This window comes from Zingiber officinale, chromosome 11B, assembly GCF_018446385.1.
Source record: "Zingiber officinale cultivar Zhangliang chromosome 11B, Zo_v1.1, whole genome shotgun sequence".
NCBI lineage: Eukaryota > Viridiplantae > Streptophyta > Magnoliopsida > Zingiberales > Zingiberaceae > Zingiber > Zingiber officinale.
Genome location: NC_056007.1, coordinates 79,723,926 through 79,849,184, shown reverse-complemented (window position 1 = coordinate 79,849,184; position 125,259 = coordinate 79,723,926). Strand labels below are relative to the sequence as shown.

The 125,259-nt window shown below is 38.1% G+C and overlaps 14 protein-coding genes, 1 long non-coding RNA gene and 2 pseudogenes across 21 annotated transcripts; 12 read left to right on the top strand and 5 right to left on the bottom strand.

Moving 5' to 3' along the window:
* Positions 1-3,433: 3,433 nt before the first annotated feature.
* Positions 3,434-9,921, top strand: LOC122034486. The gene is made up of 9 exons (XM_042593760.1): positions 3,434-3,932; positions 4,015-4,092; positions 5,377-6,120; positions 6,237-6,339; positions 7,515-7,615; positions 7,729-7,903; positions 9,196-9,366; positions 9,444-9,544; positions 9,629-9,921. The coding sequence occupies exons 1-9, from the start codon at positions 3,606-3,608 to the stop codon at positions 9,704-9,706; spliced, it is 1,878 nt and encodes a 625-aa protein (XP_042449694.1). The 5' UTR covers positions 3,434-3,605; the 3' UTR covers positions 9,707-9,921.
* A 132-nt stretch (positions 9,922-10,053) lies between these two features.
* Positions 10,054-11,795, bottom strand: LOC122034488 (AP2/ERF and B3 domain-containing protein Os01g0141000-like). Its single transcript, XM_042593761.1, has one exon. It carries the CDS (start codon positions 11,555-11,557, stop codon positions 10,547-10,549), a length of 1,011 nt encoding a protein of 336 aa, XP_042449695.1. The 5' UTR covers positions 11,558-11,795; the 3' UTR covers positions 10,054-10,546.
* A 2,713-nt stretch (positions 11,796-14,508) lies between these two features.
* On the bottom strand, positions 14,509-15,147 carry LOC122034081 (PRA1 family protein F2-like). Its single transcript, XM_042593209.1, has one exon. It carries the CDS (start codon positions 15,145-15,147, stop codon positions 14,509-14,511), a length of 639 nt encoding a protein of 212 aa, XP_042449143.1.
* A 379-nt stretch (positions 15,148-15,526) lies between these two features.
* Positions 15,527-24,613, top strand: LOC122034241 (CRM-domain containing factor CFM3, chloroplastic/mitochondrial-like). Its single transcript, XM_042593399.1, has 10 exons — positions 15,527-16,372; positions 17,494-17,980; positions 18,068-18,198; positions 19,653-20,003; positions 22,727-22,883; positions 23,183-23,475; positions 23,600-23,659; positions 23,744-23,836; positions 23,978-24,076; positions 24,145-24,613. Exons 1-10 carry the CDS (start codon positions 15,596-15,598, stop codon positions 24,220-24,222), a joined length of 2,526 nt encoding a protein of 841 aa, XP_042449333.1. The 5' UTR covers positions 15,527-15,595; the 3' UTR covers positions 24,223-24,613.
* Positions 24,614-24,763: 150 nt separating this feature from the next.
* On the top strand, positions 24,764-26,762 carry LOC122034242 (transcription factor BHLH148-like). Its single transcript, XM_042593400.1, has 3 exons — positions 24,764-25,408; positions 25,497-25,775; positions 26,430-26,762. Exons 1-3 carry the CDS (start codon positions 24,779-24,781, stop codon positions 26,538-26,540), a joined length of 1,020 nt encoding a protein of 339 aa, XP_042449334.1. The 5' UTR covers positions 24,764-24,778; the 3' UTR covers positions 26,541-26,762.
* Positions 26,763-31,283: 4,521 nt separating this feature from the next.
* Positions 31,284-32,121, top strand: LOC122034243 (ethylene-responsive transcription factor 3-like). Its single transcript, XM_042593401.1, has one exon. The coding sequence runs from the start codon at positions 31,394-31,396 to the stop codon at positions 31,910-31,912; it is 519 nt and encodes a 172-aa protein (XP_042449335.1). The 5' UTR covers positions 31,284-31,393; the 3' UTR covers positions 31,913-32,121.
* Positions 32,122-38,560: 6,439 nt separating this feature from the next.
* LOC122034080 lies at positions 38,561-40,963 on the top strand (annotated as a pseudogene).
* Positions 40,964-41,149: 186 nt separating this feature from the next.
* Positions 41,150-42,100, bottom strand: LOC122033353. Its single transcript, XR_006126508.1, has 3 exons — positions 41,962-42,100; positions 41,814-41,878; positions 41,150-41,465 (listed from the first exon to the last, which is right to left on the bottom strand). It is a non-coding gene; the product is annotated as an uncharacterized LOC122033353 (long non-coding RNA).
* A 5,404-nt stretch (positions 42,101-47,504) lies between these two features.
* On the top strand, positions 47,505-53,875 carry LOC122033352 (annotated as a pseudogene).
* An 18,462-nt stretch (positions 53,876-72,337) lies between these two features.
* On the top strand, positions 72,338-78,265 carry LOC122034738 (serine/threonine-protein kinase/endoribonuclease IRE1-like). Its single transcript, XM_042594077.1, has 7 exons — positions 72,338-72,893; positions 73,416-73,617; positions 73,984-75,338; positions 76,152-76,327; positions 76,418-76,670; positions 76,824-77,127; positions 77,902-78,265. The coding sequence occupies exons 1-7, from the start codon at positions 72,577-72,579 to the stop codon at positions 78,046-78,048; spliced, it is 2,754 nt and encodes a 917-aa protein (XP_042450011.1). The 5' UTR covers positions 72,338-72,576; the 3' UTR covers positions 78,049-78,265.
* A 550-nt stretch (positions 78,266-78,815) lies between these two features.
* On the top strand, positions 78,816-80,793 carry LOC122035134 (pentatricopeptide repeat-containing protein At1g09900-like). Of its 4 annotated transcripts, none has more exons than XM_042594523.1 (2): positions 78,816-80,248; positions 80,340-80,793. In XM_042594523.1, the coding sequence occupies exons 1-2, from the start codon at positions 79,040-79,042 to the stop codon at positions 80,418-80,420; spliced, it is 1,290 nt and encodes a 429-aa protein (XP_042450457.1). In that variant the 5' UTR covers positions 78,816-79,039; the 3' UTR covers positions 80,421-80,793. The 4 variants fall into 4 exon arrangements, with proteins under 4 accessions (XP_042450457.1, XP_042450456.1, XP_042450458.1 ...); XM_042594522.1 differs by having other exon boundaries at positions 80,337-80,793; XM_042594524.1 differs by having other exon boundaries at positions 80,440-80,614.
* Positions 80,794-81,160: 367 nt separating this feature from the next.
* Positions 81,161-84,104, bottom strand: LOC122033690 (putative pentatricopeptide repeat-containing protein At3g13770, mitochondrial). Of its 2 annotated transcripts, none has more exons than XM_042592810.1 (2): positions 82,624-84,104; positions 81,161-81,274 (listed from the first exon to the last, which is right to left on the bottom strand). In XM_042592810.1, exon 1 carries the CDS (start codon positions 84,053-84,055, stop codon positions 82,721-82,723), a length of 1,335 nt encoding a protein of 444 aa, XP_042448744.1. In that variant the 5' UTR covers positions 84,056-84,104; the 3' UTR covers positions 81,161-81,274; positions 82,624-82,720. The 2 variants fall into 2 exon arrangements, with proteins under 2 accessions (XP_042448744.1, XP_042448743.1); XM_042592809.1 differs by lacking the exon at positions 81,161-81,274 and adding an exon at positions 81,631-81,987 and having other exon boundaries at positions 82,624-84,102.
* Positions 84,105-84,194: 90 nt separating this feature from the next.
* LOC122033691 (ATP-dependent Clp protease proteolytic subunit 3, chloroplastic-like) lies at positions 84,195-91,604 on the top strand. The gene is made up of 5 exons (XM_042592811.1): positions 84,195-84,571; positions 85,330-85,444; positions 87,760-87,935; positions 90,957-91,052; positions 91,128-91,604. The coding sequence occupies exons 1-5, from the start codon at positions 84,263-84,265 to the stop codon at positions 91,416-91,418; spliced, it is 987 nt and encodes a 328-aa protein (XP_042448745.1). The 5' UTR covers positions 84,195-84,262; the 3' UTR covers positions 91,419-91,604.
* A 607-nt stretch (positions 91,605-92,211) lies between these two features.
* LOC122034956 lies at positions 92,212-94,086 on the top strand. Of its 2 annotated transcripts, none has more exons than XM_042594313.1 (8): positions 92,212-92,371; positions 92,474-92,721; positions 92,997-93,068; positions 93,135-93,193; positions 93,278-93,425; positions 93,505-93,585; positions 93,672-93,758; positions 93,849-94,086. In XM_042594313.1, the coding sequence occupies exons 2-8, from the start codon at positions 92,476-92,478 to the stop codon at positions 93,870-93,872; spliced, it is 717 nt and encodes a 238-aa protein (XP_042450247.1). In that variant the 5' UTR covers positions 92,212-92,371; positions 92,474-92,475; the 3' UTR covers positions 93,873-94,086. The 2 variants fall into 2 exon arrangements, with proteins under 2 accessions (XP_042450247.1, XP_042450246.1); XM_042594312.1 differs by having other exon boundaries at positions 92,231-92,371; positions 93,126-93,193; positions 93,849-94,063.
* Positions 94,087-95,264: 1,178 nt separating this feature from the next.
* On the bottom strand, positions 95,265-98,443 carry LOC122034307 (eukaryotic translation initiation factor 5-like). The gene is made up of 2 exons (XM_042593503.1): positions 98,355-98,443; positions 95,265-97,220 (listed from the first exon to the last, which is right to left on the bottom strand). The coding sequence occupies exon 2, from the start codon at positions 96,896-96,898 to the stop codon at positions 95,519-95,521; it is 1,380 nt and encodes a 459-aa protein (XP_042449437.1). The 5' UTR covers positions 96,899-97,220; positions 98,355-98,443; the 3' UTR covers positions 95,265-95,518.
* A 19,193-nt stretch (positions 98,444-117,636) lies between these two features.
* LOC122035086 (DNA-directed RNA polymerase V subunit 7-like) lies at positions 117,637-120,826 on the top strand. Its single transcript, XM_042594471.1, has 2 exons — positions 117,637-117,898; positions 119,928-120,826. Exon 2 carries the CDS (start codon positions 119,937-119,939, stop codon positions 120,465-120,467), a length of 531 nt encoding a protein of 176 aa, XP_042450405.1. The 5' UTR covers positions 117,637-117,898; positions 119,928-119,936; the 3' UTR covers positions 120,468-120,826.
* Positions 120,827-122,289: 1,463 nt separating this feature from the next.
* On the top strand, positions 122,290-124,527 carry LOC122034835. 2 transcript variants are annotated; one of them, XM_042594190.1, is made up of 2 exons: positions 122,290-123,541; positions 124,215-124,527. In XM_042594190.1, the coding sequence occupies exon 1, from the start codon at positions 122,305-122,307 to the stop codon at positions 123,496-123,498; it is 1,194 nt and encodes a 397-aa protein (XP_042450124.1). In that variant the 5' UTR covers positions 122,290-122,304; the 3' UTR covers positions 123,499-123,541; positions 124,215-124,527. The 2 variants fall into 2 exon arrangements, with proteins under 2 accessions (XP_042450124.1, XP_042450125.1); XM_042594191.1 differs by lacking the exon at positions 124,215-124,527 and adding an exon at positions 123,792-124,159.
* The last annotated feature ends 732 nt before the right edge of the window (positions 124,528-125,259 follow it).

Below are 125,259 nucleotides of genomic sequence, written 5' to 3'. Positions count from 1 at the left end.
GTATGGGACAGCGGGTACGTCATCTTAGTAACCCCTGTTGCTGACAACAAGCATGTTCGAGGACCAGACCATACTCAGTATCGTACGACAAAGGGTTCTGTTGTCCCATCAAGGAGACGCTCAGACTGTAGCAGTATGGCGTCAGACATGCTCTTCTGACAAGCCCATGCTGCTGTATGGTATAGGACACGTGTACACCTCGGTTTATGTGCACCAAGCTCCCATAGCTCTATATAAGAGCCCTTAGACTTCACCGGAGGTATGAAATCTCTAATCCTAGGAGCCACTTTCTTATTCTTCGTCCACCTGACTTGAGCGTCGGAGGGTCGTCGCCGGGAACTCCTTCCCAGCCCGACTTCTTTGCAGGTTCACCGGAGGTCCATACGGCCGGTCGGAGGTCTACGTCAGCCCTTCGGAGAGCGTCACGTGCCCAGCGTCCGTTGATTCAGCGTTCGGACAGGATCAATTTGGCGCCGTCTGTGGGAGCGCTCCTGCATCCGATCAGAAGCAATGGACGAGACTGGACGACCGCACTCGGTGATGCTCTCCACAGAGAAGCTTGACGCTTTAATCGAGGCAAGAGCAGCTAAGCTCGGGGAGCAACAGAAACAGAAGGTGCGAGCCGAGCAGATGGCACAGCAGGCGACGTCTGCTTCGAGTAGCCGAGCGGCCCATGAGGACCGCCCGGAGCAGCTTTCAAAAGGGGGTAAAACAAGGATCCGACCGGCATTCAAGTGGGAGCAGCGCCTGCCCCGATATCGGTCCGACGAGGGGGTCTTCATCCAATGACGCCCAGAAAAACAAGATGCCCCGAACGGAGTCATCCCCCCATGGCTAGAACGCACCTCGTTTGGAACGTGAAGACGGACGACCAGGAAATTTCCGTCATCCTAATGGCCTTGAGGAGTTTTCAACGAGTATATCGTCTTCTCCTCACTCTACGGGTATTCGGGAGTCGAGAAATTGGGTCAGATCCCCTGCTAGTCGGCAGGTCAGTTTTTCGGTTATCTCTTTCGGTCATAAAATTTATTATAGTTTCTCGAGTGAGAACTCCCGCGCCGTTCGGCCGGGCGTATAACATCCGAGCTCATTCTCGAGGGTGAAGACCCCGTGTTGTTCGGCAGGGAGTATAGTAACCGAGCCAAAGGCTTGATGATGAAGACCCCGTGCCGTTCGGCCGGGAGTATATTAACCGAGCCAAAGGCTCGATGGGAAGGCCCCGGACCGTTCGGCCGGAGGTATATTGTACGAGCCGCACGCTCGATGTAGAAGGCCCCGGACCGTTCGGCCGGAGGTATATTGTTCGAGCTGCACGCTCGATGCCGAAGGCCCCGTACCGTTCGGACGGAGGTATATTATCCGAGCCAAAGGCTCAATGCCGAAGACCTTGTGCAGTTCCAAATTAGGCTAAGAAGACCGTCGAGCTTCGACGTTAAAAATCGAGAGACGAGCCGGCGTCTATAAACCCTCCAAGCGGAAGACCGTCGAGCTCCGACGTTAAAAATCGAGAGACGAGCCGGCGTCTATAAACCCTCCGAGCAGAAGACCGTCGAGCTCCGACGTTAAAAATCGAGAGACGAGCCGGCGTCTATAAACCCTCCGAGCGGAAGACCGTCGAGCTCCGACGTTAAAAATCGAGAGACGAGCCGGCGTCTATAAACCCTCCGAGCGGAAGACCGTCGAGATCCGACGTTAAACATCGAGAGACGAGCCAGCGTCTATAAACCCTCCGAGCGGAAGACCGTCGAGCTCCGACGTTAAAAATCGAGAGACGAGTCGGCGTCTATAAATCTTCCGAGCGGAAGACCGTCGAACTCCGACGTTAAAAATCGAGAGACGAGCCGGCGTCTATAAACCCTCCGAGCGGAAGACCGTCGAGCTCCGATGTTAAAAATCGAGAGACGAGCCGGCGTCTATAAACCCTCCGAGAGGAAGACCGTCGAGCTCCGACGTTAAACATCGAGAGACGAGCCGGCGTCTATAAATCTTCCGAGCGGAAGACCGTCGAGCTCCGACGTTAAAAATCGAGAGACGAGTCGGCGTCTATAAACCCTCCGAGCGGAAGACCGTCGAGCTCCGACGTTAAAAATCGAGAGTCGCGCCGGCACTACGGGCGTCCACTCAGTCGGACTATGCGCCTCCTTCGACTAAACTTGAAGGGGAGGCATGTGATCCGGTGGTAAGAACGGGGGACCCTCATGGGCGGAGGGTCAAAGACACGTGGAGGTCAACCCCAAGTTCGCGCCGAACGGAAGCATGCCGGGTCGAACGGAAGCATGCCGGGCCGAACGGAAGGAGGCCGGGCCGGACGTAAGCATGCCGGGCTGAACGGCAGGGTGTCAGGCTATGAGAGCCGAGCAGGCGACGACCCTGAACCTTCCCGGACGGACGACCACCTACGCCAGACCAAAGGCGAATATTCTGGCCGAGCGGCTTGATGGTCGATCCGGGAAGAGGACGTCAAAAAGTATGGGACAACGGGTACGTCGTCTTAGTAACCCCTGTTGCTGACAACAAGCATGTTCGAGGACCAGACCATACTCAGTATCGTATGACAAATGGTTCTGCTGTCCCATCAAGGAGACGCTCAGACTGTAGCAGTATGGCGTCAGACATGCTCTTCTGACAAGCCCATGCTGCGGTATGGTATAGGACACGTGTATACCTCGGTTTATGTGCACCAAGCTCCCATAGCTCTATATAAGAGCCCTTAGACTTCACCAGAGGTATGAAATCTCTGATCCAGGGAGCCACTTTCTTATTCTTCTTCCACCTGACTTGAGCGTCGGAGGGTCATCGCCGGGAACCCCTTCTCGGCCCGACTTCTTTGCAGGTTCGCCGGAGGTCCATATGGCCGGTCGGAGGTCTACGTCAGCTCTTCGGAAAACATCACGTGCCCAGCATTCATTGATTCAGTGTTCAGACAGGATCAGATACATTTACCTTTTGTTTCAGTTATAAAATTTATACCACAAGTACTTACCTTTCATAATAAAAAAAAAAACAAGTATATAAATAATTTTTTTTCCATTCCATTTTCTTCCTATGCTCCTAAATTTATTTTATCTGTATACTTTTTTAAGGTAAACACAGAGCATTATATAAGTGATAGGATGATCGGCGGTGAACGAAAGTCCTGTGTAGTATTGAACAGAGTCAATTATATGCGTATTATTTGCACGGTTTTCACGATTTCTATAAACCAGTATAAATATATTATTTTATTCATGAGATATTCATGAGCATTAACTATTAAATTCATTAATGTTAAATATATATTTATTTAAGATATAAAATAGGCTCCCATAAAATTGATATTCAATTTTATTTATAAAAATAAGGTCATGGAAAGTAATCCTATTCTTCTTTCCTTAATTCTTTGTTCTAATTATTTCTTCACGCTCCGTCATCTTTTTCATACCCGTTCTCTCACATGAAACGCGGCCTACTTTAGCTCCAATAACACGGCGAGTCTGATTCTGTAAATTGTGGAAAGCAGAACTAGTTTTTTTTTTTTTTTTGCTTTTCCAAACGACCTCAACCGGTAGAACAACAAGCAAGGCATCGAGATTTCTGTTACTTTATTTTTCTCCAGCCGATTCGCGATGAATCTTCTCCACTGCCACGCCGAAGTCCGCACCGCCCTCGCTGCCGCGGCCGCCGTATTCTGCTCCAGCCACGGCGCTACCCCATTCGCTGGCCGAGGGAGGAGTGAGTGGCGGCCCGCGGTCTCCTTTCGCCCGATAGTCTCCCCCCGCGTTGCCCCTTCTCTGAGGTCGTTCTCCGTTTCGAACGACGCCCTCGCTGCTGTTCCCGCGGCCGTGAAGGAGGGCGAGAAACCGGCGATTTGCACCGCGGACGAGCTCCACTATGTCCCGGTCCCTGGCACCGAGTGGAAGCTCGCTCTCTGGCGTTATAGACCGCCTCCTGAGGTACTGGCTCTCGCAATCCCGCTGTATCTTTGATTTGTTTCGTGCGCCGTTGTTTGAACTGTGCGCTGGTGGGGATCTATAGGTACCGAAGAGGAATCATCCCTTGATGCTGTTGTCTGGGGTTGGCACTAACGCGATCGGATTTGATCTTTCTCCAGGGGTTAGTACCATTTAGGATTTTTTTTTTCCTTCTTCTTCTTTCTTTTCGTCCTCTTCTTGTCATCGTCATTTGTTAGTCAATTGTCTTCATTACGTAGTTATTTGATCACAAGGAAAACCTGCAAGCAAGATAACGGAACTATATAATTTCCCCATTTCGGTGGTGTCACGATAACAACCAAGGTTGTCTAGGTGCGTGGAATATAGGCTTGACACCCCGTGCTTCTGATGTGTTACAGAACCAAAGCAAATCCATAGGTAAAATCATGGAGTTCCAACTGCTTTTTGAAAAATGTTAAAGGTGGAAAACTCCACATTGCATTGCTTTGAAAATGATGGTGGAAAATTGAAAAAGACATATGGTGAATCCTTTGATCGAAGGCTCCAGCAACTCAATTACCACTCCATTCCCATTGCCAATTGCCACGCCAATCAGGAGCTTCCCTTGTCTAATCCAACAATCTTCTCTGTGGTACATCACAGAAAAATGCCAAAGAAAAGAAGGAAATTCAGGGGGAATATGATTCATTCCGAATCTCTCATCTATTGCCTTCATCAAAATGTTTCATTTTAGACCTAATATCAACTGGAGCATACCTCCCTCGCTTGGTTGTGTCCTAGAAAATCACCCAATTTGTGCTACTCCCAGTATGTAGATAATGTTAATCTTCAATGGTCTCACAATTCTTGTGATAACTTCTCAGTGAATCACTGTATTCAATTCTCTTATATGAGGTAGGAAATACCCTTGTGATAAAAGTCCTTGTCTTTGGGTGGATATGATGAATATAGTACACACCATGAATTTTTAGAATGATATGGCATTCTCAATGTTAATAACTGCACCATTTGCCAGTTAGAGGAGGAATCATGCATGCATCTTGTTTCGTTTTTCTGCCTGGTACATTTCTCCAAAGGCATTCTTTGTTCAAACTCAGTTAACATGGCAATTGAGCAAAGATCCTTTTGATTAGCCCCTTGATCCTCTCTCAATTCACAAGGCTAGAGTCAGAATATGGCATTGAAATTTAAACCAGAGGGATCAAAACACTATACTCTTCTCAGGATGGTGGTGGAAAATTAATAGCTCAGCTGATTCAAAAAGCTCCCTTTCCCACCAACATCATCCATATGCATCTCTGTTTCCCCAGTGGCCATTTCTCCACATCTCTTTCTATGCTTGAGAATTTTGTGGCACAAGTTTAAGAACATCAGATTTCTTCCCATATCCTTGTTAGTTTCTCTATTTTATTATTTTTGCTGATACCTGTTAATGTATATTCAGGCTTCATTTGCTCGTCACATGTCTAACCAAGGTTTTGATACATGGATAGTTGAAGTGAGAGGCGCCGGATTGAGCAAACGTGCAGATGAGTGGAAGGCGGTTGATGATCCTTTAATTAAGCCTGTTATATCAGTTGCTAATTCTGTTGATGCAGCTAATCAAAAGGGTGTTATGTCAGCTGGAGTAGAATTGGTTGGGAATTCTGGTTCTATGCCAGATCCTAAAAGTACAAATGTTATGCCAGTTGGAGAAAAGATGGTTGGGAACTCCAGTTCTTTGCCAGATCCTAAAAGTACAAATGTAAATGGGAAAATGGTCGATAGTTTTACTTGGAATGAATCAAAATTGGTAACTGAGCTAAGTGATACTTTTATGCGCTTGGCTGAAAGACTGTCCGGTTATCTAAATGAAGGTCAATTAAGGGATATCTCAGATAAGTTCTTTGATCAAATTTCAAAACTTCTGGAAGACACCCGACTATCTGAGCGCTTCAATGAGATCACAGAAAACATATCCACTTTGCTAGAAACAAGACAGAATTCTGCTTTTGCTGAGCAAATAAAGGATCTGAGTCAACGCTTAATAAATGTGATTGAAGAAGGTCATCGATCAGTTTCTCCTCAGCTGTTTGACTTGCAAGAGCGCCTTTCAACAACCATACAAGACTTTGAGAATCAGCTTGATTTAATTGTGACTTATAACTGGGACTTTGATAACTACTTGGAGGAAGACATACCTGCTGCGGTGAGGTGACAGGTCCTTTTTTAGTAAAAAAAATCAATTTGGCAATATTTAGCCGCACACATATAAGAATTCATTCTTTAAACTTGGGAACTTATGAGGTTTATTTTCTTTTTTAGATGGAATACATAAATCTTGAGACTCAGAGTAAGGATGGAAAGTTGCTAGCGATTGGGCACTCTATGGGGGGAATCTTATTATATGCTATGCTATCCAAATATGGTAAAGTTTGATTTTTATTATAATGGCAGATTATTCTAAGATGGTAGTAATGATGGGGCCTCTTTAGTTCAGATAGTTATTTGTCTTGTGATTCACTTCATCTTTCTGTCTTTGCTTATGAATATGCTAACTATAGCTATGGGTTGCACACATATAGTTGTATGCAATAATTTGTAATGCATACACAACTGGATACAGTTCAGATTTAAAACAGTTGTTGGTTCATGTTGTCCGCCCTCATTTCTTCCTTTTCTATTCTTGCCTCTGTAGTGTGTGACTCTTTTTGGTTCATGTTTCCCCCTGCATATCTTCCTTATTGTTGCCTCTCAAGTGTGTTACTGCCTTCAAGTTAGGCTTCGTATGCTAAATCTTATTGCTCTATTGATTATTTAAGAAGCACTTCTCTTCTACCGACTACATTGACGTCCTTAGATGTCCTGATCCATGATTTATCTGTGGAAATGAAAATGTTTAACACACTAGATACTTTCACTGGTTCGTATTTTAACACTAGATGCTTTCACAAATGGTATTATGAACTGCCATGACAAGATATTTTGATCCATGGCTTTTATGGACCACTTGAGGTTAGCTATTGACAGTGATACCATGCTAATGTTGCTAGCTTGCATTGATAACCAAGTAGCATCAGATCCATCATGAATGTTGAAGCTAGGAGGCTCCATGCGCATTGGTCTCACATAAGCACAGTGGTCTTTTATATAAATATAAGTTGGTTCCTTTTATAACAGCTACTGTTATGAAGCTTGAGCTTTAGGGATAAGTGGTTAACCATTCGAATTCAACATCATATCAGAGCAAGAGGACCAAGGCTCGAATCCTATTTATGTCAGACAAAAAATAGGCACGTATTTCTGAGTCATGGTAGGCATGAGGGGGCATATTAAAGGTAGGAGGGATATGCAGTTTTACACAATGTTCTATTGTGGGATAATTCCATAGTAGTCTTTTCCAAATATCCTAATCTGATTGCTTGTTGTTGTAATGAAACACCATTTTTTTTTCTGTTTTGAGAAAATGATGTATGAGTTCATGCTTAATGAAATGATCTTAAATTTAGTACTGAGTGCAAGTCATTGAGATAAACCCAGGATAAGTAACTTCTTGCCTCCTCAGTGCTATAGAACTGACTTTTCTTTCTTCTCATTGCTTAGCCTATGAAAATAGAAAACCTAAATTGGCTGGAGTAGTTACTTTGGCATCTTCTGTCGACTACACAACCTCTAAATCATCACTGAAATTGTTACTACCACTTGTAAGTTGCATGTTTATTTTTGTGTGCATTAAATTTGACACTTTCATTTTTTTAAATTTTTTTTTTTTTTACAATTTAATAGAGGAACCTAATTTTGTTTATTTATTACACAGGCTGATCCTGCGCAGGCTCTTAATGTTCCTGTTGTCCCTTTAGGAGCTTTACTAGCAGCTGCCTATCCTTTATCATCTAGACCTCCATATGTTCTGTCATGGCTTAATGATCAAATATCAGCACAGGATATGATGCACCCTGAGTTGTTTACAAAGCTTATCTTGAATAATTTTTGTAAGTACAAATTTACTGAACCGTAGCCTTAATATAGCAGTTAGCATGCTCATACTGCAGATACATTACATGCTGATATACCAGCCGCCAATTTTCTGACTGGTTTTTTGCTTTGATTCAAATCAACTTCTACTTTTCTTTTGTGGCAAGCCTATTTACCTTCATATTTATTTTTAATCCCTCTAGATTAGTGAACACTATATTTGGGGATAGTACATGCAAATAAGTGGCTTTGGCTTCTTTTTTTTTCTTTGGCTTGGTGGATGAATGATTTAGTTTGTACAACTCTAAATCTAGCTTGGTCAACTTTATATAGTTTTGTGGAATTCTCTTTGAAAGATGTGGATGATGTGATTAATATGCACAGAAAAGGCAAGTCTGAAAGGGTATGATTGTTTGTAGCTTATGGTTTACTTTGATGTTTAGATATTTGTAGCTTGTGATCTTAAAACAGCTGGTTCTTCAGAGTAAATGCTACAATGCAGTTTGTCAGTTTTTTTTTTCAGAAACCATTCCTTTTTTTTTCTCTATTTACGGTTTTTTTTCCTAAAACATTTTGTTTGTGTTCCCATAAAATAAGGATGGAGTAAAAATTACTTTTATTTTACAAAAGGATAAAACTCTCTTAATTACTTTATATCCGTTTCAAATGTCACCATCTTACATTCTGAATCATGGTACTTCTTTCCTGAACATAAAAATGCAATGGTTTTATATTTATTTATCATGGTTTATTAGTCATATTTGGTTAGATAAGGAAGTTCTTTCAGTTAAGTGTTCCTTAACCCCTAATAGTAATTTAGGCCTTGCCATTTATTGTTTTCTGTATTTGCTGACTGCTTCCAGATGTCCCCTAATTTGTATGTTCATTTTCTACCATCACACATAATCCACCAGCTATAGCCGATGGCTGAACATGGGTTTAAAGCAAGGACAATCAACTGGATAAAGTGTTTTCTCTTTCTTAGCTTGCTACCTATGAGTCTAATGTTAAGTTCAAGTGTTCAACCAAGTGCAATCATCGTTGAAACTTAATGAAGGCTCACTTCTATCCCTAAATAAATTTCTATGTGTCCAGCATCTATTGAACCGTCTCTCTATCTATCCAGTCTTTATTTTCCACACTGTAGTCATTTTTAACAATTGTGTTGTTTTGCTATTTGGATGATATTGAACTTCTTTATCTGCAGGGCGGAACACGCTCTGTAAATAATATCTCAACATAAATTGTTCTCTTTCTTTTTTGGGTCTTTACCTAGTTCATGTTTTTTGAGCTCTCTATGTCTTGGCAGGTACTGTGCCTGCCAAAGTGATCCTCCAGCTAACTACTGCTTTCCGCGATGGAGGTCTTTGCAACAGAACTGGCACTTTCTTTTACAAGGATCATCTGCACAAGTGTGCGGTGCCTATCCTTGCTCTGGCTGGAGACCGAGACATGATATGCCCTCCTGAAGCTGTGTATGGTAAGAGTTGTATTGAAACTTGTAAAAGGAAATCTATTGATCAACAGTCTCTTAAATTCTACATGCTTGATGGTCAGAAACTGTTAAAGTCCTTCCAAAGAAAATGGGCAGCTATAAGGCCTTCGGGAAACCTAATGGCCCACATTATGCTCACTACGATCTAGTTGGCGGCCGACTGGTAAATAGCTAACTCCTTCAATTGGTTGTTTTCTTGGTGAAGAAACTGGTAAAAGTCGTTAGCTGTGTTTGGTCTCTTATGCAGGCTGTTGATGAAGTCTATCCTTGCATTATACAGTTTCTTTCTCTCCATGATTCTTTATCGCCATCCACTTCAACTTAACATCTAGGGGACTATTTACCTGAAAAGTTACGTGAAGAAACCATACCACAAACTTGAAAGGTTAGGGTTGCATCATACACCTTTGGTTCTAATACATAATTAGTCCTAAGGTTTGACTCTTGATTCAGATACCAACAGAAAAAGTAAATGTTTTACTAAATTTTAGAAATTCGTACAGTTTTTTTAATTATAAATGATCTCCTTTTCCCCTTAAATTCCATCTTTAAAAAAAAAAATCTGTATGGTATTCCAGTTTCTCTTGGTTGAATTATCTAATCCTCATAAAGTATGTGCCTATTTGTGCAAATGGTGGATTTGGAAATTCTTTATTAATATCAAATTTTATTTCATAATGACGTCTATAATTTGGTACAAAACGTTTTGATGCTATTCCAGTACCAATGGCATACAATAGTTAAGTATTTTCAATATATAATCGTGGTTAAACAAAATTAAATGGAAAGATAATTGTGACCTATATGAGTTGATTAAATCTAGCAACCCTTTAATAATTCGATAGGTCTATAAAATATTTTCAATTTTTAACAACTGCATCGCATATTTTAACTTTTGAAACAATTCATCACAAACAATTATAACTAATTTTTAGTTAATTTTTGAAAGTATTATTTCATATGACATCATATTGCATTTTGAAATATCCTATATTAGTATTTTATTAAATATGAATATTATTGCATTCAAGCTTATTAAATCAATATTGCCAAGCTGTCTTGGATGACATAAGAATCATCGCACGAACTGATGAACTTACAAATCCAAACACAAAAATAACAGATTTTGGTATCTATCTATCTATATATATATAATGATCGAAAGCTATTTTAATCGATCTGCTCCTGCATCGTCACATGAACTTTCACTTCTATCATCGCACGATATCTTCCTCTTAATCCCAACGGCGGCGGCGGTGGCGGCGGCGCCAATTGCACCACCAACGATGTCAACACCAAACAGCCTGATGGAGCGAGTAGCAGCCGCCGGTGCCACGCGCCCCCCGCGCGGGAAGATGAAGAGCCGCTTCTCTTCGCCGGAGGTGGAGCCGTGGAAAGTCACCACGTCGCCGGCCCGGAGCCCCTTTTCCTTCACAAACCAATTCCATCCCCTGGTCAGCACGTAAGTCTTGATGCTCTTCCAGTACGAGTAGCGGAAGCGCCACACCTTGCCGCGCTCGTCCTCGAAGCTCAACACCACGCCCCTGTCGTCCTCCCGCAGCGGCAAGTGCTTCTCCGCGTGGTGCTTCGGGATGACGAGCCGGTTCAGCTTCCCGACGTCGCTCGGCATCAGGGCCTTCTCGAACAGGGGCTTCCTCTGTTCCGCCCCCGCCGCGGCCGCCGCTCCTCTGTTCCTGACCAGCTTCAACTCGTCGCGGTACGTTTGCTTCCGCAGCATGTCGACGATTTCCTCCTTGGACCGGGAGCAGAGGAAGGCGAGCTCCTCCGCCTCCAGGGGCTCGAAGTTGGTGACGGCGCCGCAGCCGCGGAACCGCCGCACGGCCACGTCGTACGCGCGCGCGGCCTCGGCCTTCACGTCGAACGCGCCCAGCCACACGCGCCTCTCCCTGTCGTAGAACTGCGCGCCCCAGCGGCCATAGGGAAGCGGCACCACGCCCATGTACTCCGGCTGCGCCGGCGCCGCAGCCAACGTCCCGCCGGACTCGGAGCTCACCTCGGGCTCGATCACCTCGCACTGCCTGTTCTCGACGCAGCTCGTCTCCATCCGGAACGATCGAGGAGTCGGAATGCCGGCGATGTGGATTTCTGATGCTATATAGAAAATGATGCACATCTTTTCATAAAACAGCGGGCTGAGAGATCTAATGGAACGCATAGATTTTCTGCAGGCGGCTCCACAAAATGTCCTATGAAGGATATTTTTCTAGCCGTCCAATTGGAGCAAACGTCATCCTGCAGCTGATGATGAAGCGATCCAATGGATGAAACCGATCCCCCCATAGAATTTTCTGCGCGGATACTCATAGAATTTTGCATTCTGTTATGGTTGGGTTCAACTCACTTGATGAGCCATGGTCAGTAGTAAATGAGACCTTCCTTTTATGCGGGCAAGGAATTACAGTAATCATCTCTTTACTAAAATAGGCCTTCTTTTTAAATAATAATCATGGTGAATTACTATACATGTTCTTCAATACAAATAATCTTCCCCTCAGATTTTTTTTTTAAAAAAAAAACTCATTTTCACCCCTAGTCACTCAACGGTATAATTTGGAGATGTATTATAAGGAATATTTGGAATGAGCATAATCAATTTTTTTCACTATAATTTAATAATCAATAATTTTTCCCTTGAGTTCATGCACGAGCTCGTATAATTTTGCGCCATCCTCGTTTTGCTCTTTATAGTTTTATATCTCGAGCCTTTTTTTTAATGTTTTATTGTAAATAATTATTGTATTGTATAATTTAAAGCATTCAAATGAGATAATTTTAATATATTGGAGCAAAAGTTAAGTCGTCTTCTTATTGACTTTTCAAGGACTATCCTACATTCTCTGAAATGAGGAAAATTATAGAGAATATTTGTCCTAATATAGTGGCCATTTGTATGAGAAAAATTAGACACTAAGATATTTTGTAATACTGAAAATTGAACTATAGAAAATTTGAAGAAAAATAGATAGAAAAAGGTCAAAATGGGTAGAAAAAGATCGGTAGAGAAATGAGAGAGAATGGGGATAAATGCGCCTTCCTTTTGTTTTTAATTGTTTATTTGTTTATTTAAAGGTTTAAAGAAGGTTTGCAAACACACAAAATTAATTATATAAATTAGTAATCATTAAATAATAACGCATATTTCATTTCGATGTTAAGTATAACAATTGCAATTTTTAAATATATATTTTGTAAAAAAGGGAAACAAAATTTATCTTAACTTCCTTCCAATTATATGCTCTTCTCTATTTCGGATAAAACGAGAGTCAAAATATAAAGATTGAATGTGATTCATTTATTTATTTTTTACTTTTGCTTTTTATATAAAGATTAAACACACCGAGTTTAGAAGATTGGGAGGTCGGATTTATAAATTAAGGAAAATTCCGGTCGAGAAAATTTTTTCTCTGATTACATCACGAAATGAATTTTTAGATTCTTTCCCTTTCCCTTTTTTTACTTGTATTCAATAACTTACTGCTATTTGTGAAAATAATTTCATCAATCCAAAATATGATGGAATGCCACTGTACTAATGCCGGTCGTGCACATCTGACTCGCTCATTAAAGGGTGCCTTACGACCCTCCTTTTAAACTATTAGATCATTGGGGTAAACATTATTATTTTTTATAATAATAATAATAATAATAATTATTATTATTATTATTATTATTATTAATTTAGTTATCCAATCCTTTAAAATTTTCTTACTGTACATAACAATTTCTAGAGCTATAAATATAACAAATAATCATCTTAATTTTACTACTTATTATTTAATTAAAAATTTAGACCATTTAAAAAATAATTTAAATTAGGTTAATATTTTTTTGATATTAAAAATAATTTTAAAATTTATTAATAATTTTTTAGATATTTTTTATATAAAAAATATGTGCCATTATATATATATATATTCACATCAATTTTTTTATTACTATATTTAAAATTTAAAATAAATAACTTATTTTATTAAATTTAGATAATCATTTTTCACTTCACATCTATTTTTTATTATTATTAATAACCCATCAAATATCCTAAAATTTTCACCATCCTTAATTTTTTATTATTATTTTTTTCTATTTTTTATTATTATATTTATGGAATGAGTGAAAAAAGAGAGATTGAAAAGATTGAGTGGAAGAAGAGAAATTAAAAATAAATATTATTTTATTTGTAAGGTAGAGATTTCATTTATAAATTTAAAGAATCACTATTCATCAAATCTAAATTTAATGAATGGATAAGGTAATTAATGTAAAGAATTTTTAGTTATCCTATCTAAAATTTAAAATAATTTTTTTAGATAGATTAGAGCATCAACGTCCATTTCTCTATTACTATATCTAAAATTAGGGTAAATGATACACTTTATTAAATTTAAATAATCACATCAAATACTTTAATTTTTTTATCCATTACATCAAATACTTTAAAATTTCTATCATCCTTAATTTTTTTATTATTATTTTTATTTTATTTTTTATTATTATATTTATGAAATGAGTGGAAAGAAAAAGATGGAAAAAATTGAGTGGAAAAAAAGATGTTAAAAAAAACATTATTTTATTTTTAGGATATAGATTTCATTTTCTAAATTTAGAGAATCTTTATTTACGAAATCTAAATTTAAGAAATAAATAAGATAACTAATTTTTTAATAGAGTAGCTGATGTGGATGTTCTTTCCGTGAATTTTGTATCTTAGTTATAAAAAAAAATTAATAATAAAAAAAATCACTGGGTTATTTTAGCATGGCCAAATGGTTTCTTTCTGAAAAAAAAACAGAAAAATCAAACAAAACAAAAAGACTAAATACTTCGTAGTATTTAAAGAAGATACTATCTTTGATGATATTTATACAATATTTTAAAATTTATAATAACAAATCTGGTTTTTCTTGCACCATTAAGTTACAGTCGGTGGATCGCATAAAATAAACTGCAAAATTGAAAAGACAAAAAATTCCAAAAAAAAAAATTTGATAAGCAAAATGACCGCAAACCAACTCGAGTCTCCCCCTTCAAGATCAACAAAAGCAAAGCCGGCGTACCTTCAACCATCACATCGAAGTCCTTTTTTCGTAAACGGCGGCGGCGAAGAGCTCACACCATTCGGACCACATAGGTCGGCCCCATCGGCGCACCCATTCCGGCGACCATTCCCCCGCTCGCGGCCTGCCTCTCGTCGAGGAACAAATCGTCGGTTACCCTGAAGACCGCGTGGATGGCAACGAGCACCGTCCCCGCGGCGATCGACCTGAACACGCTCGATCCCAGATCTGTGGAGACGAGCGCGAAGAAGGTGGCCAGGGAGAGCAGGCCGAGGACGGTCCTGTCCTCGAATCGACGGCCGAAGAGGACGAGCGGTTCGTCGCGGCCGAGGTAGAGGTAGATCCAGGCGGCGGCGAGGGCGATGGAGGCGGCCAGGGAGGAAGGCTGCCAGATGATGCCGAGGGCGAGGGCGACGAGGAGGGAGATGGCGTAGTTGGAGCGGAAGTATCCGATGTTTCGGCGGATGCGGTAGAACGTCTCGCCGGAGGAGCCGGGGCGGACGAGGGCGGAGGGGTCGAGGAACTGCCCCCAGGGGCGCTGGGAGGCGACCAGGCTGCCGCCCTGCTCGCGAAGGCGGGAGAAGAGCGCGGCGGTGCGAGCGGCGGAGAGAACCCCCGGCGATGACTGAGGCGAAGGGGGAGGGGCGGAGGCGGGAATGGTGCCGTAGCCGGCGGCCGAGGCGGAGCGCATGGCGAAACGGGGAGATGGACGAGGGAAACGCAAATGCGGAGGAGCGTAAGCGGTAAGCGGATCGCCGCTCCGGTTCACGACTCCGCTCCGGTAGGCAAATGGTGGGGTAGAGGAGCTTTTATAACTAAAAGCGTCCTTAAAAAGGGGCCCCGAGAAGAGACGGGTGATCGTCCTGAAAGCGAGATCGTCGGGTTAGTCGACGGTGATAGGTGGGTATGAATTTAGGTGCGTTTAAAATGAAGGGGACAAACGCAGTTCGACGGCGAGAAAAAAGGTGGACCTTTGTTGGGTTAATTGCTAAAAATGCCACAGCCCGAATATCAAAATTACACAATTAAAAATCAACAAAAATATTAAATAATTTGTTTACAAACCCCAAATTGAAACCCCTCGCAACCCGAATCCAAACCCCAAATCGAAGAAGGATTCTCCTCCTCAATCCTTCTCTATGGCCACTCTTCAGCTGCACCCCTGCGCCCTCCTCGACTCGCTCCACGCCTCCGTCTCCCGCCTTCGATCTCCCCGCTTCCTCGTCGTCCGCCGCTTCTCTGCCGTCTCCCCTTCACTGCGCTCCCTTCGCGAGCGAAGCGATCGACCTAAGGCTCATCGTTTCCCCGAAAACGACCTCCAAAGGCCTCCCTGGATCAACGGATGGAGAGGGCCCTCCTTCCGACCGTTCCCGAAGTGGCCTCCATCCGCTGTCGACTATCGGCATGGTCTTTCCAGCGACGACGAAGAGTTCGGCACTAGTAGGAGCACCGGAAGCAGCACCATGTCTAGGATTGTGGAGAAATTGAAGAAATTCGGGTATATTGATGATTCCGAGGAGGTAAAGGAGACTCCTTTACCGGAGAAAGGATCGGTGGAGGACATTTTTTACGCTGAAGACGGGATTCTGCCTGATTCGAGGGGTGGGTTATCATTTGATTTGAATGAGGAAATAAGGTTTCCGTGGGAGAAGCCATCTGAAGCGGACAATGTGGCTCCAGCGAGGAAGAAGAGGACCAAAACTTCGTTGGCTGAACTGACTCTACCAGAAGGAGAGCTGCGGAGGTTACGGCACATGGCGATTAGGACAAAATCAAGGACGAAGATTAAAGGGGCTGGGGTCACGAAGGAGATTGTGGATTTGATTCATGAGAAGTGGAAGACGGAGGAGGTAGTGAGGCTTAAGTGCGAGGGTCCTCCCGCACTTAATATGAAGCGAATGCATGAGATCTTGGAGGTAAGTCAACTTTTGATTTTTTTTTTTTCCCCCTCTTCGAAATACTGATTTTTCATACTTGTCGATCGAAACATTGTTTAGTCTTCTTTTTCTCTCCCAGACATATCATCTGACAACAGTTTTCATTTGATTAGTTGTTTGAGTTTCTATAATAAACCTGAAACCTTTCTTCCCTGTTATCCTGGGACCGAAACCCTGGACTCACAATTGAATGATCCTGGGTATACTTGGCATCCTACTCATTTGGCCGTGTTCCAGTTAATTTAGATGTACTTAGGACCACTGCCCTAGTGATGTTACAGTTAACAAGAGCATGATAAAAACGTACTCAATGTGTTCATTAACACACAGTAGTGCAGAATTCTCCAGTATGAGTGGTCAAAACAAGTTCTCAAATAACTGACCTACTGTTCAACCTGTAATAAAATTTGGGGCAGCTATGCCTGTTTCTTCCCATGATCTAGGAACTTGTTTTCACTAAGCATAAGTATTAGAGTCATGTTACACTTGAGCATGCTCAGCACTGAGATTATTGATAGATCTGTAAGTGTTTGATCAAGCAATCCCTTTTAATCATGAACTTAATCTAGTTGCTTATGCGTGTTTGTGTGCTATTGCCTATTATCTAATCATTTTTTATTTTTGCTGTTTCTGACATCTGCAATATCAATGCAGTCAATGCGTGCAATATTCAATTAGTGGCTTGTCACATGAATGTTTCAATATTTTAGTTGCATTTTTAAACTATGTTTTTGTAATTAATATTAGTGCATGTGGATTGTTCTTTCAAAAGGAATCAAATTGAAGGGATGCTCAATTTTCTTGCATTCACGAGCTGATTGTGGGTTCCATTAAAATTCTTGAAACCAACATAACTGTACCCCCTTGAATTTCCTAATTTCATATTTTCAGCATATAAAAGTAATCTTCCTAACTTTTTTTCTCCTTGCTTATTGCTCTGGTTTATGCGTGCTCGTACTATTTATATGAACCAACAGTTATAATTTTGACATGCCACCTTACCTTGCTTTTATTTTTAAATTCATTTTCCATTTACTCCAACTTTTGTGGATGGTTATGAAGCTATATGCTGATGATAACAATTGATTTATAAAAAATAGAGGAAAACAGGAGGGTTGGTGATATGGAGGTCAGGAACCTCTATTTCTTTATATAGGGGTGTGACCTATGAGATCCCTCAACCTGTGAAGATACGGTATCAAAGTCCTGAAAGAGCTGGTTTAAATTCCTTCAAACGAGATACATATAGTCTTGCTCAGGCATCTGAGTTTAGTAGAGGCAATCATATGGAAGATTTTCATGAAGGTGTATCGGCTGAAGTGGATAAGAGAAAAGATCTTCAACTTCCTCCAGAATCTCACTATGACAAAGAGATTGACAAACTATTGGATGATCTAGGTCCTCGTTACACAGATTGGCCTGGAAATGGACCACCCCCTGTAGATGCTGATTTGCTTCCAGGTGTAGTTCCTGGCTACGAACCTCCTTTCAGGATTCTCCCTTATGGAGTGAAACGTACTCTTGGACTAAAGGAAGGTACAGCATTACGCAGACTTTCAAGGGTATTGCCTCCTCATTTTGCTCTTGGTAAGCATGACTTTGTTTCTATGTCTTGAATAAATAAGTCTGGAAGTCATTGCCTTTGCGTAAAATTTTTGTTTCAAAACGTCTCAGGGAGAAGCAGGCGACATCAGGGGTTAGCATCAGCCATAGTGAAGCTTTGGGAGAAAAGTTCCATAGCAAAGATTTCTTTGAAGCGTGGAGTGCAGCTCACCAGCAGTGAAAGGATGGCGGAAGAGATCAAGGTTATTTGAGTCTCCTCATCAACAATTAGCATGCAAAATTGTTTATAGATTAATTACTTTTTAGATGGAGGTTCTCATAATGAATTACCAGGCTAACCATTTATAAAATCTAAATTGCATAATCTTCATTTCGTTGACTGTATATGAACCATGACCTGTAAAAGCTGTGAACAATGTAAATTTGGGATAACAGAAGAGTATGCACCTTCCCACCTGAGTTTAATCACATGAAACTAGGGAATCATATTAGATGACTAAACCAGCTAATCTGGCTCATCAAGTAAACTATGATATTTGCTGATTTAAGATCCACAGCCATAGTCAATTGATCTATTTTCTCAAATCCTAACTATTACTCCTTGTTAATTGCAAAAGAGTCCTTTTAGATTTTTTCACACTTCTTAAGAAAAACAATTAATATGCTTACATTTGGGGGGAAAAAAATTAAAACTAATATCTAAATTGCCCTCATCCAAACCCAATTATTGTGTACTGGGAATAAGAAAGAATTTAAAAGTGACAAAGAAACAAAGAAGAATGCATTAGAAACAGAGTATGTAGTGAAGGTAGAATTGAAAGATAAAAAGTTTCATTGTCTTGGTATATGAGAATGACAAATAATATGAAACAAATTTTCCTCTCTAAGAGGATTCTCTGTGGGAAACATAGGGAGCAATTGTGTAGAAATTTAACAAACAAAATATTTTCTAAAGATAGAAGCTTCCAGGATAATTCTTTTCTTTCTTGGCAAAACGTTATGCTTGGTGTAAACAACTTAACATTGTCTGGTGAAAGCATCATGCTGTTCCACTTACAATTGGATATAGAAGCTATGTTGAGGATATTTTGTTTGCAATATCACTTGCAACTAACAGATGCTGGAGAAAAAATCTCAGTGATGTGTTTAAGTTTCTGTACGCTTAAAAGCAATTATTTTTGCTTTTGTGTGGTGGATTTATGAAAAGATACTAATGTTTGATTCTCACTGTGAATGTCATAGGTTGGTTGATAGGTATATTTTTATGTTACCTGAGGGATTAAAATCAAGTTGTTTGAATCATACTAAGGGAGTGCTTGGTTGGAGGGAATGGAAATGAGGAATGGGAAAGGGATTGAAAGTTAGTGTTTGGAATGTTAATATTTGGAATGGGAATGGTGGGGCCCACGGATTCAAACCCTCAAATATGGGATTTGGCCATTACCAAGTAAAATGGGGGGAATGGGAATGGTGGGGTCCACGGATTCAAAACTCCTCATTCCCATTCTTACTTCAATGAATCCCATTCCTAATCCCATTCCCTTCCACAAACCAAGCACCCCCTAAATGGACCTCTAAAGTGTCAAGTTTTTGTGAATTATCTGTTTTCTGTTTTCTTTTTCTTCTGCCAATAGTCTGAAATGTGATTCATCCAAAAACCTTAGTATTTGCTAATGCTTCCTGTGCTTGGTTTCAGAAGCTAACTGGGGGTGCAATCCTTTCTAGAAACAAGGATTACATTGTCATTTATAGAGGAAAGGATTTCTTGTCCCCAGAAATTACGGAGGCATTGCTTGAGCGAGAAAGATTAGCCAAGACCCTACAAGATGAAGAAGAACAAGCACGACTAAGAGCATCATCCTCGGTTGCGTTAAATGACATGTCAGTTATAGAACCTGGGATCGCTGGTACACTTGGTGAAACACTAGAAGCTCATGCTAGATGGGGAAATGATATTGATGATGATCATGCGAACAAAATGGTGAGAGCTGCAGAGATGAATAGACATGCCAACATTGTGAGGAAGCTAGAGAGGAATCTTCTCGTTGTAAGTATCCTGACATAGGAAACCATCCTAACAATCAAAAGTATCCATTGAATAATTATCACATGTCTTGGTTGACATTTTATCTTACTGATTTATGCATCATTTCAAGTCCAAACTACTTGGGCCGGCTTGCATTGTTATCTAAATTTGAAAATCCTTCTTTAAAATAAGCAAGCGTCCTTTTTAGTTATTAAATTCAAGGCCATCCTTCCTTGTTTCCCTCTGTTAATTAACTCAAATGTTGTGTGCAGAATTTGTATGTTTTTCTGTTACTCTTCTTTTTCTTGGAGCCAAGTCTTAGGATTGCTAACAGGTAATAAAATTGTTAGGGTTATTGGTATGATGGGTTTAGTTCCACATTAGGAGTTTAATTTTAGGGTTCTGTTGTCTTATATTTGTTCATCTGATTAGTTTCTTTGAAAAACGATTCACTATTTCCCTTTTCCCAAACTTGACATGATATTAAAGCACCAATTTTAAGGTTAGGGTGCCTTTCTACTGCAAACCCCCTTAGGAGGAGGCCATCACTAGAATTGGCATCCTCCCCTCATCCTCTCCTATCTCTATGTTGTTTGATCTCTCCTTGCCCATAAGCCCTCATTACCATATCTCTATGTTGTTGCTTCCATGATTAAATCAAAGGCCAACAAGCTAGTACTCAAATAGGCCAAATCCATCTCCAAGTTGGTAAAGTTGGTCTTTACCATGAATGTGTGCGATCGTACTCTTTTGCAGGAGGTAATACAGGCAGTGGAAAGAGCATGTTGCTTTAACGAGGTTGATGTCCAAATAACTGTCTCCACCTTCAATTATTCATGTACTCATGCTACTTTTCCATTGTGAAACCTTTCAATTCTAGACTCCACCGTCACCACAAACATCCACACATACTCAGTCTACAATTTCTTTGCTGCACTATTTGCTACTCCAGCAACCCTTTTGGAAAAGGTAGATCCGCTACCTTAGCGGCCCCCCCTAGTACCGGCCCCACGGATATGGAGCTCCAGCAACCCTTTTGGGAATCTACCTTTGGTCGTTAGCAGCTTTCTCTAGTTCAAGCACTCATCTACTCTACCAGTGTAGCTTCTTCCACCTTGTGATAACTATGGCTTTGTCTTTAAACTGACATGACGAGAGGTAGAGGTGGAATTTATTGCATGAGACTTCAAACATGGTTTGAAATTGTACTGTACCTTGTTGCATAGTCGAAATTACTCATTTTTTTGGTAAATTACCAAAAAGATGATAATAATAGACACAGGTAAGCTCTTTTGTGCCACCTGTGCCCATCTTGTTAATCTTCTAACATTTGAGATTTCCTAGGCTAAGCTTCCTCTTTGCTGGATCAGATTTATTTTCCTTCATTCCCTGCTCCCTCATCTCGGCAAACTTGTTTCTTCAATTGAATTCTCTTCTCCCAGCACCTTCTCCTTTTCCATTTCGTGTGGTATGTTTCTCCTGTTATTCTTATTTCCTTTGGCATTTTCAAATCTTTTATTTCTTCCTCATAATGTTTCTTCTCCCTTGGTTTCTCACATCTACTCAACGACTCCTTGTCTTTCCCTTCTCAAGCTCCTTCATTTCAATCTTTCGATTATTCTCCAATCTAAATTCTTCGTTGAAGCAATCCTTGCTTCTTTTTCTTCTTCCCTCTCATTCATTCTAAAAAAGAACTTTGTTCAATTTGCTTGCTGCATTTTAGGCACCTGAAGAACCAGGGAAGACATGAATTATATGTTTTCTTCTCTTCCGGGGAGAACATAGTTTCCTTAGTGTACTATGTCCAGCAGAAGATGGAGCTATGCAACTTATCCTTTCTCTAGCACCCTTGGTACTTTCCTTTTTCTTTTTTCTTCAATGTATTGCATGCTTCTGTATGCACCATTTCATGAAGAAGCTCACTTGAGAGCTTAGTTCTTGGAGGTCTTCTTCATGTTAGTTGCACTTCATTCTTTCTCTCTTTATTGCATGTTCCATTGAATTTTTTTGGAGTTTGCTTAGTTGTGTTTTCATTTTCATAGTTATGATCTCAGTCGATTTCTTTATATTTTCTAGTTTTAGTTTATATAACAAGTTGTCATAATAGTTTCTATGCTTCAACTTGAGGTGGAGTGTTGAGTTATTGCTGTTGTGGATTTGGTCTCTAATTAGGAGTTTTGGTTTACGGTTTTGCAATGAATCTTATATAACCATGGAATAGCTTTCTTTGAAAGACAATGTAATATTTCCCTTTTCCCCTAAGCATAACAAGAATTACTCAAATTTCTAGGTTCTATTTAATGGATTCATAGTCACTAAGCATTTATCAGAAGTTGCAAAACGTAATTCGCCATTCCCTGTTTAGTCCTTTTATGTTCCTAAACTTCTAAGCTCTCATTAATATTGAATAAGAAGGAAATTTTCTCTAGTATCACAAGGTTTTTCTTTTCCTTTTTATTTTGACAATGGAGTAACTGGTCTTAGTTTCTATGAGGCTGTGGCTATACAATTAATCTAGATTTGCCTTAGATTGATTCCTTCCATCCAACAGTGTGCCTTAATCTGATTTATAATTATCAGGCAACCAGTAGCATTAAATTTACAGGAATTAAAGCCATTGATCATTTTTTTTTCGAGGCTGCAATTTTCTGTTGCTAAATTCAGTAGCATATTTCATGTGTGTCCTGCAAAAATGAGCAATCATATTTTATATTTTAGTACTCTAAACAATTTCTATGTCACAGGCTGAACAGAAGGTAGACAAGGCTGGTAGAGTTTTAGCAAAGGTGGAAGAATCATTGAAGCCGGCTGAACATGTTAAGGATCCTGAACCAATAACTGAGGAAGAAAGGTTCATGTTCCGGAAGCTAGGTTTGAGGATGAAAGCATTTTTGCTCCTTGGTAATTTTACATTGAATTCTCAATTTTATATTAGGCTCAATATTGTTTGAGCTGCATATTTTCTTGCAGTGCACTGGGATTTCACAGTTGGCCTTGACTTGTTTAAGGGCAATACTCATGAGTATTACATAACTGTTGTTTTTCGTGTATTGTTTGAGATGAATTCTTGCCGTTTTCATATCTTATGATTTAGACGTGCAGTTCCTTTCTGTCTGCCCTTGAACCGTCTATTTTAATTATTTTTGCTTCTTGTATGCATCTTCCTGAGTGTTAATGATGCTGGAAGTCCAAAACTGCAGGTAGGAGAGGAGTTTTTGATGGCACGATTGAGAACATGCACTTACACTGGAAGTATAGGGAATTGGTCAAGATTATTATCAAAGCAAAAACTTTTTCACAGGTTAAGAATGTTGCTTTGGCACTTGAAGCAGAAAGTGGGGGTGTCCTAGTGTCTGTGGACAAAGTCTCCAAGGGATTTGCCATTGTTGTGTATAGGGGGAGGGATTATCACCGGCCTCCTACATTGAGACCTAAGAACCTACTGACAAAAAGAAAGGCTTTAGCACGTTCCATAGAGCTCCAGAGGCGCGAGGTAATTAAAAAATTCTCATTGATGTAAATTTCTTCTTTGACTTTGGAACTCCTAAGCAAATAGTTTTTGTGTATTCTATTCTATTCTCTTTGGTCTTCTGATGGACACTGATCTTTGATTGTAGGCTCTAAACCGTCATATTTCGAATTTGCAAAAGAAAGTGGATCAACTTAGATCCGAACTGGTATCTTATTTCTGTTTTAAATAATTTAAGATCTCTAATTTTCTGGTTAAAAGCTGTGAGTCTCTTCAAATATATCTCTCTCAGGCACAAATGGACCTAGCTAAAGATCAAGGCGATGAGGACTTGTATGCCAAGCTAGACTCTGCATATTGTACTGAAGATGAAGAAGATACAGAGGTGAGTCTATTCTGAGAAAAACTCAAACTATTGCAATACTGCAACCTATGATTGTTTTTAATACAACTTGTATTTAGACATACTTTTGTTTTATCCATTGTTTGGGTGTCCGGAAATTTGTCTTCCTTTTTGGTCTTGTAGGATGATGATGTTGAAGCCTATTTGAACACTTTAAATAGTGATGTTGCCGTTGATGAATCGATGCACAATCACAATGTTCACGATGAAGAAGTACATGAGGTTTGAGAAAATATATTGCTGTCCCTTGATGTTACCTGGAGGTTACTAATATCCTTTGTATTTTGCAGGATGATGAGGGTTATCCTGATACCTTTGCCCGTGCTGCTGAAATTTACAACGTTGATGAAGAAAATGGAGAAGATTGAAGTCGCGATTGCGACCTTGAGAAAGATAGCCAGGTCGATAACAGCGACAAGGATGACCCGGGTGATTGTCTTGATCCCGCAGCTAGTCTGCTAACAGTTTGCAGAGGGGAAATACTTTGACGGCGACCATTTCTGTCATGGAATGAGGAAGGAATTTGTTGTTTTCAGCCTTGATAGCAAGTCAATGGACCCTCCAAGTGTTGAACAAAAGTTTCAAGATTCATGGAGCCTGTGTTAAAGAGGATTCTGAGCCTCAATAAACGTGTGTAAATTTCCAAAATTAGTACATTTTTCCCTCCTCCCCAATAAATTATTGCCAATGGATTCCTTCGTTTACTTAATCAAACGATCAGATTGTTCTAATATCTTAGTTTTTTGTCTGTTTTTTCCAGTCTTCAGTCTAGCAAGTCCTTAGCCTGGAATAAACAATATTAACGGCAACGACAGGGAAGCTACTAGAATACACCACGTGCGATTTGTTCTCCAATCGCCCACGCGGTTATTTGGACGGCTACGATCTGTTGACCGGTATGATCTGGCGGAATCGAGGGCCGAGATGGAGCTCCGAGGCGTCGGGTCCGCGACTCGCCCAATTCGTCAGGTGGGAAATTCCCCCTTTCTACGTCACGTGGGCTTTTTCAACGACGCGCGGCTCCCCCAATTTGACCACGTTTTTGGAATGCCGCCGCGCTTTTATACCCCCAAATCTCCGCGCCGTAAACGCACTGGCTTAATAAAGCTGACAAATTGGAGAGCAGCGGCCATGGAGATGGAGCCCTTCGTGCCCTTCCCCGACGAGTACTTCCACGGCGGCGACAGCAGCCTGTTCTGGCCCTTGTCGCCGGACCTGCTGCATTTCGATTTCCCCACCGCCGCCGCCTCCGCCTTGTCGGACCTCTTGCCGGAGTTTGTTCCCCCACCGCCGGAGGTTCATCGAAGTGCATTCCGGAGGTACGAAGGAGAGCAAATGTCGGAGTGCTCGATCTCGGGGGCAGGCACCGGCGGCGGGAACATGCACCGGCGGGTGGTGGAGATGCTGAAGAGGATCTCGAAGGCGGAGGAGCAGGCGCCGAGCCCGGTGGCGAATAGCCGCGGATTCCGGCACATGATGAGGGAGCGGCAACGGCGGGAGAAGCTCAGCGAGAGCTATGCGGGTTTGTACTCCATGATCGCCTCCAAATCAAAGGTCCCCCTTTTTTCAAGCGAATCCCCTGTTTTTTAAAACCTTTTAATTCGAACCAAATTTTTATTGGGTCTTCCATCTGAAATCTCAGAGCGATAAGAACTCGATCGTTCAATCGGCGACTCAGTATTTGCGAGAGCTGAAGGAGGTGAAGCAGGCGCTTCAGAAGCGCAACGAGGAGCTGACGGCGCGGGTTCTTGGGAGCGATGAAGTGGCGACTATCAAAATTAGGGTAGAGAATCCTTCTTCTCCCATAGAATCCATGATCGGGGCTCTTCGATGCTTGCAGAACTTGAATGTGACGGGCAAAGCCATTCACTCCGATCTCTCCTGCTCGGAGTTCTCAGCCACCGTGAGCATCGATACCAAGGTGAGCGATCGCCACAGAAATATTTTTCACTTTGATTCCGGAATTTGCTGCCTTTTTTCATTTCATCCCTAGTATTTAGCTTATTACACATCTCCACCGTAAAGATCACATTTTGTTTATGAATCTTATTCGTAAGCAAATTTCACTTTTGTCCTAATATTTGATAACATTTACGTTTGGAGAATTATCAAAAGTATCTTTCCTAAATGCTACTTAAAATTTTATTAAACTAAAATATTTGTTAAAAGTTTCATTCTAATATCAATGTATTCAATTTTTATGAAATTTCTAAATGACAATTTTTAAATTTGCATTTGTATTGCACTGCCATCCCTAATAAATTACACTTTATTTTGTTAATGTCATTATACAGTTGCATTTTCAAAATTTTCACTTTATTTTCTTAAATGCTATATCTTCTTTTAATTTTTTTTTTAATCATTTTATCATATAGAAAGGTAGTGCTGTCATCCTACTAACTTTGTTTGATAAATTAATAATGTTAGTGAGCAGGAGTGAAGTAACAAAACTTTTAAAATTATAAATGTATTTTTGACAATTTGAAAACTTGAGAAGTTTCTCTCTCTTTTTTTTTTTAAAATGTTAATATGATATTTTATGTGTGTAATAATTAGTGTTTTACTTTTGCAATAGATTGAGACGGCTGACGTGGAGAAGGCCGTGGGAGAAGCTCTGATGGGAGTAGAGAAGCAGCAGCTTCTTGGAATCAGCTCTTGGCCACAGAAATGTCACGTGGAAATATAATATCTTTTAACCACATTTTTCACATGTTTTCATGTTTGTTTTTTTGCATGCCTGGTCAGCGCCCCTACTAAGTGCCCGTTGTCTTATTTTGATCATTTTCATTAAAGAAATGCTGCAGGTTGACGGGGTCATGCACGTTTAACATGTTTGTATATAACAGTCAACCGTAAAGCAAATGGACGTTCTAGTTTATCCTTAAAAGATTGTCTCTTTTTTTTTCCAGTCTACCATAAATTATTTGATTTTTTTTTAAATTTCACCAGTAAAACTTATTTCACTGTTCCATAAATTAGTTAATATTTTAATTCATTAAGCAATCCTTTAACCAATCCGACTGATGAATAACCGAAGGAATTTTGTCGTCCTTTATGCCACGTGCCGTTGTTGCTCTCACAGTCTTTTAGTTTCTACATCATTTGTTGCACGTGCGAAAATGGGAATAAAAACCACGAGCCCATCGTATCATTAAAAAAATGTATAGAAGACTTGAAAAGAAAAGGAATAATTAGCACACATCACGCTTAATTAATCAAGTTTTAGCACGTGAAAGACGAGCAATTATACCGGATCTGTCAATCACACCATAATTAAGCTTATAAATTACATGGTTATTGATTCAGCATCAAGACGGAAGAGGATCCGAACCCGATAGTTTTAATGGTCGATATGGCATATGGGACGCCCGTTATTGATGTAAGAGATCCTAACCCGATAACGAAGGTAATTTCTTTGCTTCGTCTTGAATTGGATCCAATCCTCTGCCCTGGTTGGTGTGCTGCTCCGCGATGTCGCCGTCGGCGCTTCTGCTGGGGACGTTTTTTGTCCTCTAGGGTTTTATGCCGCTAGGTTGAAGCTTGGATCGGTCCAGACTCCAGCGGCTGGCCTCCTCCTGGAGTTTCCTTGCCTCGCTTGCTCGTCTACGCCTTCATGGGAGGGTAGCGCACGCGGGCGAACGTGGTTTTCAAGAACCGATTCGCCTCGAAAGATTTCCCTCACCTCCGTCAGACATCCGACGATGGTAGGCTTCTACTTCTCGGCTTTTCTTTGTGGTGTAGCTTTCCTAAAGGAATCAACCAGGGGTGTTCAGATAACAAACGTGTCGCGATGCCGGACTCCCACCATGGTTCAGTGACAGGCGCTCGTGCTCCTTGGTTCCAGCGCAGTAACACGGTACGCCTGACTAACAGTTATTCAATCATTGACTTTGTTCTGATCATGTCTTGCATATCATTTAGCATTGCGCAAGGGATTTCTACCATTGTTTGTTAATAAAAGTTTTAAGTTTTTTGTGGTAAAGACTAATATGGATTTCATTCCGGCTTCTGGAGTGCCATTATATTGAGAATTGAAGAAAAAAGATTGTTTTATTTTACTTTTAGAAATGTTGTGTCATCTCTATTTGGTTTAATTCTATAAAAACAATTTTCTTTCTTCTTATTTGGAAACTGCGGTGTTGATTCAGTTACAAGTAGGTGTTTACAAAATATATTCATCTCAATTACCTTGGAAATAAACGCTAAGGATGAAAGAGTGTCTATAGTGGGTTAACTTTTATTCGGTTTATAAATTCCTAGGAAAAACACAACAAAGACTTTTGACAACTTTTAAAATTGAAGACACTTGACATTCAAAGCTTTGAAAGACTCTAAACTCTAAGTTATCTACTGCATTAATATATATGTACACACACACACACACACAAATGGGATCGGCATTGACATGGATGACTGAGGTGTGGAAGCAATGAAATTTTGTAAAAGCAACTGCTCATATGCTAGTTTAGTTACTTTTCCTTCCATCAATAGAATTTCATGGACTTTTTATATTTTCTCCTTTGCTGCATTAATAATATGAAATATTTAGACTAGTCTTTCCTCTTGTCTTAAGCTTTTGGGCTAAATGGTTGGCTAGTGATATTAGCTTGATATCCAAGTAAAGGTCCTATGCTTTAATTTTTCATTGTTAATACTTCAAAACATCTATCTCAAGTTAGTCCATGCAGTGAGGAGCATTCTAGTCCTCCCTTGTGTGAGGGGAATGATAACATTATAAATGCTTCTAATAGTCTATTAAGTGGTTATTCAATCATTTTAAAACAGATTCTGTACCACTTCTCCCTAGTTTCTTATTAATTTCAAAAATTAGTGTAGTTTTGGTTTGTGTTTCGCTGAAAACAAATCCTCTTGCTATCACAAGTTGGTATTAACTGATTTTCAGCTTAGCAATCATATGTAATAGTGGAACATATGTATTTGTAATAAGTATTGCCTATTATATCATCTTGAACAATATAAGCAACATGTTTGCTTAGTATGTTTCTACTGATACTATTACAAAAGTATATGATAATCATGTACTGGTTTGGTTTCCTCGGCTATGATAACATTTCTTGTGTGAACCATCTGTATCTATGATTGTATCAATTCGGCTAGCATGTACCACATGATTGTCTGTTGCTATGGTTATAAGCAAAGCGGATCTGTGAATAAAATTGAATGAAAGAAATCCTACATCTGATATTGGACCATGAATACACCGCATAATCTAATTACTAATTCAGAAATATTGAACAACAAAATTATTTTATCTTTTAGCTATCATGCACAAGAAGATGGTTCGAGAATAGTAACTTGGATGTTTGCTGGAAATGACATACTGTTAATAGACTTGTTTCAATTCACCTTATTTTCTTGATGAACTACGAATAATCAATGATCTTCCTGGAAGCATGGATATCATCATAATTTTGAACCTTTTGAAAAATATCATTATATTTGTTGATTATTTTGATTTAGTCATAATTATATTGTACAGAAGGATAACTTCTGTTTGCTGATTTCTATCTCTAATAGATATAGCCAATAGAAGCACACCTCATGTTACCAAGTTATGATATTTGTGTGATGAAGAGCAGATTACTGTCTTTTCCTTATCCAGTTGAAGGTTTAAGAACTTGATTGCTGATTCACTATGCTTCGCAGGCTAATTGGATTGTGACGGACCTAGATGATAGCTCGTACAATAGTGAAGAGGAAGATATTGTTATGGTATGGAATGAGGACGACCATGAGGCTCTTCAAGATTTTGATCACTCAGCTACTGATGATCAACTTATTTAAAATTTGATCATCAAATGGGGATATTAAGAGTCTGTGAGTTCTCTAGTAATTACTAATATATATATAGCAGATTTCACCTCTATGCTGTTTAAGTATAGTTATTTATAATGAAACAGATATTTTAAAAAAAGGAGCAAGCCTATGCTGACAATCAAGATACTTATCATCTGCCCAATAACTAAAAGGTTCAAAAAGAATCTATCTCTACCTAATAATTATTAGTTGTGAATCTCATCTTTGTTTGCAAAACACAATCCTGTGGAGCTAGAGTTTTTTCAGTCTCCAAAGCAACTGCATTGTCAAATCTTTCATCTCATGTAGCTAGCTATACGCCTCTATGCTTTCCAACAAACTACTGATACTTGCACAGACCCTTCTGTTTAGTGTACTGGACCATTATTATTTTTTTCCCCTGGTATAGTGAAAGTCCAATTATTTTTCTAGAAGATGATTCTGAAAAACTTAATTTCAGTTATTTCCAAATATTTTAATACTTAGCTAACACAATTCTTATGATCTGATCGACTCTTTCTTTTTTCTAATAGAATTGAATGCTAAAGTGACCATTCTTTATCATTTTAGTTGTTTATTTATATCCTGACCTCTTTTAAATTATCTGTTTTTGTTACCTGCAGTGCCCAAATCTTTAGCTCCTGAATATTCAAGTATCAGCTTACAACAATTTTGTTAAAACACAAAAGAATGTCCTTGCAAACATTTTAACTCAAGTAAAACATCTTGAAAGCTGTTTTTTTTTTTTTGTGAAAATAACCACTTTTTACTATTGTCTTCCACTTTCAAGAGGGTAGCATAGAAAAATTATTTGGTAGTTGGAATACCTGTGCACTTTTGCTAAAATCTCTTTCGTTTTTTAACTCTGGAATGTCAATTATGGTCATTAGTCAACTTTGTTCCGGCGTTTACTTACTCTTGTAGATTATAAGCACTCTTATAGACATTGTTGATGCCATTAAGAAGGCTAATGTGCAACTTTCAAATTTACTCTTCATTTGTAACGTAAGATATATAATTTAAAATTATAAGAATTTGCAAAGAATTATATTCTTTAAATATTTAAATAAAAAATAAAATCATAATTGAAATTTATTAAATACATTTATTTATAATTTCTACTCAGTGGAGGTGATATCGTTTAAATTATAATTTCTATTTGTGAACCCTAATCGACGAACTTTGGAGATTTTATGAAACTAATAAAATGACAGGTAAATACGCCGCGTTCCGTTTAAATTTATGCAAGTCTCTTTCCCTTTCGTCCTCGTACGCCAAAAGCGCAGTCCGCCCACGTGCAACGCAGCTTGCGGGTCCGGCGCTCGGATCCGAGTCGTCCCAACGCATGCGAAGCCCGGCGTGGCTCTTCGTCAGATGGACTGGCGCGCGATCGACGTACTACTGGTGCTTTGACCTCCGCGATTCACGCAGATGACACTGAGCACACTGCTCCGCAGTGGAATCACCGCCGTACATTGAATGCGCCCGGCGCCCCACGCAAACGGTCACCGCACGCTGATTGATGGATGGTACAGTGCAGTGCTCGCTGTTTTTACTGCGCCAAGCAAAAGGTAAAAGGTCTTAACTTAAAAAAAAAAATAGAGGGGCGTCTTAGCGAATTCTTGTCGGGCGGAAACGAGACCGTTTTATAAGTACGCCCGTTTCGGCCTTCCTCGATCCGCATCGACCTCGTCATCCTTTTCTCGATCTCGACTACGGGCGATGGCGGCGGCGGCGGCGGCGGCGGCGGCGGGGGGCGGAGCGGCGAGGGAGAATCGCTTCCGCGGCGTGCGGAAGCGGCCGTGGGGGCGTTTCGCAGCCGAGATCCGGGACCCGTGGAAGAAGACGCGCAAGTGGCTGGGGACCTTCGACACGGCGGAGGAGGCGGCGCGGGCGTACGACGAGGCCGCCCGCAGCCTGCGCGGGCCCAAGGCGAAGACCAACTTCGGCCTCGACGGGGAGATCGGGGCGCCTCCGCAGATTAGGTCGTGGATGACGCCGCGGTGGCGATCGGGCGCCGCGTCGTCGCCGGCGGGGGGTGACGGGAGGGGCCTGCCGCTGGGGCCTCCGCATCAGCCTGCGGGCGGCGGATCGGGGCGACCCGAGTGGCGGTTGGAGGCCGTCGAGGCGGCAGCGTGGGCGGAGCCGGAGAAAAATAGCCCCGCCGCGGCGGCGGCGGAGGCGAGGCAGACGCCGCCTTTTGCGTTCGATCTTAATCTTCCGGCAGATCCTTGGTTCTAATACAGAGATCCGACGGCCGGATGCCACTGTCACAGCTTTTAGTTCCGTTACCTCTTACTTTCTTTTCTTCGAAAGCCGATCTCGGCTCTGTACCCAGCGGCCGATGAGAAGAAGAGCTAGTTGTAGTTGTTTAATGCACACCACGCGCGTGCAGAACCGGCAGTGGCCGGCAACACAGTTCCCCATCAAATGAAGCGGACTTAAATGCCGATTACTGCGCCTAATTTAATTGAGCTTCACGTGTGGGGGCGACGCCCCGCTCTCGATCGATCACTCACTCACTCACTTGCCATATTGTTAATTGATCATGATACTTTACGAGTCCTCAACCTCTATAATTTTTTTCAGAAAGAAAGAAAGAAAGAATTAAAAAGTCTTCAGACCGGACGCTGTCACATCGTGGCACGGGGGCGGCCGCCGCGAGGTTAGCTGGGGTCGCAGGTCATCATGCTGCGCCTGCTCCCACCATCGCAGATCGCTATCGGGGGCTGGTAAATGGGGGACCTAGCGAAGGCGGAAGGCAAACGCGAAGCCATAATCAACTAGGACGGAGGCCGTACTTGGGGACCTCTCTCTTTTATGTGAGTACTTGAGGTTTCGTCTCTAACTTTAGTGCCATTGAACTTTTGCCCTTAGGCAACTTGAGTTTTGATTTAGGGGGCTTACAACTCATACATTGAATCTCTCGTAGACATAGATGGATATAGGAGGATCATACATTTACAACTCTAGATTCATGTTGTCCAATGCCAAAGACTATAATTTCTTATTGTCTATACGTTAAAATTACTCTCTAATTAAATACATACAATAGTCAAAATAAAAAAAAATCTCATGTTTTCTACGTCATCCATGGAGTCCTAGCAAGTCGTGCAATATATTTAGGGACTTAATAGACTTTGATTATGAATATGACCCACCATGTGACCAAGCAATGCCGCAATGCCATCTTTAAGGTCTAATTACTTAACCCAAAAGACACTTGAAAGAAAATAAGTTTGGACCATAAGAAATCAGAAAATAAATAATCTACTTTCACAAGTCTTTTAGGTGTAAAACGAAGTGCACGACTTAGACAAAGTGCTCAACTAAGTAATGCCTGTCGAGGTCTTCTCGACTGATTGGTGCGTTTGCTCTGGCGCTACAATTTTGAGGGGAGGAATGATTTGGTGAGGTTTGGTAAGGCAGTCCAGATCGATTGGCAAATCATGACATTTTAGTAGAAGTGGCAGGGGATTACAGAACTAAAGTAGGTTCGTTCGATGATAAAATTTTCAAAATAGGTGGCCATCAATGTATGTTTCACTGAAGGATGGTGATACGGTAGAAGATACGGAGCATCCGAGTTGGATCAAAGCCAAGAAGATCAAATGACATGGAGGTCAGAGTCAGGGAAGAGTTAATGTTCAAGGCCAGCACGTTCAATTGTCACGGCCAAGAGTTTGTCCAACCGGAAAGATGAGTCAACCGAACGCCGAGACACTCAACATTGATGAATTACTCAAGATGAGTCAGCACTCTCCATAGTCAAGACTTTTTAGTCACTCGAAGATGACATGACTAACTAGCTCGATTGAGTAGTCAGCCGACCGAAATTACGGTCTGATCAAATAGACTAGACGTTCGATCCGATGGAGCTCTTTTGCTAAACAGATAAACCGAATGAGGGATAAGTCCTCGACAACACTTTGTAAATATGATTGGCCACCGTTCCAAGCGATGGTCAATCAAGTCATAGGACAGAGTTAGATAGGACAACCCCACTCATCTTTCAAATTGTTATTGTTGGATCGTGAGCATATGAGAGGGGGTGAATCACTTATTTTTGAAAATAGAGTTATTTTAAAATTTTAAAATAAAATCGCGGCGGAAAATTTAAACTAAAAAGAACACAAGGAAAACTCGATCGATTTTACTTGGTTCCGAGTTTTCGAAGACTCCTATTCCAAGACCCAAATCTCGTTGACCTATCGACGAGTAATCCACTAAATCTCTCTTTCAGAATCGTCGGAAGAGGTAATCAAATATAAAGATAGGGATAATGTAACAACCTACACTTCCCTTTTAAAACCAGTAATAAAGAAAACAACACTTAATTAAATTTTACCAACTTTTTGGTTGTGTGTATTTGTGTGTTGTTGTTAGTCTACCAAAGATTGTCGGATGACTCGGAGGAGCAACTCAGTGGCAGACGAACATTTCTGAAGATTTAGAAGATTTGTAGCACTTAGAACTTGAGTTGATTATTGATGAGTGAGAAGAGTTACTCTAACCCTCCTTTTATTAGCTGCTGAGAGCGCCTCCAATAGTCTCCTAAGTGCTTCTAATCGCAGCCTTCATCCTTTCTGCTTCGGAGTCGACAAACTCCGCTGTCTACGAATTCTTTCCCCTGGAAGGTACCTCCAATCATCTTCGAGGTGCCTCCAAGCGCTAAGCTTATCCCACTCTCTACGATCCACATATTCTGCGGGAGGGCACCTCCAACCCTCAATCCAAGGCGCCCTCAGTGTCTTTTGCTCTGAGACGCCTCCAATCGTCAAGAGGCGCCTCGAGCACTGTTTATCCAAGGTTTTTTTTGTATTTTTTCACCCTATAAATATGTTAGTCTAGAAACAAGTTATACCCTACAAAATTGGATTAGCATAAATATAAAATAAGAGTATTAATTAGTTTATATCTTACCAAGACAAAAAACTAGTCATGATATCAAGTTAGATGTGCTAAATAAACCTAAACTGGACTATCACTTAAAGTCCAAACTTAGACTCGTCCTCACCGGAACTCTCTCCTCCAATGACTTATCTTCACTTACCAACTTGCAATCTATTGACTAGCCTCTCAACCCATTAGGTCTTCTTGCCAATTGTCAGGTCTACAGACCCAATTAGACTTCAGCCAGCTGTTAGGCCTCGCGGTTCGAGCCGAACTTCCTGCCAAATATCAGGTTGGCCCTTTGACTTATTTGGACTTTGCACAAACTATCGGATCCTCAGACCTAGTTGTGTTTCAGTCCGGTGTTAGATCCCCTAGACCCGTCAATCCCTACATGCTCGGTAAATGCATTAGATCACAAAAATACATAACTTAACTCGCTTGTAATTCATCAAAATCTGAGTTAAATCGTTAATGCAGATTGTAACAACAATTATAGTTGAATGATGAGCGGAGTTGTCTTCATTACAATGGGGTCGGGATCAATTCCCAACGGACACATGTCCTCAGAAAAAAACTCCTCTCACCCCTAACTGTTTGGTGGTCGGCTATAAGTTGATCCCGTAATTTACCTTCCTTCACGTAACCTGGGGATGAGCTGTGAAGGACTCCTGGGATGAGCATAATCACCATTTGCTACAACTAAAGGACGAGCAGACCCACACAAAGGGTTGTTGTACTAGGGTAAAATACCCACCATGATTTTGGGATCGATGATACTGGGCTGCTTGGGGTGAGTGATATCACCTTTTACTTCACTAAAGGATGAGTGGAGGTTATGAGGTTAATTCTCAGCATGTGCAAAATGTATCGTGGGTCACTTAATCACATGCAAAGAGCTACTGTGTTCGAGGAAGCTAGCCTTGTGATTTACTTTAATTTTAGATCGTATATAGCCATCCTGGAAGGACCCTTGGAGTGAGAAAAAAATGTGTTGCACAAAAGGATGAAAGCAATCCTAAAAGACCACAGGGTGAGGATTATCACTTTTTGCTACAACTAAAGGATGAGTGATTGTCGGTGGAAATTTTCGTGGGACAACTTATCACTCCTAGAATTAGTTTGTGTAGGTTGGATATCTAGTGCCAACTTAAAAAAACTAAAGGATGAGTGGTTTTCCCCAAATTATAGCAAGTTGGCAAGAGGTAAGGTGGATACACTCGACGTTGAGAGTTTGATTCTCCAGTGTAATTTCAGACACCTGCGGTGCTTAAAAACTTGGTGTGCCAGGCCGTCAGGCTACGGGGACTCGTTTCCTGGATTCACTTGGTGAGTGGGATGTAGGGGTCAGACCTGTTGAAGATCGATGACCGGCTAGAAAGGGGATTGAATAGACGGTGCCCCCAATTCGCGATTCTCTCTTCCTACACATGTTAGTTGCACAACAAAAATACAAATAAACAAAGCTAAGCAATAAAGAAGAACATAAAATCGCTAACACGACGATTTACATGGTTCGAAGATAAATCTCCTACTTTATGACTGTCCGTAAGATGGACGATCCCAATCCGTCTATGGATGACTCCCCAGAAATCTTCGGCTAGCTCACATAACTCCTTGTGAGTGGAGAAACCTCATCACAACTCTCACAAGAATACTTGAGACGCTAGGGCACTTGTTGCTTACTAATTAGGGTTAATCAACACTAATTTCGTCAACCTTAATCTAGCTCCCAAGTCTTGGTTATATAGGTCACGGGTTGGAAAACCCCGCCTACTAGTTGACTACTCTCTGTGGAAATTCGATCGTTACAATCCAACGGCTCGATATCAGTCGATTGGTGGTTTTACTACTTGATTGCTCCACATTGGCAAAACGAACAGAGGCATTATGTTAGTTCCCAATTGACTGCCCAGTCGACTACACCTGTTGACTGCTACAACCACTAATCGATTGGTAAACCCTAAACCTAGCGTTTCCTGCCCCGAGTACAATCTCTCAGCATTCGAACCTTCACGACTCACTTGACTCTTCTTCACAACCTTGGCCTTTTCCCTTCAAGCCTTCTTCCTTTAGCTCTTGTCTCTCGGATACATTCAAGCCTGCGGCTTGTCCCAATGTCATCATTCATGTATGCCTCAAAATGTGCTTCCCTCAGCTCTTGTCCTTGCTGTCTTGTCCACGGTCCCTCGGATGCTCCATCCTTCATCGGACCCGAAGTCATCAAGCTAAGTCAAATGTGTATCCTATAAACCTGCATAACTCAAATACACATATCAAATACAAAGGTAAATCTAACTTAAACTCTTTGCCCAAACATTAAAACACATGGTCACACGAACCCTCAAAATTGCATTCAATAGGACCGTCTACTCCAAGATTAATCGGCTAATAAGATCTGGATACTTGATAGCATGATTTATAAAATCACAAAATGGATCGTAGGATCCTGAAGTAGGAAATTGATCCAGATTGATTGAGAATTGGGTTTCGAAGTGTAATCGAAATATAATTGTTGAAATTGTACAAGATTGGTGAACTCTGAAGGATTAAAAATAATTTAGATATCTCCACAATGGTATGATATTGTCCACTTTGGGCCTAAGCCTTCATGGTTTTGCTCTTGGGCTCTACCCAAAAGGCCTTATGCCAATGAAGATATCTTTTTTCTTATAAACCTATGATCTTTCCCATGTGTTTTCAATGTGGACTATGTTTGTAACCTTGCAACCCCAACAATCCCCCTCAAACAAAGGACCACAGGCTTCCCATGTCTGATCCTCGACCCACCAGGTCTTCCTACCCTTCGGTCCACCTGACCTACTAGGACTTCCTTGCCTAGCTGCAACTAGGACTTCCTGCCTAGTGTCTGATCCTCTTGATCCGAACACAGGAGCCCCCACTTTCTTTTTTCGAGGTCAATATTGTACCCACATAACTTAATCAAACCATAGCTCTTGTGCACAATTGACGGTTAAACCTTCTGACAGTCCGGACTTTGATACCAATTGAACGATCGAAAAGAATTTAGATATTTGATACCAAGTAAGAAAGCAAGCAAAGAAACAAAGTTACCTTTGGGTGAATAGTACCTGAAACATCGGTACTGTTCATAGAAGGAGCCTTCCATGGTTATGAAAGACGCCTTCCACTGGATGAAATTTGGCTGAAGTCAAGGATATACACCGATCACTTCGAGATTGATTTTGCCTCATTGGAGGCACCTTCCATGCTTATGCAAGGCGCCTTCCAAGCCTTTTATAAGGCAATTTCGAGGAGGTATTGGATCATCAAGAATATTCGAGCTACTACGCATACATTCGAGCTTCCGACTACTTCTAGTTATTGCTGCTACTCTATAGTGAAGCTACTGAGTCTGACGACCACTCCTAAGAGTTCCGATCTCGCCCGACAGACAGACATCAACACGAAGTGCTCTATTACAATTTCTAAAAGTGTTGGTAATATTTATTTTCTATATTTAATTTCTACAAAAGGACAAGTGCAGTGTGTTGCACTTAACCTAAGTCTCTTGTACTTGATTCTCTCTTCCGAGGTATTGGAAGAGGTTTTTAGTGGATTGACCAACGATAGATCCGTGGGACCTGAGCTTTGGAGTAGGAGTTGCCGAAGGCTCCGAACCAAGTAAAAAACGCTTGTGTTTTTCTAGGGTTTGAATTATTACTTTCCGCTGCATACTTTGCTTTTAACTTTTAAAAGAAAACAAGTTTTTCAAAATCACGTGATTCACCCCTCCCCTCTCATGTGCATTACGATCCAACAAATTCAACAAGATCTTACTTTATAAATGATTCTTGGATAAATCGGTGGTAGAACCATGGACAATTTCTTCATTGGTGGAACCATAAACAACGTTAGTAGAGGAGGCGACACCGACGGCTTGCGGATGGGGACATATGAACTTAAGCTTCACTAGTTTCTTGTGGCTGGGATTGTCTGTAAAGGTGGGCAAAGACTATTCTCTAATTACTCGTGATGGGAAGACATCGACTGGTGCCTAGCGGGGACGATGATAGGGATACACGACCATGGGTGAATAGTGAGTGTATGGGTGAGGGAGCAACAAAAGCGTCAGTTTAAAAAACAACATCAACATAATGAAAGCATCGACACATTGACGGTTAAAAACTTTAGAATTTTAATTAAAATATTAATTAATTAATTCAATTAATTCCTAATTTAAATAAAATAATTTAAATAGACTTTAATCCTAATTAAATTATATATATATATTAAAAATTATAAATAAATTATATTTATTTATTATATATTATTATCATTATTAATTTGATTTAATTTATTTTTAAGATAAATTTAATGAATTATCAAAGTGATTTAGTATTCATTCATCCATTTAATCCTTCAATCAAATATTAAATTAAATTTTAAAGATATTTTTAGGATCATTCGACAATCCTGATCCCAAATTGATGATATTTAGAATCGTGATCCTACCTACTATGTCTTTTATATATATATATATATATATATATATATATACAATACTGATATTATACGCGCCCTCTTTTGCGCTCCTGTGCGCGTCAAAGCCAGGTGGATATATTTTTTTTTCCACCTCTCATATTTTTTTAACCACGTCATTTTATTTTTTCCTTTCCTTTTCTAAAACCTAACTTTTCCTCGCCCTCGTCTCTGTGTTCCCCGCGACGTCGTTTCCTCGCCTCGCCTCTGTGTTCCCCGCGACGCCGTGCTCTGCGATCCTCTCTCGCGACGCACCTAACTTTTCCTCTCCTCGCTCGCCTCGCCTCGCCTCTGTGTTCCTCGGCGTTTCTCGCCGCGACGCCGTGCTCTACGTTTCGCGTTGCCGCGAGGCCGTCCCTCGTTGCTGCCGTCGTCGTTTGTCAAGAGCCTCGGCGTTCCTCGCTCGCCGATCCATTATTAGTTATGGTCTGGGTGGCTCTTCCATGGCTCTTTTTGGCATAGTGGGTGGTGGTATTTACACAAAAGTTGTCTATGTTGGTGCTGATCTCGTCGGTAAGGTCGAAAGGAACATCCCCGAAGATGACCCTAGAAATCCAGCTTTTCCTTGCTTCTCATGCTAACCCTTGTGTTCGATGCACAAAATGTTTCACATGCGTTTGCCCAACACATTGTACTGTAAGAGCAGTTTTGCTACTAAATGGCCATTCTAATCCTTTCGCCTTTGTACAACTTACAGGTGATAGCAGACAATGTTGGTGACATTTCGAGTATGGGATTTGACCTTTTTGGCTAATATGCCGAATCAACAGCTGTTGCACTAGTTGTTGCCTCTATTTCTTCATTCGGGGTCGACCTTGATTTCACTACAATGTGCTATCCTTTGCTCATTAGTTCTATTTCCTAGACCATAGTTTGCCTGATAACTACTCTCTTCGCAACTGACTTCTTTTCTCTTCGCAACTGACTTCTTTGAGACAAAGGTTGTAGAAGAGATTGAGCCTGCTTTGAAGAAGCAGCTCATCATCTCCACTGCACTCATGGCTATTGGCATTGCCATTGTTACTTGGGTGGCCCTCCCATCATCTTTCACTATTTTCAACTTTGGTGAGCAAAAACAGGTTAAGAACTGGTAAGCTTTTTATTCCATTTGTCAATCAGTTCTCAGATGCTTTTTATGTTTCTCAATATACTAATTATTGGAGATGAACAGGCAGTTGTTTTTCTGTGTGGCAATTGGGTTATGGACTGGCTTGGTGATTGGATTTGTCACTGAATACTACACAAGCAACGCCTATAGGTAAAAATAAATGTTCCCATTCCTCTATTCAAGTATCAACATTATTGAACATTCTACCAAAAAGACATCCTTCAAAATTGATACTTACCAAAACATGATCTGTAGGTTTTTTTTTTTTACCATATGGTGTTGCACGTCTATTTTTTAATCTCCAATCTACTCTTGCATGCACTTTTTGGTATACGCCAATACCAAGGGTGCTTTTGTAGGTTAAATGCTCGGCATTGTTTACAGTTCACACATAATGCCTTGTACTTATTCTCATTTACAGTCCGGTTCAAGATGTTGCTGATTCATGTCGAACTGGAGCTGCCACCAATGTTATCTTTCGGCTTGCTCTCGGATACAAATCTATCATCATTCCCATTTTCGCAATCGGCTTCAGTCTTGCTGCCATGTATGCTATGGCTGTTGCTGCATTAGGCATGTTGAGCACTATTGCTACTGGCCTAGCAATTGATGCTTATGGACCCATCAGTGAAAGTGCTGGAGGTAATGTCGAGATGGCTGGAATGAGTCACAGAATTCGGGAGAGGACTGAGAATAATATCTACCATTCCATTATCAGATTCTCAAGATTTGCTGAAGCAGAGCTTAAGCTTTTCCACTCACAACATCGATGACTGTCCACACTTGATCTTGGCATTCAAGACTTGGTTTCAATGAGCAAACAGGCTGGCTACCAAGGAATAAGAATGATGACATTGTAGGTTGAAAATGTAGTGGATGTTGATATTGAAATGCATCTTTGTTTAAAATTTATGTATATCTGTTGTATATGATGCTTTTCTCAAGTAACCAAAGAGATGTAAATACAGTATTCATGTATTGTAACTGTCTTATGCATATGGGAATAAATGAATTTACAATTTACAATCAAAATTCAAAGTAAGCGATAAAGATTAACACTAACAGATAAAAAAAATTGCCCATCATTGCAACATTTAATTAAAGCTTCCAAAAATGATATGAAATATATATAAAAAATTCATTGTCAAGATTATGCAGCCGACTCAAATGTCTCTCCAAGCATTAGATCTGGGATATCATCATTTTCTCCACCTTTAGATGCTGCAGCTTCAAGTGATCGTCTCTAGAATTGCTTTGCAAACTTCCTCAAGTTATCTAGATTATCAGGACCTGAGGGACAAAATGTTCACTCAAATTTTAATGAGAGCATTCATAAGCATAAATCAAGCTAACATAAGTGTAATAGCTAAAAAAAACACATGTTTTCAGTAATAAAATAATGCATTTATCCATTTGAAAAAAATATATACATTTCTAGTGGAACAATGCATTTACCATTTACAAAAAAAAAAATATGCATACAAAAATGCAGAAAACTACTGTTGTTTAAAGTTAATTGGAAGCCAATGTATATATATATAAATTTTGAATATTAGTATTTTAAAACTAATTTTGTTAAACGGTAGGAACCCTATGCTCTAATGAGAAGATAGCAAGCAAAGCATTGAAGAAGAATACCATCGTCAGTCTCATACTTGTTATTGAATCTACAAAAGTTTTATCCTAGTGCATATTGTTTGAACCTACAACAATAAAGACAATTATTACTTTCAATATCTCAATCAATCAACTACTATAATTTTATAAAAAAAAACTTTGATAGTACCCGCTATTGATGCCAATTCTTCTTCATATGTGTCGTCATCGCTGTTATGATGATTATCTATAGTTGATCTGACAATCAACACATCGTTATATTTACAAATTTAATAAAAATAATTGATTAGCAAATAAAATTACCATACAAATATAGAATTAATCTACACATACCCTTGTTGTAACCTTGGACAATTGCGTTTGTCATGTGACACACCTCGATGCCCACATCCACGACATAACCGGGACTTTGAAGTTGACTTCTCCTTTGATGATTTTAGTCTCTTCCCACATCCCTTTGTTCTTATTGAAGAAGGATCAATAATATTATGAGATCTATCCATGGATTTCCTCTTTTGACCCCCATTGTCGCATGTTTTACTAGTATTCATCTCTTGAATTTTGCTGTAGATATAATCAAATTGTTCATCCAAGAAGTTTGCCCCCTCATCAGTCAAAGATGCATCATCAATTAATACTGAAGCTTTAATAGATAACCTTGAGTGTCTTGACATCAAAACCCTTTGTGGATCATCAATGAAATTTTGCTTACCCAAAGCATGTATTGCTCCAACCTTTGCATCTCGTGTCCATCGTTTGAGTATATATTTATCTGGCAAATGAAACACTTGGTTGATACGAAAAAAGGCTAACATATGCCTGCATGGAATGCCATCGAACTCAAATTTCCTACAGCTACAGAATATGTTGTCCTTCTGTTTGTCATGCGTAAGCACCCTTGGTTTGGAGGAAGAATTACTTTGAAATTTTATCACATGATAAATCACTGAGTCAACTCCCGTAGATGCTTGTTGCACATAATAACCATGGATCTCACTTATTTCATTTTGAAACTCTACCCATTTCTTTTTTGTGTACAACTTAACCATTTGAGTTTCCATTGGCCAGTTTGTCTTAATCCTGGGAAGCTCATTCATATCAATATGGTCAGCAACTAACTCATTGTGTCTTTGGTGTCTCAGTGCCCTATTGAAACGGATTATAAAATCCATCAATGAATTCTTATTTGAAATATACCTCTTGAAAAATGCATGTGAGCCTTCAGATCTTTGACTACTTGACATTCCAGCACAAAATATATGACTAAAATATGCTGGCACCCACTTGTGTCGCAATTCATACATCGAAGACAACCAATCATTTTTCTCCAAGTTAGCACACTTGATAACTTCTTCCCATGAATTCTCAAATTCATCAGGTGTGGTAGAATTTCCAATGACATTCTTTATGCTTTGGTAGTATTCACGAAAAGTCAAAGGGTCTAATTTATCTGGAAATTTGTTCAGTATGTGCCACAAACAATATCGATGCACTGTCTGAGGGAAAACTTGGGCAATTGCTTTCGTTATAGCAGGATCCTGATCAGTGATGATCACATTTGGTACACCTTTAGGCATAGCTTCCATGAATTTGTTAAACAGCCAAACAAAAGACTCAGTTTTCTCATCACTTATAAAGCCACAACCAAAAATAATTGTCTGATGATGATGATTAACTCCTACAAATGGTGCAAAAATTAACCCATATTTGTTAGTGTTATATGTTGTATCAAATACAACTACATCACCAAATACATTGTATGCCGTCCTTGATACATGATCCGCCCAAAAACACCTACTAAATCTGTTATCTGAATCAGTCTCGTAATCAAAGAAAAAAGCTGAATTCTTCTCTTTCTCATATGCAAATAACTCGATTAGTGTTTCAGCATCGATACCCTTCTGTTCATCCCTTAACTGTTTCTCAAAGTTTCTAATATCTCTTTCTGTGCAACCTACCAGCTCAGGTCCTCCATACTCTATCTCTAATAATCGCATTTGTTGGCAAGTTGGCACATTGGCCTCTGAAAACTGTTGAGTCAATGCTTTCTTTGCTGTCGAAACATTACGATGTGAGCGTAGCAAATGCACCTTTGAAGGAGTCGAAAGTGGATGATTATGACCTTCCATAAAGTTAGTGACAACCCAATTAGGTCCAGTTTGTTTCTTGACAAGTGAAATCTTTGACTTACAACCAGTTCTAATTTCGCCACGTGCTCTTTCCCTCGTCCGTAGATCACCTTTTGTTTGTTTATTTCGTTGATCATTTGTATATCCTTCTTTAAAGCATACAAATGTTTTCCAGACAACTTCATTTGTCATCTTATTTTTCTTGCTATTATTTATCCTTGCACTAAATCCAGATTCTCGTGCATATTGATTATAGAACGAAAATGCCTCCTCTATTGATGAGAATTCCATCCCATATTTTGGCTTTCGATCATCTGCAACTTGGGGAATGTATAGCTGATTATGTTCTTCCATTGTTGAGGAATTTCAGATTTAGATGAAGTGAAGTTCTGCATATCACCATATAGTCACAAAAACATTCTAAATCAAATAGACATAAGAAGATAGATGTTGCTGGATTTTGAAGGTTTGATAAGTACCATATAACAAGTGTATTGTTTGGTAGAATAGTTAAAAATTAGTTAGTAATCTAACATCACAGTGTTCTCATGTGGTGGTCATCGGCAATGAAAAATATTTACATTCAGCATCAAAGAAACAAATAGAAGAGAGAAAAATTATAATTATGAAGATCTAGTGTCCAGCATAGAAACAAATCAAATAGGTTAACAATGGCAAAAGTTTTACAACTATAATGATAACCATGGACAATGGGAAGTAGAATGGATGCATTATATCTTTGCAAATAAGCAATAAATCAAGGATACTGTAATGAATACAATTCTTTGCTTTATATACTAGGGACACTAGTATTTATACTTGCTATATTAGAGAATGAATTCACTAAGATGAGAATTCCTTTGATCTAAATGTCATAGTAGCATAATGGTGTCCATAACGGTGAGTGATAAGAATACTGATTTGTATATTTAAAAAAATATCATAAGCCCCTTTATTTTCCACATGAAAGTAATTAGATTTAGTTGGCAGTATGTAAAAGCCACCCAAGAAGAAAACTCTGAAGCTAACCATTGGATTCTTTTTCAGAAGAAGCCAAACAGAAACAAAAATTAGACGGTAACCGGCAAAAACTAGATTGTACACTTCTATTTCCCAGACCAATAAATCCAGAGCATGTATTGTCAAAGGTAAACGGATGGAAATAGTAGTCATGAGTCCAATTAACAGCCAAATACAATTTAAGTACAAGAAAAGAGAAATAGAAAATAATTGGGTAGCAATATGTTCAAAATTGGACAAAAGGTAACCTATCAAAGTACCACAAGATGGAAAGAGTGACAATGAAATTGATAGTAGCTCAAAAAGCAACTAAATACAGAAAAAATGCATAATCATAGTTATCAATTATTGCTAGACCTATAATCGCATTGCTCAAGGCAGCAACAGAGAAGAGATTTAGAAACCTAATGCCGCAGGAGAATGATGGTTAACTGAGTACAAGCAACATCACAATGCAAAAGCCGATGCTAGCTGGTTGGATTGTTTCAACAGAGTGATTAGGGGATGATTCAGGAAGGAAATTTAAAATGCAAATAGCAAAAATAGGGAGGGTTCTCACAGAGAGGGACGGTGGTAGGGATGGCGTCGTGGCGACAGGTCGGCGTCGGCGGCTCTCGACAAACGACGACGGCGGCAACGATAGATGGCGGTAGGGACGGCGTTGCGAGCGAGGATCGTAGAGCACAGCCTCGCGGCAACGCGAAACGTAGAGCACGGCGTCGCGGCGAGAAACGCCGAGGAACACAGAGGCGAGGCGAGGCGAGCGAGGAGAGGAAAAGTTAGGTGCGTCGCGAGAGAGGATCGCAGAGCACGGCGTCGCGGGGAACACAGAGGCGAGGCGAGGAAACGACGTCGCGGGGAACACAGAGACGAGGGCGAGGAAAAGTTAGGTTTTAGAAAAGGAAAGGAAAAAATAAAATGACGTGGTTAAAAAAATATGAGAGGTGGAAAAAAAAATATATCCACCTGGCTTTGACGCGCACAGGAGCGCAAAAGAGGGCGCGTATAATATCAGTATTGTATATATATATATATATATATATATATATATATATATATATATATATAAAAGATGAGTGATTATCATTAAGTTTTGCCTTGGTTATGATGCAATAGTAAAATACTTCAATTCTTAATTGTGACATACTGTGGAATTAATTTCTTCTAGTGGAATGATAACCCTTAAGCGCTAGCACGAAGCGATAAATCATTTGTAATTTTGAATTTATCATACTAGAAAATTCAAGGATGAACTACATCCCATACTACGGTGCAATGATAAAGTATTTCCATAGTTAATTAGATATTCATGAGTCAATTCTTTGTTGCGACGCATTGTGAAATTAATTTTATCTAGTGGGAAGATAACCTTGGAATGCTAGTTGTGGAATGACGAGCTATTCATACTTCCATATTTACTCTGATGATTGGTAAAAAATTTTCATGGTGCCAAACTAGTCATCTTTATGATGAATCAGTTCGATGAGTTGAATATTTAGATTATCAAAAAAAAAAAAAAATTAATAGTGCCCTAGGGTTATCGTGCGATGGTAAAAGGTGAGACGAACATCTTAGATAATTAGAGTTCCAATCTCACCCAGGACATATTACATTTGGAGAGTTTGAAAAATTTGTGATGCTGAGCCGTCCATTATAACTCATATGTGTTTGCTAATTTATTTTGATGATTAATGAAAAAGTTTCGTAATATTGAACTAGTTACTTCTAGCATTAGTTGGACCGTAGCACTACTAGATATATGAATTATAAAAACTAAAAACTAAAAACTGAGAAGATAAATCATTCAACAAACTCCTAATACTTATAGTTCCAATATCAATTAAGGCATACTATATTTTCCTCATAATGAAAAATATTTCTAAATTACATTCAGGATGAAGAGAAAAATAATGGTATCATCATGTTAATGATCCCTTATCATTGGAGATGAGATCCTCTGGACCATCTTTCTTGATTTACTCCTGAGACACGAGGATGAGTGAATCATTTTTTTTTTTACCACATTGATTTACTCCTGAAATAGAAAAAATGAATTGATGGGAGGTAATCATCCTCATATATTAAATAGATGAGGTCATTACCTCCCACTAATACAAATGTTGGAATGTTGGATTAGAAGATGATAAAATTTCTTCCAAATTTTGACCTGACAGGATGCCCCATGACAAACAATCAAACAATATCAGCCGTCAAATTTGCTTAACGTTTCTCACGTCTATAATATGGTCGATGAATATTCAACACGATTGAAACGGATCAGTTGGTCAGGTCCGACTCAGATTCAATCAGTGACTTCAGGTTAACCATCTAGACGGAGCCCAATTGGACCCTACCTACCAGCTCAAGCCCATCATTTTAAAAAAAATTATTTTAAGTTTTTTAAAAATTATATAGAAATATTTTTTTTCGAATATTTGCATATAATCTGCAATATGGAGCAGTTAAAAATAGGACGAGTATATTTCGAACATAAAAATCTATGGCTCGAGCATTTGTGTAAACCTAGTGAGTACTTAGTCAAATGCGTATATTTCGAATACCAAAAATAATTTACGGGATCCGCGATTCATTTCTGTGATGGGATAAACACGGAACGTGTCGACGCTTCCCATTTTCCTTCCAATTGCGGCGGCGGCAGCAAGGAGGCGACGAAAGACGACGAGGAGGAGGAGGAGAGAGGGAGAGAGCAAGGAATCGCCTTCTTTTCGCTACTCGAATCCATCTCGTTGCCCTAAAGTTTTGCTTCCTCTGCGTTTATTTTGCTTTCCGAGTAGATCTGATCGCCCCTGCCAAATAACAACTCCTCTCTGCCTTCTCAATTCGATGCTTGATGAGGCTCTCGGTCAAGAGCCTCGTGTTCTTCTTCGCCGTGGTTGTCTTGGGGTTTCTCACCTCCGGCGTGCTGACGCCATCGGTGCTTGATTCGCCGGTGGAGGGCGAACCATGGCTGGCAGATGCAGCAGCAGCTGTTTCTTCTTCTCCCCCCTCTTCTTATCCGCATCGGTTTTCTCTTTCAGCTTCGCCTGCTGTCCAGGTCTCTGATGCAGAGAACGAGAGTGAACACCGCCCGTTGTCCAATGATCTAGTACCCTTCCCGACGGCTATAACAAGTACCGGAAAGAGAACGATCTTGAGTGTGGATGAAAAGTAAGTATGGGGATTTTGGGTTCATGTGAATAGGAGAACATTTCTGCATTTATGCGTGTTTTTGTATGTTTGATTGTTCTTTTGATTTCTTTAGATTAAGCAAAGATCTGATTTATTATTGTTCTAGTGTGTTCTGACTTTAGCATCCATTTTGAGGTAATGGAGACCAAGCTTCTTTAACACTGACGAAACTGTGGGTCTTAAGCGTTTGCGTTTAATCATATTAACTTGTCTAAGCATCTAAACTTGCCGCGCTTCAATAATTGGGCATTTGCTAATACATTTGCAAATATGATGCAGTAAACATGATAAATTCCTCCTCGCGTTGCCAAATGGTACTATCTATTTCATGAATAGATCCAAGAAACCTCAGTGGAAGCTTTTGACTGGTCAGCCGCTTTCATATTCGTGGCATTCTCCTTCAATTGTTGATCCTGAATATATTGTGTCATCTGATGGCGATGGGGAACTCTATGAATACAGCAAGAATTCTGGGAAAAGGGTACGCTCTTAGTGTCCTTTTGATATATATATTTTACAATCGCAATTTCAAGCTTCAAATCATTCCCATTAAGATTGGTAGCTCAGTGTAGAATACACTCTGTGAAGCCTAAAATTTAAACGTTCCTAGTTTTTATTTTGTCCTATGTGATTGGCAAATTCAACTGAATTATTTTATGCTTTCTTTCTTTTCATATAGAAGCATAGCTGGTCCATTGAGGAATGTGTCCAGCGAGCACCTATTGTTGAAGGATCAATCATCACTACTGGAACAAAGACATCAACTTTTTATGTGGTTGATGCAGAAAGTGGGGAGTTAATTTATAATGACATGGACCCTTTAAATTTGGCAACTGTTGGAGTGCGTTCTGCTAGAGAGCAGTCCATTGCATCCACATTAGAATCTGGCAATGCTACTTACATAACCATTATAAGAACAGATTATTTTCTCGACAGTTATGAGATAAACAATCATTTGTGGAGCGTTATGATTTCTCGTATAAGTGCTTATAATGTTGGGACTGGATTTCCACCCACTGTGGATGGTGGGACGGAACTACCCGCCATGACTGAAAGGAATATTCCTGTCTACATTCAGGTTGAAGCTGATCAATCACCTGAGCCAAAGCTTATGCTACCTGCCCCATCTAAACCAACTGCTGGAATGTTGTCTGGGAAGCATTATGTGCAATCGTCTGAATGTGAAGCAATTGATAATTGTTCATTGGGAATTCTTACTGCTTCCAAGTCAGTCCGTGTCCAGCTATCTGGAAAACCAGATGTTTTGTTTACCTCTTTGGATGTAACACAAGGCTTACCTGTGCCTGTTTCTCCAAAAGCATGCCCGTTGGGAAACTGCATTGCTGCTAGACCAAGTTTACCTGCTGAACATTTTAGACCGAGTTCTGGAAAAGATATTCCCAATGCATCACAGAAGTTGTTAGATGACCCAAAGGAATATTCAACAAGTGAATATTCTGATGCCCCTATGAATTTGTGGTTGTCATTGCAGTTTATTAACGGTCAAGGTTACATTTGGCTTTGGATTCTATTTTGCGCTGCTCTATTGATGTTTTCCGGTTTTTGGTTGAGAAAATGGTTGAATTATAATAAAGAATATGATGATTCAATACAAAAACAATCTGTGCTTTCCAAGAGAAAAAAACTCCTGAAAGCTGGAAATTTTAAAAGTTATACCAGCAGTGATATTGATGATCAAAATATTGTATCAAATGGAGAAAATACTGAAACTGTTGAACCCAGTCAAATTCAAGACAATAGGAGTTACTCATTCATAAACCTCACAAAGCCAGATGATAGTAGTGATGGGCGTTGGGTTGGCAGACTCTTTGTTACAAATACTGAAATTGGCCGAGGGAGCAATGGTACAGTTGTCTTTGAAGGACTTTATGATGGCCGACCAGTCGCAGTTGATCCTTCGTGTGCATGATGATGTGGCTCTTAAAGAGATTCAGAATCTTATTGCATCTGATCGGCATCCAAATATTGTTCGGTGGTACGGGGTGGAACAAGATCTGGATTTTGTCTATATCTCATTGGAGCGCTGTACTTGCAGCCTAAGTGATCTAATACAATTGTGCTCAGAGTCTTCTTCAGATTCTAAATATGCGGGAAATGGAACTTCAAATACTCTCATTGAGTGCAAACTTCAGTTAGGCTTGGTGAAAAATGTTGGAAAGGAATTTTCTTTGTGGAGTGCTAATGGGCTTCCTTCCTCTCAGCTCTTAAAACTTATGAGGTTGGAGTTTGTTGCTGTCCCCCATTTCCTTTCTTGTTCTTAAACATGCTTTCACTTTAACTGTGCATCCTGATTTATTGCAACAAAAATATATCTAGTATTTTTTTTTCCTTATTCGATCATAGATAGCTAGAGAACTTTGAAGAGTTGTGAATTAGCACTTACTAGGACATTCTGGACATGCACAAAAGTTCAAACATAACTTAACATGCAGCTGAGTTTTGCCTCATTTGATTGAATCAGGCACTTTAGTTGTTTATAGTGAAGAATCTTTTAGCAACTTTATATCTTCTATTATGAAAGAAATATTGAGCCTTGCTACAAATTTTATTACTTGGCCAGCTTAATATTGAACCTGGTTCAAGTCTATGTCACACCAACCTTCCAACACATTATTTGAATTTATCAGTCCAACGCTTTAGATCCTCATTGTCAAAGTACACTTGAACAACTTTGTCAAATGATTTTGATGTATTCTATACATTGTGGGAAGCCTTTTTCACATGCATAACTTTAGGATGGTTATTGTTATTTACATAGGTTCCCTCGGCTCTTTTTATTCAAATTTTGATAATATAGATTTCAAAATTTTTAAGCCATTTATTTATTTATTGTCAATTTGTAATCTGTCTGTGCTCCATTTTGTAATACAGAGATGTAATTTCTGGTCTTGCACATCTTCATGAACTTGGAATCATACATCGGGATCTAAAACCTCAAAATGTCTTAATAAGCAATGATAGATATTTTAATGCCAAACTGTCTGATATGGGCATTAGCAAACGCCTGCTTGAAGACATGACTTGTTTGAGTCGTAATGCCACTGGTGAGTGCAGAATGTAATTCAATATAGATTCTCTTTAATTTGTATAATGTTTCAAGTGGACTAAGAATAAGTTTGTATTGACGTAACCAGGGTCTGGTAGTTCAGGCTGGCAAGCTCCAGAGCAACTCCTTCATGGACGTCAGACACGAGCTGTGGATTTGTTCAGTTTGGGTTGTATTCTGTTCTTTTGCATCACCAAAGGCAAACATCCATTTGGCAATCACTTTGAAAGGGATTCAAACATTGTGAAGAATCACATGGACCTCTTTTTGGTCGATCATATACCAGAGGCTGAACATCTACTTTGTCAATTGTTACATCCTGAGCCGCAGATGAGGTAGGCTGAAATTCTTTGACTCTTTAATTTTCATTATAATCATTTTCTCCCATTTTCATTGCTTTCTTAATTGCATCTATTTAATATTAATTTGCACTGTGGTCATTTCTCTCCATTTTCATTGCTTTGTATAATAGCATCATTTGATATGAACAGGCCAAATGCAGTGGAAGTATTACATCATCCTCTTTTCTGGAGTTCTGAGACACGACTCTCATTCCTACGAGATTTGAGTGATAGAATTGAATTGGAGGACAGAGAGAATGAATCAGATCTTCTCAAAGCACTAAAAAATAGTGCAGCAGCTGCATTTGGTGGGAAATGGAAAGAAAAATTGGACGTTGCCTTAATAACAGATATGGGTCGTTATCGAAAATATCGATTTGATTGCATGCGAGATCTTCTTCGAGTAATAAGAAACAAGTTGAACCATTATAGGGAGCTACCCAAACCTCTCCAGGTTTGTTACTTCCAACTCCTTCCAACTTTGAAATCAATTTGTCACATGCCATGACTTGTTTCAGTTAAGTATTTATGTGATTCTTTTTGAAATTGCATTACTCTTTAACATAATTATCATGAAAACGTTGTTTGTCAGAGTACGAATTTTGAGAAAACTTGTCATGCCTTTCTCTTTTAATGGGTCATTCTAGGTTGAAGTCTTTTTGATTTGTCTCTTTTTGGTTAAAAAATAGTCAGTGATTGAACCAACAATATAATATTATATTTGTACAATTTGTTTAAGAATGACGTCTTTAATCCATTCACATCATAAAGATTTGAATATTTGCTCTTATCATATTAAAATTTTATATTTATTAACACAAAATAACAAAGACCATTTGCTTATCCTATATATATATATATATATATATATATAGAGAGAGAGAGAGAGAGAGAGAGAGAGAGAGAGATTTGTTATATTGGACAACACACGTGGGCGCCTCTCACGTGGGGAGGTGCCTCCGCGTGTGTCGCCCAACATAACAAATTTGTGTGTGTATATATATATATAATAAAAAACAACTTATATTGGCATTGTTTTAAAATATAGACTTAATTAGCAAAATCATGGTCCATACTATTCATATATATTTTTGTTAGCCTCAACTATGCTACACATAATAAAAAGAAGAAAACTATATAAACATAACGTGTGCTTATAATCAAAAGAAAATAAACTTCCATGAAAAATTAATGAAATATTTTGCATAAAAGAAATTAAAAATATCTAACAATTTTTTTTCGAGAAATGATATTCTTAAGGATAGACACATAAATGATGGGACCCACAAAAAGTGAAATGGTGGGTCCCATCATTTATGTGTCTATCCTTAAGAATTTTCCTTATGAATATCATAGCTCTTTTTTTTCCTTTTCAAATTGATAAGATCAATGAAAATTCTGACAAAGCAACAAATAAGTGTTTCTTTTGACTTGCCACGCAATGTCAATCTATTGGCGGCTCTCAGTTTCGGCAATACTTTTGATTTACAATATATTAGTTTGGATTATCTATTGATTTCCAGTAAATTCTTTTTCTTCAACCATTCTATATTGCTTAATGCATCCATTCATTGCAGATATATCTACATCTTTGTGCTTTTCCACCCAAGTAATGTCCATATTATTACCTTTCTGTTGTCAGGAAGATAATTCTATTTAGTTTCTCCTCTCTTGAACTTTAAGCCTTGATTGTTGGTATATGGTCATTGATTCAATGGCAAACCTAAGCATTATGCTTAACAGAACTTTGTTGATCTGCACAATTTTATTCTTCTTTTGGCAGGGTGGTTCTCAAAGCCTTGATTGATGTTTGTTGTCATTTTTACTCGCACAAATGTAGTTAGCATTGGCTGCGTGTTTCGTTAAACTTTAGAAAACAGTATTGAATGTGATACCTGTTTAAAATTATTATTCTGAATCATTTTTTTTATAGCTCAAATGAATCCTTTAAATAATTCACATTACTTCCAGGAAATTCTCGGACCTGTTCCTGAAGGATTTGATTCGTACTTTGCAAGTCGATTCCCCAAACTTCTCATAGAAGTCTACAAGGTGGCTTTGCAGTACTGCAAGGAAGAGGACTTCTTCAAAAAGATTTATAGAACTAGTATTTTATAGCTTTATACGGAGCTACCTTACCTATATCTTAGTCCTTTGAGAAACCTGATTATCACTGTACAATATTAATGTAAATGTTTAACATATGCTTTAAAACTAATGTAATTAGGCCCTTTATTGTACTTGCGTTCGAGAGAAAGACTAACCCTTGTAAATTATCAACGCAAGTATACTATTCATCATATTCCAGAGGCCAATGGTACTTAATTCTATACTTCATTTTTGTTTGGGTACTTCAACAATGAGTAGTAATTGATAGGTGATTTCTTTTATTTTTGTATTTTGGGTTGCACTTTGATGTTACGACAAAGCGAGTACAGAGTAAAAGATTTTCACGGAGAACCTTTGTCATTAAGAGTAAATATCGTGAAAGAGAACTAGCTATACAGCCATTAAAACTCTATTCTGGTACTTGAATCTATAATTTTCCTCATCACCAATCTACCATTCGCGAGTTTTTTTCTTCTTTCTAATCTTAAATTGCAATGAGTTTATTTAGAAATCAATTCAATCGGTTGAATTCATCAACAGCTGCCCTTTCGCAGAACCATCAACCTCGGCCTTCTCGTGATTCCGGTCAAATGAAGCAATCCTTCCTCATGCGATCGCTCCTCGTTTTCAGACTGATCGCGTCACTTGAGTCAAAATCATGACTTATACTCGAACTCGATCGAATTAAGAATGAAAACGCCGTAGGTTTCAAGTTGAAACAACCGCGTTTTGAACGAGTCTTTTAATTTGCCTGTTGAACGACCAATATGTTGTGCGTGGACTTCAAATTCAAAACCCATGCACAAGTTCGTTCAATATATATATATATATATATACACACACACTGGTAGATCAGTTAATTATACCATCATTAATTGATCAATTCTTCTCTCCATTTCTCCTTCTCTCCGTTGAGTTGAGCTAGACAAGTAGTGAATGGCCGGTGTAATGGTTTCAAAGAAGCAGCTGGTGTTGGTGCTGCTGGTAGCGAGCATATGTCTGATGGTGGCGGCGAGGCCGCTGGGGATGCATGGAGAGTACTACAACGTCGTCGATGGCGAGCTGCTGTTGCAGTCTCTCCCGCAAGGAAAGGTGACGCCATCAGGGAAATCAGGCTGCACTCACAGCCTTAACCGCGGCGGTCATTGTCGGCGGCGTTGAGGAAAAACTCAATTCAAGTTAACATTCCTTGAACTATATATAGCTAGTGATTAAGAAGTGGAGAAGACGATCCCCATGAAGATGGTGGATCTTAATTATGAGTTTGTTTTTTTTTTCCACATAATGGATTTGATTGTTCACTCATTATTATTATTTTATTTTTTTAAAATAAAAAAATTATGGTTGCTCTATATATGTATATGCATTGGAGTAGAAGATGATATAGTCCCTCCTAAATAGTTCACTATTACTTGTCCCATGAAAAGATACAAATAGAAGTCATACAAATACAAATAGATCCTAAATAGTTCACTATTACTTGTGAGTTGTGCCATGACAAGATACAAATAGAAGTCATACAAATAGACAGATTAAAGGAGAAAGCAAAAGATGATCTATATGTATTGTTAGTTAGTGATATGGATATTCAGGAAGTCAGAGAATTAAAAATCCTATTTAGAAAAAAAATATGATTGACTAAATATAGAAAAGATATATATACTTTTTACTATTTCCAATAATATTTATGTGTAAATTAAGTACCTATTTTACCACTTCTACCTACCTCTGTTGTGCAGGTTAAAATATTATAATTTTCATATGATTATAAAAAGACTATTATGCATACAAAATGATATTTCTATCCTACTGTCTATAAAAATTTGGTTTGAGAATTATTTCTCAATAAAAGATTTAAATGAAGTAGTTTATATTTTAGTATGAAGATAAGATAGATCTAATAGATTTCTTAGTCTAAGTCAAAATATATATATTGATAAAATACTTAATCGTTTTGTTATGCAAAATTCTAAAAGAGATTTCTTACCAATGTCAGATGGTGTGAGCCTTTTTGAAGGCTCAATGTCTCTCTACTAAGGAGGAGAGGGATAGGATGGAGAAGATTCCTTATGCATATGTTATTGGATCTATCATATATATATGTAATGTTATGTACTCGTCTTATGTCTTGTATGCATTAGCATGTCGAGTAGATACCAATCAGATCCGGGTGAGAGTCATTGGACCGTGGTCAAGAATATTCTTAAATACTTGAGAAAAAATAAAGATAATTTCTTGATATATGGAGGTGATGAGAGGCTCATTGTAAATGGTTACAATGATGCAAGTGTTGGTGCAGCGGGGCCGGCAAGAGGGGAGGGGTGAATTGCCTACAATAAAAAAATACCCTCTTCGATCTTTCAACTCTAAAATAGCAATAATAAAATAATAACAAATAAAATAAAAGAAACAAAAAATAAGAGACTTAGCAATTTGACTTGGTACAACCTACATGGTTGTTAATTCAAGGCGGTTGAACATCGCACTAAGAATCTTCTTCTCTGAAGGTGGAGAATCCTTTTACACACTTAGAGAGCTCAAGAGTTGTTAGAAAATTGAATACTGAGTTGAATGATTATTTCCTAACTCCAGGGGTCTTTTTATAGCTCATGGAAATCCTATCTCGAGTCTTGAGGGTGCCTCCAAAGGCGTTGAGGGTGCCTCCAATGGGATAAGAGGATAAAGTTTTATCCGCATGCCAACAGTCACAAAGATTGGGTTGAGGGCACCCTCAACGCCATGAGGTCGCCCTCAATGCTGCAGGGTATAAATAGCTCCAACTTCTCTTTTTCTCCTTTTCAGCTTCCGAAGTCTCGATTGCTTGGGTGATTGCGGTCAACCGAAATAGGGCTCACCCGAACCACCCAATTTTCGGCCTTCTCCTCGAGCAGGCTTCCACCCCGGCTTCTCGTCCCTCTAATGCCACGCACGTTCTTCTCGTCCACCGGTGTATTCTTCCGCAGCTCTCTCGTCCTTCGGATGCACCGTGCCCGTCAGCTTTCTTCCCGTGTCATCCTTCTCGCTAGCTGTATCTTCCGCTCGACTTCCTGCGCTCCTAAGCTCTTGCACACTTAGACACCGTGATCAAAATCAAACAGAATCTAACCTAATTTGGTTGATCACATCAAAACAACCATGGGGACCAACAATCTCCCTCTTTTTGATGTGCATCAACTCAAGTTTAAGTTAGGGAAAAAACAGAGAAGAAGTAATTTAAAGAAATTACTAAACTAATATTTTAAGCATAAAGATTGTAATAATAGAATTTGTAATTTTTTAAGTAAAAAAAATATTAACTTGTTCCTATCCAATTTTTTTTTTAAGTACCAATTTTTTTTTAAGTACCAATTTTTTAAAAATATTTACTCCCCTAAACTTGTTCCTAACTCTCCCCCTTTGATCACAACAAAAGCGGGGTAGGATTTTTTTAAAATAAATTTAAGTTAACAAAGAACTCTAACCTTTAGGCAATTTAAACAAAATATTTTTGAGAAATTTCCAAAAAATGTTTTAAAAAACTTGTTAAAGCATTATCTAATTTCTATTTTCATGATTTATCAGTAAGTTAATTAAACATCTTATTTCAATATTTTGGCTTCCAGGTAGTGGCGAGGCACTAGGCCTTCTTGGTTATTGGAGCAACAACCACTTTCTTAGACAAAGTCTCACAAAGAAAATTAACTATTTAATTTTTCTTGTTGAAGGCGCTAACTTACAAAAATTTAATTTAGAAAAGATTTTGAAACACAGTATAGGTTCCTTCCTACAGGATTAATCAAAAACTTAGGGGCTACATAATTTCTGGGAATTTTTCTAAGTTGCCCCTGATATTTTCTAATGTACCAGTTCAATTTTTCATACAACTTAAGTTTTGATTTTTGAAATTTATTTAAGCATGCATGATCATTTTTCAATTTTTTAATTTCAATTTTCAATTTTTCATTCTCTAATTTTAGATTATCGTACATTTTTAGAGGACATGTCTTTGCTAAGTGTAATTTTAACTCATCATTTTTCTTTTCTAATTTAACTAAATCTTCAGTAAGCACTTTAATGAGCTGAACGGACTGCTTAGGAGTTAGAGTACGTATCTTACTTACCTCAATTTCTGATGCTCCCCATTCATCGCAACATTCTTTTTCTGATGATCCTCCCCCTTCATCTATGCTCATCTCTGAGCCGGTTTCTACTTCAATTTGATGGTTAACCATCAGTGCTAATCCCGAGAAGACTTCGACTTCATATTCGGAGGATGATGATTCATCCCATGCAATCTTCAGACTCTGGCGTTTAGAGCACGCCGGTCTCTGAGACTTTTCCTTGTCCATTTTCTTTAATTTTGGGTAGTCATCCTTGATGTGCCCTTCCTCGTTGTAGTTATTGTTGGAGTGTATACTGAAAGCCTAAGCTTTGTAAACATTCATTATGAATAAAGAATCACATTTGGTCAAATTGTCTACATTTGTTTGTAGTTGTTCATATAATTTATATTGTAGATAACATAGTATGTGGTGTCACATGCAGAAGATGATGTTATCAGTACCTTATAAATTATAAACAGTAGCTCACGACTAAAATGGAAAGGAACAAACCATTAGAAGGTCGTAGTGTAATTAGGTATTAGTTTATCTTAACTATATAATTACACTAGTACACTCAGAGTGTATTGAGTAGGACCATTAGAGGTCGTTTCTTTTATACTGACTTTGTAAAGGAACAAAGACCTCAGTTATTATGGAAGTGTGTGCTCTTAATCCTAATATAATAACAAGCACATATGTTTGATATTTATTTATTTAATTTATCAATGGGTGAGATTTAGTTCGATGAATCAATAAATCCGATAAGTTGGGAAATGGTATCACTTATAGTGTGTGTTGTTGATTATAGAAGGAAACTGTGTCCTAGAGATACTAGGTTGATAATGTCCTCAAGAGGAACTCATAAAGATTGTCATGTTAAACCCTGCAGGTGGACTTAGTCCGACATGATAATAAGGTTGAGTGGTACTACTCTTGGATTTAGATATTAATTAAATGAGTTGTCAGTAACTCACTTAATTAGTGGACATTCGATATCTTAAACACAGGGAGACTAACACACTCATAATAAAAAGGAGCCCAAAAATATAATTTGGGATTGGCGCGGTAGTTCAATGATAGTTCTCTAGTGAAATGAATTATCATTGATAAAATTAAGTTGTGTGTTCGGGGCGAACACGGGATGCTTAATTTTATCGGGAGACCAAAACCAATTCCTCCTCTCGGTCCCTATCGTAGCCTCTTATTTATAGAGTTCTATACCCACCTATACCCACCTTCTATACCCACCCAATAGGGGTCGGCCAAGCTAGCTTGGGAACAAGCTAGGGCCGGCCTAGGTATAATATTGGGTGGCCGGCCCTAGCTTGAACCAAAGCTAGTAGGGCCGGCCAAAATAAATTAAAAAGAATTTCAATTTTAATTTTTATTATGTGGAAGAAATAATTTATTAAAGAGGATTTAAATTAAATTATCTCTCTTGTAAAATTTACAAAAGATTAAAGAAAGAGATTAGATCTCTTTCCTTATTTGTACATTGGTGAGATATTTTATTTTCTCTTTAAAAATTATTCACATGTTGTAAAATTAAAATTATGGAAATTTTTTTTTATTAATCATGAAGAGATTTTTTGAAGAGAAATTTTATTTTTAAAAATTTCCGAAAACAAATAAGGAAAGTTTTAATTGCTGATTGAAACTTGTCCAATTTGCTTCCCATTGATGTGGCCGGCCATCATTGATTAATTGGGGAAATATTATTTTATTTTTCTCAATTAAATCATGTCAAGGGAATTAAGGAAATTTTATTGTAATTAAATTTCCTAATTTGCCTAGGCCAAGGAATATAAAAGAAGGGGTGAGGGTGCCTTCACAAGACACAACATCTTTTATTTCTCTCCCTCTTTTGTTCCTTGGTGTGGCCGGCCATCCTCTCCCTCTCTTCCTCTTGTGGTGGCCGAACCCTTCTCTTCCATTGGAGCTCTTGTGGTAGCCGGATACTACTCGGAGAAGAAGAAGAAGAAGGAGAGAAAGCTAGCATCTCTTGGAGTTTGGTTAGTGTTTTGATTTTCTTCCTCGGTGAAGCTTCCTCTTTGTTGGCCGAACCTAGCTAGGAGGAGAAGAAGGTGATTGGTGGTTTCTCGTCTCGGAAGATCGTTGCCCACACAACGTCCGAGGTTAGAAGAGGTATACGGTAGAAGATCAAGAGGTTTTTCTACAAGGTATAACTAGTAATTTTTCTTTCCGCATCATGCTAGTTATTTATGGAAATAATACCAAATACAAGAAGCTTACGTTCTAGAATTTTGAATATGTTTTTCGAAGTTGTGTTCTTTTGTTTTTTTTCTTTTCCTTGTGATTTGATTGTTCTTTTTGGTTAACCTAAAGTTATTTTAGGAAATTAAATATTATCTTTCTATAAAAGGTTTTGTCTAGTCGGTGGTGGTTGCTCCCATATCCAAGAAGGTCATGTGCCTCGCCACGTCAGTACTGGGAACCAATTATGGAAAATAATATTTAATGGAATTAATAACTTAAGGAGACTTGGGTCGAACGTGTTAAGTTCCGCAGGAGATCCAAGTCAAAACCTAAAAGAACAAATAGATTAAGTTTTGGATCAAACGTGTTAAGTTCCGCAGGCGATCCAAAATTTAATTTAAAAGAACACATGGTAGCTAGGAAAAGGTTCAGACCTTTGTACAAAAATTTTGTACAGTGGAACCTATAGGTTTTCCGAGTAGCAACCAACAGTTGTAGCATCAGACCGTCCTTCTATTGCGTTGATGTTTTCTCGACTGCAATCTAAATTTATTAGTCTTAATAAATTTATTTAACTTTCTTACCAATAGCGTCGCTTCAGTTTCATCGATCGACGCTTCAGAGTCGGGATCGTCCATCTCGGCTTGAAGGGCAACATTGAGATTTAACTTCTCTATTAGTCTATTTGTTTAGGTTCTGCAATTTGAGACTCGTGAAGTTCAAATGTAGAAAATAAATTTTCTAGTGTACTTACCTCAAAGTCCTTAGAGATGTAGTATGCATCTACTAAGGACGCCCATTCTGGAGTTCTTGAGAAGGCATTGCGCGCATACCGAATCGAGTCTCGGTTTGTTACCGATTCTCCGAAGTTGTTCAGTTGAGTTATTAGCTCCTTGATTCTTACTTGGAGTTGCGCTACCTTCTCGCCATTGTTCATCCGAAGATTTGTAAGCTGAGTTCGGAGAATGTCGCGCCTTGCTAACTTCGCTTCTAAGGTGCCTTTGTGGAGCTCCAGGAATTTTTCTCAGAGGTCTTTGACGGAGTCGTAGCTTCCGATCCGACTTACCTCCTGGGGTGGCAAAACGTTGAGCAGATGGAACTCTGCCTTTCCGTTGGCCACAAAATCAGCTTGTTCCTTTTTCATCAGTTGTATTCTTCCTTGTCTTTAAGGGTTGCTAAACCATATTTCATAACTAAAAGAATATCAAATTCTATTTTGAAGAATACCTCCATTTGGCATTTCCATGTAGCGAAGTCTCCGTCGAATTTCGGGGGATGAATACTTGCACCGGCCATCATCTTGATCTTTGTTGCTTCAGACGACGGTTAGTCATTCTGAGGCTGTTTGGCTCTGATACCAATTGTTGGTGTAGTAGGACCGACAAGAGGGGAGGGGTGAATTGTCTGCAATAAGAAAATACCCTCCTCGATCTTTCAACTCTAAAATAGTAACAATAAAATAATAACAAATAAAATAAAAGAAATAGAAAATAAGAGACTCAACAATTTGACTTGGTTACAACCTAGATGGTTGTTAATCCAAGGTGGTTGAACAGCGCACTAAGAATCTCCTTCTCTGAAGGCGGAGAAGCCTTTTACACACTTAGAGAGCTCAAGAGTTGCTAGGAAATTGAATACTGAGTTGAATGATTATTTCCTATCTCCATGAGCCTTAATATAGCTCCTAGAAATCCTATCTTGAGTTTTGAGGGCGCTTCCAAAGGGGTTGAGGGTGCCTCCAAGGGGATAAGCGGATAAAGCTTTATCCGCATGTCAACGATCACAAAGACTGGGTTGAGGGCACTCTCAACACCATGGAGGGCGCCCTCAATGTGGAGGGTGCCCTCAACGGCATGAGGTCGCCCTCAATGCTGCAGGGTATAAATAACTCCAACTTATCTTTTTCTCCTTTTCAGCTTCCGAAGTCCTAATTCCTTAGGTGATTGCGACCAACCGAAATAGGGCTCATCCGAACTCAATTTCCGGTCTTCTCCTTGAGCAGGCTTCTGCCCCAGCTTCTCGTTCCTCGAACGACGCGTACGTTCTTCTCGTCCACCGGTGTACTCTTCCGCAGCTCTCTCGTCCTTCGGACGCACCGTGCCCGTCAGCTTCCTTCCCGTGTCGTCATTCTCGATAGCTGCATCTTCCGCTCGACTTCCTACGCTCCTAAGCTCCTGCACACTTAGACATAGGGATCAAAATCAAACAAGACATAACCTGACTTGATTGATCACATCAAAACAACCATGTGGACCAACAACAAGCTTCCAAGTCGACAAGAATGATTCGAGATCGTAGTCAGGATACGTGTTTTACTTAAATGGTGATGTTGTGAGTTGGAAGAATTCAAAGCAAGATACAATTACTGATTCTACTACAGAGGTTGAGTGTATTATTGCTTCTAATGCAGCAAAAGAGGATATTTGGATAAAAAGTTCATCAAAGAACTTGGTGTGGTTCCTAGCATTTCTAAACCAATAGACCTCTATTGCGATAATAATGAGATTATTACACAGGTGAAGGAATCTAGGTTTTATCAACAATCCATATACATACTTCAGCAGTCTCATCTCATTCAAGAGATTATCGATAGAGGAGATGTAACAATATGTAGAGTGTCGATTGATGACAACATTGCGAATCCACTGATTAAGGTCATAGCATAGAGGAAGCATGATGGTCACACTTGATGACTTGGTATTCGATACTTCAATGATTGACTTTAGTGCTAGTGGAAGATTGTTAGTGTCAACCCTGATAGTTAATCATAAGTTGATTGGCTTAGGACATATTATATGATATTTATAATAGACAATGTTTTGTTTGCTATATTTACTTGATGTTTGTGCAAGCTGAGTAAATATAGTGCTTAGAATAGTAGATTCTAGTTTATAACATATCATATATATATATATATATAACAATACTCTTAATTATTCCTAATCAAGTATTAATATACAAGGACAATATTAATACGTTGAGACTAATATTTAGATCAACTGATGACTTATTCCCACAAGTCATGTATATAAGATATCAAGTTAACACATGATTATATATTAGAGAATCTGTACTAAATTGACCCACATGAGAAATTTCATGAATCGTTATATAAGTATCAAAAATATTTTACAGTGACTATTAGTATAAATATTCCTTAAACTTGAAGATATTACGATTCTTACACAAGGAGTTGTATATTTTGGTATCGACAAATGTCACATATATCAAAATGAACTATAAAGCCGTTCACTGGGTATACAATGAACTATGATGAGGGATGTGAGTGATGTAGATGAAATTTTTCCTTTTCATATAATGGAAGACATATTAGTGGACTCCCTGATTAAGTAAGGCTACTAAAATGCATGACTATGCTCAAAAATGTCAATATGAAATATTAAACATATTTGATTGAGTCTATTTAGAGATCAAGAAACACTTACATTGATGAGAGGATGACATGGTCTATGCCTCATGAATCAATCTAGATATTAAGGACAAAAATACCGAGCTATGCAAAATAATGGTTACAAACAGGTTATGTCGGATCTCAACATTCTTGTTACTTGGGTAACAATGATATATTGTTAGATACCACTCATTGCTTGTGCATTTAAAATAGTTTTAGAAACACTGTCAATATTACGAGAACCTATTGGGTCACATACAAAGAGCATGTTAATTTGAATATTGATTTATTTTAGCTTGACTAAAATAATATGGGTCTAAGCCTTAAATCTGAAATTGATTTTAAATCTTAAGCTTATTGATTTAATGAGCGAATTCAATATTTTTCCTTTTCTTTTAGGGCCCAACCCAACTATAGCCCACTAAGAGAAACACTAATAGTCATCTCTTTAAATAGGGCTAAGAAGGTAAAGAGTCATTAGTTTTTCTTTTGCCATCTTAAATAACTATCTCTTTAAAGAGGGCTAAGAAGGTAAAGAGTTATTAGCTTTTTCTTTTTATCATCTTAAATATCCATCTCTTTAAAGAGATTAAGAAGGTGAAGAGTTAGTTTCTTCTTGGATTCTACCTTAAATAGTCATCTCTAGCAAGAAGTTGAAGGTGTGTGAGATTCTCCAATTACTGAGTTTGTGAGATGAAACAAGGGGCGTACTAGTGTAGATACTGTAGAGGCGTGAATATTTTGATCATGCTCAGATTGACCTGACTAACAGATTTTCGAGGGTTGTTCATGCATCAAAGGTCACAATCCTACTTGGTAGAGTAGTCACAAGAGTAGTTCTGCATTCATATGGATCTCTGAAGGGATCAATTTCCATTGTATTTTAATTTATTTTTCACTCTAGATCCCTACAACTTGACCCCATGCAAAGGGCCACTGTATTAGGCAAAGCTAGCCTCATAATTTACCTCCATTCCAAATCGCAGACGACAATCCTGGAAGGGCCCATGAAGTGAGAAAAAAAGGTGCTGCACTAAAGGATGAGCAGTCCTAGAGGACTATAAGGTGAGGATTATCACCTTTTGCGACAACAAAGGATAAGCAATTACTGGTGAAAAATTTTCATGGGACCAGATCGATCACTCCCAGGATTAATCAGCATAAGTTAGATACCTAATGGTAATTAAACATAAACTAAAGGATGAGTGGTTGCTCCCAGAGCATAACAAGTTGGCAAGAGGTACGGTGGATGCACTCAGCGTCGAGGTTTCGATTCTCCAGCAGTGTAATTTTAGACACCTACGATGCTCAAAAACCTAGTGTGGCAGGCCGTCAGGCTATAGGTGTTGGTGTAGTTAATATGAATAGTTAAATTTAGGTTTTGATGAATAATAAATGGATTAAAGTTAGATGTTATGTTATTTAACCTTGTTACTAAATGTGCAGGAATTGATAACTCTAGAGGACCTAATACTAGGCTGAAACCCAGTTAGTGTTGGTGCAGTTAGCACTAATGATCTAACTCAAGTTTTGATGAATGACAAGTGAATTAAAGTTAGATGATTGTGATCTACTCTGTCAACCAAGTGTGCAGGATATAAACTTGATGAGTCTAGAGGACCAGATACCAGGCTGAAGTCCAGTTAGATCAGGAGGACTAGACAATTAGCAGGAAGTCCAGTAGAGTCAGAGAAGACTAGATAGTTGGCAAGAAGTTTAGTCGGATCAAGGAGGACTAGATGATTAGCTAAAATTTAGATTGGTTAAGATCTGACAGGAAGTCCTGGTGGGTAATGGGACGTGACATCAAGGAAGTCTGCAATTGGTAAGTAGAGGTAAATAATTGGAGGAGAGATCCATTGAGGACACATTCCCGATTGAAGGAATAGCAGATATCGGTTTGACCTAAAGTTTCAGTGAAACTCAAAGTTAGGACTGGACAATCCAGAGACTGTGAAATGTTTACTTTATGTTATATTATTTTTTATTGTGCTAACTCTATGTTGCAGAAGATTAAAAGCTGGAAAATCGAGCTCCAAGTGCTCAGAGCCTGTCTAGGCGCCCATGTCAAGGGCCTCTAAGGAGCACCCGAGCGACAATGTAGGCAGCCAGATGGTTTGAGCACTTGGGGTAGCTCCAGACATCCAGACCATCAAAAGTCATCTGTAAGATGAGTTGTCAGCGGTTCGGGCGTCCGAAGATGGATAAAGTCTATGGGATAGATTTTTGACGAGGTGCCACCATATCATCACACTCCAGACACTCAGGGGTGGATCCAGGTGTTAGATTTTGAGGGATGTCCTAAGACAATCATCTTATAATTTTTACCATTTATTTAATAAATATAAATTTACTATTTGAGTACATATTATATGTTTGAATAATCTTAAACTCATTTACTGAATGTCCGCAATACAATTCATAGCATGAGAGAATTTGTGATTGGATCACAACTTGTGATTATCTTTACATATGCAATTATAAACATATTAGAATTTCCCTAGTTGACAAATTAGTGCATTTCAACATCATCAATTATGTAAGACTAGCACGGGTTATACTCCTTAGTTCAGCCAAGCAATTGTTCTCATTAGCCGGAGACATTGGGATGTCAAGAGTTAAACGTAGATGCTAATTATGGTAACTAGTTCATTGAAGTGACTTACTGTAAGACTTTATATAGTTTTCTATATATATATGGATATGTTTGTGAAGTTCTTACTGCAGCTCAAGTGTAAGTTTCCTTCGACTTGAAGTATACAAGTCATCTTGACCATGAAGACTTATACTTTGATATCTTAAGCAAACATATCTTGGAGGTGTGGACTCGAGATGTTGGATATAAATCGAAATGTCTGAAGGTGTTTAGATACCCCATAGAGGATTCACTGGTCCTTGCGAGGAGACATATATCCTATGACCACTCATTAGGATTATTACTCAAAGTCTTTGGTCAAACCATCACATGTTAAGAGTATGAGACTTTTGTACACATGTACGAGTAATTTGAATCCGCGGAACAAGAAAGTATTACATGGGCTAGGTATGACGCAGTCAACCTAGTGGGGGCAGACACATAGACCATGTCATAAACTAAGTGAGTATAAAATAAGTGAAAGAAACGAGATACGACTCACTATAGCTGTTGAAGGGTTCAAAATTAGTTCTGAGATTAACTGTGATTTTTCGGTTAATTAGGGATCATGATGTACTACTAGCTGTCACTCATGATCGTTCCATAATTAAATAGTTAATTATGGATAACTAAGATAAATCGAGAACCTGTTGGGTCACACACACTACGAGTCTCCAAAAGACGTAAAACAAGTTAGAGAATAGGATTCTCATATCAAGAGATAAATGTTTGGTTGGACCATACATAAGACAAATGTTAAAATATTTGTCAAAACGAATGCATGATGGGCCACATCTCTTATGAAAGAGTTGGACCTTATTTGATTTAGTCATGAACCAACTTGATTTATTTATGAATCAAATCAAGGGGTTAATGAGCTTTTTTTTTTGTTAAGGCATAATACGTTGGATTTGGGCTTTCTAATCCAACTCATTAAAGAAGACTATATATTGATATGGTTAAGAGAGAATTAATAGACAATTCATTATTGCCTTGATTAGATTTTAGAAATCTAAACCTGACACCTCTCTCTCCCTCTCCCTCTCTCTTGCCACCGACCACAACAAGAGGTTATTATCTAATTGCTGTGAGCCACTCAAAAGAAGAAGATCTTTCTTTTACTTCTTCTTCCTCTTCTTGATCCCTCTCCTTCACTCGTAGCTAATACCTTCTGAAGGCGAAGGTTGTTCTCTTGGAGTTGTCTTGAAGAGTTCGGCGTGGATACGAATAGAGGTGAAATTCGATAATGTCGCAAAAGATTGATGCCCTTCTTGTTACAGGTCATCCGTAAGATATACCTAGGATAATTATTATTCGATTTTATTTTATTTTATGATCTTGTATGCTTGTGTTGTATGTGATGTAATAAATTAGTTTATTTATAGTTAAGTCTTCCGCTGTGCATATTTATAAAACGTATTTTTAGCACACACTGCATCAGACATATGCCAACACTAGGCACCTGAATGGGACTATAAAAGGAGGGTTCGACCAACAACTTCAATACAACATTTACTACAACTTTGATTCTTGCGTGTTGCTCTGAGAAGGCTCCAATGATCCTACAAATTTGCTCTGACAATCGATAACTAAGGAATTCTATTCATACTTTCTTTTTGTCGGTAACCTTTTATTTTATAGTTCATGTACTTAAACTTTGTAGCTCAAATTTTTGAACTGATAGTGATTGCCTAACAAAAGCACTCAATGAGTACGGATCTTGGAGTAGGAGTCGTCAAAAGCTCCGAACCAAGTAAAAAATTACTTATATTAGTGCTTGCCCTTGTCTATCTCGCTCCTTTTTCCTTAGTTCTGTTGGTGCAGCGGAGGCCGGCAAGAGGGAGGTGAATTGCTGAAAACACAAAATAAAAATACCCTCCTCGGATTTCAACTCAGAAAAGCAATAGTAAAATAATAACAATTAAATTAACAGAAGTAAAAAGAAACTCAGCAATTAACCTGGTTACAACCAAGGAGGTTGTTAATCCAGGGCAATGAAAAAGCGCACTAGAAAAATCTCCTTTACTGAAGGCGGAGAAGTCTTTTACACACTAACAGCTCAGAACTATTGCTAGGAATTAAGTACAGAGTTGATTGTCAAAGTTGTTATTGAATTCCTAGCTCCAGGGGCCTTTTTATAGCTCCTAGAAAGTCTATCCCGAGGGTCCAAGGCGCCTCCAGCTCGGTCAGCGGATAAAACTTTATCCGCAGCGCAAACAGTCAAAACAGACTGTTGAAGGCGCCTTGAACAGGCTTGAAGGCGCCTTCAAGCTTGTTTAAGTAATTTACAGCCTCTTTTGACTCCTTTTCTTCTTCGCTTTGGCTTCCGAAGCTCCGTTCTTTTGGGTGATTGCGGCCAACCGGAATAGGGCTCACCCGAACCCAATTCCCGGCCTTCTCCTCGAGCAGCCTTCCATCCCGGCTTAACGTCCCTCGAACGCCGCGCACGCTCTTCACGCCCACCGGAGTACTCTTCCGCAGCTCTCTCGTCCTTCGGACGCACCGAGTCCGTCGGCTCCCTTCCCGTGCCGTCTTTCTCGCTAGCTGCGTCTTCCGCTCGACTTCCTGTGCTCCTAAGCTCCTGCACACTCAGACACATGGATCAAACATAGCAGGACCTAACCAACTTGGTTGATCACATCAAAACTACCACGGGGTCCAACAAGTTCTATTTCCGCTTCATTTTTTATTTCAAAACAAAAACAATATTTTCAAAATCATGTGATTCACCACCCCTCTTACGTGCGCACGATCCAATAGTTTTGTCTGAGGACTTGATAACTAGTACAAAGTCCAGATAGGTCAAGGAGTGACTCGATATCTGGCAAGAAGTTCAGTTGGGTCTGCAAGACTTGTCAGCTCACCGAAGTCCAGTTAGGTCTATAGACATGACAATTGGCGGTAAGACCTGGTGGGTTAAAAGGCAAGTTAAGTGACTACAAATGGTAAGTGAGGTAAGTCACTGAAGGAGAGTGATTCAGTGAGGGCGAGTCCCAATTGAGACTATAGGTGTTGGTCCATTTTAGGTCCATTTTGGAAACCTAAACTGAGACTATGACTAGATCCTGATCTTGGTAAAGCGTGATTTAATTAATAATATTATATTTAATTGTACTAACTTTGTTTTGCAGGGTATAGTTTGTTATTTGGATTAAGACATTTTGCAGTGGTGAAATGCATTTTACGTCTCGGATAAACAACGCTAGAGGTGCCCTAGCGCATGGGTTGGAGGCGCCCTGGACTAGTTAGAGGCGATTTCGCGCATCTATTGGTTGTGCCCTCACGTGGATAAGCTGTGGACTTTGTGCGGATAAGTTGAGAAGCTCTCGGATTTGATAAGCCTCAAAGGAGGCGTGGTGCAGGCCCAACCCATGTTGAAGCTCAATATGAGTCTTCAAACTTTAAATGGATATGACTTTTGACTTGGGACTTAGAATCAAGCTTTGTTTATCGTCACGTGTGCAGAATTCGAAAACCTACGTTTGTTACGGGTGAAATTATAACTCTCAAATTTTCAAACCCAAATTTTACCTCTTAAACCCTTTTAAGGGTCTTTTTACTTTTTTTTTTGATAATTTTTATATTTTGGGTAGGGTAATTTTCATATTTCTAGTATTTTTTAGAGAGAATTTGTCTTGATTCTCATCTTGATTTGAGTTAAGATTACCAAGTTAATTACTTCTCTTTTTGGGTAAAAATCTATTTTCTTTCTTTACAAAATCGAAATTAAGATATGTTAATTGTAATTTTTTTTCCTTATTTGAGTCTTAGATTATGGTCTATATAAGAATCATGTTTAGATGTTGAGGAATTAATCCTCTAATTTTATAAAAAAGTTTATTTTTTGGAGGTTCCTCTTCTTGTCTTCTCCTCAATTTTCCTCTTCTCGTCAACCTGCAGGATAATCGTTATCCTGTCCGGTATCAAGACTCCTCCAATGAGCTTTAAAAGGAAGTCACAACCAACATTGAAGATACAACTTTTCTATGAGCTTTCACAATCATCCTACTACGCCACATATATGAAATCTACTGTGCTGCTGCCGCGCTACTATTCTGTTATATCTGACAGCTGCCGACAAACTGAATACCAACCCATGAGCGTTCTGCTTTGACTTCTTAGTATTATAACCATTTAATTAAAATTATTTATTTTATTGCTAAGGTAGTGTAGAATTGTTACAGTCCTATTTTTTATTCTTGTAGTTAATTCTCTCTTTCAGTGGTCTCGGAATAAGTTTTTAGTGGATTACCCATCGATACGGTCCTAGGGATCGTGAGTCTTGAAGCAGGAGTCATCGAAGGCTCTGAATCAAGTAACCGAATGTGTGCTTTCATTTTTCTTTACTTAATTGTTTTTATTTTTCTGTTGCACACTTGTATCTCCAAAATCGAGAAAGATTAAGTTTTTAAAATTTACGTGATTCACTCCCCTCCCCCAATCCTACAACGGGGACTTATTTCTTGACTTGGTGGGTGGAATGTAAGGCGGGATTGTCTACTCCAAGATTAGGCGGGTAGTAAGATTTGGATACCTGATATCATGGTTTAATTTGTAAAATCGTGATCTAAATCATACGATCCTATGATCCAGAAGTAAGAAATCAATCCGAATTTATTGAGAATTGGGGTTCATAGTCCAATGGAAATATAATCATTGAAATCGTACAAGATTGGTGGAATCAACAAGATCTTATGTTATAAACGATTCTCGGACAAATCGATGGCGGAACCATGGACAGCGTACTTGTCGATGAACCATGGACAACGTTAGTAGAGGAGGCGGCGCCAACGACTGGATGCACAAACTTAGGTTTCGCTAGTTTCTCGCAGTTGGGATGGACTCCGAAAGTTGACGAAGGCTGTTCTCCAATTGTTCGTGATGGGAAGGCGTCGACCGACGGTTGGTAGGGGCGACGATAGGGATGCGCGAGTGTGGGAGAATGGAAAGCGTGCGGGTGAGAGAGCAGCAAAAGGGTCGACACATTGTTAAAAAAAATATTACCACAATGAAGCATCGACATAATGTGTTAAAATTTAAAAAAGATTCCTAGAATTTTAATTAAAACTTTAATTAATCAATCAATTCCTAATTTAAATAAAATAATTTAAATAGATTTTAAACTAAATTAAACTATTCTATTAAAATATATAAAAATTTATTTTAAATTTTAAAAATTATAAATATATTCTATTTATTTATTATATATATTATTGATTAATATCATTAATATTATTATTATTAATTTGATTTAATTTATTTAAAGATAAAATTAATCAAATATAAAATTGATTTAGTATTCATTGATGAATTTTATTCTCCTATTAAATATTATATTAAATTTTTAAAATTTTTAGTAGGATCATTTTGTGATCTGATTTTGACTCTAAATATTTGATCTAGCTAAAATGGCAAGAAAGAAATGTTTTTTAATATCACAGATCAAAGATATTTACATAAACTTTTTTTTGTACGTAGTGTGAAACTAAAGAAAATTATAATAGTATATATTTTTTATATATAACCCTGGAACATTAGTTACAGAGTACTTTCCAATTTATCTTATTGGCTATTAAAATTTTTTCATGGAACCGACGCAACCATCTCTATTTATTTATTTTATTTATTTTTTTAACTAAAGGATGAGCGACACCTTAGACTATAGTGTAACAATCAAATATTTCCATAATTAACTACAGTTAGTGCACTGTGAAATTAATTTTTCCTAATGGAAAGATAAATGTTAGAATGCTGGTTGCAGACTCATTGAAGAAAGAGAATTCAACATCATTCAAATTGATAAGTGCATAAGCAATCGATAAGTCAATGAGATGGTTGTGGTTGCAGAAAAGTTTCATTACTCATTGAAAGAGAGTTCAACAGAATTTAAATTGATAAGTACACGCAGATCCGTAAATCCATGAAATACTACCCTCCTCATTAACAACTATGCAAGGCGCCCCATGACAAAGAATCAAACAATATCAGCCGTCAAATTTGCTTAACGTCTCTCACGTCTAGAATATGGTCGATGAATATGCAACGCGATTGAAACGGATCAGTTGTTCAGGTCCGACTCAGATTCAATCAGTGACTTCAGGTTAACCATCTAGACTGAGACCAATTGGACCGTACCTACCAGCTCAAGCCCATCATTTTAAAAAAAAATATTTTAAGTTTTAAAAGAAATTATATAAAAATATCTTTTCCGAATATTTGTATATAATCTGCAATATCTGACTGGACCATTAAAAATTTAAAAAATTCACCATGATTGCCACGAGACTCCGACAATTATGGCTCGAGTATTTATGTAAACATAAGCACCGAAACGTTTCGCCGCTTCCCATTTTCCTACCACTTGAGGCTGCAGCAAGAGGCGACGAAGGAGGAGGAGGAGGAGGAGGAGGAGGAGGAGGGAGGGAGGGAGCGAGAGAGCAACAAATCGCCTTCTTTTTGCTTCTCGAATCCACCTCGTTGCCCTAAAATTTTGCTTCCTCTGCGTTTATTTTGCTTTCCGAGTAGATCTGATCGCCCCTGCCAACTGACAATTGTCCTCCCTGCCTTCTCAATTCGATGCTTGATGAGGCTCTCGGTCAAGAACCTCGTGTCCTTCTTCGCCGTGGTTTTCTCGGGGTTTCTCGCCTCCGGCGTGCTGACGCCGTCGGTGCTTGATTCGCCGGTGGAGGGCGAACCATGGCTGGCCGATGCTGCAGCAGCTGTTTCTTGTTCTCCCTCCTCTTCTTATCCGCATCGGTTTTCTCTTTCAGCTGCGCCTGTTATCCAGGTCTCTGATGCAGAGAACGAGAGTGGACTCCGCTCGTTGTCCAACGATCTAGTACCCTTCCGGAAGGCTCAAACAAGTCCCGGAAAGAGATCGATCTTGAGTTTGGATGAAAAGTAAGTATGGGGATTTTGGTTTCGTGTGAATAGGAGAACATATCTGCATTTATGCGTGTTCTTGTATGTTTGATTTTTTCTTTCGATTTCTTTAAATTAAGCAAAGATCCGACTTATTATTGTTCAAGTGTGTTCTGACTTTCTCTTTAAAATTAAGCATCAGTTTCGAGGTAATGGAGGCCAAGCTTCTTTAACACTGACGAAACTGTGGGTCTTAAGCTTTTGCGTTTAATCATATTAACTTGTCTAAGCATCTAAACTTGCCGCGCTTCAATAATTGGGCATTTGCTAATACGTTTGGGCTGACGAGACATTCTTGTGGAGTTGTTATTCCTTTCAAGATGTACCAGAAATTTACCTGAACTATTTTTTTTTTTTTTTGTTGTGTGGTGTTGTTTCATTTGATATAATAAGTTTCTACTATTCTGCACATTATGGCTTAAACCAATTAAAGTATTTATTGATTTATTGTTACTTATAGTTATGTACTGCTATTTCATGAGTTTTTTCTATATGATGCAGGAAACATGATAAATTCATCCTCGCGTTGCCAAATGGTACTATCTATTTCATGAATAGATCCAAGAAACCTCAGTGGAAGCTTTTGACTGATCGGCCACTTTCATATTCATGGCATTCTCCTTCAATTGTTGATCCTGAATATATTGTGTCATCTGATGGCGATGGGGAACTCTACGAATACCGCAAGGATTCTGGGAAAAAGGTATGATCATCCTTTTGATGAATATATTTTACAATCGCAATATCATCCACGTGAGATGATAAGACAGATCACTGGCCTATAAAGGTTCAGGAAAAATCATTGAAACTTTGTGCCCCCTATAAGCCACAGATCATTTCTGATTAACATAAGAAGAGTAGACTAGTGTAGATGTTCTCTGTCAAGTCTCCATATATATTGGTAAAGAACCCCTCCATAAGCCACAAATCATTCCCATTTAGATTGGCAGCTCAGTGTAGAATACACTATGTGAAGCCTAAATTTTAAAGATTCCTAGTTTTTTTATTTTGTCCTATGTGATTGGCAAATTCAACTGAATTATTTTATGCTTTCTTTCTTTTCATATAGAAGCATAGCTGGTCCATTGAGGAATATGTCCGGCGAGCGCCTATTGTTGAAGGATCAATCATCACTACTGGAACAAAGACATCAACTTTCTATGTGGTTGATACAGAAAGTGGGGAGTTAATTTATAATGACACGGAGCATTTAAATTTGGCAAATGTTGGAGTGTGTTCTGCTAGAGAGCAGTCCATTGCATCCAAATTAGAATCTGGCAATGCTACTTACATAACCGTTATAAGAACAGATTATTTTCTCGATAGTTATGAGATAAACAATCATTTGTGGAACGTTATGATTTCTCGTATAAGTGCTTATAATGTTGGGACTAGATTTCCACCCACTGTGGATGATGGGATGGAACTACCTTCCGTGATTGAAAGAAATATTCCTGTCTACATTCAGGTTGAAGCTGATCAATCACCTGAGCCAAAGCCTAACTTACTTGCCTCATCTAAACCAATTTCTGGAATGTGGTCTAGGCAGCATGTTGTGCAATCGTCTGAACGTGAAACAATTGATAATTGTTCATCAGGAATTCTTACTGCTTCGAATTTAGTCCCTTTCCAGTTATCTGGAAAACCTGATGTTTTGTATACCTCTTTGGATGGAACACAAGGCTTACCTCTTTGGCTTTTGATATTTTGTGCTCCTCTATTGATGTTTTTCTGTTTTTGGTTGAGAAAATGGTTGAATAATAAAGAATATGATGATTCAATACAAGAACAATCTGTGCTTCGCAAGAGAAAAAAGCTTCAGAAAGCTGGAAATTTAAAAAGTTATACCAGCAGTGATATTGATGATCAAAATATTGTATCAAATAGAGAAAATACTGAAACTGTTGGACAGAGTCAAATTCAAGACAATAGGAGTGACTTACTCATACACCTCACAAAGCCTTATGATAGTATTGATGGGTATTATGTTGGAACTGGAAGCCTCTTTGTTACACATACTAAAATTGGCCAAGGGAGCAATGATACAATTGTCTTTGAAGAATTTTTTCACAGACAACCAATTGTAGTTGCAGTGAAACGGTTTCTTCTTGTGCATGATGATAAGGCTTTAACAAAGATTCAGACTCTTTTTGCATCTGATCAGCATCCAAATATTGTTCAGTGCTACGCAGTGGAAAGAGATGAGTGTTTTGTCGATATCTCATTGGAGCGCTGTCCTTGCAGCCTAAGTGATCTAATACAATGGTGCTCAGAGTCTTCATCGGATTCTGTATATGGGGAAAATCGAACTTCAAACACTCTCATTGAGGGCAAAGTTCAAGACTTGATGAAAAATCTCAGAAAGGAAATTTCTTTGTGGAGTGCCAATGGGCTTCCTTCCTCTCAGCTCTTGAAACTTATGAGGTTGGAGTTTGTTGCTGTCCCCCATTTTCTTTCTTGTTCTTAAACATGCTTTCACTTTAACTGTGCATCCTGATTTATTGCAACAAAAATATATAAATATTTTTTTCCTTAATTCGATCATAGATAGCTAGAGAACCATGAAGAGTTGTGGATTAGCACTTACTAGGACATTCTGGACATGCACAAAAGTTCAAACATAATCTAACATGCAGCTGAGTTTTGCCTCATTTGATTGAATCAGGCTCTTTAGTTGTTCATAGTGAAGAACCTTTTAGCACCTTTATATCTTCTATTATGAAAGAAAAATCTAGGCTGGTCAGAACGTGGTGCTGCAGCAAGGAAGCATGCAAATGAATTTTGACAGATGTTCAAAGGTGGTATTCCTTCATAAACAACTGCAACAGCCAAAAATACATCAAAACTAGCTGCATCAATAAATTCCAGCAGCAAACTATCAGAAAAATCTCTATTGCTACAAATTGTATTACTTGGACCAGCTTAATATAATCTGGTTCAAGTCCAGGCCACACCTACCATCCAACACAGTATTTGAATTCATCAGTCTAACACTTTAGATCCTCATTGTCAAAGTAACACTTTAACAACTTTGTCAAATGATTTTGATGTATTATATGCATCGTGGGAGACCTTTTTCACATGTGTAACTTAGGATGGTTATTGCTATTTACATAGGTTCCCTTGGCTCTTTTTATTCAAATTCTGATATTAGACATTTCAAAATTTGTAAGCCATTTATTTATTTATTTATTTATTGTCATTTTGTAATCTGTGTGCTCCTTTTTTGTAATACAGAGATGTAATTTCTGGTCTTGCACATCTTCATGAACTTGGAATCATACATCGGGATCTAAAACCTCAAAATGTCTTAATAAGCAATCTTCATGGGTATTTGAAAGCCAAACTGTCTTATATGGGCAATGGCAAACGCCTGCTTGAAAACATGACTTGTTTGAGTCGGAATGCCACCGGTGAGTGCAGAATGTAATTCAATATAGATTCTCTTTAATTTGTATAATGTTTCGAGTGGACTAAGAACAAGTTTGTATTGACGTATCCAGGGTCTGGTAGTTCAGGCGGGCAAGCTCCAGAGCAACTACTTCATGGATATCAGACACGAGCTATGGATTTGTTCAATTTGGGTTGTATTCTGTTCTTTTGCATCACCAAAGGCAAACTTCCATTTGACAATAACGTTCAAAGGGATTTATTTTTAAGCAATATGAATAATCGCATGGACCTCCGTGTGGTTGATCATATACCAGAGGCTGAACATCTACTTAGTCAATTGATACATCCTGAGCCGCAGATGAGGTAGGCTGACATTCTTTGACGCTTTAATTTTCATTATAATCATTTTCTCCCATTTTCATTGCTTTGTTATTGCATCTATTTAATATTAATTTTCACTATAGTCATTTCTCCATTTTCATTGCTTTGTATAATAGCATCATTTGATATGAACAGGCTAGATGCAGTGAAAGTATGGCACCATCCACTTTTCTGGAGTCCTGAGACGCGACTTTCATTCCTACGAGATTTGAGTGATAGAATTGAATCGAAGAAGAGAAACAATGAAGCAGATCTTCTTGAAGCACTAAAAAATACTGCATCAGCTGCATTTGGTGGGCAATGGAAAGAAAAATTGGACGCTGCATTAATAACAGACATGGTTCGTTATCGAAAATATCAATTTGATTGCATGCGAGATCTTCTACGAGTAATAAGAAACAAGTTGATCCATTATAAGGATCTACCCGAACCTCTCCAGGTTTGTTACTTCCAACTCCTTCCAACTTTGAAATCAATTTGGCATATGCCATAAAAACGTAGTTTGTCAGAGTACGAGTTTTGAGAAAACTTGTCATGCCTGCCTTTCATGTTTAGTGGGTCATTCTAGGTCGAAGTCTTTTTGATTTGTCTCTTTTTGGTTAAAAAATATTGTCATTGATTGAACCAAGAATATAATATTATATTTGTACTTTAAGAATGACGTCTTTAATCCATTCATATCATAATTGCTCTTATCATATTAAAAATTAATATTTATTAAAAAAAAATAACAATGACCATTTGCTTATCATGCTCTCCGAGTTTTTCAGATTTTTAATTAATGAACCCCCTTTGTACACACACATTGGCTTATATATATATAAAAGAAAATAAAAACAACTTATATTGGCATTGTTTTTAAATATAGACTTAATTAGCAAAATCATGGTTCACACTACTTAGTTTCTCCTCTCTTGAACTTTAAGCCTTGATTGTCGGTATATGGTCATTGATTCAGTGACAAACCTAAGCATTATGCTTAGCAGAACTTTGTTGATCTGCACAATTTTATTCTTCTTTTGTGCAGGGTGGTTCTCAAATTCATAATGTTTGTCGTCATTTTTACTCGCACAAATGTAGCTAACATTGGCTGTGTGTGTTTCGCTAAACTTTAGAAAACAGTATTGAATGTGATACCTTTTTAAAATTATTATTCTGGATCATTTTTTTTATAGCTCAAATGAATCCTTTAAATAATTCTCATTACTTCCAGGAAATTCTCGGACCTGTTCCTGAAGGATTTGATTCGTACTTTGCAAGTCGATTCCCCAAACTTCTTATAGAAGTCTACAAGGTGGCTTTCCAGTACTGCAAGGAAGAGGACTTCTTCCAAGAAATTTATAGAAATAGTATTCCTTAGCTTTACGGAGTTACCTATCTATTAGTCCTTTGAGAAACCTGATTATCACTGTAGAATATTAGTGTAAATGTTAAAATATGTTGTAAAACTAATGTAATTAGGCCCTGTATTGTACTTGCGTTCCAAGAAAGACTAACCCTTGTAAATTATCTACACAAGTATACGTACGTATTCATCATATTCCAAAGGCCAATGATACTTAATATGATTTCATGTTCGTTTGGGTACTTCAACAATGAGTGGTAATTGATGGGTATTTTTTTTTTTTTGTTGCATATTGTTCTAACTACTAAGCGAGTGCAGAGTAAAAGATTTTCACGAAAAACCTGTCATTAAGAGTGAAATATCATGAAAGAGAACTAGCTATACAGTCATTAAAATTCTATTCTGGTACTTGAATCTATATTATTTTTCATCACCATTCTATCCTGATTCTTAAATTATAATTGATATTATTTCTCATGATATTTTCCTTTTCTTCATACTCTCTTATCACATTCTCTTCTTATTTTCTCTTATCATATTTTATTTCTTTTTATTTTTTTTCATCATAATTTTTTTCTCAACATATTTTTTTATCATATTTAAATTTATTTCGATAGAAAATATTCAACTAATTAAATATTAATTTTAAGAATGATATTCATATATTTCTTATTTAAAATATTATGATAAAAATTCAAAATCCTTCCAATAAATTATTTTTTCAATAAAACATTAATCGATAAATTATTTAACACCGACACTAATAGATCTGCCCTATTCGCCGAATGAATTCTACGACTTGGGACTGGGCCGGTCATCCAGTGACTTCCCTGATAAACTAAACCCTTCGACCCAGCCAGGGTTTTGGATTCGGCTTCTGTGGCGCTGCAGCCGCCAGCGCTCACCGCCGCGGCAGTCGCCTCCGCCGCCTCCTTCATCGTCTTGGTTCGCTGCGCTCCATGGATTGCTTACCATCCCTTCTGAAGCCCTCGTCTTCCACTCTTGCATGCCCTCGCTCACTCAGCAATCTCTCTCACCCTTTGCCCTGTCCATCTTTCGCCGGCTTCCCGGCCACATCCGCGGCCTTTGCTCCCGAGAACACTCGACGAATGATCTCCCGCGAAGATTCGCCGAGCTCGTGAAGCGTTTCTCCGACCGCCCTCCATGTTCCTCTCCTCCCCCTGTTCCAGAGGTTGGCGCCAGACCTCCTTGGCCCCATCCGTTCGAGTACGCCTCACTGATTGAGGCATTCGGCCGCGCCGGCCAGGCCGAGGAGGCCCTCCGCCTCCTCCACGAGATGAAGAGCTTCTCTTGCCGCCCCGACGTCGTCTGCTATACCTCTGTCATTGACATCTTGGCGAGCTCCGGTCGCGCCGAGGAGGCCTTGGCCGTGTTCGAGGAAATGCTCACGTACGGCATTTTCCCCGATGCCGCAGCCTTCACTGTGCTGGTCAAGCTATACTCTTGCTGCTTGGGGCAGTTCGACGCAGCCTACGAGGTCGTTCGTTGGATGGTGAAGTGCGGCTGCGCACCAGACGTGGTCACGTACTCGACCCTCATCGCCGGGCTATGCTGGGCAGGGAGAGTCGAGGAGGCGTTGGGCATCCTCGACCAGATGCTGGAGGAAGAATGCCTCCCGAACGCCTATACTTTCACGCCCATCGTCCAAGCTTATTGCTCCAGCGGGAGGATCGACAAGGCAAAGGGGCTAATGAACACCATGGAGATCATTGGGTGCCCGCCCAACACTGTCACCTACAACGTTTTGGTGGAAGCCCTTTGCAAGATCGGAGCCTTCGACGAGGTCGAAATGCTCCTGAAAGATGCGACCTTGAAGGCTTGGCAACCAGACACGATCACATACAGCATCTATATGGATAATCTCTGCAAATTGGGGCTAGCAGACAAGTCCTTCGATCTGTTTGAAGTAATGCTCGAAAGAGGATTGCAGCCGAATGCCGTGACTTTGAATATTCTTCTCGATTGCCTTTGCCGTGCTTCAAGGGCCTGGGAGGCTAAACGCTTGTTGGAGCGGAGCGCCGACATAAAATGGATTGCTAGTGTTGTTAACTACAACACTGTGATGAGCAGGCTCTCCGATGGGGGGAGATGGCCTGCTGTCTTGAAGTTGTTTGTCGATATGTTTAAGAAAGGCATCACAGCTAACTCTTGGACATTCAGCATCGTTGTTCACAGCCTTTCTAAAGCAGGAATGGTAAGTTTAGCAAAGTTGGTCTTTGACAGCAATGGCTTTGTTCCTAATGTGATGAGTTATACTACTCTTATCCATTATTCCTATATAGCAGGCAAAGAACATGATGTCCACCATTTGTTCCAGAAAATGGCCATGGAGAACATTGCTCCAAATTGGATCACTTATAGTGTAATGATTACATGTCTTTGCAGAGACAAAAGATATTTGGAGGCCGTTGGCTGCTTCTATAGGTCCTTCAAAGATGGATATTCGCCAAAACTAGTTGCTCATTTGCTGTATCAGCTAGTCAGAGGTGGAAAACTGAAGGAAGTGGCATGTCTCTTGGATTGGATATTGAGACAGGGTTTCACTATAGATGTGTGTATATTCCATAGTTTGATCAAGGCATTTTGTAGGACTGGCTACTGTAGAAGTTCACGAATATATGAAATTTGTCGCATGCTCGACAAAATGCTCCAAATTGGGTAAAAACTATCTCTGTATTTGTTCTGTTCTTGATTCATTGATGCAGCAAAGTTACATGCTCCAGCTGATATTATTTGCTAGTTGAAATTTGCATCCGGTGCTTTCTAATTTCCTGTAGTTTCAATCTCAATGGCTCAAACGTAACAGGATAAAAGGAAAAGATTGACGGCTATGAGACATTATGTTGTTAAAGATTCAACCATCAAAATTTGGCACGCATTCACAGGTCATATAGAGTAATATCATATGTTAAAGATCTAAAAATTGGCTACCAATTAATGTAACATATATGGTGAGTGAAAACCTACCTACGCATTTCATGTTAAGAAGGGTAAATCTCGGATGAAATGGCTAGAAAGCACAGAGTACACACTAAAAGGATGTATTAAGATAACATTTGTTGGTTCTTCTATGATACCTGCACTCCCCGCGTCAGCATCTTATGCTCTAAACTGTATGTCACTTCATTCTTTCCTTCGTATTTGGGGTAAGTAATCCATACCACCTGAGAACCAACATTTCTCAAAAGAAATGCCGACTCCATTAACAGCAATGGCCCGCCTACATCCAAGGTGGAGCAACAGCCAATTCAAGAACAAGAACATTTTTTTTCATCTTAGAAGGGGAGTCACAAGTTTCATCTCAATTCATACATTTGGAATAGAGTAGAAGTTAAAAAGCTACTTGGCTTGTTGAAAAACTACAAAGATAGAACTAGTATTATGCAAAAATAATTAATGAACTATGAATTTCAGAGTGACAATCAATATCAGAGCTATAACCAACATTGTAGCATCAACTTTTTTGTTCTCATTCCAAGGACATTTATCATTGCAAGAATATTGGATATTTAAAGCTTTCTAAAACCAACATTGTAGCATCATTTACTTAACAAATCTTATCATATCACTTTCAAATGATCTCGTAATCGAGCTCTTTATATTACTTAAAGTCACTTAAATTTATCATACAATGCCACCACAACTGTATCAACAACGCACAAACTACAAATTCTTCACAGCCATTGAAATATGGTTTGGAGAAGAACAAAGCACTTATACTAAGACTGTAAAAGAACTAAAATCAATCCTTTTCTCATCGTTAATTTATCAAGAAAATGGTGCCAAATTTCAAGCGTTTATTGGAATACTCCGTATGTCTGTCATAAGCATCTCATTTTTTCAGTTGCCTTCAAACATCAAAGCTAAGAGGCCACGGAGGTGACAGAGTGTCAAATGCCCATCCCTTTCTATCGCAGAAAAGCTATCTGGCATCTGTTTATCAACAATGAATTCACAATGAGAGAACCAACAGATCAAAATATAATGAAAGGAACAGAAGTTACAAGGAGTCGCAACCAATTAAACTGAAATTTGAACTACAGTCCTTGACTACGTCGAACAAAGAAGAATGACAAAAAAACCAAATCCAAGAAGAGGGAATAATTGAGGATCAAACCGCGGATGCCTGACAACTTGACACTCTTCCATTGCACCGTAGCCCCCTTACCATTAATACCAATATCAAAGGGTTAAATGAGAAGAGTTTCATCATTTTTAAACAGTATTTTAACATTTCAAAAATTTTGAAAGGTAATTTAAAATAAGATAAACTTTTAGGGTTCATCTATTTGTATATAAAAGTGAAAATTTTAATGTTTTATATAGGCAATACACAAAATAGCCTACTTGTATATAAAAGTGGAAATTTGCCCATCTATTTGACTATTTGTATACAAAAGGTAAAATTTCTTTAGTTAAATCAAGAGCAATTACATCTTCAGTATTTGATGCTATAGAAATTTGTGAAACATACAAAAGCAATTTGCATTCATCAACAGTTCTTGTTATCCAGCTGTCTATTTGGAAATACTATCACAGATGATTTAATGAAGGATAAACGATACATACATGCCAAAAATGAAGCTCTTGCATCAAAACCCAAACTATCATACTCCGGTTATCCTTGCAATGCAGCTCCGAGTGGCCTCTTCCAAAGAACACAAACTCAACTCTGTTTCTCTAGCTTCTGTGCTGCTGCGTACTCTCCAAAGCTTCTGTAGAACTCTATAAGACTGTCAACAACAGACTCATCGACCAACCGTGTAACTTTGACTAGTGTACAGTGAATTTGTTTCCCTTCCTGCAAACCTGGCATCTCTATGCATGATTTGATGGCCAGTGCTACTAGAAATGGATTCAAATTGAGATCGAGAGACATCATCTCCGTGTACAACTTCAAAGAATCTCTGTACATCTTGTTCCTCACAAAGCCACCAACCATTCTCACCCACAGATCCATCTCTTTGACTACCAAAGAATCAAAAATATGTTTTGCCGCCACCATCTTGTCGCATTTCTCATACAACTCGGCCAGTGCTGTAAGAGCTTTCGATCCTGGATATTGCCCAACTTTGATGGTGCGTGCATGAATCTCCTGGCCTTGTCTAAGAGCCAACTCTATGACGCATGCTCTGGCCATTGACGCGAACCCCAGTTTGGCAGCAGCAGCACCGCTGATCCCATTCTGAAACATCCTTCTCATCACATCTATTGCTTTCTTTCCCTCGCCATTGCCATTGTACCCTTCAATCATGGCTGTGCAAGCCTCTACTGACTGTTTGGTCATACGATCGAACACCTGACGGGCATCGGCCACACAGCCGCACTTGGCATACATGTCAATCAGCGCGACGACAATGAATTCATCAGATTCGCATCCATCCTGCACAAGCTCTTCGTGAATTCGAACCCCCAATTCGAAGTCTTGTACACTGGCGCAACAGTTAAGAGCAACCGAGTACGTGAAGGCATTTGGCCGAACACCGCCAACCGTCTGCATCGATCTGTACAAGTCGAGCGCATCGTGCGGGAAGCCGGCCCGGTGGTAGACAGAAATGATGGTGGTCCATGAGACGACATTCCGTGCCGGCATTTTTTCGAACAGGAGACGCGCGGTGCCGAGTTGGCCGCACCTGCCGTAGAGTAGGACCAAACTGTTGGCGACGAGAGGGTGGGAGAGGAGGCCGGTCCGGGTGGCTTTGTCGTGGACGATGCGGCCAAGGCGGAGGGAGCGGGCTTCTGCGCAGCTCCTGAGGAGAGAAGCGAGGATCTCGGGTTCGGGGGAGATGGACTGGGATTCCATGAGGTCTAGGATGCCCAGGGACTCGCGGATGCGTTGCTCCAGCGTCCAATCGGTCGTCGGGGAGGGGACGGAGTGGTGGAGGCGGTGAGGGCGGTCGCGGGATCGGCGGAGATGTGCGGGGAGGCGACCGGAGGCAGTGGGAGGGAGAGCGGCGTGGCGGCCGGGCGGAGGCGGGGCGGAGGCGACGACGGCCGCCATCGAGTGGTCGCCCGAGAAGCCTCGTTAGTGGCTAGTAAGATAGCAGGAGTTGTTGGGCCTTTCGCTAATGGTGGTGAAAGCCCAATTATACTTGGGCTGACACCACAAAAAGAGCGTTCTGTTCCACTTCCTCGATCCCTGTTACTTCAAGCAATCTACTCCCGTTCAATCGTCAGTTGGATTCCCAATCGAGAGAGCAGCGCAGAAATGGAGGGCATGGCCACCGTCGCCGCCACTTCTTCGACCAGCAAACTCCTCTCCTCCTCTTGCTCCCTCTTCTCACATGGTCTCCTGCCCCGTTCCTCTCCCTGTCGCAGCGCCACAGTCCGGCAGAGAATAAGATCTCGCCGCAACCTTTCTGTATCCGCCGTGTCGCGCCGAGGGCGGACCCTGTCGGAGGGGTGGAGTCTTTCGGGTTCGAGTTCCGGGTCCGCGGCGTTCCGGATGCCGAGTTTCGAGCAGCTCGACACCACCAACATGCTCCTCAGGCAGCGGATTGTCTTTTTAGGTTCCCAGGTCTTCTCTCTCAAAAATTTCTAATCTGAGTGTATAATTGTGAATTAACTCTCATTTAAAGATATATTTGACCTTGTTGTCTGTTAGAACAGTCGTTGCAATTCAATTTTTGATCAGAAATCAATAGTTCCCCCAGTGTTCTTATCAATGCCCCATGTTTTCATGCAAAAAAGATTAAAATTGGCTAAAATTTTTTTTAAAAAATCCAATTAAGATTAATGTTTTAGGTTGAATAATTTGGCTGATAGCGTAGCCAGGTAGATGTGTGATAAGTTGTTGGTATTATAAATCCAGAAAAGCATTTGATGTTTGTTGAATAGGATGGATAGAATTCAAACGTCAATTGGAGAATTATAAGCGTGGTGAATAGGTAGCAACCCTAAGGCTCAAATAGATTTTGATGATTGTGTGTTTTTCTGAGTTGATGTTGTCATGTATTTAATGATTAGAGGGCCTTTTATATCTGACTTATTGCTAATTAGAAAGTTTTGATTTTGGTAAATTTCTTGCATAAGGATTTCAATCTATTTCCTATATTTTCCTAAGCTATGATATATATGTCATGAATTTTGTACTTAGAAATATACTCCATATTATATATAGTATTACCAAGATACCCAAGTTGATATGCTTGGTTGCAGCAATTTGTTAGGATAATTGTGTAACTCTGAATCATGTATTACCATTTCAAACATTAACTGTAAGGAAAACTAAGACTTGTTGCTTATCACTTTTTCCCCCCTTTTGAACATCATTAGGTGGATACTATGACAGCTGATTTATTAATCAGCCAGCTCTTATTTCTGGATGCGGAAGATCAACAAAAGGAGATAAAGTTGTTCATTAATTCACCTGGTGGATCTGTCACTGCTGGTATGGATACTCAGGACTGATATGTTCTAAATTTGATTTCCTACTAATTATTACTTTTACCTAAGGATGAATATCGTATTTCCTTCGTGTGATGGAAAATACTACCTAACTTTTTCTCCAAAAAAGCCGTTTTTGTGTCTCCTTCCTCCCTTTTCTTTTTTGTCCTTCTTTCTTCATGTTGTGGCTTCACTTCTTTTTTTTTTTTGATTATTTGTGTTACTAAATTTAAATAAAAATATAAAAAGAGAAATTAGGATGAATGGCCTGTCAATCATCAAAGTTATTCTCTAGCCTGTTCAACCACTGCTCAGTTCATCACTTGTGTTAATAATTTAGTTAGACATAGCATATGCTAAGCATGAGTATTCCCTAATTCCATGAGAATCACAACTGATATAGACGGAGAAAGTTGAGTGATGAAAATACTGCAATTTCAGTTTTTAAAATAAAATTATAATACAATATATCAACTCAACTAAGTTCATCTCATGTTCAATTGGAGATTATCCACAACTGTACTAGCACCAATATGGTCTCCACTAGACCATGGTAAGAGTCTTTCATCAGAGCCCCTATAGTGGCTAAGTTGAACCCATTGGTTATGGTATACCCCTTCAAAATTTGTATGAGTTTTTCTCTTCTATAAGCATATTTCATTTCTATCTCTTACTAGTTATTAATTCATGTCTTACTTTAGTATTGTTAGCAGAATGCTGCTAAAAAATTTAGAAACTGCTTTGAATTTTCTGGAGAAAATTCACTTAGACAATAGTAGATTAAAGGTTATATTTTTCTGCTGCAAAGAATAAAATGCTCCTTAACTCACTTTGGTTGTAGTGTATAAGCGCCAGTAGATTTCATGTTGTGTACTCTCAGATATGTGCAATGAAACATTTGATTACTACTTTTGGGCTATCTGCTATATTTCCTGTCATGCTATTGACTTGGTAGATCACTAGAGAGTTTGTTATATATATATATACCTTTCGCTGTGCGCTCATTCGCACCAACCGATCCAGGCGCCTGGATCAAATACAGGCGCTTGGATTCCAATTATTTTATTTTTTTATATCAACATTTCTTTTAAAAAAAAATAACATTACTCCTCAAAATAACATTATACCCCTTGAAATCTAAATATTTTTGTATCTTGAATACTATAACCCAAAAGGGAAGCCTGAAACCTAGAGGGAAAATCTTCTTAAACCCAGTATAACCTAACCCCTAAATCCTAAAATCTTAAACTCTAAATACATATAACATACCCCATGAACATCTAAAATTTTAAAATTTGAACACTATAATCTAATAGGGAAGCCTGAACGCCAGAGGAAAAATCTTATTAGCTTAAACTCATATAACTCTACTCCTAAATCCTAAAATCGTAAACACTAAATACATATAATATACCCTAAAAAATGTTTAAAAAATAAATAAATAATATACACTATTTTTTTTTGTTTATTTTTTTATACCCTACAAAAATAAACAAAAAAAAATTCTGATTGAGATTGAACCCAAGGCGCTTGGATTGAACTCAGGGCGCCTGAACCCAGGGTGACCTGGATTCAGGATTGGATCCGCATAGGCGCTCGGCATTTCGTCTGCTGCACAGTAGATCGGTATATATACACATAGACTCTCCTCACCAAAAATTGATTTTTGCACATTGGAGATGCTTCAAGTGATGGTATTATAGACTATAGATAGATACCAACAGATTTTAAAAAAGACTTAACCAGTGGATAACTAATTGAATGTAAGGAGATGATATTAGAATGTAAAACTAAGAGCTAACAACAGCTAGAAAACCAAAGTCTGAGCACCTTAAGCTTTGTTCCATGTGCATTGAGCATCAAAACTTCCTAATGAGCCTTTCAGTTGTCTATCTCTGGTCCATCATAGTGGTGCTCAAATGACAGAGCAGAGAATAGAGCTGTTATTTAGTCCTCTAGAAGCTATTTAGATTTTTACTAGTCATTGATAATATTTTGCTTAATAATATTAAGCACATCTTGCAGATATGCTCATTGTGTTTTAGGAATGTTATGTGCATTTTTTTCATTGTTCTTGTACTTGTCTATTATGCCATTGCTTCAAAATCTGTCCATAGTCACATTGACAAAAGCATAAGGCTTCCCTTGTCATCATCCCAGTTTACAGAAACGATTTCCCCTTGTGAGATTGCTATGTAGTATTTCCTGTCTGCATGTTCCTATCCAAACATGTGCATTTCACTAGAAAATTAGGATATAGAACATGATGATCTGTTCTTTGTTTTCTTTTATAAGAAAATAATTGACAACATTTTCCAGGAATGGGGATATATGATGCTATGAAATTATGTAAGGCTGATGTTTCTACTGTTTGCTTGGGTCTTGCGGCATCAATGGGCGCTTTCTTGCTTGCTGCTGGGACAAAAGGAAAGAGATTTTGCATGCCAAATGCTAAAGTTATGATCCATCAGCCAATGGGAAGTGCTGGAGGCAAAGTAAGTTATTGTCCTTTGCGTTTGAGTTTATTCTTATGGAAATATTTACTGACTAGAGAAGTATAGGTTTTTTGTTTGCCTCATGATTCTTGCTACATTAGATATTAAATGGTAATTGTTAGATTTCTCAATTCTCTAATTAGAAAGTGCTACATGATTTTAATGCTCAATGGTATGACAGTCTGCTCCTTTAAGTTTTAATGTTGCCCTGAAAAACAATATGCAGCCCCGTTAGATCTCCCTGACAGTCCTCATTCCTTTAAGGAATGATCTATCTGTTGAATTCCAAACAGGGTTGAATCCCAGATCAGACCATCTTGACTCTCCTCAACGAGATGAAATTGATGCTTATAGATATTCCAGAAAGTACCGGCAAATGTGAACATAAAAGAATTATGCTGAATCAGAGATAGGTTGCTGCAACATACTTTGAAGATTAAACTAGTATCTAGGTGAAATTTAATGTGTTTGTGAATTTTGCCGTTTCTCCTGTTTCTGAAACAGTCATTTTGTGTGGTAGACACTTCACACTAGACAGTATATGATGTAACAATGCAATTGATCAGCTAAATTTTTCTTATTACTGTGATTATGGAAAAGAAATATTTCCTTAAAAAAACATCTATGTATTGCACTGTCCAAGTTTCATAGAAGCAGGAGCATGATCACTAATTCACGGATAATACTTGCTATGGTTGATGGATGATTCTATGGTTTTTGTTGGGAGTACATTATGAGTTCATTTTGTATATAGGTGCTAGATGACCAATGCTAAGATGCTCCATCTCTTGAAGGTATAGTTGATTTTGGATACTTTATCATCACTCTTAACAAAAATTGAAGTGGGTCGCATGGTATTTTTCTCATTTGTCTTTGATGATAAAGTGGGTTACCAACATTTTTTATTTAGTTGCAGTTGTCAATGTTTTAGGGTTTAGGGTTTTAGGGTTTTAGAAAGTACAAGAGAAAGTGAAGGAAAAACGAATAGCTTATAAGGAATTATATATTTGTAAGAATGAGGAAAACTTTAAAAAATATACAATAGCCAAGAAAGAAGCTAAGAAAGTGGTGAGTGAAGTAAAAAAATGAAACTTTTGAACGGTTATATCAAAAATTGGATACAAAAGAAGGGGAAAGAGACATTTATAGAATAGCTAAAGTGAGAAAAAGAAAAACAAGAGATCTTAGCCAAATAAAATGTATTAAAGATGAATGTAATAGGGTATTAGTAAGCGATGGAGAAATAAAAGAGCGGTGGAAGAGGTATTTTCATCAACTTTTTAATGAAGGTTTAGGAGACCAACTTAACTTGGGTAATTTAATTAGGTCAAATGAGCATCGAAATTTAATTTTTATCGTAGAATTCAAACTTCAGAAGTAAAACAAACTTTAAATGAGATGCACAATGGAAAAGCCGTTGGACCAGATGATATTCCAATAGAGGTATGGAAGTGCTTAGGGAAACAAGGTATTGAATGACTTACAAAATTATTTAACATGATATTAAAAACGAAAAAAATTCCTTATCAATGGAGGATAAGTACTCTAGTTCCCTTATATAAGAATGAGAGAGACACACAAAATTATGCAAACTATAGGGGTATTAAACTAATGAGTCATATTATGAAACTTTGGGAAAAAGTAATAGAAAAAATATTAAGGAAGGTGACCACAGAAAATCAATTTGGGTTCATGCCTTGAAGGTCGACAATAAAAACTATACATCTTCTTAGACAATTAATTGAAAAATATCGGGAGCAAAAACAAGATCTACACATGGTATTCATTGACTTAGAAAAAGCGTATGATAAAGTCCCAAGAGAAATTATATGGCTAATTTTAGAAAAGAGAGGTGTTAGCGTAGCATATATTGAACTAATTAAGGATATGTATGAGGATGTAATGACCAGAGTAAAGACTTCAGGCGGAGTACCTGAAGCATTTCCAATAAAGATAGGGTTACATCAAGGATCAGCTCTAAGTCCCAATCTTTTTATACTAATTATGGACGAACTCACTGCGCACATTCAAGACACAGTACCGTGGTGCATGTTGTTTGCAGATGATATTATTTTGGTAGATGAGACACGTGAAGGAGTAAATGCTAAGCTATAATCTTGGAGGGAAACACTAGAAGGGAAAGGTTTTAAGGTTAGTAGATTAAAGACAGAATATATGGAATTTAAGTTTAGCAATATTAGAAGTAATGATACAATTGTTAAGATAGGAGAGGACGAGTTTAAATATTTAGGATCATTTTTACAAAATGATGGAGGGATTGAGAGAGATGTCTTACATAGAATACAAGCAGGATGGGTGAAATGGAGGGGGGCGTCAAGTGTTTTATGTGACCGTAAAGTACCTCTTAAACTTAAAGGTAAGTTCTATAAAACCGCAGTTAGACCTGCTATGTTATATGGAGCTGAATGTTAGGCTATGACTCGAGCACACGAGCAGAAGATGAGAGTTGCAGAGATGAGGATGTTAAGGTGGATGTGTGGGCATACGAAGATGGACAAAATAAGAAATGAGAGCATTAGAGAGAAAGTTGAAGTTGCATCTATTGAGGAAAAACTCCGAGAGACACGTTTAAGATGGTACGGACATGTACTTAGACGACCAATAAATGCTCCAGTTAGGCGATGTGAAACTATGATAAACATGCATATCAAACGAGGAAGAGGAAGATCAAAAAAGACTTGGTTAGCAACAATAAAACAAGATAAAATTTATTTAAATATATATGATAATATAATAGGAGATAGAGCTCAATGGCGTAAAAGGATTCATACAGCCGACCCCACCTAGTGGGAAAATGCTTGGTGGTTGTTGTTGTTGTAGTTGTCAATGTTTGCGTGTTCAGTGTAATCGGATATAGATTTTGATCTTTGATATGGTGATAGTCAATAGCTTCTGCAATAAGCTGATTAATCTTTCTTCCGAAGCTCATCATAGTTATTTATCTAAAAAAAGTATGCAAGTAGTTTATCTGTTTTTTTTTTCTCATTTTTGCTTATGCAGGCAACAGAGATGGCCCTGCAGATTCGAGAGATGATGTACCATAAGATAAAAATGGTTAAAATTCTATCTAGAATAACAGGGAAACCTGAACCCCAGGTGAGAAATTGGATTGAGAAATTGGCCTGCTGTTTCTTCCCTCATTTGGAAGCTTAGTTGTTCTTCTGTTTTCAGCTCGAAGATGATACTGCTCGTGATTTCTTCATGAATCCCTGGGAAGCCAAAGAATATGGATTGGTAGACGCCGTTATAGATGACGGGAAACCAGGACTAGTTGCACCCATTGGGGATTCTGCACCACCTCCAAAAACCCTCATCTGGGACTTCTGGACAGCTGAGGAAATGAAAAAAAGCAAGCAAAATCTACCTTCAGAGGAGAAGCTTTTACAAAATGAAAATAAAGATGGCAGCAGAAATGATGATAAAGGTAAAGAACTGCCAAAGGAGGAACCAACGACCGTATGAGACAATCAAAAGTACCGGACTCAAGAAACATTGAAGGCTGCCAAGTTACGGACCGAGTTGCTTGGTGAGAGAGCAACTATAATTACTAGTTGGTTGAGTGTTGTAACATGATTTTACTGCTCTTGTAAGCGTCATTGTTTAACCAGAATTAAAGTTGAATAGGAACAAAAGTAGTTTTGGATATCATAGATGCTTCCTGTTCGGCCATTCATTCTTTTTTTAGCTTTCTGATTCATTCTATGTTCAGAATTAGATACATCTGTACAATGCATTTCACCGGCACTGAAGATGCAATAAAAAAGAAAGGCGATTAAAGTTCAGACTACTAATTCATCTTTTGAACTTGGAAGAATAGAGAGGCGGTAAGTTGTTCAAATCCTAAATAGGATGAAATTGTACACTTGATGCCTTGTTGCAACACCTCTTAAGATGCTAAGGTGGGTCAATGCCATCCAATCCTCTTTCACCACCAAAACCATTTCTCCAATTGTGATTGCATCACTTCACTAGAATAGTAGAATTGCAACATCCATCAACGTATTGCAATGTGGGGAGGTTGCCAACCAAACCAACCTCAACCAATCTGCAAGTCCCAACCTTTTCATCTCCGAAAATGACAGGTTACAACAGAGATTGCAAACACCAAACTAATACAATCATTCTTTATTTGTTGTGAAGTAAAAGGATCCTCCCTAATGGAAGCTTTGATAATCCCAGCGATTCTTGTGATCTACTTCTCAAGTGGGTGCGACAATCTGCAGCTACTTTGGCACCAATTCTTATGTATTAAAAATTTGAAATTTGAAGTTGCATGGTAATATAAGAAGTAGAGTTCTCTGTAGCAACATAATTAAGCCCCATAGTCCACCTCCTGCTTTCTTCTTAAAACCCACGTTCTTCTTCCTCCTCTTTGCTCCCTTTGGTTAATTTCTGGGCGTTCTGCTACCAGAAAGGTGAGAACATTTGTGTGAGCGTTTTATTTTAAAGGAGTTTGTTGTTTCAACAAATGATATGTACTTTCTCTTAATTTCATTCCTTTCTCTTTCGTTATGAAGTGATGGGAGACCATTTTGTGTTACTGGTGGACCGTCTGCTCACTGAGTCAACCCTGGAAGCTGCCATTGAAGGTATGAAGCATGGATCAAGCATACCATTGCCGGCCCTCGAAGCCGACTATTCTCCGACAAAGAAAATTATTGGAGACGGGGTGTTCACCGGTGAGACGGTCGAATGCCGTATCTGTGGAGATGAGGATGAAGATATCCACATGGAGGTTCCATGTTCCTGTTGCGGAAGCTTGAAGGTATATCTAACTGAACCTCTCTTCATGCAATTATTGGCTAAATTTTTGTTGTGGAAATTAACAGTTACTCATATACTTAAAGATCTTAATTTCATCTATGAGACACTTTGAATCGTGGTTTAGCACCCTTGTTAGTACAAGTTTGAGTAGAACTATCATTACCAATGAATCAATTTCACACCCTTGATCATTCCTATACTCGTATTTGCCATTTTTGTTAGACTATTTTTTGCTCGAATAGCCTCTAATTGCTTGAAGTTGTGGGCACCTTGCAGTTTGCTCATCGAAAGTGTGTGCAGAAGTGGTGTAACGAGAAGGGTGACACAACTTGTGAGATATGCCTACAGGTATGCCTATCTGATAACTTGTCTGTATTCTTGATATTGATTGTAACATCATTCCAGCAATTCAAGCCAGGATATACTGCACCTCCCAAGTTATTTCTTTACGGGACTAGGCCGATGCATTTCAGGTACTGACTTATTATTTTTCATTAATTTGATCAAACATTCTTCATTAGTATAGCAATGGTTGTATTCTCTGCTCTGTGATTTAGGGGCAACTGGGAGGTCTCAAGTCAGAATATTCACAACCAACAATATTTTACGATGACACAAACTGATCATGTTTTCTCGAGACCTAACTATGGTGGCACAGCTTTAAGTGATAGAAATATTACTTATTGCCGCATAGCCGCTACAATGGTAAATGAAATTTCATAAGCTTAAGTTTTCATATGATAGTTATGAAGTATAAATGAGTGTTTTTTAATTTATTTTATAGGTCATGATTATTTTGATTCTATGGCATTTCATCTCTTTTATTACTAATGGAGTTGAAGAATGCTCGGTCTTGCTTTTCACAGTAAGTCTTTGCTAGAACTTTATAGCTTGCTGCAAAACTTAATTTTAGCAAATGTTAACTTATACATTCATCTAAAACAAAATCAGCTGTTGTTATTGAGGGTCGTTGGGGTTGTTCTACCTCTCTATGTTACGCTGAGAGCAGTGTCGATATTTTATCAACGCAAACAGCAGGTAGCTCGGCTTTAATTTTACTAAGTAGCATTTTGAGAAGGATAAGGTAGCAACTGAATTGTTCCTTTCAATTGTGTTTTTGTGTTTCAGGCAATGCACATCTCGGTTGGCTGATCTTTCCACCAAAATGATCAAGACTGTGAGTAAACATACTCTTATACTCTTTTGTTGACACTTAAAATCTTCCGAGCATGAGTTCGCAGTGCACTCCAAGTAGGCGATGAAGCGAAGTAGTCAATCATCTTTTCTCCAATTCCTAATATTGTTGAATGGAAAGTTCTTATATAATTTTATGATTTATCTCTCTTCATATAACTTATAGATAGACTTACGATTTGAGATAAGCGTAATCACTTTTATACTATAATAAAATTGATTTAAAGTATATTAGGAGGTATTTAATGAAGAAAAGATGATTTTACTCATTTTAAATGTTTTCACCATTAGTCTCGTAATAAGATGAAAGAAGTAAATTATATTATCGAGCAACCTTTTAGATGGGAGGACATTTAACCTTTCAAAAAATGAATTTCATATAAATCGAGAGAAGAATCATTCAACTTTACTAGTCGCCTACTATTTTATTTCGAATTAATATTATTGTACTATATTGGTCCTAGAATTTGTTAAAATACTTTTTTGTTTCAAATTTAAAATCCTCCAAAAAATATCAAATATTAAGGAAACTATTGGCCTATTTGCGATTGCAAAAAATACCTGAGTTTCTTTGCAAAAGAGTATTCCTAGGCCTCTTTTTTTAACAGACTTGGGTTTCTTTTTCAAGAGCATCCAAGGGCCTATTTGTGATTTTTAAAACAACTTGAGTTCCTTTGCAATAGTGCATTCAAGAGGCCTATTCATAGCCAACACCATATGACAAAAGGCGAAATCGCTCGCCCCCAACGGCCCTGACCCTAAGCCATCAAGAAGGAGATAAATCATGACAACCGAGTGGGCAAATGATGGTGGGGTGAGGTGCACAAGGTCGGGCAAATGGTGGTGGGGTGAGGTGCACAAGGTCCAGGGATTTACACCTTGACAGCCTTGTGGTTTGATTTCGCAACTTTATGTGGTAAACATGTCACCATTTATCAATTTGGATGACCCGTGAGCTTATAAGGATTTGGCAATTTAATAATTTAAGTTTCATATAGTTAAAATATATACAATAAATATGCTAGTAGAGGTACATGGAAGTTTACGTAGTAGGTCAAGAAGGATTACAACATAATATGCCACTCTCTTCAAGTACATGAAAATGCAGTGTCTACAAGAGCGCTAAGACGAGCAAATCATCTTTTACAAGATATAACGTCTAACTGTGGATGGATTAAGATATAATGTCTAACCGTGGATGGATTAAGCAAGAAGAGGTGTGCGTACCCGGGCGACAAACCATATTTCTTAGATCTCCTGCACAATATAGTAATTTCAATGCAAAACTAACATCTCGGACAACAATCCCAAGTTGATGTTCAAAGTTAGTACACATAAAAGACATAGGACTTGCAGTGCTCAAGAGAGATTGATTATTCATACCAAACCAAAACAGAAACCAAACTTAAACCAAATTATGTAGGTACGTAGACAGTACTTCAACATCGTTCAAATTCACGACAAAACATTTTCATCACAAAACAGACAGACATTTTCATCACAAAACAGACAGACATTTTCATCACAAAACAGACACAGACGCAAATGACAAGCAGATTGAACTACCTACACAGAGATTATTCAGGGACATAGCAACAACAACATCATTCTTCCTCTTCCTCTTCCTCTTCCTCTTCCTCTGACTCTGCACTCTGAAGCCACTCCACGAAGGGTTTCACGTTCTTGAACACTATAGAATTCTTGCCTCCTGAGTTGCCTTCCCTATACCACTTGATTATAGTATCTTCTTCAAGTATGTCGTCATCATAAAGTACCTTCACAACTAGAGCAACTTCCTTAACAGCATCTGGACTACACTTGCCACAAAAGGCTTCCACCGCACGGAGCAGAAGCAGCTGGGCCGCTTCGTCTTCCACAGTAGCAGCAATGTACTTCTTCTTCTTCCCAACCTCCTTGGAAAAGCCTTTCCCTGCTCCATCAAAGAGCGCTTCAAAAACTGCAGTCATCACTTCCTGAGGAGATTCCTTGAGAGAGCCCAAAAAAGTCTGAAGCTGGTTAGGAGTTATCCCATTTTTCAGACGAACTTTAATTTCTGCAACATTGATGCCAAAGCTGTTGGCCTGAGCACCATTACTTTCACTGTGCATTGTGTTGCCATTGGCATTACCATCAGTATGCCCCTTCTTTGCCTTCTCTAGTTTCTGTTCCTCAACAAGCTCTTCATTGGTGGAAAGCATTACCATCTCAGCAGTCACAGAATTAAGCTGCTCCTGGATGCGCTGTTGGGCTGCTGCCAGCGAAGTATCAGTCTGCCACTCTACATCATCATCATCATCATGATTGTGAATCGTATCATGTTGTCTTTCAACTGGAGAAGCTGAGCCATCCCCATCAGAACCAGATTTCTTCTTGGAAACAGCAGTCTTTGAGGATGCCCCATCTTTGGTAGATATGGTAGTTAGTTTCTTCCTTGATTCCTTCTTGAGCTTCTTCTGCTCGTCATCAGCTGCTTCGCCTTCCTTCAACCTCTCCTTTTCTGCCCTCCTCATTGCCTTCTTATCTTTTGACCCTTTCTTCTGCTCTGGTGGGTTCTTCAGTATGAAAGTGGTTAGCTTGTCCCTCATATCAACGTCGGACACATATCCACATGCTGCACATTTAAGAGTTAGCATTTGTGTCTTGGTGATGATAATCTCAGTCTCAGGGTTGCTGCACCCGTAGCATTGTACATACTTCTTAATGAAATTTTCAAGCAGGCCAGCAAGCTTGGAAGTATCATGAGCACCATTAACCAAAGAAACACCTGTCTTCTCATCAAATTTAGACTGAGCACCCAACTCGCATCCAAAATATTTGGTTGTGTAAGAAGCAGGCCTTGCTAATGCTTTAGCAATATCAACCATGTTTACAATGTTTGTCTTGATGCCATTGCCTCTGCCTTCAATTTTAGTTATCATCTTAGGCATCTTATACCTATAAAAGGCATCATCACTGTTTGCTGCACCAATATTCTGCAGAGCCATCTTCACTCAACTGATTATTCAGTTCCAACAAAGTTGGGTGTACCAAAGGTCTCAGGAACCAGAAGCAACAACAAAGTCCCTTCTTTCACAAACAGAAAAATTATTTTCTGTGCAAAAATGCGATTGTATGAAATAGCAACCACGAGTTGCTGGCTGGTGATGTGGCCCGAAATGCATGCAGTCAAAACTCCACAAAGAGAGACTAGTAGCCAGAAAATATTCTCCAAGCAATCCAAATGGTCCCAAAAAGTGAGAGGCTTGCTCAGACATAAAAGATCAACTTTGCAATCTCAGGTTTAGTAAGTAGTGAGAAATCTACTTCCTAAGATACAAAAAGAAAGAATCATCAGGAGGAACTAAATTTTTTTTTAATTCACTGAAAGAAATAAACAACAATGAATGGTGCAACTAGATATATGAGCAAAAAAGATAGCATGATGCCAAAAGGAGTATAAAAATCTCAACTGATTCCCAACTATTTTGAGCATGATGTAAAGAAATCACATGTTGAGAAGAACAAGAATATAACATTTACAGATTTGAAGATACAATGGTGAGAATTGCAGCTACAAAAACACACCAAAGTTTGGTCCTGTTAATCTGGAATAGTACAATCTCATCAATAACTCCAATTAAAAAGTTGATTCTTCAATTACACCAGTTGTACATAGTGAAGGAAAAAAAAAACTCTCCATTCTACCAACCAATCAGGAAATTTGTTTCCTTCTATCTGTCACAAGATCCCAATTTCACATGATCGTAGCATCCCACAATATCCCTCAGATGGTAGCAAACAACTAATCCGGCCATCTTCTCACTCAACTCAACAATTCGCCTTCAATTTGATATCTAATTTACTAGTAGTGTCAAATTTCTTACTAGAGTTTAATAAGACACGGTTTTGGTATCAAACTAACTCCAAGTCCATGCCCGATAAAAGTATGAGAAAATTGTGACAAATGCAATTAATAGACCCATAGTTGATAAACAATTTGAATAAATTTATTTATTATCATACGTTCCCATTAAAATGAGTAAGAAAACCAAATCTACAGGGCGAAAAGTACTGTGCAGACGCAGAATCAATCTCAAACATAAATCTATACTTTACCTATTGCACAAATATCATGGATATAGACGAGGTACATGAAATATACCGCATAACAAATATTTCGCTTTTCAAATAAATTATAACAGGGATAAATTTTCATCCTGCAGATCCTAAAACCTGAATACTATCTCGCATCTACTGTCCATCAAAATCATAACAATCATAAAGAGAATAAATCTGATCCAAATCATAAAAAGAATCTAAATCACCAGATACATCATTCGATGATCCAATGTCAGCCCAAAACACAAAAGCTCAATGAAAAGAGAAAAGGAAAAGGAGTTCCAGATCAAGAAACCAGATTCTAATCGAAATAGAAGACAAATAAAAAGGAATTTCGTTCACCTCGGATTCGATCGATGGAGTCGATCGCGATGAATCGCCTCGAGATGTTGCGAACAGACAGAGCGGTGCGTATTTATAGGGAGGAAGGGAGACCTCTTAGCTGGCGCATTAGGTTTGTTAAGGCGTCGGCGATTGTTTCGCATGGATAACTGAATCCGGCCCATCACACGGCCCATAATATGCCATATTGCAATAATATTTTGTTTTTTAAAAAATCAATGTTTTAATTAATGGAACTTTGATTTGGAGATCTTCTCTTCTCTTGTATCTGCCTGAAAATTATAAATTTTTAAGATCAAAGAGTTCTAGATGATACCTAACTTTATAAGCAACAGACGAAAAACCAAAAGTCAATGAAGATGAATGGTCAAAGTCATGTATAAATTCTTTGAGTGCTTTTGATATCATTCATTGCTTAAAGAGTGAACTTCTTTATGGGAAGAAATGATACATTTTAAAATAATATGGAGCGTTAGATTAAATTATTAAATTATGAAAGTAGGCTTTTGTATGGTTGTTAGAAAGTAGTTTGTTAAAGTATTTATAACTGCTATCTTGTGTCCGGAGCTACCAGGGATGGTAGGAATGTGCCAAATGTTATCTATCAAACAGTGTTGAATATGATCTAGTTTGTCTCTGAATAAAGAGCGAAACTGATCTTCTTGCTGTGTAAACTGTTGTAGTTCTTGTGTTCCAAATCTTAATGTTTCAGTAGCAAACGATGTGCGAACTTTCCTTGGCCGATCCATTACCTAAACAAAAATTGTTAGTGGAGTAAACGAGATAAAGTATCAGCTAAAGAATTGTTAATTCCTTTTATATGTTCCCAGTGAATACGTAAACCTTTATTAATAATATTATCTGTGAATTTTAGCCATCTCTTAGTACTTAATCCTTTTCTTAATCCTTTAGTTTGTTGGCTATACTTGACTATAGCTTCGCAGTCGGTTCGAATGGTAATTTCTTGCTTATTACAAATGAATAATCTGAAGGCTTCTAGACAATAAATAACTGCTAATATTTCAAAATCTAACGAGGTAAGATGTCCTTTTTCTTGAAATTTTCCAGAGGCATATCTGCATAAGGTTTCTGTAGTTTTAGGATCATACTTGGATGTTTTTCTAAATAAAATTCCTCCCCATCCTGTTTCACATCCATCTGTTTCAATGACTAAGTAGTCAGCATCAAGTGGTAGTGTTAACATGGGAATTGTTTTTACTAATTGTTTAATCTGTTTTACAAGTGCTATATCTTGTTGATTAAAGTGTTTTTGTCCTGTTAAGGAGGTTTTGTTGTATAAGGGGCCGCTGATTTTTCCTATATTTTTTAAATAAGGTCTAGCATAATTTAGGAGTCCTAAAAAGGCTCTTAGAGTTTTAGTGTCTTCCATCTTATCTGGAAAAGCAAGGATTTTAGCAGAGATATGAGGTTGAAGGGCTATTTGTCCCTGTCCTATTTCTGCTCCTAAGAAATCAATATGAGTAGTGGCTATTGTCATTTTCTTTCGAGAAATAATCAGACCATGTTTCTCAAATAAATTAAATATAATATGAAGATGAGCATAATGTTCTTGTTTAGTCTTAGAGAAAACTAAAATATCATCTATATACACACAAGTGAAAAGAGAAAAATCTCGAAAAATGTCATCCATTTTCCTTTGGAATATTTGAGGAGCGACCTTAAGGCCAAAAGGCATAACAAGCCACTCAAAATGTCCTTCGGGACAGGAAAATGCTGTCCATTCAATGGACTCAGGATGCATTTTAACTTGCCAAAATCCTGATTTCATGTCAAATTTTGAGTACCATTTTGAGTTTTGGATTTTATTTAAGAGTTGGTCTTTGTCGGGAATTTTATAACCGTCTTCTTGACAATTATCATTTAGTCTCTTGTAATTAAATACCATTCTAGATTGGCCACGTTTTTGTTCTGATCCTTTATTAACTATAAAAGCTGGACTTCGGTGCCTAGATGTAGACCTTTGAATGGCTCCTAAAGTTAAGAGTTGGTTAATATGCATTTTGCATTCTTCAGTTTCCCAATTTGTATATTTTAAGTCTTGGGTCTTAATTGTAAGGTCTGGATTAATGATTGATAGCTTGCAGTATACTTTATCTCTGTCCCAATATTTAGTAGGATTTTCTCCAATTATTTCTAATTTTTCTAATCTAGAAATGAGAGAGTCTAAATCAGGTTTATGTGTGTTTATTAATTGAAGTAACTGTTGTGGGAGTATAAGATCATATGGGATACAGGTGTCATCAGTTATAGGGCTTGACCAGCCAAGTGGGGCTAGTTTTCCGAGTCTTGGTAGTCAGAAAAAGCTAGGGCACAGGTCTGGTTATCCGGTTGTGTCTTCTTACTAGGTTGTTTACAGGCATTTTTAGGAGAACATTGACAAGATGTGTTTTCTGAAGGTAGAAGTTCTATGTGGGATTTTGTATTTAAGGGATGGACAATAGAGGGATAGTCTGATACTATTGGAGATATTATGGGTGAGGAAAAGAAAAGAGCATAATCCTTAGTTAGAAGACAAGCTCTATCTGATGCTACCAGAAAATTTAAACCTAGGATTAAATGAATATTAGGATGTAAGAGTGGCTTAATCCATAGCTTAGGAAGTGAGAGTGGTGTGCCGTATTTACCACAGTTGTCATAAAATCTTAGATGGGTGTTAGTAACAAATTGCGTGCAAGCTAACTGTTGGCCATCAAATTGTGTACTTAGTAATGGTTGTGATGCTGTTTTTATAAAAGTTTTTGGTAAGACAGAAAGAAGTGTATTTTCATCTATGGTGGAGTTGGTAGCTCCACTATCTAAAAAGGCATGTAGGGTGAATTCATGGCCATGGATATTTACTAGACATTTGACTCTAATGTCTAAAGTTTTTCCTGTATTACATATACTAGAGGCTTTTATAAAGACTAGATCTCGATCTATTACATCTGTTGGTATAAGTTGTAAACCTTTTCCTTTATCAAGGGTAACCTGAGAAGAAGAATGTGGAGGAAGATTTTCTTTTATTTGTTTATCTAGGATCTCAATTTCTGTTTCTAATTTATTAATACGTGTTTCTAATACAGAAACTCTTGTTTCTAATAAAAAATTTCTAGTTCCTCCTTTAGAGAGCTGGCTTATAGGTATCGTAATAGAGAATAGTTGTTGAAGACAAAGATTACAGGCTTGTTTTTTACATATTTTGCAGGTTCCTCTTTTGTCTAAAGAAGGATAATAACTACAAAAGAAACAAGGAATGTTATCAGTTCCTGTTTTGAGTATCCACTCATGTATGCAGTTAAGTTCTTCTGTAGTCTTATTGTTAAGTTGTTTAAACATTAGATTTGTATCTGGAAATAGAGAGTCTTCCCATAATTCATCTAGATTGTCTAATGTATCATAGGGTATGTAATTTTCAGGATATAGGTTATACTGCTGATGCGAGGGTTGCAAGAAAGAGTTTACAAGACTGTAATCAGAAGAAGGAACAACTTCTTCTATGTCATCTACAGAAACAATAGAGTAGATAGAGGATGTATCAGAAACATCTGATTGTACTTCTATTAAATCTAGATTTGTACAGGTAACTAGTTTTGCTTCTCGGGTATATAAATTCTTTTTATTTGGGCAGGCAGAGGATAAATGACCTGGTTCATTACAGGCAAAACATGTGATAGTATTGGCATATGTCTTCTTTGGTTTGAACTTCCGTACATGTTTTTCTTTATTTAAGTAAGGTTTCTTTTCTCTACTTTTTCTAAGATAATAAGTCTTTTTAGGTTTTATTGCCTTTGACCTTGTTACCAATTTTCTGGGTGTTCTTGATGAATGATTTAGTCTTGATTTAGGTTGGGTGAGGCCATATTGTTGAGGGGTATATATCTGACTACAAAATCCATATTGTTGATTTTTTAATTGCTTTTGTATATGGATATAGGTACATTTTTCTTTAAGTATGGAAATAATGTGTTGAATTCTTACTCCAATATTATCGTATTGTGGTGCTACATTCATGTCTATCCGGGCTTTATGTATTTCCTTTCCTAAATCTCCCGGAAGTTTACTAAAAAGTCTTTCCCCTAGTTTCGGGTTACAATAGTTACCCGAGACTGCTGTTAATGCTAGAAAGTCATTACAAAAAGGTTTAATCCAGTTCCAACTAAAGAGTTGTAATTGTTCTAAGTCTCTCATAGCTTCTCTTTGTCTTATATCTAATCCAGTATTAGCATCTCTGGCAGTAAACAACCTATGAATTGTATAGCAAAAATTGAGTATGTTATTTCCTTGTGATGCCATCCTGGCTACTTCCTCAGGATATGTAGTTTTATAGGCTTCCCATGCTGCTCTGGCAACATCACCTAGGTAATTTTCTCCTACTCTTATCATGGCTTCTCCTGTTTCTATGTCTAGTTCATGTCTAGCTTGATAATCTCTTTTAACAGAGACTATCCATTGTTCTAGATAAGTATCATAAAGTTGCGGATCATCGCATTCTCCAATATTTAACAAGACCGAATTCTTGCCAAAGTAAGTAATTTCAGGTGGTCTTCTTTTTCCTATTGTTCATAATAAAGGATTATTATTAGTATATGGGGTAATCTTTGTTCTTGGGGGATGTCCTTCCCCATAATCCATAGTTCTCATAGAACTTTCAGGGTATCTTACTTGTAGCGGTTGTGGTCTGAAGTTACTAGTGCTACTAGATTCGGCTGGATTCATTAGATTTACTGTTGAGAAGTAATCTTGTTTTTTAGCAATTATGTTATGCTCTTCGTCGAAATATAACATCCAGTTATGCTCTAATTTATGGTGTAAAAGGTCAAAAGTTTCTAATTCTTTTAAATCTTCTTTAGTGAAATAATTGGCTATTTCAAATGGAATGTAAACATATTCATTTAGATCGTCATAAAATAAATAATTACTTTCCGTATTATTGTTTATAGGAGTGTCAAGTATGCTATATTCAATGTTCATTAAATTCATGTTAGTTTGAGTTTCTTCATTATCTTCTTCCTGTGATGTTGAAGGTTTATAATTATGAAATCTTACTATAGAGCTTCCATGTCTATCTTTATAAATAAAGGATTACGTTGGTTGTAAGGTTTGTGGTTTATTGTTTAATTCTAAATTAAGAGTCCAATCCAATCCTGCAAGTAATGTTGATGAGAAGTCCTTAGGTTTGTGGAAATAAATGTCTTTTGTCGTAAGGGTTTCAATAACACTAGTAATTTGAACTTTAAAACTATTGTTAATATTTGTCATAGTTTTCCCTAGAAAGATTATGTCTATTTGAATATTATGTCTTTGAAAGTCTCCATACCCTCGGGCTTGTACTGAAATTTTAATATGTTCTATAAAGTCTGGGATTGTCATATTGAAGTTTGGACAGAAATAGGTAATTCCTAAATTGCTATTCATATCTACTTTAATGAGTCCAATAATTGCCTTATCATTGTCAGAAAATCTTGAGTCATAAAGGACTAAAAATACTTTAGCTCCTATACTTTTTCTAGTAAGTCCTCTTAGTCCAAATACTATTAATCCTAGATGTATGTAGTGATGTTTTCTTTGTAAAAGTGTTCTTGCCGATTCTTCTGTCATGAGTGTAAATCTTTCTTCACCTCCATCTGGTAGATGAAGTGGTTGTGTTCTGTGATGTCTATAAAGTGATGTCGAGAAGGACAATAGTCCTTGATTATATATTCTTTTGGGGTTTAAGGTATTTAATTGTTCGTTAGAAAAGTGTCTAAATTTTGTTCTATGTCTATAAGTTCTTCTAATTGATAAGTGGCAATATTTGTTGAGGACCTTCTGGGTATTATGGATAAGTTTTTATTTGGTTGTCTTAAAGTTTGTGATAAACCAGAAAAACTTTCAGTTTGTTTCTTTGTTTGTAGATCCATTTGAAATGATATCTTGAGTCTTATAAGTAAGAAATTTATAAGTAGTAGGTTGTTGTCGGATAACTGTTTTTCCTAAAGACAATTTACTAAGGTCTTTGTTAATACTTTCAAGAGTTTCTTTTAGATTACTTGTGTGAGTATCTTTATAGATATGATTTTCTAGAGTAAGTAGTTGAGTTTCTAATACCGTAAGCCGATAATGTAAAGAAGTAAGTAGTGCTAGTATGGTGTTATTTTGTTGTACTAGTACTTGGTCGCCTTGATTTACTAGTGAGACGTTACTGTAACCAGTTTCTTTACTTTTAGCAAATTGTTGGGAAAACTCAATAGCTTCTTCGTAATGAGTGTTTCTAAATTGTAGTTTGTTCATAAATTATAGGGTCCTAAAGGGTCTTGAGGCTCTGATACCAATTTTTTTTTTTTTTAAACAGAAATAAAGTAGATTAACAGTAAATAATAACAGAAGTATGCTCTGATACCAATTTTTTTTTTTTTTTTAAACAGAAATAAAGTAGATTAACAGTAAATAATAACAGAAGTAGATTAACAGTAAACAAAAATAATTTGACAGTAAACAGTAATTGTAAAACAGTAATAGTTAATAGTAAATAGTAAAAGAAAAATAGTAAATAGTTTTTAAACAGAAATAAAGTAGATAGTCACAATACCGTGATGGTATGGTTAAATATATTGACTTTTTAAATTTTTACTCTTTTTTTTTACTAAACTGCTTTCTTTTCTTGTTTGTTTTCCAGGGAGCCTCACCTGTTCAGGACCTCACCTTTCAATCAGTGCCCCGGCTTATGCGTAAGTTTTTGGGTTGCTACCCTTCTTACTTAGCCCGCACAGGTCTTATATGATTTTGGTTATTCCTGATACAGTTACTGTTCACCTATCGATTACTAAGACAAGGACTGAGGAAAAGAACCAAGACGAGAGAGACAGAAACTTAGATTATCAGTATAAAACAAGCAACAAGCATAGATCTTATTTAATAGAGAATTTTTACAGAGAGTTACATAAAATTTTTACATAAAGATAGCTTACATAGAAGACAACATATATTACATAAAAGTACCGAATTTTTACATAACTTAACAGAGAGAACTTACAAACACACTTGCGCAAACTTGAAGAACAGCGGAAGAGTATAGACAGTAGTGAGTGCAGTGGGGGAAGTGGATGCCTCAGCAAGAGAGTTTTGGGGTCTTTTTATAGGAGGAGGAGAGAGCTTTTCTTGGAGGAGAAGGAAAGCAGAGAAAGAGAGGGGCCTGGAAAGAGAAAGCTTGGCGAAGGACAAGTGGAAAGCTCTAAGAAATAGAAAGGGGGCCTGGCAAAAGAAGGGTTTAGTTGAGAGGACAGATGGCTTCTTTTTAGGTGGGTGGACATAATGGCTAGGTGGCAGAAAAAACGTCATGAATGACGTTTTTGGTAGATGTTCTCGTAGTGTTGTGTTTATGGGAGAGGACGTCATGGATGACGTTATTAAGTCTCCATTAAGTTGTCGAGATTATTGTCACTGGTAAGATCCAGAGAGGGAGTTTGTGAACTTCCGGCTAAGTCTGACTGCATACTTCTGTTGAGTGCTGCTCTATATGCTCTAGCAGAGAGAACAGAGCTGGCTAGTCTCTTCTGACAGTATCTTTCAGTTTTTCTTTTATAATGTTGAAGCAATGTCGTATGCTGTGTTTTGAAGGAGAAAGGGAGGAATCTAGTCCCCATATCTTTTGGCCAATAGATCTTCTCAGTATAAGTTTCTCCTATTAGGAAGTAATTATCTGGATCTGTCAAGCGATCCCAAGCCCAATTAGTTCCTTGTACTGATGCTCTCCAGGGTATATGCTACTTGGGAGGAAACAAATATGGCCATACAAGGCTTAGAACATCCTTTCTTCAAAGGGTATTATTCACTTGAAGAAGCCTTTAATGCTGCCAGGACTCAACTTGGTGCTAATTTCTTTATTAGCACTTTATTAAAAACAACAACTATGGTGCCAACTAGCTCACAATCAGAAGAAACTCCTACATATGCACAAATTACTGAAGGAACTCATGGGTCTCCTTCCTCTTCCACAACATTAGAAGAAAAGAAACCACAACGGGCCAATTATCTAACACTGGCCCAGTTAAAAGAACAAGCTGCTACAACTTTTGCTCAAAGAACATCTGCAGCCCATATATTGGGCCTGCCCAACACTATACCTGAGGATATCAATTCCTATGTTCGGAACCTAGCAGAACAATCTACACTACAGACATTTTTTGAATTATGTGAAGCATTAAAGGCCTTCCACAAAAATCCCCCTCCTGGGCTAACTATTACCTATGAAGCAGAATTTGGCCCAAAACTTAAATGTCAGAAAATTGGGCCAACCTGTGAAGACTCTGCTAAATACGGATGTCCATGCCAGTTGCTATATTCCTTCCGAAAAGCCAACTTAGACTATGAAAGGTATAAAGCAATTTCATACAAAGGAAGGCTTATTACTCCTTTTCTTCTGATGGACTATGGACTACTATACAAAGTCTGGATACATGATCCAGATTCTGTTAAAGATTTTCCTAAAAAGCTTGGTACTATTATTTCTCTGGCCCTCGAAGAAGAGGAAACGTTTGTTGTATGTACTTTTGACAGCTCTCCACCGGAATGGCTTAACCTTAATATTGAACCAGCCAAACATCTGGTTAAGCTAGATATCAATGAAGTCGGGGGTATCCAAACAGAACTTGAAGATTACCCATCTGACCCCGATCTCCATTGGGAAGCTCTTCCTACTATTGAAGATCAATTAAAGCATTGGAGAGCATCAGTACAAGGAACTAATTGGGCTTGGGATCGCTTGACAGATCCAGATAATTACTTCCTAATAGGAGAAACTTATACTGAGAAGATCTATTGGCCAAAAGATATGGGGACTAGATTCCTCCCTTTCTCCTTCAAAACACAGCATACGACATTGCTTCAACATTATAAAAGAAAAACTGAAAGATACTGTCAGAAGAGACTAGCCAGCTCTGTTCTCTCTGCTAGAGCATATAGAGCAGCACTCAACAGAAGTATGCAGTCAGACTTAGCCGGAAGTTCACAAACTCCCTCTCTGGATCTTACCAGTGACAATAATCTCGACAACTTAATGGAGACTTAATAACGTCATCCATGACGTCCTCTCCCATAAACACAACACTACGAGAACATCTACCAAAAACGTCATTCATGACGTTTTTTCTGCCACCTAGCCATTATGTCCACCCACCTAAAAAGAAGCCATCTGTCCTCTCAACTAAACCCTTCTTTTGCCAGGCCCCCTTTCTATTTCTTAGAGCTTTCCACTTGTCCTTCGCCAAGCTTTCTCTTTCCAGGCCCCTCTCTTTCTCTGCTTTCCTTCTCCTCCAAGAAAAGCTCTCTCCTCCTCCTATAAAAAGACCCCAAAACTCTCTTGCTGAGGCATCCACTTCCCCCACTGCACTCACTACTGTCCATACTCTTCCGCTGTTCTTCAAGTTTGCGCAAGTGTGTTTGTAAGTTCTCTCTGTTAAGTTATGTAAAAATTCGGTACTTTTATGTAATATATGTTGTCTTCTATGTAAGCTATCTTTATGTAAAAATTTTATGTAACTCTCTGTAAAAATTCTCTATTAAATAAGATCTATGCTTGTTGCTTGTTTTATACTGATAATCTAAGTTTCTGTCTCTCTCGTCTTGGTTCTTTTCCTCAGTCCTTGTCTTAGTAATCGATAGGTGAACAGTAACTGTATCAGGAATAACCAAAATCATATAAGACCTGTGCGGGCTAAGTAAGAAGGGTAGCAACCCAAAAACTTACGCATAAGCCGGGGCACTGATTGAAAGGTGAGGTCCTGAACAGGTGAGGCTCCCTGGAAAACAAACAAGAAAAGAAAGCAGTTTAGTTTAAAAAAAAAAAAGAGTAAAAATTTAAAAAGTCAATATATTTAACCATACCATCACGGTATTGTGACTATCTACTTTATTTCTGTTTAAAAAAAAAAAACTATTTACTATTTACTGTTTACTGTTTACTATTAACTATTACTGTTTTACAATTACTGTTTACTGTCAAATTATTTTTGTTTACTGTTAATCTACTTCTGTTATTATTTACTGTTAATCTACTTTATTTCTGTTTAAAAAAAAAAAAAAATTGGTATCAGAGCATACTTCTGTTATTATTTACTGTTAATCTACTTTATTTCTGTTTAAAAAAAAAAAAAAATTGGTATCAGAGCCTCAAGACCCTTTAGGACCCTATAATTTATGAACAAACTACAATTTAGAAACACTCATTACGAAGAAGCTATTGAGTTTTCCCAACAATTTGCTAAAAGTAAAGAAACTGGTTACAGTAACGTCTCACTAGTAAATCAAGGCGACCAAGTACTAGTACAACAAAATAACACCATACTAGCACTACTTACTTCTTTACATTATCGGCTTACGGTATTAGAAACTCAACTACTTACTCTAGAAAATCATATCTATAAAGATACTCACACAAGTAATCTAAAAGAAACTCTTGAAAGTATTAACAAAGACCTTAGTAAATTGTCTTTAGGAAAAACAGTTATCCGACAACAACCTACTACTTATAAATTTCTTACTTATAAGACTCAAGATATCATTTCAAATGGATCTACAAACAAAGAAACAAACTGAAAGTTTTTCTGGTTTATCACAAACTTTAAGACAACCAAATAAAAACTTATCCATAATACCCAGAAGGTCCTCAACAAATATTGCCACTTATCAATTAGAAGAACTTATAGACATAGAACAAAATTTAGACACTTTTTCTAACGAACAATTAAATACCTTAAACCCCAAAAGAATATATAATCAAGGACTATTGTCCTTCTCGACATCACTTTATAGACATCACAGAACACAACCACTTCATCTACCAGATGGAGGTGAAGAAAGATTTACACTCATGACAGAAGAATCGGCAAGAACACTTTTACAAAGAAAACATCACTACATACATCTAGGATTAATAGTATTTGGACTAAGAGGACTTACTAGAAAAAGTATAGGAGCTAAAGTATTTTTAGTCCTTTATGACTCAAGATTTTCTGACAATGATAAGGCAATTATTGGACTCATTGAAGTAGATATGAATAGCAATTTAGGAATTACCTATTTCTGTCCAAACTTCAATATGACAATCCCGGACTTTATAGAACATATTAAAATTTCAGTACAAGCCAGAGGGTATGGAGACTTTCAAAGACATAATATTCAAATAGACATAATCTTTCTAGGGAAAACTATGACAAATATTAACAATAGTTTTAAAGTTCAAATTACTAGTGTTATTGAAACCCTTACGACAAAAGGCATTTATTTCCACAAACCTAAGGACTTCTCATCAACATTACTTGCAGGATTGGACTGGACTCTTAATTTAGAATTAAACAATAAACCACAAACCTTACAACCAACAGAATCCATTATTTATAAAGATAGACATGGAAGCTCTATAGTAAGATTTCATAATTATAAACCTTCAACATCACAGGAAGAAGATAATGAAGAAACTCAAACTAACATGAATTTAATGAACATTGAATATAGCATACTTGACACTCCTATAAACAATAATACGGAAAGTAATTATTTATTTTATGACGATCTAAATGAATATGTTTACATTCCATTTGAAATAGCCAATTATTTCACTAAAGAAGATTTAAAAGAATTAGAAACTTTTGACCTTTTACACCATAAATTAGAGCATAACTGGATGTTATATTTCGACGAAGAGCATAACATAATTGCTAAAAAACAAGATTACTTCTCAACAGTAAATCTAATGAATCCAGCCGAATCTAGTAGCACTAGTAACTTCAGACCACAACCGCTACAAGTAAGATACCCTGAAAGTTCTATGAGAACTATGGATTATGGGGAAGGACATCCCCCAAGAACAAAGATTACCCCATATACTAATAATAATCCTTTATTACGAACAATAGGAAAAAGAAGACCACCTGAAATTACTTACTTTGGCAAGAATTCGGTCTTGTTAAATATTGGAGAATGCGATGATCCGCAACTTTATGATACTTATCTAGAACAATGGATAGTCTCTGTTAAAAGAGATTATCAAGCTAGACATGAACTAGACATAGAAACAGGAGAAGCCATGATAAGAGTAGGAGAAAATTACCTAGGTGATGTTGCCAGAGCAGCATGGGAAGCCTATAAAACTACATATCCTGAGGAAGTAGCCAGGATGGCATCACAAGGAAATAACATACTCAATTTTTGCTATACAATTCATAGGTTGTTTACTGCCAGAGATGCTAATACTGGATTAGATATAAGACAAAGAGAAGCTATGAGAGACTTAGAACAATTACAACTCTTTAGTTGGAACTGGATTAAACCTTTTTGTAATGACTTTCTAGCATTAACAGCAGTCTCGGGTAACTATTGTAACCCGGAACTAAGGGAAAGACTTTTAAGCAAACTTCCAGGAGATTTAGAAAAGGAAATACATAAAGCCTGGACAGACATGAATGTAGCACCACAATACGATAATATTGGAGTAAGAATTCAACACATTATTTCCATACTTAAAGAAAAATGTACCTATATCCATATACAAAAGCAATTAAAAAATCAACAATATGGATTTTGTAGTCAGATATATACCCCTCAACAATATGGCCTCACCCAACCTAAATCAAGACTTAATCATTCATCAAGAACACCCAGAAAATTGGTAACAAGGTCAAAGGCAATAAAACCTAAAAAGACTTATTATCTTAGAAAAAGTAGAGAAAAGAAACCTTACTTAAATAAAGAAAAACATGTACGGAAGTTCAAACCAAAGAAGACATATGCCAATACTATCACATGTTTTGCCTGTAATGAACCAGGTCATTTATCCTCTGCCTGCCCAAATAAAAAGAATTTATATACCCGAGAAGCAAAACTAGTTACCTGTACAAATCTAGATTTAATAGAAGTACAATCAGATGTTTCTGATACATCCTCTATCTACTCTATTGTTTCTGTAGATGACATAGAAGAAGTTGTTCCTTCTTCTGATTACAGTCTTGTAAACTCTTTCTTGCAACCCTCGCATCAGCAGTATAACCTATATCCTGAAAATTACATACCCTATGATACATTAGACAATCTAGATGAATTATGGGAAGACTCTCTATTTCCAGATACAAATCTAATGTTTAAACAACTTAACAATAAGACTACAGAAGAACTTAACTGCATACATGAGTGGATACTCAAAACAGGAACTGATAACATTCCTTGTTTCTTTTGTAGTTATTATCCTTCTTTAGACAAAAGAGGAACCTGCAAAATATGTAAAAAACAAGCCTGTAATCTTTGTCTTCAACAACTATTCTCTATTACGATACCTATAAGCCAGCTCTCTAAAGGAGGAACTAGAAATTTTTTATTAGAAACAAGAGTTTCTGTATTAGAAACACGTATTAATAAATTAGAAACAGAAATTGAGATCCTAGATAAACAAATAAAAGAAAATCTTCCTCCACATTCTTCTTCTCAGGTTACCCTTGATAAAGGAAAATGTTTACAACTTATACCAACAGATGTAATAGATCGAGATCTAGTCTTTATAAAAGCCTCTAGTATATGTAATACAGGAAAAACTTTAGACATTAGAGTCAAATGTCTAGTAAATATCCATGGCCATGAATTCACCCTACATGCCTTTTTAGATAGTGGAGCTACCAACTCCACCATAGATGAAAATACACTTCTTTCTGTCTTACCAAAAACTTTTATAAAAACAGCATCACAACCATTACTAAGTACACAATTTGATGGCCAACAGTTAGCTTGCACGCAATTTGTTACTAACACCCATCTAAGATTTTATGACAACTGTGGTAAATACGGCACACCACTCTCACTTCCTAAGCTATGGATTAAGCCACTCTTACATCCTAATATTCATTTAATCCTAGGTTTAAATTTTCTGGTAGCATCAGATAGAGCTTGTCTTCTAACTAAGGATTATGCTCTTTTCTTTTCCTCACCCATAATATCTCCAATAGTATCAGACTATCCCTCTATTGTCCATCCCTTAAATACAAAATCCCACATAGAACTTCTACCTTCAGAAAACACATCTTGTCAATGTTCTCCTAAAAATGCCTGTAAACAACCTAGTAAGAAGACACAACCGGATAACCAGACCTGTGCCCTAGCTTTTTCTGACTACCAAGACTCGGAAAACTAGCCCCACTTGGCTGGTCAAGCCCTATAACTGATGACACCTGTATCCCATATGATCTTATACTCCCACAACAGTTACTTCAATTAATAAACACACATAAACCTGATTTAGACTCTCTCATTTCTAGATTAGAAAAATTAGAAATAATTGGAGAAAATCCTACTAAATATTGGGACAGAGATAAAGTATACTGCAAGCTATCAATCATTAATCCAGACCTTACAATTAAGACCCAAGACTTAAAATATACAAATTGGGAAACTGAAGAATGCAAAATGCATATTAACCAACTCTTAACTTTAGGAGCCATTCAAAGGTCTACATCTAGGCACCGAAGTCCAGCTTTTATAGTTAATAAAGGATCAGAACAAAAACGTGGCCAATCTAGAATGGTATTTAATTACAAGAGACTAAATGATAATTGTCAAGAAGACGGTTATAAAATTCCCGACAAAGACCAACTCTTAAATAAAATCCAAAACTCAAAATGGTACTCAAAATTTGACATGAAATCAGGATTTTGGCAAGTTAAAATGCATCCTGAGTCCATTGAATGGACAGCATTTTCCTGTCTCGAAGGACATTTTGAGTGGCTTGTTATGCCTTTTGGCCTTAAGGTCGCTCCTCAAATATTCCAAAGGAAAATGGATGACATTTTTCGAGATTTTTCTCTCTTCACTTGTGTGTATATAGATGATATTTTAGTTTTCTCTAAGACTAAACAAGAACATTATGCTCATCTTCATATTATATTTAATTTATTTGAAAAACATGGTCTGATTATTTCTCGAAAGAAAATGACAATAGCCACTACTCATATTGATTTCTTAGGAGCAGAAATAGGACAGGGACAAATAGCCCTTCAACCTCATATCTCTGCTAAAATCCTTGCTTTTCCAGATAAGATGGAAGACACTAAAACTCTAAGAGCCTTTTAGGACTCCTAAATTATGCTAGACCTTATTTAAAAAATATAGGAAAAATCAGCGGCCCCTTATACAACAAAACCTCCTTAACAGGACAAAAACACTTTAATCAACAAGATATAGCACTTGTAAAACAGATTAAACAATTAGTAAAAACAATTCCCATGTTAACACTACCACTTGATGCTGACTACTTAGTCATTGAAACAGATGGATGTGAAACAGGATGGGGAGGAATTTTATTTAGAAAAACATCCAAGTATGATCCTAAAACTACAGAAACCTTATGCAGATATGCCTCTGGAAAATTTCAAGAAAAAGGACATCTTACCTCGTTAGATTTTGAAATATTAGCAGTTATTTATTGTCTAGAAGCCTTCAGATTATTCATTTGTAATAAGCAAGAAATTACCATTCGAACCGACTGCGAAGCTATAGTCAAGTATAGCCAACAAACTAAAGGATTAAGAAAAGGATTAAGTACTAAGAGATGGCTAAAATTCACAGATAATATTATTAATAAAGGTTTACGTATTCACTGGGAACATATAAAAGGAATTAACAATTCTTTAGCTGATACTTTATCTCGTTTACTCCACTAACAATTTTTGTTTAGGTAATGGATCGGCCAAGGAAAGTTCGCACATCGTTTGCTACTGAAACATTAAGATTTGGAACACAAGAACTACAACAGTTTACACAGCAAGAAGATCAGTTTCGCTCTTTATTCAGAGACAAACTAGATCATATTCAACACTGTTTGATAGATAACATTTGGCACATTCCTACCATCCCTGGTAGCTCCGGACACAAGATAGCAGTCATAAATGCTTTAACAAACTACTTTCTAACAACCATACAAAAGCCAGCAGGCAAGAAATTCTCTTGCTATGTAGTCTTTTCTGGGCCACAAGCTGGGGTATATGCTACTTGGGAGGAAACAAATATGGCCATACAAGGCTTAGAACATCCTTTCTTCAAAGGGTATTATTCACTTGAAGAAGCCTTTAATGCTGCCAGGACTCAACTTGGTGCTAATTTCTTTATTAGCACTTTATTAAAAACAACAACTATGGTGCCAACTAGCTCACAATCAGAAGAAACTCCTACATATGCACAAATTACTGAAGGAACTCATGGGTCTCCTTCCTCTTCCACAACATTAGAAGAAAAGAAACCACAACGGGCCAATTATCTAACACTGGCCCAGTTAAAAGAACAAGCTGCTACAACTTTTGCTCAAAGAACATCTGCAGCCCATATATTGGGCCTGCCCAACACTATACCTGAGGATATCAATTCCTACGTTCGGAACCTAGCAGAACAATCTACACTACAGACATTTTTTGAATTATGTGAAGCATTAAAGGCCTTCCACAAAAATCCCCCTCCTGGGCTAACTATTACCTATGAAGCAGAATTTGGCCCAAAACTTAAATGTCAGAAAATTGGGCCAACCTGTGAAGACTCTGCTAAATACGGATGTCCATGCCAGTTGCTATATTCCTTCCGAAAAGCCAACTTAGACTATGAAAGGTATAAAGCAATTTCATACAAAGGAAGGCTTATTACTCCTTTTCTTCTGATGGACTATGGACTACTATACAAAGTCTGGATACATGATCCAGATTCTGTTAAAGATTTTCCTAAAAAGCTTGGTACTATTATTTCTCTGGCCCTCGAAGAAGAGGAAACGTTTGTTGTATGTACTTTTGACAGCTCTCCACCGGAATGGCTTAACCTTAATATTGAACCAGCCAAACATCTGGTTAAGCTAGATATCAATGAAGTCGGGGGTATCCCCAGAACTTGAAGATTACCCATTTGACCCCGATCTCCATTGGGAAGCTCTTCCTACTATTGAAGCTTAATTTTCCTAGTTTATTTTTTTTATTATTGAAAATATGATTGCTTGGGTTACCTTTGTTGGGACCGAAAAGTAGCTACAGGGGGGGTGAATAGCTCGTCGCGTGCCCGGTGTTCGGCGTTGCTTGTTTCTTCGAAGATGTGCAACGGAAAATACAGAAACAAATACAAACACGCTAACACTTGGATTTTACTTGGTATCCACCTCCAAGGGAGGTGACTAATCCAAGGATCCACACAACGCACGCACCCTCCACTAATGAAACTCTCTTTTATGGTAACTACCAAGGGCGGAGAAGCCCTACAAGACTCAATACAAGAAGAAGAAAGGGTAGTAAAGAAATACAAGCTTACAAGCTTACAATGAGTGCACAAACCCTAACCCTAGTTTCTTCTTCTTGCTTTGATCCGCCTCTTGACTTGGAAGAGCCTCCAAGAACCTTCAAGAACTGGCGATCTCGAGCTTGAGAAGAGCTGTGGAGGAGCTGGTGAAGATCTGAAATGAATCTATGAAGAGATGCCGAAGACAACGCTCGCCTGCGGCTCAAATACGACGCAACGATCGGATCCCAATCGATTCAATTATTCCCAATCGATCGGGGAGGCTTTGGATCGATCCAGAGCGCCTCTGTGCTCTGGAAAAATTCCTGGATCGATCCACGGATCGATCCAGCGCTTATCGCGCGAAGCAGCAGCGTCCCAATTGATCCACTGATCGATTGGGACCTCTGGATCGATCCACTGATCGATCCAGAGGCTTTCTGTTCGCTGGGAAAGGTCTGGATCGATCCACTGATCGATCCAGCACTTGGTTTTTGCCCAAAACCAAGTCTCAAACCTCCCAAACCAACATCCGGTCAACCTTAACCTGTTGGTACGTCATGCCTAACATCTAGTCACTCCCTTGACCTGCTAGAACTCCCTCACCAAGTGTCCGGTCAATCCCTTTGACCCACTTGGGCTTTTCTTTCATGCCAAGTATCCGGTCACTCTCTTGACCTACTTGGACTTTCACCTAGCTTCACTCACTAGGGTTTTCAATCTGCCTAGCTTCACTCACTAGGTCTTTCACCTGGCTTCACTCACCAGGATTTTCCTTCTGTCTGGCTTCACTCACCAGGACTTTTCTTCTGCCTGGCTTCACTCACCAGGACTTCCATACTGCCTAGCTTCACTCACTAGGACTTTCACCTGGCTTCACTCACCAGGATTTCCATCTGCCTAGCTTCACTCACTAGGACTTTCACCTGGCTTCACTCACCAGGGTTTCCTTCCAGTCAAGTATACCTACTTGATTCTTCTTCAATCATACTGATCAGTCCCTGATCAGAATCTCCCCATATGAACAACTGCACCTGCATTGTCCATGTGTCTACATGTATTGTCAAACATCGAAACTATGACCAAGACTCAAGCTTGGTCAAACCAGTCAACCTTGACCTAAGGGATATTGCACCAACAACCTTAATTTTATCATGATCAATTATTTGATATTATTTTACGTTAATTTCTAAGTGTAATTTTTAAGTATTACTATATTATCTCGAATGAATATTAATTTTGAATTGGTTTATTGTAATTGAAAAAATTAATTTATACATGCTATTATATGTGTAATATAATACATGAATACATATAATTAGTTAGACTCATGCATTAGTACAATTCAAAGAGGATGCTCAAAATCCCCTTTAGTCAATTATTATAACAATCTCTTTTATAAAAAATTAATTTAAATTTTTATACCAGATATTAAACTAATAATAACATATGCTACACTTGATCTTAGCAAAAAAAAAAAATTGAGAAATATATAATTTCTAACATCGTCGGGTTAAAATATATATAAAAAATTTTTTACTCGCGATATTCAATTTAAAATATAAAACTAAAGAAAATCATGACAATACGTATTTCAATATATAAGAAAAGAATGTTAACATAATTTTATTTCAAATTTCATCCAAATTAGTTAGTAAATAATACTTATTTTTTATAAAATAATCTATGGGTTGCAGATTAAAAATGGTAATGCAATGAATTAATTTAAGGGCATATTTTAAAGGAATAATTAGGATGAATTGGAATGGTTTGCTTTATAGAATATTATAATTTTTAAGAGAATTTAAGTTTACAAATAAGGTTCAAAATAAAGGTAATACTAAATTCAGTATTAAAAAAAATGCAACATCCGTTCAATTAAAATTATAAATATTTCAAAACAATTTATGTATTGTATTACATTAAGCAATTTAAATTATTGTATAAATATTAGAAACTAATAAAAAATTTAATTCTGAGAAAAATAAATAAAGAATCGAACCGGTTAAATCTCGTTTCAGACGTGAACACCAACCGAAACCCTATCGGCGGCCTCCACGCTATACCGCCGTTTCTCTTCCTGCGCCGATTCTTCTTCTGCTTCTTCTTCTTCCATACGATCGCCCAACTCCTACTCCACCCGATTCTGCCGAGTCTCCTCCTCCTCTGCGCCGATCGTTCCTCCTCCTCCCCCTCCCCCTCCGTGCGTCATTTTCCGTTTTTTCCTGCTTCAGCCGCCGACTCCTCTTCTTCCATTTCCAGCGCCGAATTCGGCTTTTCAGGTAGTTGCTTGTAGTAAACCACGCTCACCAAATTCCTTTGCTCCAGTGATGTATCAGTTTAAAAGAAACCTGAACTTCTCAGTTGATTTGAGAATGAGATTTATTTATTTATTATTACTAATGAGTGCATTTAAAAGTGTTTTTTTCTTACGACGACGGCTCGTTTCCTTTTTACTAATTTTGTGCTTGATGTTTGAGTGAGAATTCTTCTCTCAACTGTTAACAATATTTTGATTAAATTGCTTAACCTATCATCCCATGTGTTTGTTAACGCAGTTTCCTACAATTGGGTGATTACTAGTGTCTGACTCCATAGCTTGGGTGTTGTTTTGTTTTGTACATATTTCTCTATTTCTTCCCCACCTTTTTTATTTAGTTGGATGTGATTATACAAAAGTGTTCACTTTTAGAATCTTGTTATGGCATGCTTGTTTGAGCTTTCACGAGGTAGATGAGGGATTCCTCCAAGGAATGGAGGTGCAGCAATAATCAAGCAACTTATAAATGATTTATAATAGCACTTTTGCCCCTGTATGAGTTTGTTTGTTTTAGTATTCTATGTTAGCATAAGAGTGTCTCAGAAGAAATCTTTGTTGATATTCATGTTCTAAGGCTTCTAGAAAGTTATAATTAGGCTATGGAACCTATGTTAATCGCTTAATTTTTACTTAGCAGTTGTTTATTTACTGGTGACTGTAACAGGTCTCTATTTCTTACTAGTGTTAGAGTCTGTACAATGTATTACAGAGTGGGGCAAATATATATCTGATTGTATGCTAATTGAAATTATTTTTTGTTATTTTCTATTGCTAGGTATCTTAGTTGTAAAGATGGAAAACAGTTTTCATTTTGTAAGAGGAAAGACTGGGATTTTATACACACACACACACCAACCAATATATCAGTCTTCTATGTTAACAAACTCAAGATTTTTATTCATTTGTTGTGTTAATATTTTGAAATTACATAAGTATATATTTACAGCAACGGCTTGCTTGGGATCGAGTCCTAGTATTGTGAGAAAGAAAAACTTAGTACTACTTTAACTTTATGGAGGGAGATGTGTATCTTAATTTTGACCTTCTTGCTTTATGCCTGCCTGCTACGTCGTATGTGGCTGCTGTTGTTTGTTAGATTGGGTTTTTTTCGTTTTATTGATAGATAGTAGCAGCAGAAATTTATTGTTCTTGAAAAATGGTGCATTCCATGTGTTAATATAGAGGATGTAACAATACTGCATGCACATTTCACAGACTCACATTAAAATAGTTTCATGTTTAAGAAAGTTTCGAGCATAATTAATGCCACAATTACTATCAATCAAATGACAAAAATCAAGATCCCCATTCTCACAGGCAATAGCAATCATGGCTTTAAGTAATAGGTACCACACACTGCATAGAATATTTGCAAGAAAGCAGCAGATGTTTCATCATTGTTTTTCCCTGTAGAAAATTGTAATTAATCCCACTGTCAAGTAGTTGTGATTCACTATTTATCATTTCATTTCCTCATAATTCATACCTTCTGGTTTTCTTGCTCATTTTATCTTGTATTTCAACACAGGATGTGAGGAGCTTTGATGTTACCAATAGCCATGATCCATATACCTTGTTAGCTTTTACTAGGGTAGCTGCATAAGAAAATTGTCTATCCACACATGTAAATCATTTTAGCAAGTTTATACAAAAAAAAAAATCTTAGAAATTTTGTGTTTAACAACCTAATAACTTGCTTTCCATCAATTACTTAATCATACTTAGTCTCTCTCAATCATACCTCTTCTATATTCAATTGAATTGATGTATCGTGGAAAAATCATAAATCAGTGTTGATCCCAATAATCACATAAATTCTGTCTGTGTGTTGGATAATGGTCAGGGATCAAGGTGTTATAAGCCTATAATTTAAGTGTACTAATTAAATTCAAGTCATGTTTAAATATTTGGATAATTTATTATTTTTTTATATAATTTTGACTAATCCTCCTACTTGTGTAAAATTTAACTTGGATTTTCTATGTTAACAGATTGTAAGAATGGTTTTTATGGAAGTAGATCTGTCATGGAATGTGATAATTTCGCCTGAGCAACTTGATGCAAAAGGGCTCCTGCTCCACAAAGCTATTATCTTACGACTCATGGATGACATTGCAAGTCGGAAAGCATCGAAGGAGCATGGATACTATGTTGCAGTTACTACCTTGAACTCGGTAGGGGAAGGAAAGGTGAGGGAACTGTCAGGAGACGTACTGTTTCCTGTGACCTTCACCTGCATCACCTTGAAACCCATCAAGGGTGACATTTTAGTGGGTACTGTGGATAAGATTCTGAAGCATGGCATATTTCTGAAAGCTGGGCCAATAGGTAGCATCTTTCTCTCCGAGAAGACGATGAGAGATTACAAGTATGTTGGAGGGGATAACCCCATGTTTCTGAACGATAAGCATGCTAACCTTGAAAAGGACACTATGATCAGGTTCAAGGTACTTGGCTTGAAGTGGTTAGAGTCTGACAGAGAGTTTCAAGTACTTGCAACTCTAGCAGCTGATTTTCTCGGCTCTCTGTGACTTGTCACGAATAGCTGGGATCTGTGATCATATTTCTGCATCGAATGCTTGACTCTGAATTACCATTGTGGTTCCCCTTGTTAGCTAACTTGGTTGTTCCAAGAACCTAACTTCCTTGTAAAGCTGTTGGATGGTTATTGTAATGAACTGGCTCTAACTTGAGACTGGCCTTTCTGTTCTGTCTTGACCGTGATGTATAAAAGCAGTTGGTGAATGTTCTACGTGCTGTGTAAAGTAGTTGGTGTATCCTATCAGTAACTTCCATTTGTATCGATTGTTACTTGAAAGTGTCAATTTCAAGTGATTATGAGTTTTTGATGGAATATATAAATGAAGGCAACACGACTTATTAATGCAAATCTAGTTATGCAATTTTAAATCTCTGATATGCAATGAATTCCATTTGAAAATTGTAGAAAGTAAAATCATAATTTGTAAACTAAGAGCTTAAATTTCATTTTGCACTCTAAAACTTACAATCTAACCGCTACACCGTTATCTCAGACCCTATTATTTCAATTTTAGACATTAATATGTGTTAATTTATAGAAACGTTAGGGGGATAGGGAAAGTGATGGAATGATTTTGGAATTTTTAGAGGTAAAAAAAAAACATGTGCTAAACAAAATTATACCAAAAAATTAAAGTCATGATCAGGATAATAATTGGACGGGCTGCTGCGTTGTCACTCAGCAATAATAACAACTAGTAATCGTGGACACATGTTGCATGAGCTAGATGTCTTATACCAGGTGAGATAATATCAGGAGAAATTCGAAGGGAAAAAAATTATCTTATAAAAATTAGTTTTAATTTTTGAATATTATCTTTACTTTAATTTTGTTAAGTGACACAAGGTTTTAATATTTTTATAATTTTATACACTTCAAAAAGGTATTTACAAAAAAATTATGATGGACAATTGCTCTACTAAAATTATACGTGGTTTTAACCCTGATTGTGTATGTAAAATAATACACAAACACATGCGGGTAACAGAAACTTCTTTATAAAAAAATTAATTTAATATTTTATATCATATATTAAACTGATAAAAATAAATACTATACTTAATCTTGTCAAAAGGTCACCTATAAAATTGGTAAGGATGTGCCAGACTTATACAATAGTACAATACTAAGATGACACTTGAAAATCCCAATGTAACAAGCTACTAAGTTATTGTAACAGACTCACCCTTATAAAAAATTAATTTAATATTATACTTGATCTTAGTAAAAAGTCAAAAAAAAAAAAAATGCTTTTAACCTCATAGACCTAAGATATTTATAGAAACTCACAATGTTGTAATTCTAACTTTTAAGATATAGGCTTAAAGAGAACTCTAGATTTCTAATTAATTAATGAATTTTTTTTTAATAATACATGTAAGTCTTGAACTTTAGATCTTAGATTATTAATTAACACATTTATATAAATTATTAATAAATTTTAAAATTATTTAGATTATTAATTAATGTGTTTATGTAAATTATTAATAAATCTTAAAATTATTTTTTTTAATAGAAAAAATATTAACCTAATTTTATTTTAGACTTTATTAAAATTAATTAATAAAAGATAAATTTTTAATAAAAAATTACAGATTTTATTAAAATTAATTAATAAAGAGATAAATTTTTAATAAAATAGTAAGATAATAATTAATTTCTGATGAGTATAATTAAATAAACCTCGACACCCTCAAATATCTCGGTTGAGCGTGAAAGTCCGAGCACACCCCCACCTCAACGCTACCGACTTGGGTTCATCAAAATAGATTGGGTTTCGTCTCTTCCGTTCGCCAGGTCTAATCTAATCCGTCCGATAATTCCTGATGGTCCATGATTTCCACAACCGCGTGACAACTTTCCCCTTCTCTCTCTCGCTCTCTCCAGGGCTTCCGCATCGCAATTCTCGATCCTTCGGCTTCTCTGCGAGGCGCACCAGGGACGCCATGTCGAGTCCTCCCTCCCCTTCCTTCCCCACCATTCGATGGCCGCGCCTCCTCTCCCTCCTCCTCTTCTTCTTCCTCGTCCTCACCTACGGCGCTCTGGGCGGCGGCCGCCATGTCATGACCATCCCCTCCTCCACCTTCCGCTCCCCCCGCGCCCTCGCCTGGGACCCCACTGCACAACACTTCCTCGTTGGATCCAGCCTTTTTCCGGCCGCCTTGGCTTCCGTCTCCGACGCCGGCGTCACCGAGACCCTCGTCTTCGACCCCATCCTCCCTGCTCAATCCTCAGTTGCCGCACTCGCCGTAGACGATCGCCGCCGCCGCCTCCTCGTAGGCCTAACCAATCCCTCCGCTCTCGCTGCCTACGATCTTCGTTCCCCCCGCCCCCACCGCCGCATCTTCCTCTCACCTCTCCCCGATCCCTCCGCCGCACTCGGCGGCGTCGCCGTTGACCACTCCACAGGGGCGGCCTTCGTCACCGCCGGGAGCGTCGTCGTGAAGGTGGATCTAGACGGGGCGGTTTCCGTTCTTTCCAGATCAACGATTTTCAGCGCCGATCCGTCGTCGGAAGGCCTGGGCGGGCTAGTGCACGGGAGAAACGCGTACCTGTTGGTGGCGGAAAGAGGCGGCGCTGGTAGGGTGTTCAGGGTGGACGACGAGAACGGAGGAACCAAGGAGGTGCTGGGAAAGGCTCTGGCTTCTGCGGCGGAAGGAATCGCGTTGCGGGCCGACGGAGGGGCGGTGATGGCTCGCGGAGGTGCGGGAGCACGGTGGCTGAGGAGCAGGGACGCGTGGTCGGAAGCAGTAATCGAGGACGAGGCGGCGGTGGAGGAAGGGTGGCTGGCGACGGCAGTGGCAGTGCGAGAAGGGCGGCGGGCTTACGTGCTGGTGACGCCCGCGGAGGAGGGCGGGGGAGAGAAGGGGAGTAGGATAGAGGAGGTGGAATGGAGGAAGGAAAGAGAAGAGGACACGGTGTGGTTGTTTGTGCTAATCGGTGCGGGCTTCGCCATTTTCCTCTACTGGAGGTATCAGATGAGGCAGCTAGTCGCCAACATGAACAAGAAGATTGCATGACAAGAACAACGCAAACGAATGCTTCAAATTTATCGTCTATCAGGTCTCTCACTATTTTTATTTCTTTTTACTTCTATTCGACCTCGTTTAAGATTTTGGTTATGCATTACGATAAACATTTTATTAAGCTTCTGTTGGGATGTAAATTAAAAATTGATGTTTCCCAACAGGAATGCTCTATTATTAGTGTCGTGTTTCCTTCTAATGTTGTCATGAATATAGCGACGAGGAAAAGTAAAGACTATGCGTAGGTAACTTGCATTCCCGTCTCATTACCAGCATTTGTATCGCAGGCATCAGGTCAGGCCAACACACTGGAGTAGGTTGCCATTGCATTGTAGATGCTGATGAACCCATTTCCATTGAGGTGAATGTACCTCTATGAGATGGTCATAGAACAATTGTTGCTGACCCACCCACACTAGCTTGATGGGTTAGGTAACTTGTTCTCATTCCAACAAGAACCCACCCACACTAGCTTGATGGGTTAGGTAACTTGTTCTCATTCCAACAAGGGAGGGGCTATTCACACCCTAACGTCCACTAAACAAATCCTAATTTTTTTCTCTCAAAAATATCCTTAGGTGACAAATCTAAAATATCCTTTTCATAAAATTTATAAAATATCTTCCTCCCCTCTTTCTCCTTCCTCCATCCTTCTCTTTTTTCTCACTTTTTTTTTTTTTGTCTATAACTTAATTTTTTTTCCACTCCAGCTATGACGTATTTGTAGAAATTTTTTTTCCAAATGGGAAGACATAATCAAAGGATACTGGACTTCTAAAAAAATGTGGAACCGTCACATCAGCGGCCCCCCTAGAGCCGGTCCCACGGATATTGAGGGAGGTAAATGCAGGTACACGGATAAGGATACTGGACTTCTAGACTGGTCACCGCGTGCATTTCCCGATTTACCTTGGTGGTCGATGAAAAACTTCCGTGGGATCGGATCGGTCACCCTCAGGGATAGTCAATGAGACTAACTGGGATTATCATTTTTTTTTTATTTTTATTTTTTCTGCTCAGTATGATTGTATATTGTATTCTCACGATTTGAATTGTAGCAATTTAAAAGTGATTCAAATGCACAGTGTTCAATCATACCAGTCCAAATACTTTGAGCAATGTTCAACTATTAAAAATCAAACATAACGAAATATTGATCAACTAACATTTTATCTTCATAAGTATATTGTTGGCACTAAAGATTTTAACTTATAATGTGTCTTTTATGATAAAGAGATATGTTAATTTTTTTTACATATTTATCTGATTTGTTTATATTTTTACGAATATTTACTCTATCTACTTTTTTGTAGGGTTAACAAATACATGAAATAATAAAACGTCCGATTATGATGAGAGTGAAACTCATTCTTAAAGTTCATGTATTTGCTGTAAAAATATCATTGTTCCATAGAATCGAATGAAGTATAAGATAACGATAAACAAATATAAGATTAATTTTATCGCAAAAACTCATGCATGTGAAGTTTTTAATGATATATTTTCATCTATGATATATGAATTCAAATCCTTTAGTGAAATAAAGAACACATATGGTGATGAGATCATACTTTTTTGGTAAGTTAATTTATTTTTGTATTTCATGATTAATTAATCTAACATTTTTTTCTTATAACTTAGGATTTTTTTTTTCTATTTTCGAGATATCATTGGTAAAATGATTGCACAAGACTCATCACAAAGTAGAGAATTTGGTGGTCTAACGTTTCTTGATTTTATCTTAGAAGATTCAGA

Excerpts from the sequence above, each read along its gene's own strand:
- LOC122034307 (XM_042593503.1), bottom strand. The coding sequence starts at position 96,898 with ATGGCTCTGCAGAATATTGGTGCAGCAAACAGTGATGATGCCTTTTAT.
- LOC122034738 (XM_042594077.1), top strand. The coding sequence starts at position 72,577 with ATGAGGCTCTCGGTCAAGAACCTCGTGTCCTTCTTCGCCGTGGTTTTC. Across the intron at positions 73,618-73,983 it reads GCAAGGATTCTGGGAAAAAG|AAGCATAGCTGGTCCATTGA; the intron begins GTATGATCATCC and ends CTTTTCATATAG. Across the intron at positions 75,339-76,151 it reads CAGCTCTTGAAACTTATGAG|AGATGTAATTTCTGGTCTTG; the intron begins GTTGGAGTTTGT and ends TTTGTAATACAG.
- LOC122034956 (XM_042594312.1), top strand. The coding sequence starts at position 92,476 with ATGGGAGACCATTTTGTGTTACTGGTGGACCGTCTGCTCACTGAGTCA. Across the intron at positions 93,069-93,125 it reads CTTGTGAGATATGCCTACAG|CAATTCAAGCCAGGATATAC; the intron begins GTATGCCTATCT and ends ACATCATTCCAG. Across the intron at positions 93,194-93,277 it reads ACTAGGCCGATGCATTTCAG|GGGCAACTGGGAGGTCTCAA; the intron begins GTACTGACTTAT and ends TCTGTGATTTAG.
- LOC122033691 (XM_042592811.1), top strand. The coding sequence starts at position 84,263 with ATGGAGGGCATGGCCACCGTCGCCGCCACTTCTTCGACCAGCAAACTC. Across the intron at positions 84,572-85,329 it reads TTGTCTTTTTAGGTTCCCAG|GTGGATACTATGACAGCTGA; the intron begins GTCTTCTCTCTC and ends GAACATCATTAG. Across the intron at positions 85,445-87,759 it reads TGGTGGATCTGTCACTGCTG|GAATGGGGATATATGATGCT; the intron begins GTATGGATACTC and ends AACATTTTCCAG.
- LOC122034242 (XM_042593400.1), top strand. The coding sequence starts at position 24,779 with ATGGAGCTCCGAGGCGTCGGGTCCGCGACTCGCCCAATTCGTCAGGTG. Across the intron at positions 25,409-25,496 it reads TGATCGCCTCCAAATCAAAG|AGCGATAAGAACTCGATCGT; the intron begins GTCCCCCTTTTT and ends CTGAAATCTCAG. Across the intron at positions 25,776-26,429 it reads CCGTGAGCATCGATACCAAG|ATTGAGACGGCTGACGTGGA; the intron begins GTGAGCGATCGC and ends CTTTTGCAATAG.
- LOC122034081 (XM_042593209.1), bottom strand. The coding sequence starts at position 15,147 with ATGCGCTCCGCCTCGGCCGCCGGCTACGGCACCATTCCCGCCTCCGCC.
- LOC122034835 (XM_042594190.1), top strand. The coding sequence starts at position 122,305 with ATGGTCCATGATTTCCACAACCGCGTGACAACTTTCCCCTTCTCTCTC.
- LOC122034488 (XM_042593761.1), bottom strand. The coding sequence starts at position 11,557 with ATGCGTTCCATTAGATCTCTCAGCCCGCTGTTTTATGAAAAGATGTGC.
- LOC122034486 (XM_042593760.1), top strand. The coding sequence starts at position 3,606 with ATGAATCTTCTCCACTGCCACGCCGAAGTCCGCACCGCCCTCGCTGCC. Across the intron at positions 3,933-4,014 it reads GTTATAGACCGCCTCCTGAG|GTACCGAAGAGGAATCATCC; the intron begins GTACTGGCTCTC and ends GGGGATCTATAG. Across the intron at positions 7,616-7,728 it reads TGAAATTGTTACTACCACTT|GCTGATCCTGCGCAGGCTCT; the intron begins GTAAGTTGCATG and ends TTTATTACACAG.
- LOC122035086 (XM_042594471.1), top strand. The coding sequence starts at position 119,937 with ATGGTTTTTATGGAAGTAGATCTGTCATGGAATGTGATAATTTCGCCT.
- LOC122033690 (XM_042592810.1), bottom strand. The coding sequence starts at position 84,055 with ATGGCGGCCGTCGTCGCCTCCGCCCCGCCTCCGCCCGGCCGCCACGCC.
- LOC122035134 (XM_042594521.1), top strand. The coding sequence starts at position 79,040 with ATGCCCTCGCTCACTCAGCAATCTCTCTCACCCTTTGCCCTGTCCATC.
- LOC122034241 (XM_042593399.1), top strand. The coding sequence starts at position 15,596 with ATGGCCACTCTTCAGCTGCACCCCTGCGCCCTCCTCGACTCGCTCCAC. Across the intron at positions 23,660-23,743 it reads ATCAACTTAGATCCGAACTG|GCACAAATGGACCTAGCTAA; the intron begins GTATCTTATTTC and ends TATCTCTCTCAG. Across the intron at positions 23,837-23,977 it reads AAGATGAAGAAGATACAGAG|GATGATGATGTTGAAGCCTA; the intron begins GTGAGTCTATTC and ends TTGGTCTTGTAG.
- LOC122034243 (XM_042593401.1), top strand. The coding sequence starts at position 31,394 with ATGGCGGCGGCGGCGGCGGCGGCGGCGGCGGGGGGCGGAGCGGCGAGG.